The 144,179-nt window shown below is 41.8% G+C and overlaps 4 protein-coding genes across 15 annotated transcripts in view; 1 reads left to right on the top strand and 3 right to left on the bottom strand.

Moving 5' to 3' along the window:
- The window catches only part of kdm5a (lysine demethylase 5A), a 47,340-nt gene extending 8,498 nt beyond the window's left edge, over positions 1–38,842 (bottom strand). Inside the window, exons 1-27 of one of the 4 annotated variants that reach the window (XM_069192049.1) lie at positions 37,314–38,842; positions 33,766–33,843; positions 32,908–33,030; positions 27,743–27,913; positions 27,218–27,400; positions 26,698–26,776; positions 25,689–25,780; positions 24,550–24,708; positions 22,870–22,989; positions 22,036–22,194; positions 20,558–20,739; positions 19,498–19,660; positions 18,764–18,883; positions 17,743–17,937; positions 17,129–17,310; positions 16,467–16,591; positions 16,108–16,258; positions 15,642–15,756; positions 13,598–13,953; positions 11,561–11,699; positions 9,951–10,130; positions 7,422–7,577; positions 6,018–6,569; positions 5,264–5,407; positions 2,282–2,335; positions 831–993; positions 249–472 (exon numbers count right to left, since the gene is read on the bottom strand). In XM_069192049.1, the coding sequence (XP_069048150.1) occupies positions 249–472; positions 831–993; positions 2,282–2,335; positions 5,264–5,407; positions 6,018–6,569; positions 7,422–7,577; positions 9,951–10,130; positions 11,561–11,699; positions 13,598–13,953; positions 15,642–15,756; positions 16,108–16,258; positions 16,467–16,591; positions 17,129–17,310; positions 17,743–17,937; positions 18,764–18,883; positions 19,498–19,660; positions 20,558–20,739; positions 22,036–22,194; positions 22,870–22,989; positions 24,550–24,708; positions 25,689–25,780; positions 26,698–26,776; positions 27,218–27,400; positions 27,743–27,913; positions 32,908–33,030; positions 33,766–33,843; positions 37,314–37,460 (4,512 nt within the window). In that variant the 5' untranslated portion in view covers positions 37,461–38,842. The remainder of the gene's footprint in view (positions 1–248; positions 473–830; positions 994–2,281; positions 2,336–5,263; positions 5,408–6,017; positions 6,570–7,421; positions 7,578–9,950; positions 10,131–11,560; positions 11,700–13,597; positions 13,954–15,641; positions 15,757–16,107; positions 16,259–16,466; positions 16,592–17,128; positions 17,311–17,742; positions 17,938–18,763; positions 18,884–19,497; positions 19,661–20,557; positions 20,740–22,035; positions 22,195–22,869; positions 22,990–24,549; positions 24,709–25,688; positions 25,781–26,697; positions 26,777–27,217; positions 27,401–27,742; positions 27,914–32,907; positions 33,031–33,765; positions 33,844–37,313) is intronic. The other 3 variants (XM_069192050.1, XM_069192051.1, XM_069192052.1) reach the window with 3 other exon arrangements.
- A 2,789-nt stretch (positions 38,843–41,631) lies between these two features.
- rad52 (RAD52 homolog, DNA repair protein) lies at positions 41,632–58,806 on the bottom strand. Of its 3 annotated transcripts, none has more exons than XM_069192054.1 (12): positions 58,723–58,806; positions 58,145–58,249; positions 57,509–57,610; positions 56,143–56,236; positions 55,151–55,218; positions 53,270–53,388; positions 50,856–50,931; positions 49,799–50,019; positions 48,620–48,813; positions 46,807–46,902; positions 44,769–45,008; positions 41,632–42,450 (listed from the first exon to the last, which is right to left on the bottom strand). In XM_069192054.1, the coding sequence occupies exons 2-12, from the start codon at positions 58,211–58,213 to the stop codon at positions 42,383–42,385; spliced, it is 1,347 nt and encodes a 448-aa protein (XP_069048155.1). In that variant the 5' UTR covers positions 58,214–58,249; positions 58,723–58,806; the 3' UTR covers positions 41,632–42,382. The 3 variants fall into 3 exon arrangements, with proteins under 3 accessions (XP_069048155.1, XP_069048154.1, XP_069048156.1); XM_069192053.1 differs by lacking the exon at positions 58,723–58,806 and adding an exon at positions 58,437–58,716; XM_069192055.1 differs by lacking the exons at positions 46,807–46,902; positions 58,723–58,806 and adding an exon at positions 58,437–58,716.
- Positions 58,807–67,793: 8,987 nt separating this feature from the next.
- LOC102690612 (aldo-keto reductase family 1 member D1) lies at positions 67,794–82,378 on the bottom strand. 5 transcript variants are annotated; one of them, XM_069192046.1, is made up of 10 exons: positions 82,273–82,378; positions 80,965–81,081; positions 78,938–79,105; positions 78,377–78,493; positions 75,389–75,466; positions 72,676–72,798; positions 71,192–71,301; positions 69,890–70,055; positions 68,913–68,972; positions 67,794–67,926 (listed from the first exon to the last, which is right to left on the bottom strand). In XM_069192046.1, exons 2-10 carry the CDS (start codon positions 81,055–81,057, stop codon positions 67,918–67,920), a joined length of 924 nt encoding a protein of 307 aa, XP_069048147.1. In that variant the 5' UTR covers positions 81,058–81,081; positions 82,273–82,378; the 3' UTR covers positions 67,794–67,917. The 5 variants fall into 5 exon arrangements, with proteins under 5 accessions (XP_069048147.1, XP_069048145.1, XP_069048149.1 ...); XM_069192044.1 differs by having other exon boundaries at positions 68,890–68,972; positions 82,273–82,377; XM_069192047.1 differs by lacking the exon at positions 67,794–67,926 and adding an exon at positions 69,703–69,760 and having other exon boundaries at positions 68,888–68,972.
- A 7,624-nt stretch (positions 82,379–90,002) lies between these two features.
- Positions 90,003–137,143, top strand: trim24 (tripartite motif containing 24). Of its 3 annotated transcripts, XM_069192043.1 has the most exons (19): positions 90,003–90,863; positions 101,401–101,519; positions 106,146–106,293; positions 108,166–108,298; positions 115,992–116,108; positions 116,711–116,825; positions 118,322–118,468; positions 120,767–120,881; positions 121,863–122,260; positions 124,073–124,087; positions 125,894–126,052; positions 126,580–126,694; positions 127,075–127,135; positions 128,247–128,367; positions 132,431–132,669; positions 133,603–133,735; positions 134,419–134,493; positions 135,153–135,305; positions 135,972–137,143. In XM_069192043.1, the coding sequence occupies exons 1-19, from the start codon at positions 90,578–90,580 to the stop codon at positions 136,155–136,157; spliced, it is 2,835 nt and encodes a 944-aa protein (XP_069048144.1). In that variant the 5' UTR covers positions 90,003–90,577; the 3' UTR covers positions 136,158–137,143. The 3 variants fall into 3 exon arrangements, with proteins under 3 accessions (XP_069048144.1, XP_015208783.2, XP_015208782.2); XM_015353297.2 differs by lacking the exon at positions 124,073–124,087; XM_015353296.2 differs by lacking the exon at positions 124,073–124,087 and having other exon boundaries at positions 125,891–126,052.
- Positions 137,144–144,179: the final 7,036 nt, after the last annotated feature.

Genomic DNA, 144,179 nt, shown 5'->3' with positions numbered 1-144,179 from the left:
TGGCTACATCACTCTGTTCTCCTTCCCACTAAGAGCTGGTGTATGGGGAGCGTACTGACGCACTTTGACTGCTGTCGCAATCTCCAGGTAGTACATTGGTAGTGGGATTCCCCATTACTTATAAACAACTTTGGGTGGAGTGCCCAGGAAAAGCACTACATAAGTGTTAGGAATTATTATTATAATACAAAATCCCGATCTCTACATCGACTGGCCCGCGTCAGTATTGCTAGGCAGGGCAGAGTTACCTCCATGACCTGCAGGAAGCGCTCCTCCGAAGGCGGGTGCGTGGCCTGCAGGATCCTCCAGATGTGCTGGGTCTCGTCCAGGGAGACCTCCAGCAGGTCGCCCACCATCATCAGCTCCTCCAGCTGGGCTTTGGCAGGGGGGGACAGCTCCAGCACCGGCGGCTCCAGGCTGCGCGGCACCAGGGGGGTCTTCCTGGGCTGTTTCCGGGGGGTGCTGCTACCTGCTGGGGGGCCACACGCCGGGATCATTTATCGCTCGCTTTGAACCGCAGTAGAAAACCCCCTGCGATCCCCTGTACTAACAGCAGACCTGGTTCTCCACCAGCGAGAAATTTAAGAGAGCTTTATTTTAAGCTCCCACAGTGGTGGAGGGGAAAGGACGGATACAGTTTTATAAAAGACTTTATAAAAAGTCTTTACAGGCGTCTGACTTTCATAAATCCATCTAAAGACTACATGACAGGCCTGATTTTGTAGCCTGATTCTTACTTGTGTCACTGAAACTCAATCACAGAATAAGACTTTGATATTTTTGACTCCCCTGTAGGAATGAGAGAGAGAGAGAGGGGTGTTGAGCCTTACTCTGCGTGCAGGACTTGGAGGCGGAGGAGTAGGCGTGCTCGGCGCAGAAGGAGGGCGTGACCGGCCACATGTGGCTGACGACCTCCTCCGATTTGACAGGGATCTCCTCGTCGCAGAACAGGTTGGGCTCCAGAGCGCTGAACGGCTTCATGCTTCCAGGATCCTGAAAGGCAAAATACATCACAGTCCATTGCGTCTCGCATGCAGGGGTTATACAGCAAAACTGTCCAATTCTGGCCGCTGTGTTTGCAGATTTTCTAAGGTCTAGCAGCAGCTCCTGAAGACCTGGGAGAAGCTGTTAAATTGATCAATTTCCTCCATTAACCCGCTGGTTTAGCTTTTTCAGATCTTGTTTGGAATGAAAACGTACAGATACACCAGCCCTACTGGACACCCCTGGTTTAATATAACCTTGTCTAGTCACAAATTGCACAATCGGGAAGGACAATGAACAGGTAGCCCCCACATTCCAAGTAAAAGAATGATGCCTCTGAAACTTCTCTGAACAGCTCCAGGAATTTAATGTTGCTGTAGTAACATAATGATACTCATCTTTCCTCTTTGTCTGCAACTATATAATGAAATAAAAAATGCTCCACCTGGGCATTTTTTATAATATTATATTATAAAAAATGTGTCTATAATATTAACGTTTTACTTGAAATAATCTACACCCAAAACATTTATGTCAGTGTGCATAATGAAGGAAATCAGGGCAAAACATTGGTCATATTTTAAATCACTTAAACTTCAATTTAAAGTCAGTCCTTTAAGTCTCAACCTATTTTAATGCTTGCTTAAAACCGAAATAATCTTACTTTTCCCCCTGAATGCTAGATGTATACACTTAATGATGTTAAATGTAAACCTTCCCAGGTGGTGGTCTAAACTGGCACTTAATAACAAAATATCTCAGGTAGACTCAGCTAGGAGAAACAAATTTAAGACAAATGAAGCAGAATCCGAATTTGTTGATGAGGAGTACTCCACTGAGTTTTATGTAACCAGATGTTTTTTTTTGTGTGAGGTCTCACTGAAGAAGATATAAAAACCAGCTCAAAATCCCACAGAGGAAGGTTGAGGCTTCTCCAAAAAGTTGCAGGTTGGGCTCTTTTGAGTAATAAAAAACAAAATTCAAAAAGCACGGTGATGTTTATATTCTAAAATTCGAAACATAAATTCATTAACTTGGTTTGACGTTGTAATTCATTCAAGAAGTACTGAGCCCAGTTTTGTTTTTTGGGGGTGGAATGTAACGAATGTAATGAGAAGTTCATGGTTAGCTTACCCTATCTTACACTGTAACCAATCTAAGAACTGACAGAAGGGGATGGAAAACTCCAGGCCTGCCTGAGTGTCACCTGGTTTCATGGCAACGCTGATCTTCATAAAACTAATTCTTGGGATACAAAACACTAGCGCCTGTTTTTTAGCTCTTAATCAAAAAGTACCTGTAAGATGTGAAGGACTCCTGCCCTCAAGCACTGGAGTTCCCCATTCCTGATCTACAGCGACAGACAGGCAGGGAACAAAATAATTACAGGACTATTAAGGATGGCGCACAAGCTGAACCTCTTCAGTTCTGTCACACGAAACGGTCCGGTCCCTCTTCGGTGCCAAACAAATTACACAGCAGGCGAGTTGACCCGGTTAAAAAAATCTTAATTTCTGAAACTATCTCAATGGAAGCTACTGAACAAAGACAGTTATTTATTTGTTTTTCATGGCTGGAAACGTCAGACTAGAGGGCACGTTTAACTGAGTGGAGTTCACATTCATGCTCAGGTGAAGCAAAAGTTTCCACAACTTTAAAAAAGGCAGGTCAACAGTATCCATGGCACCTGATGCCTAGGGGCTGTGAAGATAAAAGCCAAACCAAACCCCACCCTTGGGATCGAACTGAGTCAAGGCTATAATCTGTAGGACGGAGATCGGCAAGCCTGGTCCCAAAAGGTCTCATCTCTTAATTGCACCTATCGGTTTTCATAATGGAACAAATACCAATAAAGCATTGTATCCTGGGTTTAAACTGGTGGAGATTTAAAGTGATCTAACTACAATTAGAACTGTGGCTCTCCAAGGGCCTCAAAGGTTCAATCTGAAAGGAGGTCAATGGCAAATTTTAAACGGCAAGGTACAATCAAACAGGCAATGTTATTATAGTCCTACGGTTTTCTGCAAATCTATATCAGATGTAAACTGAAATATATATAGTATGTCAACTATATATATGTAACTGACCATCTTCCACATGCTGTTAACCAAATGACAGGTGAAAACAAAACATGTTCGTGTGACTTGTTAAAAAGTTAAATCTCTCATTTGCAAAAGAACTAGAATAGTACAGTACATATGAATACTCAAGTTAACTACTAAATAGTTAGTACCGGACAAACGAATACAAACAACCATTTCTAACTATTTCATCCAGGGTCAAGGGGGACTCTTAGCAAGCCACTATCCCAGCAAGCAATGGGCCAAAGGCAGGATACACCCTGGACGGGACAGCAGTCCATCACAGGGCACACACACATCTAGCGTCAATTCTCCCAGAGGCCAACTAACCTACCAACATGTCTTGGGTCTGTGGAAGGAAACTGGAAAACCCAGCATTAACCCACATGAACACGAGGAGAACATACAAACTCCACACAGACAGCACCCCTGTCCAGAATTGAACCCAGGACCCCAGAGCTGCGAGGCAGCAGTGCTAACCACTACGCAGCCCAGTAAAAAATAAACATGAAAACTTAATTTCAGGATAAAAAATTGTCCTGTTTCCAACATTACAGTTCATGTTAAATGCTTTGTCTGAAAAGCATTTTACAATTGTCCCTTAATTATCTCCACAGCTACCAATGCTGACCTAAAGAGACCCCAGGCACCTTCAAGTATTTCAAAACAGGTCACCCTATAATCAAGTTCATCCAGAAAAAAAAACATTCTCTTACTCCGTTTAACAGATGTGCACATTTAATGACATTAGTGACGGAGGACATAATGATGTAGAAAGAGTTACAGAAAACTGAAATCCCAAGAGTAGATGAATTAAGATTATGTGTGTTCCTTCAGGTCAGCGTTTGCCCAATCAGTTTGCCTTCAGACATTAACAGGAAATTTAGGAATTTAGGAAAAATCATATACATCTGAGGGGAAAAAAAAAATATTATTTATAAATTATATTGTTTAGATTTGGAGCAATCAAAGCGCCCTGTAGTACAGTCGATGTATACATTCGACACGGGTGACACTCTCTGAGACCAGTGAACTGTGTATGGTGTGAGTCTGTCGTGTTTGATGGACATAAAAATAGAATGCCTGACAGTCACTGAGCGAAGAGTTTCATGTTTCCTCCATGACATCGATTCCTGCCAGGATAAAGCATAGTGCATATGCACTTTGATGCATTGGTGACAAATGCAGCTCTCACTGACAGCAGATGACTTCAGTCCAAAAGATCGGGTCTTCTGCAGTGGCAGTTTGCCACACCGTCTACGTTTCAGAAGGGGTGACCCCATTAGGGTAACTGCCTCAGTGCATAAGCCATGGTACACACACTCAGATCATCTAAGCAAGCTTGGTTTATGATGGTTACATGCTCGGGCGTGCACGTCGACCTGATGGGATTTGATTGACGTTCTTGTGAAAGAATGGCACCACACCCTTCCGATAGAACTCCAAACACTGGTCAACTCTATGCCATGGTGTTTAAGGACCTTTTTGGTTGCAGGAGTTGGCCAAGCACCCTATTAAGCGACTTTAATTAATTGCTTACACTTATATAGCGCTTTTCCGGACACTCCACTCAAAGCGCTTTACAGGTAACGGGGACTCCCCTCCACCAGCACCACCAATGTGCAGCCCCACCTGGATGATGCGATGGGAGCCATAGTGCGCACAGTACTCTCACCACACATTAGCTATCAGTAACGAAGCCAATTCATAGATAAGGATTATTAGGAAGCCATGATTGATAAAGGCTAATGGGAAATTTGGCCAGGATGGAAATTTGGAATTTTTAATGACCACAGAGTCAGGACCTCGGTTTTACGTCTCATCCAAAGGACGGCGCCTGTTTACAGTCTAGTGTCCCCATCACCATACTGGGGCATTAGGATCCACATAGACCGCAGGGTGAGCGCCCCCTGCTGGCCTCGCTAACACCTCTTCCAGTAGCAACCTTAGTTTTTCCCAGGGGGTCTCCAATCCAGGTACTGACCAGGCTCACACCTGCTGAGCTTCAGTGGGGCTGCCAGCTGTGAGCTGTGAGCTCCAGAGTGATATGGCTGCTGGCTTTCCATTTTTTTTTGGTACCTCCAGCAATACGGCTTCCTGATTTGTTCAAATGAGTGTGCGCCTCGGCCAGAACCGTGACAAATAAGGTTCACGGGCAGGCTAAGAGCGACCAAATCGGTTGAGTGCCGTCAAATCACCTTCAAATCGTAGCCGTACGTTTCCCGTATGTCTTCGTCGGAGTCGGTCTCTTCGTCGTCGTAATCTACAGACTGCCGCGGTGAGGTGGACAACCCCCCCATCACCCTGCTGAAGCCGGCCTGCTGGAAGGTCTGGATGTGTCCCTGGGGAGGTACCACGTAAACAACACGGTTATTCGAAGGGCTCGATCCCAGGAGGCGAAAATAACAACAAAAAAAACCCAGCCCTGCACCGAGCAGATTGGAGCCAGTACAGTAGCTGGCTTGAAGCTAATAAGAACGGCCGATTATCGGAATCTTTCCGGAGCTGAGGGATAAGCAGACTTCCTCGTGAACAAGGGAAAAAAAAAGAGATCGTACAATTGACCAAACAAAAACCCACTGAATAAATTAAAATTTCGCTTGGGTAAGGATGAATAGCTCAACCGGATTAACTAGACGTAGGTCATGTGGGCCAACTTGCATTTCCGCTCACCACTGCTCACCCGATTGCTGACCTAATCAAGTGCAGGGGTTACTGCGGCATATGCCTCAGGAGTACTGGTATGTGCCGAGTGCTCTGGCTCAGTGCTGCCATGGCAAGCTTACAATAACGCACTCCGTTCTCACCCAACAGAGGTAACCGTTTACACGGCTAGGTGGACTAGAGCTATGAGGGTAAATTCGCCAACTCAAAAAACTGAGCAGCTCCCACAGCTCGAAACCCCAGAGCTCCAACGATCGCCTGCTAATGCATCTGGGAAGAGAGTCTCACCTGGAGGTCTGGGTTGGCAGCTGCCTTCTGCAGCTCGGCGTTGATGATCTTCTCCGTCTTCTCCCGAGCCGCCTGCTCCACCATCCGCTGGCTCAGCACGGAGAGCTTGGCCAGGGCCGACGAGAGCTCCTCGGTGGCCAGCGCCTGGCGGGCCCGGTCCTGCCAGCCCATGGCCCGCTCCGTCAGGCACTGCAGGGCCTCGCCCTCGGGCAGCCGCACCGGCAGCTTCTGCAGGGACACCAGCAGCGAGAGGATGGTCTCCAGCCGGGGCCGGCGGGACCGCTGGCAGAGGGGGCACAGGAACTTCACCTCCTTGCTCTGCCAGCCCAGGCCTTTCTTCTGGGAGCCCGTCTTGGGCAGGGGGACGCAGGCGCTGTGGAACCAGTCCTTGCACAGCTCGCACTGCAGCATGAAGCCGCTGGCCGTCTTGCGGCACAGGCAGAACTTCACCTCCTCGATGCGGTCCGCCATGGCCATCTTGGCCAGGTTGGCCGCCCGCAGGGAGTGCATGGCCTCGATTTCTTTTTGCTCCTTGGTTTTGAAGGCGGCCACCTGAAAAGGGGAAGGGGGGGATAACGCCAAGCGTGAGAAGGGAGTTGCAGCGTACGGCGATAAAAATTACGAATCCCAACGGGCGCGCATGGGTCTCCGAACCCAAAAGAAGACACCTCAGTACTTTGAAGACCAGAAACAAGCAGACAAAGAAAATACTGAACCCAACAGCAAACCTATGGCCAGCAGCCATATCACCCTGCAACTCACAACTGGCAGCCCCACTGAAGCTCAGCAGGTGTGAGCCTGGTCAGTACCTGGATGGGAGACCTCCTGGGAAAAACTAAGGTTGCTACTGGAAGAGGTGTTAGCGAGGCCAGCAGGGGGCGCTCACCCTGCGGTCTATGTGGGTCCTAATGCCCCAGTATGGTGATGGGAACACTAGACTGTGAACAGGCGCCGTCCTTTGGATGAGACGTAAAACCGAGGTCCTGACTCTGTGGTCATTAAAAATCCCAAATTTCCGTCCTGGCCAAATTTCCCATTAGCCTTTATCAATCATGGCTTCCTAATAATCCTTATCTATGAATAGGCTTCATTACTCTGCTCTGCTCCCCACTGATAGCTAATGTGTGGTGAGAGTACTGTGCGCACTATGGCTCCCATCGCATCATCCAGGTGGGGCTGCACATTGGTGGTGGTGGTGGAGGGGAGTCCCCGTTACCTGTAAAGCGCTTTGAGTGGAGTGTCCAGAAAAGCACTGTATAAGTGTAAGCAATTATTATAATTATTATTAAACCTAAATGAGCAAATAAGCAAATTTAAAAGCCAGTGAGAGAAGCAGTAAGGATGGCTCTTCAGAGGCCATTAGATGCTTATTAAACCAAGAGTCTTTGCGGCGACTGGGCTTACCACGGTAGCAGGATCCCTGGCCTCCTCTGTTCCTTCATCCAGATCACTCAGGCCTTCCAGGTCGAGCTCCCTCTCCTTCTCCAGCAGCTCCTTGGCTCTCTTGCGCTTGCTCTTGCTGTTCCCATACACTCCGATATCCTGACGGGGGCTCAGCACCTGCGTGGATCATAAAGCACCTGAAACCCTCCCGTTTCACTGTTCGGCTCTGATCTGCGCATTCAAGGTCACAGTGTCAGCTCGCTGCCCGTTTCGCACAAACGTGTGTCCATTTCCGTGAGCTGTTCAAAGGGGACCCGCAAAGGGTATTTTTTATATTTTGGGGTTAAAAACAAATCAGCATTGAACAATGCATTTCAGACTGCAATGAAAGTAAAATGTACACAGTCATTTGCAAAACCTAAGATGAGATAAGATGAAATTTACAGGTATGTGCAATGCCATATTCTGCGGTTCAGAATGAGTCAACAAAACTTCCGCTGAGGTGTAGAGGCTTTATTGCACTGTAAACAAGCAGGCTTGTGAATACATCTCTTTTAATCCAAACAGAAATACTGTTCTCGACTTTTCCCAACAAATACTACTTGTTAGCTCTGCATGCAGATCACATTGGAACATTTCTGAGGTGAAATGTCTGCTGTACAACCTGTACATCACGTTACATTGTTACATTAGTCAGTACGGTTACTAGTGAGCAGGAAGGGCTGCTTCACATCGCAAGTTGTGCGAGTTAGGACAACATGGCGACTTTCACAAAGCTCTCGCTTTTGTGCTTAATTTGAAATTTGTCAATTTTGTCTAGAAAAATTAACAAAAAAATTTGATTTAATAACCCGTCTGAGAAATTGGGACTGCAGTTCCCCTTTAATACTAGTCGAAGTCCCAGAAACCTACAAGTGGTGGTGACACGAAAGACCCCCTTTGTTCTTCCTAGCTATAGACTGGTGTTAAATAGAATAGGGGCTCCAAATCTGAAAATTTAAAAACGTTGGTTTTATAAATATCAAAACAAGTTCATTGGAATTCTCCGAGAGACACTCAAAAACTCAACTCAAAAACCCTTCCGCCACGAGCTTATTCTTCCAGAAGACCGTTTCCTTGAGGAAAGAGCTGTGGCGGCTCAGTCTATCCTGTCTAGAGCAACAACACTGTAGACAGGACGCCAAAAGCACACAGGAGCATTTAAAAAACATGCTGGATAAAATGGTGTTGCCGAAATAATAACTAAATTAGATATACGGCGCAATGAATTACTTAACTGTGAAATTCTCTGGGATAGTCTGACAAAATAAATTGAATATTGTGTTTCAGTTTTCATATGCTATTAAAACATTTCTGAAACAATTGAAACCCCCAAAATTCCAATTGCAAAAATGCATAACATCAAGCACCATAGGGATATATTTATGTATAGAACCATGAAAACTCCATGAGTACTTTTTTCCCCCGTTTATGAACAAACGTACGATCCTTAAGAGGATCAACATAAGCTCTTTTGCCCATCTTTTGTCCGGGGTAGATGCAGTGCCAGATTTCCCATGAGGCCTAAGGCCTATGAAATTTTGAGGGCCTACAAAGGAGGGAAACTAGTGACTAACGAAAAACGACCTGAAACAACATGCTTGCGATCGACTCGAGGTGCTCCAAATCGACAGTCATATGCTATCCAGCGGCTGTTCTAGAAACTAGAAGTATCACGTGGTTTTAGCATTAGAATAGTGTACAGTCAATCGAGGTAATTCAACTGAAAGAAATGCAGTCTGGAGAAGCAATTCCTCATGAACTTTTACCCGCAGCACCACAGAAAGTATCCTCACTAGTTCCAATCAATGTGTGGTACAGCAGTACAGTACAGTACTACAAAGGATTGTGGCAACAGCAAAGAGGATCATAGGATGCGATTTACCATCAACCGGTGAGATTCACACCATCCTCTGTCTCAATAAAGCCCAATTCATCAATCAGGGTCCCAGCCATCCCAGACACAGACTGTTCTCCCCCTGCACTCTAGCAAGCGGTACCAAACTATTAAAGCACAGACCACTAGACTCAAGACCAGCTTCTACCCTACTGCAGTACGCATCCCCAACAACAGCTAACTGCAGGGCAGTTTTTACAGTCCACCCTTTTTTTCCTCCCCTCGGTCTCACTACTATATATTTATTTTTCCACAATATATTTGTTGTTCCCGTTGTCTACATTGTGTGGTGCTGTCTGTTGTACTGTGTATGTCCGGAGAGATCAGCGTGATTAAGAATTCCAATGCATGGGTACATATGGCAATAAAACTACTCTACTACTCAGGAACAAGTAATAGGTTTATTCCATGCTGAAAAGAGAAGAAAGAAAACACAATGTTTCAGCTGTGGAGCCTTCTTCTCTTTTCAGCATGGAATCAACCTATTACTCGTTCCTTTGTAGCCTACGCATGCTGACACAGCTACCCACCTGAACTACTTACTCAACGACGTGGCGATGCGTTAAGCATTTCACACGAACGCAACGTTTACCCGCGCCTGAGCTCCGGCCTACCTGCAGGAGGTTGTAGGTGGAGTTCTTCTTGAGGAAGGTCCGCGCGGTCCTCTCTCTCCAGGCGCGGGCGGCGGCCACCTGAGACTCCACCTGCGGCAGGGCGTCCAGGCGCACGGGGATGGACCGGCCTCGCGCCAGCAGGCTCTCCAGCTGCTCCAGGTAGGCGTAGTTGCTCCCGTTCTGCAAATCGGCAGCGGGACGTGAGAACGGAACCGTGCAGAAGCAACCAGCCCGAGAGGAACAGATCATGCGTGAATATCGCAGTACGGCACAGGATGAACATAAGAGGTCATTTGGCCTGATGTGCCTTTTTTGATAGTAGCTAATTGATCCAAAGATCTTTTGCATTTTTATGTTCTCTTTCAGCCATTTCTTGAAAAAAGCATTGGAATCAACATTGCCAGATTAGTTTGTCCCATCCTATCTCACCTGTTTGCGTAAAGGGCTTTGTATCACCCTGCAACTCACAACTGGCAGCCCCACTGAAGCTCAGCAGGTGTGAGCCTGGCCAGTACCTGGGATGGGAGACCTCCTGGGAAAAACTAAGGTTGCTGCTGGAAGAGGTGTTAGTGGGACCAGTAGGGGGCGCTCACCCTGCAGGCTGTGTGGGTCCTAATGCCCCATTTCATTGATGGGGACACTATACTCTAAAAAGGCACCGTCCTTTGGATGAGACGTAAAACTGAGGTCCTGACACTCTGTGGTCATTAAAAATCCCAGGGCGTTTCTCGTAAAGAGTGGGGGTGTAACCCCGGCATCCGGACCAAATTTCCCCCCTGGCCTTTACCAATCACAGTCTAATAATCCCCATCTCTGAATTGGCTTCATCACTCTGTTCTCCTCCCCACTGACAGCTGATGTGTGGGGAGGGTTCTGGTGCACTATGGCTGCCGTCACATCATCCAGGTGGGGGCTACACACCGGTGGTGGTGGAGGGGCGTCCCCATTACCTGTAAAGCGCTTTGAGTGGAGTGTCCAGGAAAGCGCTATATAAATGTAAGGAATCCTTAATTATTATTGTTGTTAAGTGGTTTTAAATACACCTTCACATAGTTCACACTTATGTCCTCTGGTCTGTGTTTCACTATTCATGCTGAAGACGTTTGCAAGAAGCTCTGAAGAAATTTGCAGGGTTGAACAATGCATTTTAGGATTCTGAATACTTGTATCAGATCCCCTTGAAGTCTACCACGTTCAAGACTAAAAAGGTTCAGTCTTCTTATGAGTTTCAGTGGGCTGCCAGTTGGGAGCTGCAGGGCGATACAGCTGCTGGCTAGGTCTGCTGACTTACACGAAGTTACTATTCCTAGAACATGCAGCACAAGGGACCTGAAGTCACACGAGCCCCAGGAAAGTCAAGTCTCGTGGGGAAACACACACATATATGCCAAAAAGGCAAACGGAAAGAGGTCAAAGCAAAATGATTCTCTCCGTAAATCACTTAAAAATTCCAGTACACCAAACAGTTCCCAAGCCATTACATCTGGACTCGGGGCAACCGCACTGAACCACCAATTTCCTGAATAAGCGTGATAACGGAAAAGCAACAACGATTTTGGGGAGCAGCGTTTTTCAGTACAGTGTGGAGGGCAGACAGCTGCTACTCTCACCTGGATGGCTTCCACCTTGGCACTCCACTCCTTGGCTTTCTGCAGGGCCTCTCTCAGAGCCAGGACATTGGGGAGGTAGGCTGGAATGTTTTTTGCTTCCATCACTATGCTCTCCAGCGTGGACAGACTGTGGCGCGGTCTATAGGGAAAAAAAAACAAAGGAACTAAAAGCTATGCGTTTCTGTCTAAACAGAATGATATTAAAAATATCCCCATATCACTCTTGCTTGGCGATGTCCTGCATTTCAGATATTCCGAACACCAACTGGGCTTTGTAAAATCAAATTATTATTCAGTAACAATGTGTCCTTTGATTTCAGCCATATCAGTATGCATATTCACACAATCCTGGCAGTCTTCCTCTTTATACCATTAAACTCAATTCTTAGGAATTTGAAAATTACCAAGGAAAAGGACAGTGCTAGAATACTCACATGGTAAGAACTGATTTAGGAGAGGAACAATATTGAGGAATTCAAGAAAAACGTCAAAGAAACATGGAATAAAATGTACATATTTTGTTGAATTTTTCACAACTCACTTTTCTTCTTTTTACTAGTTGAACTCTTTTAATTACCCACTTTATGATGCCACCTTTTTTATTGCTACTTTTGACCAAGTCCCTTATATTGGTGTATAAAGAAGGATTACAGTACAGGCATAATTAGCTTACACAGAGGTCACCCATGGCATGACTATATTAAGCTGTTAGTGGTGGGTCTAGAATCCAAACCACATTTAATCAAACCACCAGTGTTTGCAGTGAGAGTACCACCTGGAGGCAGACTGGAGAACTGCAGAAAGTGTCAGGAAAAGCGTTCAGGTTAAGAGGCAGATTTCTAAGCTGAGAGCACTGGAGGTTGGATATAATAAATGAAACAAGCACCACACATGACTGCTTTATGTTCACTCAGACTCCCTTTATACCTCACTAGGGCCCACAGGAAACTCTAATAACATTCAGAGGTGAAAATGTGCGAAAAATTCAGAATACTGGAAAGAGGGCAAACACTTTTTAACAGCACGCAATATACTCAAAAAATCTCATCAGCAACTGTATGATTTGTGACAAGCCTCACGATTCACGTGCAACAGCAGTTCGAGCTGAGACACTAACTTCAGTAATGAAATACTGTGCAAGAGCCCATCACCCTGAATTGGATGAATGAGAACATAGGTAGAAAAAATGGTCGTCAAGGTAAACGCCAGAAGGGCACAGAGCCTCAGGTAGGCCATCGCCATTCTACAAGAAGCACATGGGCGCAGCTGGTTCAGAACTGTAGCAGAAGACAGGCTTTTCTGGCTAGAAGAGTACTGCTACTTGCCAGCAGCCATATCACCCTACAATTCACAAATGACAACCCACTGATGTCAAGCAGATGTGAGCTTGATCAGAACCTGGATCAGAGACCTCCTGGGAAAAACTAAGGATGCTGCTGGAAGTGGTGTTAGTGGGGCCAGTAGGGGGTGCTCACCCTGTGGTCTGTCTGGATGCTAATGCCCCAGTATAGCGATGGGGACACTATACTGTAAAAAAGGCGCCATCCTTCGGATGAGACGAAAAACTGAGGTCCTGATCCTCTGTGGTCATAAAAAAAAATCCCAGCGCGTTTCTCGCAAGGTTTAGGAGTGTTACCCCGGCGTCCTGGCCAAATTTCCCATTAGCCTTTAGCAATCATGGCCTCCTAATAAACCCCATGTATAACTGGCTACATCACTCTGTTCTCCTCCCCACTGAAAGCTGATGGGTGGTGAGTGTACTGGCGCACTATGGCTGCCATCACATCATCCAGGTGGGGGGTGCACATTGGTGGTGATAGTGGGATTCGCCATTAACTGTAAAGAACTTTGATTGGAGTGTCCTACTACTGCTGCTACATGCAGGCAGGTTTACCAACAAGCACAGCAACCCACAGGTTACCTCCGCACAGCTTTCCAGCTTTTCATTACCGAAGTGAGTGTGCTCTACTGGAGAACAGACAGGCCGTCCCCATGGGCCCAGCCAGGAGCTGAATGCGAGCAGAATGCGGGCGTTACCTGGCCTGCAGACAGGTGCGGGCCTTGTCCTCCCAGCGCTCCGACACGGTCAGGATCTCCTGCAGCTCGGCCATGGCTTTCTCCACGGCGTGGTGGGGCGCCAGGCCCACGCCCGAGTCGATGAGCCTCTTCATCAGCTCCAGGGTGACGCGGTGGGGCTCGCTCAGCGTCAGGCGCACCTCGTCCAGCCAGCGGGCCTGCTGCAGCTCCTGCTTCAGCCGGGGCAGCTCGGGCAGCTCCACGTCCAGTCCCCCGCCCAGCTCCAGCAGGGCCTGCAGCTTGGAGGAGTCGGGCGTCTCGTCCGCCAAGGCCTCCTGCGCTCGCTCGTGGAAGTCCTCCACGTTCTCCAGCAGCTCCTGGACAGGATGCAGGACAACATCGAATCCTGAGTAAACTAACATTAGATTTTTTAACACACAAGGATACACCAAATACATACAATTTATAAATAACAGCACCCTACTTCAAAGATTGTGCACAGAATTTTTTAGAGATTGCGTATTGGTATTCCTCTCCGTCCATCTGTTTTCTAACTGCTTCATCCAATTCAGGGTCATGGGAAAGCTGGAGCCTATCCCAGAAAGCAATGGGTCACAGGTATGATAAACCCTGTACAGGACATCAGGCCATCTCAGGGCACTGAGACACAACCACACTCACACCAGGGTCAATTTTCCCAGAAGCCAATTAACCTGCCAGCATGCTTTTGATTTGTGGGAGGAAACCCATGCAAACACGGGGAGAACATACAAATTCCAGAATTGAACCCAGGACCACAGTGTAGTAAGGCTGCCATGGCAACCACTGCACCACAATGCTGCCCTGGTATTCAATTCAAATCAAATCCATCTGCCCGACAGGGTGACCAAAGCTGGCCTAAAAACTGTATAGTCCAGGACGACCCATTTTCTGCTAAAGCGTTCTTCTGGTTAGCTTTTCCTTCATCTGAAATCAGCACCAGTCACTGATCCAATAGGTTTCAGATTACTTCTATTAATGGGAGAAAAAAATAAACAATTTTTCAGCTTTGGAGCACTTCTAGAGGTGTCAGGTGTTCTTTGACTCGGACACCACCCAGAGTTACACTCAACAATTTATCAGTAAACGAATGCTTTCTGCCATTTTCTCACTCAAATAACAAATTACTCTTTCTGATTACAATAACATCAAAGAAGGAAAGGATTTTTTATGGCTAACAGCTCCTCCTCATCTTCCATTTATAACTAACCTTATCAGATACCTCAACTCCAAACTTTACCAGTTTCTCACTGCAGAGAAGCATAAAAAACAATCTTTTCCAGAAAAAAAACGTCAACAAACCCACAACCTCCACTAATCCTAATCTTGAAAGGACACCCGAAGAAGGCTCCACATCCGAAAAGTTGTGTTTCTTTTCAGCATGGAATAAACCTTGACTTGTTCCTTTCCATCCTACACTTGCTGACGCAGCTACCTACATGAAATACGTCTTATCAATTTGTAGCGATAAGACCTCCTACAGACTACCCCGATGTTCTATACAAAGCTGCAAATGTTGAATTACATTAAAATATTTTGAGCAAAGCACATGCTTGCGAAGGCTTGGTGAGAAAAAAAAGGAAACAGTACAGAGTCATACAAATCGAGTGCGTGTGCCGCAAATGTCTGAACTTTTATCGCCCTACTCCCCACCTCTGGAACTCTCTCCCCAAGGATATCAGAGAGTCACCTTCTCTAAACTCCTTCAAATCCAGACTCAAAACCTTCTTCTTCAGAAAAGCCTTTACTTAACTGGTTCCATTCTTCACCCCTCTGCTTTTCTTTGTACCACCATCCACGGTCTCCTCTGTATATTGGAATTGTGTTTTATCTTGTGTATTCTTCTTATTTATTGTTGTTCTCATTCTGTAAAGCGCTTTGAGAAGCCACCTTTAAAGGCGCTATACAAAATAAAGTTTATTATTAAAGGCTCTGAGTCACCAAGTCAGAATGTGCCAAAAGGGCGAGGAGAGTTACTGCTCATGCTCTGGGGTGGCATGTTGAAAAGCTGGGCAGCGAGACTCACCCTGACCAGGCGGGCCTGGCTGATCACACAGGGCAGGCAGTAGAGCTGGGTGACGAAGGCCTTCAGCTCCTCCACGGTCAGCTTGCTCCTCCCCCGGCTGCTCTCCGGCCGCTGCCTGCGTCAACGACACGGCACAGCGACACGCACGCTCACTCACGAGGGTCACACAAGATGCAAAGCTTGCTCTACTGAGAAAACAGCTTTTTATTTGAATTTTTTTTTTCTTCCGGACAAAATGTCAAGGGGAAAACGCCAAAAGTGCAGATACATTTCACAGGCTCAAAGGAAATCAGTATACGATAAGCCATTTTTAAACGGCAGGTTAAGGTAAACTGTGTTTATTGACCCCCCTCTGTATGTGAGGCTACAGCCGTCACTGAAGAGATTTTCCTTCAGTAACCACCTAGCTGTGGGATAGCAGTGCTAGCCTGAACGACAGATGCTCAGAAAATCCTGTCTTCCTGACCTGTGCCTCTGCTTGTGGCTGAGCAGCAGCTGGGCGACCGAGGAGCAGGTCTCTGCCTCCTTCACCATTTCCCGAAGCCGGCGGAACAGGTTGTTCTCTGGGTACTTCCTGTCCTCGGCGTCCTCCAACAGCACCTTCAGCTCAATCAGGTCTTCGGAGGGCGGAGGGGACAGCAAAAAGAACAGAGATGATGATGTAGGCCCAGGTGACTGCTGACACTTCTCCATTTTAAAATGATACCCACTCTAACCCCTTCTAGAAGGTAAAGTTGCCCTTTTTCCTACATTCCCAGACGGCCTGATGGTTTTGTATACCGAAAACACCGAGATCATTGCAGCAGATGCAGCAGCACCTCTCACCTTTCTTGTTCTTATGATCCGCATCCAGCGCCTCAGTCACCCTCTTAGCCCAGGTGTCGTAAGACTGCGCCCGAGACTTCACTCCGTACAGCATAGAGGGAAACTCCTCTAGGGCGTACCTGTACCTACAGGACAGAGACACAGCGGGCACGGTTGAGACTTCACTTGTGGAAAGGTGGATACGTTTGATCAATGGAGGAACAGTGGATCAACTTCACTTCTAGAGCACTGGCCCTCAAGATTAATATTCTGCATGGGAAACAATTTAAGGTAACTGTGTCTGATAGCCTGTAACAATATCATTACCTTTTTTGACCAAATTCTACGTGTTCTGTTAACATGCTCCAATTCCTGCTTTCCCTAGTAAATGTTTCATTTCAGGCATTCAATATTTGATTATTAACAGTAAGTAAAACTATTTCAGGTGACTGTATTACCCCACAATCCCCAGAGATGCCCTTGAAATTCCCTCTCTCTGCAAACACCCCTTGGCATGAACTGTTATTCAAAGTTATTCAAGACCGTGCCTTGCCATTTCCCCCATCTTTAGTCATGCTCAATGAACAATCCTAAAGGTAATTCTTCTTCAACTGCGCTGGCCCTGCGTTTGAATAGTTTGCTATTCTGCTACACGAAGACAGCGCAGTTCAAGCCAGCCTCACCTGAGGCACTTGTTGCTCAGCGGGCAGTGGCAGAGGTCGGCGGCATGGTGCAGACACACCAGGCGCTCCGGGTTGCAAGAACAGGTGAGAGCCGACAGGAAGCAGGTGGTCTTGCATTTTGCGCACTGGCGCTCGTCGTCCGGGACAAGCTCAAACACCTCCTGTTCCGAGGCCAGGACGCCCTGCCAGCCCCCCAAAAAAGACAGACAATTACAGAACAATTAGACGTCAGAAGCAGTTTATGAGTAAATTCACTTCACAAAGAACAAGTAACGGTTTACTCCATGCTGATAAGACCTTTACAAAAACAAAAACTAGACCTATACAGTTAAATATTAAAACTAGGCAGATTTAGAAGATAGTAGCAGTAATTCAGATTTACTTTTTTTAATTCAAAACTTTTTCTGTGTTGTCGTCTTAACCTTACCTCATCGGATCAATAGGAAAGAAGTGGCTTAAGACATGGGCTACATTTGCCGACAGCTGATTATCTTAACAGCCAAGACGAGATATTTGGTTCATTGGCAAACATTAAATTTGTTTGAAAGCAAAGCAGAACCGCCGGTCGCTGTGTTTTCTTGCACCGCGGGGAAAAGGGATTGGGCGGCACACACCATCTGCTGGACGGCCTGCCTGAGTCGGGTCTCCTCTTCAATCGTCTCCCCCATCTCCCTGAACACAGCGGCCGCCAGCTCCACATCCAGACTCTCTGGGTCGGCTGCCATCTTGCAGAGCAGCTCCTCGTGGGAAAAGACACAGTACCGCTGGAGGCGGCGGTAGTGAGCCACACATTGTCTCCCCATTGGCAGCTGACGGGAGAGACGGCGATGGGTTAGCACCACAAACATCCCAACTTCCTCCTTATTAATGGAACCCAGAGATCCCATTTCAAAGATCGTTATTTTTTTAGCAATCCAGTTAAAAAAGGGCTAAACGAAAGCCAAAAAGCCTCAGAATTTCATTATCACTGCGACTGAATGGAAGAAGAGATCAGTGCCTGAATGTAAAATTCCAATGATCGCATTAAGCATAATATCAGCATATTAATTTACTGAAACAAACAGTTGGAAGTTACAGATAACAGCTGGTTAGGCAGATAATGCAATCATACTGCTTGAGAGAGTGTAATAATATAAGCATCCAGACTTTTGTACCTGGGATAATATAACTGATACAAAACAGGACATGTCTGCAGGTGTAAATGTCGCACACAATCAAATCACTTCAGTTGTCGTTATCAGCTATCTCAAACTGTGCTTTATGGTCTACTTTGTGGCAGGAAGTTAGTGTGAAAATTTACCAAGTTATGAAGCAGTGCAGATCGGATTTTCAAAATAATTATCTTTGCAAAGACAATCTCTTTAATGAGAAGAGCACTTCAGCTATGTGCAACCCTGTTCTAACAATGAAAGCCAGTTATGTCTTATATGCCATTATTTAATATTCAATATTCAGTTATCCAATACTCAGGTCCACAGTCAATTTTATTGAAAATATTGCATGGTACTGTTTACGGAAACAAAAGATTTAGACTAATTTATTCAGATATTTCACGTTTCTTTAGCAGTGCGAGAAGACAAGGGATGTCACTGCTATCCCATGATGCTTGGCGGCATGGAAATTTGAAAGACATACCCAGTCTGCAGTGCAGAAGTTGACGGCTTCAGCAAAGTTATAGCCCTGGTTAAATCCGCTGTGATAGGCCCTCGGGAAGGTCACCACAAACTCTCCTGCACACTGGTTCGTCCTGAACACCTGCCCCCAACAGGACAGAGACAGGTGAAATGCTTGGAAAAGAATAATCTGGCAAACTACACTGAAAATAGAGGCAGCCTTGGAACTGGTGAAACAGAAACACACGACACATGCACACGGTTTGCTTAATCTCACTCTCGCCTGTCCAAACCTAAGCTAAAGGATTCTGAAGAAAGATGTACACGCAGAACATGTAAGCCAGAGGTTAGCCTTGATGATGCATGCTACTACCGGATGTCTTGGGTGAATTCCTAACAGAGAAGTAGGAAGCAGGATTGGAGGCCTCTATATATGCACTGTTTATCTGCTGGTGGCTACCCAGAAGCTAAACGTTAACATACAACATCAAGTGAAAACAAATCGAAGCCTTCGCATGTTAACATGTGGTGCGTAACTCCCATGAAAACATTTCATTGCTGGGAGAGCTACCCTGTAAATAGGAGAAAATTGTTATAGTTGTATTAAAGGTGTAGAACCGATTAATAGCGACTGACCACTTTGGCTGTGAACAAGAGTCAGATGGTTGAGCACAAGGAATCCAGAACAGCACCCTGGTACCCTGCCCCGCCCACCCACTGCTCTCTCAACCCCCCGCGGCGTTCGCAGTGACTTACGGGCACCCCGTGCTCCATCAGGATGTTGGGGTTCATGATGGTGACCAGCTGGTGGAGCAGGTCGGGTTGGGAGTCGAAGAGCTCGGGAGCCAGCTTCTTCATGACCGCCTCCAGCTGCTCGGCAGCGTGGGCCGGCACGCCGTACCACGTCTTGGGCTCTCCCCTGAGAGAAGAGCAGAGATGGGGTGGGGGGAGGAAAAAAAGGAGGATGGGTGCTTTTCATGTTCGCTGAACCCCCCCAAAAATAAACAGCTCAGGATGGACAACGCAGTCTTAGTTGCCTGCATGACTCGCCACATTTGCAAAGAACAAAAGTGTGCACTGTCCAGCAAAGCTGGGCAGAGCATAGAAAAAATGGGGTCAAACACGGTTCAGCCACTTATCTGTGATTCAATGTGCTTCTGCTTCTTCAGATTACTAAATTATATACTTGAAATTTCAATTTGTCTTGCACAGCAACCCTTAAATGATAAATAGATACCCAGGCCCAACCCAGAAGATTATTCCACGGTTCCATTTCTGGAAAAATATTTCCATTTCTGAGGTAACCAGTATTTAATCAGTGGGGGATTAGGAACGTTGCTGCTATCCCAGGATACTTGGCTTTATGGACATTTAAAAGACTAACCCGCTCTGCAGTACAGAAGCTGATGTCTAAAGTTAATGCTGAAGTCTAAAATTATTAAAGATTTTGAGTTCTTTGAGTTCAAGATTTATACAACTAAATTTCGGGCCCTTAGTGTTAAAAAAAACACTGCACAAACAGAAATAACGTCAAAATATACCACGGATCTACGGAAGGAAAAAAATGATTTAGGATCAAGGTTTTTTTTTAAAGAAAGCTGACATTTTCTTATAGTGGTTGAAACCTTTTGAATACTTAAATGTTCAACCATTCTTAATTAAGTACCATATCTATAGGTAAGACATTCATTCACTAGGTATCAGAATTCACAACGTCACCATCTAATAACGGCTTTCAGTACATTGTCCTCAATGAGGTATCTTCTGGAGTATTTCGGTAGAACAGTTCTGCTGATTAAATATGCTGTAGACCTACCAGTGCAAGAAGTTGATGGAGTAGCTCCAGTGGTCCTCAATGTGCCAGCAGAAGGAGGAGAAGCACATGCCTACGTAGAGCCAGGGCACCTTCATGCCCGAGATATCCACGTTGATGTGGGTCAGCACCGACTGCTCCAGAACGGGCATGTTATTGAGGTTCCAGCCTGAGTTCGCATACTCCTGACGACAAGGGTAGAGAGCGTCACAAACAGTGCTCATAATCCGGGGACGAACGTCCATGGAAAGACACCTTCCTTTCTGTTATCCTTGTAGCTTCCCTAAGAAAAGCTGTTTCCTTCCCTCCAGGTAAAGTACGTTTTTTTTACATGCGCTGTGCCTTGATTACTCCATGTGTGTTGAATTCATGCATCATTTTGTTCCCAGAAAAATGGAACTGGTTACTATGAATCCTATCGGATATTTACATAAAGACTGTTTTTGATTCAAGGAGGCTATCATGGTAAAATGATTAAATCTGCCTTTTCACTTCTGGGGTCCACAAAACATTTTCTCAATGCTGTGTGCCAAGAGGTGACAATTTGGTTTTTGACCTCATTTAGTTTGTGTTGTTTAATTTAATGCACGGTTCTTTGCTTTGTGTTTGCAAACCCATGTTTTGTTCTTTGGGCTCCATGAGTCTGCTCTGTCTGTGTAAAACGTTGATAAAAAAGTAACAATTTTATCTGACTTAGTAATTCAAAATGCATTATTCATCTCCAGGGGGGACAATTTAATCAGCAGGCGAAGCAACGTTCAGCACCTGACAAATAAAGTGATGTGAAAAAGAAAGTACACCCCTTTATGATTCTGTGGTCTCACTTTTCAAGCGCTCTTCCAGGAAACATTTACTTCAAGATAGTGCTGTTACAGGGGGTTCCACATGTTACTAAATCAAGTGCTTACTTTTCCACACAAGGTTTGAACGTTGGCCGATTTTGTTTAATAAACAGTAGTAGAGGAGTTTATTGCCATATGCACCTGTACGTTATTATTATTCTTATACAATGGACAACACCACACAACGTAGACAGAACATTACGACATCAGAAATAATACAACCAGAATGATAAATATGAAGCAGTGAATGAAAGACAAAATGTGGTAGACCACGCAAAAATTGCACAGTGCAGATGTGCATTGAGTTTAAAGACAAAACAAAACCTGTGTGTGTTGTCACCAAGTCAGATTTATCTACTGTTACGACTTGGTGAGGACTAGGTGAAGATCAGATGTCTTAATGTGTAAAACCACAGAATCTTAAAAGGGTGTGCTTTGTTTTTCGCAAATCATGGTCAAACTGCAATGCAAATCTGTAATCTGTAAGTGTAATTCGAGTTTGGCTCAGCCTTATCACGTCCGAGTTTCAGAAAAGTAAAGTTTATCGTAAGCACGAATCGCCAATAAAGGATCTCAGGAACACCCTGCATAAGAGAAGTGAAAGAGGTGACGGGAAGCGATGTTGTCAGGACCGCTCACCTCCTCGTCCGGCAGCAGCTTCCTCTTCCCGTCGCGCACCGGGAACCCGCTGCCCACGTCCTTGGAGCTGATGTCGGCGCCGTACTCCACGATGACGTCCTCCTCGATGCTGCTCACCAGCCGCCAGAACTCCTTCTCCACCAGCTCGGTGGGCACCATCTACGTGCCCAACGGGGCAGCGAGAGAGCAAGAGTCAGAGGGTGGTTGTGGAGAATAAGAGGATGCTCAACCTCCTGCACAGTGTGAGACAGCCCAATCTGGAACTTGTGCACGGTCCAGGACACCCAAAGGCTTCCCAAAGCCTTTATGTTCCAAAGTACAATATGTTTGAAAGAGAGAACAGAATCGCAAAATGATAACTATTAACTCATATAACTGACCATTCTCCTAAGGAGCAGCAAGCAATAAGAGGCTCGCCAGATCTGTCCCAATTGTTTCGGCATCGTGTATCATATAAACTCATTTTTTTTGTTAATTTGCATGTATTTATTATTATTACTTGCGATTTTCAAAAAGAACATCTAGAAGATCTCTTTGCCCTGTCTTGTGCAAAATGCACTGTCTTGTCAATTACCCAGCGGGGAAAGAAAACCCAAACGTTTGAGTCACCGCAACACAGCTGGAGTCTGCAGACCATAAGCACACAAAACGAGACCCGAGACGCAAGCAACCACCAAAGACGTGAAAAGAAATGGCCCAAAGAAGATATCCCCGCAAAACATTGAGCATTTTGGAGTGCGAACGAACGTGTGGCTAAAGGGTTATCCTGACACAGTTACAGAAAGAACAGGAAAACATACCCTTACTTTAAAAAAAGCACCAAACGGTACGTACGTGCACAGGCATGTTAAAATAGTCAGACTTGAAATGATCTGCCATTTCGCCGAAGCTCTGCAGGGAGTACTCCCTCACCGCCTGCTCGAAGCCAAATGCCTCCCGTGGTTTGCTGCACTCCTGGCGGGGGAAACACAGAGCAAATTAAGTCAGCTTCAAGATCCACTGTCTTTATATAATCAGCTGGAGGTCCCCTTTCAGAAACCAGGAAAGACCGTTCAAATTGGAGCAAATGGCCTTCATTGCACAGCGTTGTTTTGTACTGAATAAACATTGACACAGGCTAACACTGAGGAGGGAGGGGTGTGCAGCAGCTCTCACTGCTACCTTGGGGGGGGGCTTGGGTTCAATTCCTGTTGAGCGTGGAGTTTAGATGTTTTCTCCCTGTGTGCTCGCGTGAGTTTCCTCCAGCTGCTCCAGTTTCCTCCCACTGTCCAAAGACAGGCAGGCTGGTTTATTGGCATCTGGGAAAACTGGCCTTGGCGTTAGGCTGTGTACCTAGGTCCTGTGTCCTATCTCCAGGGTTTAACTCCCCCCATGACTGTGTACTGCAAAGGCGGATTAGAAAATAGATGAATGAATATCCTAGTGTCGTCCCAACTATACTTCTTGACTTGATGGCATGTAGCTGTTTGTGTATTGCTGTAAGCATCTATTATATGTGACTATAAACAATGGAAGGAAAGGGGGGTCATCAATGAGGAAAGTGGCCTCGACTGACCACACCGGAGAGCTTGGAATTGAATGCCGTACCATTGCCATAGCATTGCTCAACCAAGGGAAAAAGCACTGCGTACTGAGCAACAGAAGACTATTAAGCAATGCATGTCTGTCTCAACTGCTTCAACTCAGTTAAGCACGCCTGCCCAATTTACAGCAATCTACTTTTGTGTGTGTTTATACACATACGCTCGGTCCGTGACTTGGGAATCGGTTATGCTCCCAAGCTTTGTTCACAACTCGAGGTCATTCTCAAGCCGAAAAATACTGGCAGAAACGCGAGAACCCCATTTGCTTCAAAGGTTACTGTTCTAAGTGTTTTTAGGATTCAATACGGCCCTGTCCCTTTCCCCTTTCTCCCACCTTTTATCAGAGCTATTGAGGTTCAAATTGGCCACGGAATACCACAGCAAATACTGGGATGTCAAAGTCGGAAGCAAAACAAAACCAGGGGGCAAATGAATGCTGAACCCAGAAGCAATATTGAGGAGTGACCTCAGTTCATCGTTCCCATATTCCAAACACATTTGCTGTTCGCTGGCCATTTCTTAATATTTCTTAAGGGAACCAGTTCTTATGCTGTTCATATGTACAGAATATTCGTATCGCGGCCATCTGTACCTTAAAGACCAAGTATACATAAAATGCCAATAACAGTGTTCTCCTACTGTTTTTATATATGTATATGAATGAAAGAAAACTGAAATATTATGGTAACATGACTATCGATTAGCTCTAGCCGTTTCACAGCACTAGGAAGCAGAACCGTCTAAAATCCTAATTACTGCTTTGATGTGACAAGATGAATGGATGGGCGAATATTGTACCAAATGACACAACCAGGAGCTGCAACGGTACAGCAAGGTAGGGATGTGAATGCAAAACAGTCTACCTCTGGCTGATGGACGCACGAACCCTGTGAACCACAGCCGCCCGGGCTCCTCCCGGGAATGCCCTTACCTCCGCCACGCACTTGGGGCAGCGCCAGTCCCCCTTGGGCACGTCCTGCAGGGGCGGGATGAGGCAGAAGGTGTGGTAGCTGTCGTCGCAGCCGTCGCACAGGAGCAGCCGGTCCTCCTCGTCGCCCCGGCCGCACACCAGACACACGTACAGGTCGATCTTGGGGAGAGAGAGAGCGGGGCGTGGGTCAAAGCCCCGTCCGCGTGGAGGCAAGCACACACCCCCCCCCCCGCCCCCGGGCTTCAAAAATAAAGGTCGCCTGTTCGCCGCCTTGTGAATCACACGCAGCTCTTAATAAAGGCCATCTGTGATAGATCATAGCTGTCATCAATCCTCATTCTGAAGAAACAAAATGTCACTCCATGTATGTATCTAGTTTTACGGAAGTAACCGAAGTCCTTACTTTAAATAATAATTCCTTGCACTTACATAGCACTTTTCTAGAAACTCCAAAGCGCTTTACAAGTAATGGGGAATCCCACTACCACCACCAGTGTGCAGCCCCACCTGGATGATGCTCCAGTCCTCTCACACACCAGCTATTAGTGGGGAGGAGAGCAGAGTGATGAAGCCAGTTCAGAGATGGGGATTATTAGGAGGCCATGATGGGAAATTTGGCCATGGACACCAGGATGACATCCCTACCCTTTTCGAGAAACGCCCTGAGATTTTTAATGACCACAGAAAGTCAGAACCTCAGTTTTACGTCTCATCTGCCTTTTTACAGTACAGCGTCCCCGTCACTACACTGGGATGTTAGGACCCACACAGACCACAGGGTGTGTGCCACCTACTGGCCTCACTAAAACCTCTCTCAGCATCAACCTTAGTTTTTCCCAGGAGGTCTCCCATCCAGATACTGACCAGGCTCTCACACCTGCTGAGCTCCAGTGGGGCTGCCAGTTGTGAGATGCAGGGCGATACAGCTGATAAAGTCACCAATAGAGGTGGGATTCAAACCCACATCTCCAGGGGTGACTGTGACCTAATCGTAGTGCTTAGACCGCTTGGCCACTCTAATGCGTTGAAATTCTTTACTACATTCAGAGACAAAAGAAGAACATGGCGAATAACGCCGGTAGAATTGCTTTATCCTGTTTCAGCTTATTAGTGCTTCATACAGCCTGAAGTTCACTCACAAAGTTAACTTCCAGAGTCTCCTTGCGCTGCCGCATCTTAATGGCAAAACCCTGAGACTTGAGGTGACGCTGTTTCTTGGCAAAACCTTCATCTGCAAGTGCGGGAAAAGAGAAATATTCTGTGACACAATGCAGGACAGTGACTGCTCATCAAAACAGAATTCAGAAACCTTGTGGTATAACACATTTTGAAGCTTTACATTTTTCTCTACCTAGTAGACAGAACTCTATCCAGGTTATGCATCAATGAAGCTGTTACCAACTGCATACAAGTTTGATCCATCAAGGTTTGGCAGCAGCTTTCATATAAAAAAACAGCACTACACCTCGTCAGCTAATTGTTAGTGAACTTCAAATAAGAGCCCTTTTCTCCAGCTTCTTCAAGTACCTGCTGTTTTTAAATGCAATTGTGTGGAGCAGTGAGGTCATGAAAAATCGATATCTTAATTTCTTCAAGATTGGTTAAGAAACCGGCCTTAACCAAGGCTTGCTAAGGATGAAAGAGTGTTCCGCAAAGAAATGTTGTCATTGACAAATAAGTACGGTTTAATAAACACGACATCGAAACATTACATTGTAACTACTGAATTACTACAATTTAGATACAGGGTAATAAAATTATTTAATTATGGCTAAAAGCGGCATAATTAAAAATAAAAAAAACTTTACTCAATGCAATCAGATATTTAACAGGCATTTTAGAGTTTCTTTCATCTGTGAAACCAATCTATTATGTTTTCAGAGTTTTTCATTTTATACTTGCTTAACTTGGAATTGCCATATGCTCCTTTAAAATCTTGGCTCACAGTGGGCAGGCTTCAGATTCGCTGTGGGCTTCACAGATTGGCGTCAAGAGTGGCACATAACTCACCATTCAAGACTTCTGCCAACTGGGAGCTAACTCTCATAGGTCACAGAACTCAACCTGTGCTCGGAGTCGGCCTCTTTTCTAGCTAAAGGACTTAGGAACCCTAGTGCTTTGAGAGAATCAGGATATAAAATGACATACCTGCAGGAACAATTTCCAGTCCCACCATTTTAGGGTTTGTACCAAAGATAGGCAGGTTCTTCAGCTCCTTGTTATCTTGCTAAAGGAAATGGAAAAAACGCAATTAAAAGGCAAACCAGAGTATCATTTCCGAAAAATTTTAAAATGTAAGCACGCCGAGAGAACAGTGAGCAGGGATGTTTTCTTTTTCATTTTCAGCAACCCATGATAAAAACAGAAATGTTTCATATTTCAAAAACTGTTTGTGGAGAGATGTCACTTAAGCATTTTAACGCAAATCTTCATGTGAGCCAGTAACTAAGCATGCATTTTGAGAAGAGGAAAAAAACTAAGCAGCAGAACAGAAAACCATCACAAAAAATAAAGGTGTCAGTGTGTCGTATATACAAATGCAACTGTCCTTGGATTCAGTGATTTAGCAACAGAGGTTTAAAGATGATCTGACTTGGGGCTGTAGACAGTAGACATTTTACAAGACTGCAGGTCTGTGTAAAATGAGTCTCGGCTTGTACTCAGTTACCTCAGCAGACTTCAGACGCCTGGAACGTCGCTCAGGAGCTGGTTGTAATGTGGGAACCAGGGGGTCTTTGGCCTGGGTCCGGTGACACAACACCTCCTCCTCGTCCTCTTCCTCACCAGCCCCTTCTATGCCCTCCTCTCCCTCCTCTCTGTCCTCTGCCTCCTCATAGAGCTTCTGAATTCCCTGAGAGAGGAAGATAGCAGGACAAAAGATCAGAAACTCGGCAAAACATGAGACGCCCGAGACCTCACCCCTAACGCTCATCTCTAAGCAACAGACACTGTCTGGAACATAGACTGACTTCTTTCCTGACACAGTCGGTCAGATTCAAAGCACAGGAGAATCTGGTAGAGTCAGGCGGATTTTAGTGACTTGCTGGTTATGCGGAATAGAGAAAATAATTTAAGACACGATTTCTGAGAGTGATTAAAACACATCTGGGCAAGCGATCTGACAAAGGCTTCAATAAATGACCGTCCACAGTTCTTCCAATACTGGCACAATCTGTGAGGCTCCGGGCCTTACCGTCAGGGTGGCTCCAGACTGGAAAAGTTCATAGGGGTACAGGATCCTCTCAAAGTGGGAGCGTAGGAGTGACCCCGTTCCCTTTCCTGGTGGGTAACCCATCCGGTTTGCCACTTTGGACCACTTCTTCTCCTTACACACCACCTCGAAGCCGCCTTCTGCCGACACAATCTGCAAGCACAACATTGTGAAGTCCCCCAAAACAGAAAGGCTTTTATTTTCATTTACAAAAACCTTCTGCCAAACTAGTAAAACCACATATATTGCCCTCCAAAAGTACTGAGTCAGTCAAGTAAAAACTGCTATTTCTGCTGTATGATAATAATTCCTTACACTTATACAGCGCTTTTCTGGACACTCCACTCAAAGCACTCTACAGGTATTGTGGAATCCCACTACCACCACCAATGTGTAGACCCTCCTGGATTGCAACGGCAGTCAAGGTGCACCAAAGTAATGAAGCCAAGAACAGAGTGATGAAGCTAATTCATAGATGACGATTATTAGGAGGCTATGGTTGGTAAAGGCCAGAGGAACATTTGGCCAGGACACTGGCATTAATACTTTTACTCTTTTCAAGAAACGCCCTGGGATTTTTAATGACCATGGAGAGTCAGGACCTTGGGTTTACGTCTCATCCTAAGGACAGTGTATTTTTACAGCCTAGTGCCCCTGTCACTGTACTGGGGCATCAGGACCCACACAGACTGCAGGGTGAGCGCCCCCTGCTGGTCCACTAACATCTTACGGTAGCAACCTTAGTTTTCTCCAGAAGGTCTCCCATCCAGGTACTGGCCAGGCCAGGTAGAATCAGGAAATTGAAATTTAATGTGAAAAGATGAATATAAGGCAAAAGTACAGAATGTCACCTTTTCATTCTGGGTATTTCTGCACACATATGCTTTAAAGTTTTAGAATAATACATGTTGTCAGCAATTTGGACTTCTCTGTCCCAATACTTATGGAGGGCACTTCATAAGATTGTTGGGGTCCAGCCTTTTCTTCTCAAATTGTATAATTTTTATTATACAATTTTATAATAAATGCTGTGAATGTAAATAAAATCATTTAGGATTAACAAGTATTTATTTTGTAACATAAAAAGACATTAAGTTTGTTTCTACTAATAGAAAAATGCAGGGCATGCACAGTGGCTATGTAAGAATCTGGTATGACTTAAAACACATTTTAACACAGCAACGTAAGAATGCTAATAAAATCGGTGTTCTGGGTTTTCTCTTAATTTTTTAATCCATTACAACATATAAGTTTGTTCCTTGGTGCATATATCATTACACTGATATATATCATTACAAACTTGTTATAACACTCATTTTTTTAAAGTTTAAATCTACACTGCTTCACCAATGTTATGAGTTTAAGAGGAAGAAAAAAGTTAGAAGAAAATACTTTTCAATTGCCAAGCACACGCACTATGGGTAGACTAGTAACATAAAATAACATTTTGGGGGAAAAAGGGCACCATTTTACAGTAATTATTGTTTGGTATGGCAAAAATACAAATGACAAAAATTTGACAACTTAGAGCAGAAGTTCTCCCACTGTTTTTCTTGCAACGTGCATGTGGGACAAACAAACGCATGTAGAATTGGGACCAAAAACAGGTCAATACTCCTTAAATCAAAATGCAATCTATAAATAAGAAAAAAAAAAATTACCAAGGAACCAGAAGTCAAACACTCGGATTTTGTTTTACAAATTGCCGAGTGGGACATCAGCATGGCACCACTTCTCCAAATAATACAGAAGTTAAAAAGTAGGACAAATTTGCTCGATGAATGAGAACAAAATTGGCACCGGAACCATCTGTGCAAAGAAATGTGTATTTTGACAATTTACTGTTCTTTTTGGCCAATTTCAATTTGTTTATTCCAAACATCACTGTCAGCACTGTGCTTGCAAGGGAAAATAGCATTTATATTTAATATATTGTGAAGCATATAATTTAATACTATCGTCCAAGAGAAATGGTATAATTACAACCTTGTAACATCTAATTACGATATGTCAATAGTTTTTTTGTTATGAATAGAACGATGCATAAATGGATAAATCAATGTCCCAGCACTGTTGTATGGGACGTTGCAATGAACACTTTACAGAGAACAAGTGTGAAGTTCAAAATATCCCGAACCTTTAAACCGTGACACTGTAAATAATTGGTTTTCCTTTTGAAACAATTTGAAATAAATCACCACCACAATTAAAAAAGAAAAGTATGTTTAAGAAGGAACTATTTAGAAGAACAGCACTACATTTAGTTCTCTTAATACTAAAAGAAACAGACGATTTTTAACAAAATATCCCTGTCAAGTACTAACAAGTACTGAATATTTTTTACTAAAATCTCAATGGAATGACTCTGTTTTAAAAACATCAACAGGTTTTACATTTCCATAACACAAAGCTAATCTGAGGTAATCGTCTTTCAGTAATTTGGCTGATCTCTCTAAATTTTTAATTGAAGTTAAAGAACAATCACAAAACAATCTACATTTCATATGGATGTCTGTCAGATCCATGTAGGCATATTTGCCTAATCTTTAGATTTCTTCAACTGCCACACAAACCAAGCAAACATCACAAGGGCTTCGGTAAGTTTGTCTTGTATAAATGCTCAACTAACTGATTGATTTTAGCCGTAGAAATAAAATCGCATGTGGTGAGATAAGGTACAGAACAATCTGGAGTTAATCCCTACAGAAAGCTCTTACATTTACAGTTTGTGAGACAATTTTCTAGGATGAAACAGCATTCAGCCCTTCGAAAAACAGAGTTTTGTTTAGCAGCATGTTTTTCTGATGACTCAGGCCTTAAGAGCTTCAGACACTCATTTGTCAATGTTTTGCTACGGGTAGGTACGTTGCGGAGTTTTCCACAGTAGAAACGTTACAGAAGCAAACAAAGGTGTATCTGCTCTACTCATCATCAGTGCGCGGGGCCCTGTGAAATGTTTAGAAGTGCACAGTGGGTTTAAAAAGTGCGACTGGTCTCCAACACTGCCAGTGACAAGATCAAGGCATTCAATAACACTCTTTGAAGTTTGTTGCCAAATTCAATACATTTGACTTGAAATACCCTAGGCAGTAACATCCAGGCATATAATTTCGTGAAAGCAGACATGCGGATCAGAACCATTAAGAAAATGTGTAAACGTTGCCTAAAAAGAAAAACCTGCAATTTAAAACCACTTTCGAGATGCACGCTATTAGGAAGGTAAGCCCTAACCACGTCCAACACTTTGCAGATGAATACCATTCAAGATGCATAATGTTTTACCCAGGCTTTGTGGAAAAAGAAATGGGACATTTTCAAAAACCGTGGTGGTGAATCAGCTCCAGAAATTGCAAATTACTCCCAAAAAAAAGTTAGGTGAAGCTAAGAATGTAAGACTCTCCAAATGTTCTGCAGTGTTCAAGTCATAAAGACAAAGCCGGCAAAGATGTAATCAAGTTGCAGGATGAATAGATACCAACCCAGGGTGTAAAGAGCTGCTCTGAACGGATATCACAACAAAACCTGGTCCTCTTTGGACAGCTGCCATGTGAAAATGACTTTCACAACTCAGGAAGAGGTTTATCTGATCGGTTTTAAGGATAGACATGATTTGACAAGATCACTGTTCTTGGAAAACGTGTTTCGAGCAATCGTGGTTTTCAGTCAGAAAGTGTTCCAATGACTTTGGAAGAGTTTTGTGTCTCGGAGATCTTCATAAATATTAAGACAAAATGCACCGGAAACTGTGCACAAATAAACTGAACATTCTTGACCCAACTACTTTGAAACATTGCACAAATCTCTGTCGCTAAAAAGCTCAGTTAGAGTGCGGATTGAGTCCAGAACTTAGCTGTCCACTCACTGCCAATATCCTTCACCAAGAGCAGCAGTGCAATTAACTGTTCACCATGACGGTCTGTCAATTACTATTCAATAGTGATTCCCACAACTCTCTAAACACTACGGACAATTCTACTCAGAAAGAGAAAATATTATCTGTTCATTCTCTTCCTCACCAGTGCACCCTTCATATTTACTAAAAAATAAATCAACCCAAGTCAAAACAAAAACGTGCACTTTTCAAAAGTACAGCAAATTGAAAAGTTTCCTCACTGATTCATACCTGAAACACACCTTCAAATTCAGCCGATACATCCAAGTAAGACAGAGCAACATCTTGCCCACTGGCCAATAAAAAATCCAAACAAATCCTGTACTATTACTTTGCATAGGCTTTCACACAAAGCGTGTAGTTTGCCTATATGAACATGAATGAGAAACTGGATCTACAGTGTCAACTTACACAGAATAAGTTGTGCGAAATACTTGCTACTGCACTACTGAGGCCTAGAGATTAGGAACCTGACAAAGTACTGGCTGGTATACTCACAGCAATTATTAAAAACTGAGGAATGATTTATTGCAATAAATATTCATGAACTTGTGCACACGAGAAGTTCAGAGCTTCTTAAACAATTGAACTTCAAACTATCTAGTTTCATGTTCCTTCCTAATATATAAATATAAAAACCGACCTCTTTCAGATCTCTAGAAAATGTTACTGCCATCTTATGCTTGTTTCAAAACTGGCCTTATCTCTTAACTTTCAGTGTAATTTGTCAGAAAGGCTGGATTCTCTCCTTGAAATTATGTTAATACAATTTAAAGGCTGATGTCAACACAGAATTTTTCTTTTTGTTTTGTCGGCAGAACTCTTTGGAGTCAATCTTACAACGAAACATCTTTTTAAGTTTTTGAAACCCCCTGCAAAAGGCAGATTCGACAACCTTCACCTTTGAGACTGCATTTGATTTAAACAGAGAAAGGTGCTCGGCTTTCTGTTCCACAGTCTATCTGGAAGTTCTGTCTAGAATTTCAAGGCAAATCTTACCATGTTATTACAAGTGATGCACTACAAAGTTATTATATACTATAACACATGTTATTGATACAATTGTTATAAGGCCATGCTTTCTGTTGGGTTTATTTAATTCATTGTTGAACACATCAATTTCCAAATGGAAAAAAGCAGTGTATTGCATGTCTAAAATGGCTTATTTGCTTTTATGAGAGCTTAGCTGGCAACCTCACAGTAGACAAGTTTACTCATCGTAATTAACAGTACTCAGTGTTAGTTAATCACGTACCTTACTGAGCATATAGAGATCCAGAATCTTTCTCTCCACATGGGGAATTCTGAGCATAGACCCCTGCAACTCCCAAAACTTGGCAATTTGGTCCAAGAAGTTGAGCTTCACTCGAGTCAAGGCCTAGAAGGAATGCAAGACAAAACATTTTGCACTGCAGCTCACAAACTCGTACTAAAACAAACCAGACCTGTGTGCAAACCTCCTTTTCTCCCAGTGAGCCTCATGATCTCTTACTGTCTTATCAAGCTCTCTAGATATTATAGTGTTTCATCTGCTCTTCCAAACTTATAATTAAACCACCCTGGTTATTAACAACACCTCAGTTTTAAGTGGGGTAATAGAAGCTTTGACATGGTCTGCAGCTCCTATGTGCTTTTCAAAACTACAAATGCAAGCTTGACTGGCTAGACCTTAAAACTGCGGTGTGACAGACACACACTGAGTAAGCCGGCACACAGCAGGTCTGCCCATCTCAGTTTTTTTGATCGGCATGGTCTTGCATATAACCCAAGGTCAGATACTGAACATACACAAATAAAATGTTGTGCAGTTTAGTTATTTTGCATAACCTTTGCATAAGAAATAAAACTTACAAAGATTCCGGGAGTAGTTCTTCGAAATCCAAGTTTCAAATGTGGCTGAAAGCCTATACATCTTAACGGAACAAGACAAGTACTTATTTTATACTCGGCAAGTATAACAAATCTACAAACTACCGTATGCTGCATATCCAATAGTTCCTTGTTGGGCACATTACTCATCTTTAGCTAACGGTTCATTTATTATATTTTGGAACTGAAAATGCAGGGTGCAGCAGCAGAAGTTATTCAGCCCGAGTTCAGTATGTGACAGTACCTCCAGTTCGTTCAGCCTCTGGACTCGAGGAATGAATCTGAAGTTCCTCACGTCGCAGGCAAAGGGAGGCTGCCAGTCCTGCAGGGAACAGAGAAACAATCAGGAGCCATATCTCCAAATTGCAGTGTTTCTTTTTCAAGAGGTCACACTTGTTACACTTCTGATCAAGCACACAAGGATACACTCTAAACTAATCCTACTATACTACTAATTCCTAATATCTAGGAAATTAGATATTTCGCATGTTTAATAATATATCATATATTTAACATATGCTCCATACTAACCCTACAAGGAAAAGAAATATTTAACACTTTGAAAGCCATCCCATGCTAATTTACAGCATCAGCATCTTCCCCTTTTTGTTCTCCTTTCTTTACAAGATATCCCCTCTCTCAAACAGAACAGAAAAGACACGGGTCATTTTTCCAAGTTCTTCTGGGACATATCCGCAACAAAATCTGACCTGCTGCTCACCGTGTATATCAGTCAAGGTAAGGGGTATATTGAATGTACCAAAATGAATAGCTCGCACAGCTACATTGCCAAGATGGCAAAAAGAAGTAACACAAAAAAAAGAACTACTACCACCACCTGTGGTTAACATTTTAAAACTGCTGAGCTAGCTACCTACCTACCAAAACAGACAAAAGTTATAATTTACACTCTAAAAGTGACAAACATTACCTGGACTATGGAGTAAGTCTAAAGCTTATGCAATATTAGTCTGCTTACAGGGCCAATGAACATCACTGAATGAGTACTAATGGATTACCTTCTAAAACAAGCACTGGAATGAGCACAACGTGTATCCAGTACCACTTTAACTCGGTAAAAAAAAAACCATTTGTTTTACAATCTTTCCACAAGGCAATAACACAAAGGACTCTTGGTTTCCCCAAGCACTTCACCCATCTCATTCAAGAGGAACTACAGTCCTAATTTCTCAGACAGGTTATTAAATCCCGGTAACAAAAAAGAAAATCACTGACAGTACAGTGAAAAAAGTACATATTTTGAATTGAGCACACAGTCGTCAACTTGGTGAAAGGAACGCAAGTCGCCATTTTGTCGCAAACTCTTGGTCTTGCCATGGGCGAGTTCCCACGAATCGTGATGTGATGCAGCCCTTTGTGCTCACTAGTCACTGTACTGCCTAATGTGATGGACAGGCGAATAACTACAGGTTGTCCAGCACACACTTCGCCGCAGAAAGTTTCCAACATGATCTTAACATGAGTTAAGAAGCTCCGTTTATCTGCAAAACCATCTCGGAATCCAGAGCACTATTTCTGCTGGATTAAAAGAGACGTATACACAAGTAGTTCAGGTGGGTAGCTGCGTCAGCATGCGTAGGCTGCAAAGGAACAAGTAATAGGTTTATTCCATGCTGGAAAAAAGAAGAAAGAGAACACAACGTTTCGGCCGTGGAGCCTTCTTCAGGTGTGAGAGAGACAGGGCAGTAGGCAAAGGTAAAGTAGCGGGAGAACAAAGGTTGGGGGGAGGAGGAGTGAGAGGCGGGAGCAGGGGACAGAAAGAGAGGCCAGTCAAGAGGTGTGAAGTCAGAATGGGTGCAGAGAGGTGTGAAATGAAACTTCCAATGAATGGAGAAAATTTAAAAGAACAGTAATCTGTCGTTAAGACGTATACACAAGCCTGCTTTTTAACAGTGTAACAGGGCCGCTTCACCTCACCAGAAGTTTTGTTGCCTCGCTTTGAATTACAGAATAAGGCGCAACATGTACTTGGAATTTCCGTCTACTCTGTGATGCAAATTGGAGGTTTTACAAGTTACTGTGCACATTTTGCTTTTATTGTGGTTTGAAATGCACTCATCAATGCTGATTCTTTCTAACCCCGAAACATGAAAATAGCGGTGCAGCACCCCTTTAACGGAGCCCAAAGTAGGTGGTTTGCCCACAACGAAGACAATGACCAAAACTATATCAAACAGAATAGCCTTTAATTTCTTCAGAATCACTACAATATGCATTTCTTTATCAACCTCCTGTAATGTGAGCGCTGGAAAAATGAGCCATGTTTTGCATAGACTTAAAAACATTGAAACATTGTGAAATGACATCAATAAAATAAGTGCTTTCCACCAGTGAAAAACTCAATTATATGCCATATGGCAAATTTTTTAAAATAAGACAAAGCTGCTTAAGTATGATTCCGATATACTGAAGCAATCATCTCTTCCAACAAATACGTTCTGTAATTCTAAACTTTAGTGATTAGCCTTTTCTGCTGAAGCAATGCTCACTCTTGACAAGTTTGAGAGCATCTTTTCTGGTATGCTTTGCAACTGTTTGGCTTTTTGAACCTAAAGCCTGAAAGCTAGCTTTTCCACCAGCTTGGAGAACACACCCACACATTTTTAAATACATTACCCAGTTTAAAAAAAAAAACAAGACATAAAAAGTTGAGGCCTTATGTCAGAAAAGCTGCTCTGTGAATCACAACACTATGGTACTGTGAAATACTATTTTTTGGATCAGCATGTCCCGTTTGGATATCAGCTACTCTTCTGAGTCAGAAAAGAAGCAGGATAGAGACAATAAAGACCTGAGCGTTTATGATCTAGTCCCTATTGATTGTGAAGTGAAAACTTAATATCAAAATGGATGAAGATATTACAATAAAGTGGACGTTAACAGAATTTAAGAAACGAGTAGCATGAGGCCTGCGTTCAGACGCAGCTGTTCCCAGGGGGATAAACCATATATTATCAATGTACGTTAAAACAACCTTACGTTTGCTTAATTAATGTGCTTCTTAAAGTCTCGTTTTCCGAGTTAACATTACCTCTATTTATAGATAATGTACAGGGTGACAATCAGTGTTCAGAAAGATGCACTTATTCACCTGAAAGGATCCAGCCCCATTTATTTGAAGAAAAACATAGTGTTTTGGTTACGACATAACATTGAAACTTACATCTAAACACCGCTACTTCTGCTACGCAAACCTGAACTCAAAGAACGTAAAACCCATTTGCTGTCTTTTGTTTCAAAAAGCTGCTACATGTATTTATTTGGCTGGAAAGCGAAGGCCTGGCTTTAGATTGAAGAACCTGAAAATGTGTTCATGTTGCAATAAAGACCCAGGCAGCGTGTCCTACACCAATACGGCTTCTGAGAAGGCCTGTTTTTTTTTTATTTTACGGGCAGAAGGTTTTTCGTTTCAGGCTCTTTCATTTTTTGTTTTTAATTCTACAAGACACTGAAAGTGGGTTTCATTTAAACCGCAACGATTAAACTCCCTTTTGCGTGACTGCTTCCGATACAAACACTCGAGGGGAAAGTGAGGAGAACTCGACTTCCCCGTTACCTTCACCTCAAAACACTTTTTTTAAACGCTGGAAAAAAAAAACCATCCTGTTCTTCGGAAACCATAGGTCGCGTCATCAATCCTGTTTCTGTTTTTTTTTCCCCCGTATTTGTAAACAAACAGAATTAAGACAATTCCCCCATTTTGCGGCAATTGGCGGCTGCTTTAAGTTGAAGAGGTAGATCAGAAGCGATAAACGAAAAGGGGGAGATTACCTCGGGCGGGCGAATTTTGCAGATGCCAGTTTTCTCGGCAATGGGTCGTATCTTGTTAATAAAACCTAAAGGGTCCGAAAAATCTTCCCAACTGGGCTCAAAGACAGGACACTCCGGAGGAGGGACGAATTCAGAGTACACAGACATTACGGGGGGTGTGTGGTTTTTTTTTTTTTGTTCAGATTAAAATTCAAAGGCGCCCGTTCAATCTGTTTTTTTTTTTTTTAGTGGAAGATACTCAATGTCTGTCCAAAATGTGCGCGATGCGTTTTCATGCCGTGTCCGACACGCTTCCTTCGAGAAACAATGGTAGCGACGACGTCGGTTTGTCTTCGCGTCGTCCTTTCTTCTTCAGGAAAACTTTATGCATTGCTAGACGTGAATAAAAAGAAGACACGTAAGGTCGGGGAGGAGAGAGCTTAACACCACTGGCAAACAGACCAGCAAAATGATGCAGAGGCACTCCAGAAACCGGGTGTACCCCTGGAGGTCTACATCACGACCAAATGCAAACCGACCCAGTGCTCCTCTCTGCGCATCAGGCAAGGTAGGGAGGACACGAAGATCAAACAAGCCCGTGATAATCCGGAGAAGAAAAAAATAGTAAAAGCAGAACAGCAACAGTTGTATCTCTTTGGTTAAAACGCCGGCACGGTTAAATGTTACTAGTATCCTTCCTGAAGGAAAATCCTATTTTAAAAGGCGCAGGAAACTCATTTTGGTGTTCCATCTGTCGTGGATGTCAAATTACTTCATAATTTCAGAGAGGGGAAAAAAAATGATCGAACCTCCTCGTTCAATCCACACGGCCAGGAAGACGTCCATTCGTTTCTTCTATACACTGAAAGTTATTCTGGATGTTGAATTATTCCTCTTTTAAGTGCTTTTTTTCTGGCATAGATACACAGTAAGGCACACGTCCGCTCATCCCAAAAGATTTGTTTGTTTGTTTTTTTAAAAAAAAAACAAGCGTCGGGTTTATTAGAGGTGATATCGATCACTTCGTGCAGAGCAATCATTTTCTCGTGTTCTTCCGTTCAGCAGCCAAGCTGGTCGTATATCCATCTTTGACGGTACACCTCTATACTCCAAATAACTTAGCAAGGTGTTTGCAGAACAGCACAGGCACACACACACAAAAAAAAAACTTAAAACAGCACGTCAGCTTTCAGGATGCGTAGGTTTATCAGTTGATCTTAGGTCCGTATACCGCATTCCCTTATTTGTGGCTTGTTTTCTGATTTTTTTTGTCCGTGGAAAAAAATACTACTATTCCTTATTTCGTTCAAAATCTTCCTTCTTTCTACGGCCGCCGCACCACCCCCTTAGCAACAACAGCGTATCCATCCTCCTCTTTCCCCGGTGGAAAAGTAAAAATGTTCTTTCCGGACGCTATATTATACACCCTTAGCGTTGCGATTCACTTCGATGGGGAAAAATCTGCTAAGAATTTTACACGAAATGGTTACATAAGCGGAAAAAGTGTAGGGCGATTTCAGCGGAGTTTTAACACGCGGATGGATACAGCCCGTCAGGCGACGCTCTAAGGTCAAAGGGAGGTTCCGGTGCCGATTTATTTCCGGTATGAAGTTGGCAGTCGAGTTTTGGATAAAGATGTTGTGGTTTTACGTGGGATAAAATAATGCATTTCAATCCGATGAAAGTGGTTGAAAGTGCTTATTTCTGCAACATTTTACTCGTTTGTTAAGCAGAATGCCAGTGGCTTCCTACTTTCAGTTTCTGGCGAGAAGACCCATTCCAAAATATCCAGTTCCGCAAATTCCCACATTCTCATATACGATGAGGTATAATAATAATAATATACCAGAGCATACTCGGTATGGTTTTGGATAAGTGGTTAAATGTACGTGCTCATATACATTATCACTAGGGCTGTGTGGATTTCACTTGGTTTTTTTTTGTCAACATTAACGGCCCTGAAATTGCTAGGTGCACCCAGGTATGTCTAATAAACAACAGGTCATGCAATAATCAAATAACTGGTCTGTTTGGCGGAAATAGCGGATAAAGTATTAGAAAGTGTATGTTTTCTTACAGTTAGCTTATGTGTGCAATTGTTTATGTGTAAATAGAAAATCTATCAAACATGTTAACATATATTTCTAATTGATGTACAAAGTAATTAGGACTTTGTCAGTCTGTATGATGTGAGCCCTGATTTGCCCTAGATAACCTCCAAGAAGTGCTTCCTGTAGCCTTTTAATAGGCTAATTGAATTTTGTATGCAGCATATGTGACTGTTATTTTAATAGAAAACCTATAAGCTGCTCGAGGTTGTGATCAGGTTGCTCAATGCAATCCATACACATTCTATCAGAGACTGCAATAGGTAATTACAAACCCCGAACTTTATTCTGTCTTAAACCATTTAGTGATTGTTCTTGATGCAGGACTTGTACTGTTATCCTAACGTAAGGTGCATTTGTGACCGAACATGAGCTTTGTAAAATCGACTGGTATCTTCTGGATAAAACATGCTGGTTAGTATTAGAAACTATCAGGCCCTCGGATCTAACGAGGGTACCAGGGCCAGAGATCAACCCAAAAGCAGGACAGATCCATTTCTGCTATGGAACAAGTAAAGGTCTATTGCATTGGAGCCTTCTTCAAGTGAAGACCCAAAGAAGGCTCCAGAGCTGAAACGTTGTGTCTCGTTTCTTCTCTTTTCAGCCTGTAATAAACCCTTACTTGTTCCTTTGCAGCCTACGCATGCTGATGCAGCTACCGACTCGAACCATTTCTGCTATTCCAGTTAGGGATACTATTCTTTTTTTTAATCTGCTAATCATACTGCAGGTAAGAAAACACCCAGCCACATCACATGGCCCCATTTGACTTGGGAGACAATTAGCGTTAGGCAAATATGTGTCTTTTCTTTTAATGTTACCATGGAGGTTGGCCACAGACATCAGATTCATGAGGTCAGCATTGAATGGTAGTCTTGGAGATTTTGTATGCTAATGATGACACGGTTTTGTGAAGTCCTTCCATCTGTTACCCTGTGAGTTAACATCCCAAATGACTTCCCTAACCACACATTAAGATTAACCTTTCCTCCTCTTCCTTGTGTTGTAGCAACCCCTTTTATGGTTTTCAGCTTCAAGATTATGTGCTCAGCCTCTTTAAATACTTGCTTGTTATCAAGGTAGCATCTGCCAAAAGCTTCTGAAAACATTCTGACAACTAAAACACATTAGGAGATGTAATTTGTTTTTACACATATCCTTAGGAGCGTACACACTGTATAGTCACAAAGAATTTAAGTTAAACTTGTAGCTACCGTTATCTTTGGCACTGTTTGTTATACTTTGTAGTAACTGAATGAGCTGAAACAAAGTAACATGTCGTGATGTTTCATCATTACAAGGTTTAAATGTACCATTATAAGCAATGACTAGAGTTTAGCAGATTGCAACATTTGCTAAATTAAAAACAGGTAATGAGAAATGCAGGACTGTAATTATCATAAATACACCCGATTAGCTGAGAAGAGTACTGGATTATTTGTAAATCATACTTCCAAACACCGTGTTAATACTGCGTTAATGCCCTGTTTGTTGAAATACAGATTGAGAAATAAACTCCATTTATGTGAACAGCGTTGTTTGGGCTGTGCTCACACTCCGTAAGTTTTCACATTGTGGAAATATCACATTACTGTATGCAGTGGTAATTAGTGACCAGCAGATGGCGTTATGAGTTTTGCTACCAAAAATGTATCTTTGTTTCGATGAAGATGAAGATGACCAAAAGGCTTTTGCAGTATTGTATTGCTCACACCATTCTGTTGGGTCATTGAGGCCCTTGTGTGGTCATCTGGCCTGCAATCAGTGACCATTTAAATCTCCCAAGATTTTTATAATCTGGAATTTCTAATGCAGTGTGATCAACACAACAAAAACCATTTGGAACATTATGGCCATTACTGCTCGTTGCTGGACTGTTTAGCTGTAACATCCTGCCAGGTCAGAAACTGCTGGCTGTGAATGCCTAAGCCTGATTTAGTCCATCTTCCCACATACCGAAAGAACAAAGAAAGAAAAAATTGGTTCATTTCCGTTTTTCTCAGTGTTTAAGCCAACACAGGCTTCTTTCAGGAAACGGCTGGCTGAGATTCTCAGATTACTTATCTCTTCCCAATCAAACACACTAATGGAGCCGAATTCCCTCCCTCTTGCCTGCAACGATTATGTTCTTATTTATGGTATGAAATTGTGCAGAACGATATAATCTCTTTAAATTTGATTTTAAAAAAGGAGGGAAACAACGAATAAGGCAAAGAGTGTATTAAGCACAATAGATTATTTTTCATTTTTATTAAGGCTTATCAATAGCATTTATAAAAATATACAGTTAACCTTAAATGTCTTTAAAACATCTCAAACAACAGAATGACAAAAAGTGTCCCTTCTATGTAAACATTATAAAATACCTCTGCACACCTTGAAATGGCCTAGATATAAAAATAACAACACTGTTTTCGGAACTATGGGTTGTTTTCAAAACACGCACTGGTGCTTTCTTTGAGAAACAGGAAAACATTCAATTTCTTACAGAGTAATTCTGTAAAGTTCAGATCTGAAATCTTTGCATTACAAAAACTTCTCCATGTGTGTAGACTATTCTAAGCATGTGACCGAACTCAAGTTAATTCATTAAAATAATTGGGCTCAATAGACTTTAAAATCCTTAAAAGGTAATGATGGAGCTCGAGTAGACTGAGTATATAAAGCGTTATACATATTGTACAGTATCCCTTAACCTTCTTTCGTGAACATCCTGATCTCCGATGTATCACTTTGCCACTATAGGCTGTTTGCAGGGCTCAGCTGTTTCGCAACAAAGCTATGGAGGAACTCTCTAAGGACAGAAGATAAAGGAGGTAGCTGATTACTTAGAAAATGTCACATGAACAATGTAAAAAGATGCCCGCATGTTCTTGTTTTAGTTAAAGCAAGATCTCAGGTTCTTTACCCAGCAGTGACTTCACAATGCAAAATTAAATGTATATATTAATGGACTGAATCATTCGTACACCTTAATATACATTATGCCAATGTTTCCAGTTTCCGTTTCTTCATATGCTGTCCTTGTCTGTACGGGCTGTGAGGTCCGCCTGTAACAGAGGGGGAGGAAAAAAATTGAATTTATTGACAGCTTACGTCCACCGCTCCACTGTGGTGTTGTCTGTCGTACTGCGTCGTCTGCTGTACTGTGATTGTCCAGACAGATCAGCATGCGGAAGAGTTCTAATAGACATGTACATGTGGCAGTAAACTCCCCTACAGCTTTACTCTACTACTACCATCCAACGCAAGGTCACAGGGGAGCTCGGGCCTAAAAGCAACAGGCACAAGGTAGGACACACCCCCACAGGATGCCAAGGCAGACACAGAGCCAGGGATTGTGTATCGGATTGTATTTGCCCTTTACACAGTCCCCTTTGGTTTCAAACAATTCCCGGGCTTCTCAATCCGACGTACTGAACAGAATCAGAAGCTGTTGACTGACAGAACTGCTGTGTAAGTTCTGATGGCCTTTAACAAGAAATGTTCTAGTGGGGATAAAAGCAATTACCAGGACGCCTATCAAGAAAGACGAATCATTTAAATACATGAAATGAATCAGATGGAATGTGGATGGAAGTAAAGTTATCCCATTGCAGAACAGCTGGACATTTGCAGTGTCCTCCAGATTTATTCATACCCCGAACCAGAGGGTCCCTCAGGTATCCTCCACCCTGGACATGGGGGCTGATCTACCAACCCTTGGCAAAGACTTGCTGCCCAAGTGACATTTGACAGGGTTCCCACTCATTTTTCCCCACCCAAATTCCAAACCTTTTTCATAACGTCTTTTCCTGCAGGATTTACAACTCGCACGTCCTGGGTCTTCATCTCTTTGGAGCCACAGCTTGTATTTTTCATCTGCTAACCAGAGGTCACTGGAAACACATTTACCCGGCATTTTGACAGGCGCTAGGCTAGCTTACGGCTCACTATAAAATTCCCGCGAGAGGGTCTGACGCGACACTCTAATTTGAATGGCAGCACCGCAGCCTCTTTTTAAAAGTTTGCTAACTTTCGAACAAAATTACATGATACAGCCATGATCATTCTGGGTCAGCTAAAATCAATTCCATGACTTTTCCAAAACTTAATGGATATTTTCTCATCTTCCATAACTTTTCCAGGATTTCCATGACCCTGATTTGAGCTCATACACACAGACGACATATATGTGGGATTCTACATCCATTTACAAGGGTGGCTTCAGGTCTCAAACCCCTTCACAGTGGCACCACTGCTACTGCCACAGATTGGACCTGCTGCCTGCTGTTCAGGAGACCTGCTGCCCTCTGAACAGCATCTACAGTTTGAAAAGGCAGGAGAGGACAGCCACTCACTCCTCTCACTGCTCTCGGTCATCAGTACAGTTTGCTGGGTGTCAATGCTCTGATGCCCCCCATGGCTACCTGTGTGACCTCTAGTGGTTCTTCTACTAAAGCTCCTTGGACTAGGTCAGGAGGGAAGATCTTCACTCACAGGACCGCAGCAACTTCTAGACAGCCTGCCTTGGCTGATTCCACTCCGGGCAGTTACACTGTCTGAAGCCTGGGGCACCCAAATTCTTAGGTTGCAGGACTGTGAGAGGGCAGTGACTACAGACAAAATGGAGATTCTCTTCTGGACCACATGCCCCAGAATGCAGAGGGATATGAATTGCTGTCCCCAGGCTGGCTAAGCGAAGAGTTTTGGAAGAGTTCTGTAAAGAGTCTCAGAGAGAGGTCACTTTGAAAAACTGGTAAGCATCTTAGCTGCCACGTTTGATAGTTAGGGACTTAATAAAGTCGGGAGCATTTCAGTCTCTATAGTCAGGACCTTAAAGAAAAGCTAGGTTTTTGATCTTCTGTTTTGGTGTTGTTTTTTATGTTCCTGCAGACTGTAATTAAACTTTGTACCTTTTGGCTGCTTAGCATCTGTTTCACCTTTGCCCACCTGTTAAAATGTCTGTTGTGAGTCACCCCGTACCACAGGGTGTGTCGCAGGTCCCTGTGGGTTTGGCCCAGGAACACTTCTAGACTCTTAGCTTGTTGTCAGCGAATTCGGAGTGCAAGTGCCTCCAAATGGGCGGATCTATTCTTGTCAAAGGCAGCTGCTCTGATACACTGCCCAGCTGCAGAGAACCTGCAATGTTTTTAATCCCTTTTCGATGAATGCTGATCGTCGCTGACTTTCACAGTTTATCCCGACGCTTTTTTTCTGTTTTTGCTCTGCCCATACTGATGGGGAGTCTTCCTGGATTGCCCGGTTTCTCCTTGGTTGGAGACACCTCAGTGCTCTGTGGTGAAGCCTGCTCATGAGCTTGGTGCCCCCGCCCTCCCCTCAGCCCACAGGTTGAAAGCCAGGCCTGTTTAAAACTCAAATAAAATACCTGTGTTGAAGCTCTGGGCTCCTGGCTGTTGCAGGTTACTGGAGGTCCTGGAGGGGCTCAGCATGTGATTAGGCCTGACGGGAGGTCTCGCTGAGGGCAGTCTCTGGGGGGTCTTGCTGCGCGTCATCATGTGGTGCCCACCCGGCGTAGTGGGAGTGCTGCGACCAGAAGCCCGGCTGCTCTTTTCAGTGCTGATGATCTCGCTCTCATCCAGGGGGAAGTTCCACAGCTCTGGGTCATCTACCAGTAAGGACAGTTCTTCATTAAGCAGTACTGTTGCCGGCAGCCATATCACCCTGCAGCTCACCACTGGCAACCCACTGAAGCTAAACAGGTGTGAGCCTGGTCGGTACCTGGATGGGAGACCTCCTGGGAAAAACTAAGGTTGCTGCTGGAAGAGGTGTTAGTGGGGCCAGCAGGAGGCGCTCACCCTGCGATCTGTGTGGGTCCTAATGCCCCAGTATAGCGACGGGGACACTATACTGTAAAAAGGCTCTGTCCTTGAGATGAGACGTAAAACCGAGGTCCTGACTCTCTGTGGTCATTAAAAATCCCAGGGCGTTTCTTGAAAAGACAAGGGTTGTAACCCCGCCATCTTGCCCAAATTTCCCATGGGTCTTTACCAGTCATGGCCTCCTAATAATCCCCACCTCTGAACTGGCTTTTTTTTCTCTGTTCTCCTCCCCACTGAGAACTGGTGTGTGGTGAGTGTACTGGTGCTCTCTGGCTGCTGTCACAGCATCTAGGTGGGGCTGCACACTGGTGTTAGAAGTGGGATTCCCCATTACCTGTAAAGCTCTTTGAGTGGAGTGTCCAGAAGAGCACTATATAAGTGTAAGGAATTATTACTATCACTAGAGTTGGCCAATAGGAACACCATTCAGGAACACACAAAAACGCCCACTGCTATGTCATTATCTGATGCCTTTCACTGCTGATACGTTGCACAGCCACTTAATGTAGGCGCTCCCTGTCCTGCTCCTTTTGAGTTCAGTGCCTTTTGGGTTTCTTGTTCCAACTGAGCGTTGTTAATGAACTCCACTAATAATTTGAACCTTGCTTGATCAGCTCATGGACATTTAAAGTTAACTTCTCCTCCTGTAGCTACTTATATCACTTCTGTGCTGACTGGCTGCACTCAGATCTTCCACTCTCTTCCCCTGACGTCTCCTTCTGTACATCCTTGTGTCATTCGACCCTCTCATCTTGGGTGTGCTCGCGCCTCCCCGAGCTCATTCTGCACCTGACCTCCTCCTCTTCACCCTCTCCATCCCCCTCAAACCCACCAGTCACGCTCCCCCTTGAATTGAGAGGGCGGAAAACAAATAGGTATCGGAACAGCCACTCGCTCCTCGAGACCGTTTTCTGCTCATATGTGCATCAGGCTTCTCAAAGAACTGTTACCTCCCACACTTGCAGTAAGGTTCTTCTCTACTGGATCGACACCTGTCAAAGGTGTGATTTACTATCGATTTCGGAGACACTGTCTTCCTCAACCTCTTCGATCAGCAGTACCCCTCACACCCCCCATCCGATGGTTTCACACATACCCTCTCCGGGTCAACAAGAATAACCTTCAAACTTTAATTTGTATTCCCTTTTCATTTAGATTCTCTCTCCAAAAGCCACGGTACTCTCCACATATTTTAAAACCCAATGGCAGTATTGCATATACTTAAATAGGCCTTAAGGCAGTGTGGCACTATCGTATATTTATTGCCTAGAATTTGTATTATATATCCACTTAATTATTTCCAATATTGTTTAGTCATCTGGGATAAGGGTAAATAAAACATTTTGCTGCATGTTGGCATCTGAAAACCCCCCAAAAATCTAATTAGTAAATGATGCATACAGATTGAATTCAAAATCTCTCTGAGGTCTAGCAATGGGACACCTGTATTTAGTGGTTAAGAGAAGATGGTAAAAACTAGGCCAGGAAAAGGTCTCAGCTCCACACCATTGTGAGGTTCTGTCAGATTTGGGGAAAAAAAAAGTTTGTGGCAGGGCTCAGAGATGTGCAGGGCACTTTCCTTACCGGTTAGATACTGTTCCTCTGCAGGATTCGCTCGGCTGCTCAGGGGCGTGCTGTGACTCCTCTTGGGGTCTTTGTGGCCTGTTGGGATTGCACTTCCTGGAGAACGACGAACAGCATCCAGATATCAAGTCTAAAGCTCAGCAGCTAACACCAGGCTAACTGATGTGAAAACTGGTTGATCCTAAACTGTTCCTCCAGAGTCTATCCTAAATCTCTCAGGACCTACACCATGCTATGTTCTCAGATGTAGATTCTGAGATATTCAGATCTTGAAAGCAAAGAAAGGCTGAGGCTGGTAGGTACTCCAGGAAAAACCGGATTACTGCTGAAATTTGTTCTGGTGGGCTAATAAATGACATCTTGCCATATGTACCACAAATTCCAGACCACTGTCCTGTGATGGGGACAGGGAACGCTTTGCTGTTGGTGAGATGTTAACATGAGATGTTAAATCCTGACTACGGTCATTAAAGATCCCAAGGTATTGTTTATATATGTAGAGGCGCTGACAGAATCAAGTTGTCCTGGCCAAATTCCACTCTGGGCTTGCATAGTCTGGCCTACCTTAATTAAATACGGGGAGCAATTTCTGGCTTTTCTATCTGATCTGCTTGTGTGGTGGAGTTTCTGGATCCTTTGGCTATTGTAAGTCTCCCACGTGGATCTTTTCCTTAAGTGGAAGATGAAGTGGGCTTCCTGCTAAAAATGTAATGTGTTCTAGGATCCTTCAGAGTGAAATGTACTAGATTAATATAAGGAATTACTAGTATGTTCTTTAAGTGATTCGAGCTATATTTTAAGATGGAGAGAAGGTGAGCATTTTCTTTGGAAATATATTATAATAATAATAATAATAATAGGGCCCCCTCTCCACCACCACCCACTTGAAAGATGCGACAGCAGCCATAGTCTGCCAGAAAACTCACCACACATCAGCTCTCTGTGGTGAGGAGAACTGAGTGATGAAGCCAGTTCAGAGATGGGGTTTATTAGGAGGCCATGATTGGTAAAGGCCAGGGGAAAATTTGGCTAGGTCACAACCCTACTCTTTTTAAAAAATGCCCTGGGATTTTCAATGACCACAGAGAATTAGGACCTTAGTTTTAATTAGAACCTTGGTCTCAACTGAAGGATAGTGCCTTTTTTAACAGTATAGTGTCCCCGTCATTATACTGGGGCATTAGGACCCACGCAGACCACTGGGTGAGCGCCCCCTACTGGTCTGACAAACACCTCTTCCAGCATTAACCTTGGTTTTTCCCAGGAGGTCTCTTATCCAGGTACTGACCAGGCTCACACCTGCTGAGCTTCAGTGGGGCTGCCAGCTATGAGTTGCGAGGTGATAAAGCTGCTGTCACAGACTCTGACAAAAGTTGCAGGTCTGATCATTTCAAACTTATCTGACTGAGCCTGACCAGAATGACGGAATACAAGATTTTCAGCAAGTAAAAGCAATATCTTGCATTGTGTCAACCCCAAAGCCAGCACAGGTTTTCAGTCAAGCCTGAAAACAACAGTTCAGTCATACATCCTCATTGGCACCAGTACAAAATGAAAGAATATTACTGCTGCTGTTTAAACCACTTGACCTCAGGCGTATCACTTTTTCAAAGAAGCATACAAAACTATGCAAGTTATAAGAAGCTTTTTAATTATCAATGAGTGACACTGGAAAAACCAGCAGGCTGAAAATGTTAAAGGTTGGAGAGCTCTTACTCATAATGTAGATCCCTTCTCTTTGCACTACTCCTTGAAAGCTTTCAACAGGTTAAAAGTGCATTATCTCCGCCGCATCTTTCTCTGTCCCTCTCACCCTGGAAACCGCCAGGCTTGTAACCTCCAGGGGGCGCTGTGACGTCCATGCTCAGCTGCTTTTCCTCCTGCGTCTTCTTTGCCATCATCTGCTCCCGGAACCTCTGCTGTAGCTGCTGCTGCTTGAGTTTCCTCAGCTGCTTGGGATCAGGGTGGTGAGTGGATGAACCCAGGACATCTGCAGTTTCTACTGTCCTGTACCCCCACAAAACAGACGGACAGGTTGAGATAACATTCCTGCCAAGTCATAATTCATCTCACACTCCCATATTATGCCCAGGTTGACTTAGCTGGATAGTTTAATATGACCTGGCAAGTCTCCAACTGAATCATCTGTTATTTTGAAGCATACAGTACCAGTCAAAAGGTACGAGTACACCAGCTTGAAACCAGGTGTTTCATGATTATCTGTGTTTTAAACTGAATAAACTTGTCTATAAACACTTCATATTAAATTACATGATACATGTACTTATAATCTTAAGGGAACTGCATTGAAAATGTTCATTTTCCATTCCATAAAATGAACACCCAAAGCAAGTGGATTTTAGTCTGATGCCCAGATTAGTTAAAAGTCAGAAATGTGTATAATATGGTGTTAGAACACTAAAAGAAGTTTAAAATGCTCTTTTTTAGATGGTCTCATAGTTAACTAGCATGTTACCTCATTTACCTTTTGTCACCAATTATCGGTAAACAGGCGAGGGTCCACGTTTACTATGAATATAGGGAGCATAGGCAAAGGTTTGTCATTCCTGAATGAACACGGCAAAATGTGCTCAGCAAGCAAGGAGAAAAAGACAGTCAATAATAACTTTAAGAAACAAAGGTCAATCTTTAAGACAAATTGCAAGGACTTTGCAAGTGTCAGTAACTGCTGTGGCCACGACTAGCCAACAATAGGAAGAAACCGGCACTCCTGAAGACTGAAAAAGTTCAGGCCGGCCAAAGGTGACCTCGGAATCGGAGAATACGTTCATTCGAGTCACAAGTCTGTGAAACCAGATTAGGATAGTGTGGCCAGAACAGATGTATCTACCTGGTGGGCCAACACTGAGACACACAATGGCATGTACAGCAAGTTATGATATAAGGTGCGAGTAGGCCAGGCTGAAGTAATAGGTCTTCAGTCTGGATTTGAATACTGAGATGGACAAGATTATCATCCTCCTAGCGTCACCTGGAGGCGCTGTGCGCTGTCTCGGCCTCCTGCTGGCCGAGGCCGGGCTCCGGTGGCCTTTCCTGGGGTCCGGACCGCTCCAGGTGGGGGGCGCCGGCCTTTGCTTCGCTGTCCGCCTCTCTCCGCTGGTTTCCCCGGGTGAGGCTGCCGTACCGAGCCTCCTCCACCTGCGGCTCGCGGTCCGAGCGCTTCGTCTCCGCTGGATCCAGGGGGGGCGAGGGCTGAGCCAGGGGGAGCACAGGGCACACAGAGGCGAACGGGTCAGGTTCCTGTTAGCCAGCCTCCGACAGAAGCCTAAAGCCTGAAAAACCTTAAGAGCGCTGCAGCTCGACTCACACAGCCCCTCAGTCACAACAGGTACTGAAATCAGACCAGCTGCGGCGGAAATAATACACCTCAAGATCTTCAAGGAGGAATGGCCTCACCCGTAAACACATACAGGAGACTCGTGTTTTACGCGGTAGTTAGCTTTCCCGACATACTGCGTGAACCCAAAATCATGTATAATCACAACACCCAATATAATATAATCATAAGTGTATTAGTAGGGAGCTGCGTCAGGCTGCAAAAGAACAAGTAAAGGTTTATTCCATGCTGAAAAGTGAAGAAAAGAAACGCAACATTTCAGCTGTGGAGCCTTCTTCAGGTATTCCCAGTGTATTAATATGTGTATGTAGCTTAAAGTATTATGGATACAGCAATACAGCAAATACAGTAGTACTGTACAGCATACATAACTGATCAAATCAAATTTAAAGGTGAAATTTAAAATGCAGGGAACGCTCACCATAATCTCCTAGTGATGATGTTGAGAGTGATGCCACACGATGAAAGCACCGATTAAAATAAGGGCACCAGCGTGCTGTAGGCTCTGTAACTAGCTCCCAAGTGAACTCTGGAACTGTAACTCAGTTTGAACATTAGAATTATTTTTCTTCTACTGTCACAAAAATAGACATTTCCAATGCACTCTACAGGAATGGATATGGGAGGAGTGGAGAAGCAGAAGGACATCGTAATTGCCTGCAGAAAAGGCCAGCCCAATCAAAAAGCGCACCTGTTTTGGGATTTTGTTGATGGCCATAAGGTACTCCTTGTTGAGGATGCAGTTTCCCAGGGCATTCCCGAAGCACCTGCGAGCGAAGGAAATCAGTCCGTGAAGGGAGGTCACACCAACGGGACCTGGTGGTCACCCGGGGAGCCGGAGCCTATCCCAGCAAGCAACGGGCACAGGGTAGGGTACACCCTTGGCGGGTCACCTGTCCCTCGCAGGGCTGGCACACAGACACACACACTGACACCAGGGCCAATTGTCCCATAAGCCATTTAACCCTACCAGAATGTTTTTGAACTGTGGGAGGAAACCAGGCCACCCAGAGGAAACCCACACAAACCAAGTGAGAACATACAAACTCCACACAGACAGCACCCCAGGTCCAGAATTGAACCCAGGGCCCCAGCGCTGCAAGGCAGCAATGCTCCTAATCCCTTCCCTCAGAGAATTTTTTTTGTTGCCTTTTCAAACAACAACTCCTTGACCTACATTAACCCTAGGTAATAAGTAGAACAGTGAGTAATAAAGGAAAAAAGAGAATGTGTCTTATTAGGATCAGTAACTTACTGATGTGAAAGAGGCAGCATGTTGTGTGTGACCATGGTCAAGAAAGGGGTAAGATGAGTGAAATGCAGTACTAGGACTATGCAACGGTTGTGAATAAGTGGGTAATGTTGGGACAGATGACAAAAGTATTAAGACTAACCTATACAAAGGGTTGTGGCAACGGCACAGAGGATTATAGGATGTGCTTCACCATCAATCGGTGAGATTCACACCATCCTCTGTCTCAGTAAAGCCCAATCCATCAATCAGGATCCCAACCATCCCGGCCACAAACTAGTCTCCCCCCCTACCCTCTGGCAAGCAGTACTGCACTGTTAAAGCACGGACCACTAGACTCAAGACCAGCTTCTACCCTACTGCAGTGCGCATCCTCAACATCAGCTAACTGCAGGGCCTCAGACTCAATACACATCTGCACTACACACTTTTTACATGGTCTGTCATGGTTTTTTTCTCACTACTACATATTCATTGTTCTCCACAATGTTCTGTTCTTATTCTGTTCTGTTGTTATTATTTATTATGTGTGTAATGCACTGCCTACATTGTGTGGTGTTGTCTGCTGTACTGTGGACGTCCCAAGTGAATATGAATTCCAATGTACATGTAAATATGGCAAATAAACTCCTCAACTCTAGTTGAGGCTTATCTGTGCACTGTAATCTTGTCTTGACTTCATATGTTTCTTTTGTCCTTATTAGTTAATAGGTAGCTCAGACCTTAACGTGGTATGGACTGTAAAATGTCTTTTGACATATTTCAGCAAGTTTAAATTGAACTGGCTTTTTGTAATTAAAATTAACTACTAGAAAATGTCACTGCTACATACCTGTCAAAACCACAGACCAGGCCAAACAAGTTACACCCCAAATGAGTAAATTACTTTCGTAATTTCGTAAGGTTTGGTGTGAAACTTTTACAAGGAACGCTCTCCTTTACTACTAATATGTAATACTAATATTAATGCTTCTTTATTCACTCACTTTCATATACAGAAAGTTTTTAACAACCAGTTGTCCTGAGACATCCGCACGATTAAGAATTCCAATGTACACGTAGACTTGTACATATGGCAGCAAACTCCTCTACCTCTCCTCTAAGGAGAACAGTGAGCAATGAAGGAAAGATCTGTCTTATTAGGCTTGGTAACTTGCTAACTGATGTTGAGGAGAGGGCGTGCTGTGTTTAGCAAGGTGTTTAGCAGCCATATCACCCTGCAACTCACAACTGGCAACCCACTGAAGCTCAGCAGGTGTGAGCCTGGTCAGTACCTGGATGGGAGACCTCCGGGGAAAAACTAAGGTTGCTGCTGGAAGAGGTGTTAGTGGGGCAGAACTCACTCTGCGGTCTATGTGGGTCCTTATACCCTAGTATAGCGACGGGGACACTATACTGTAAACAGGCGCCGTCCTTCGGATGAGACGTAAAACTGAGATCCTGACTCTCTGTGGTCATTAAAAATCTCAGGGCGTTTCTCGAAACGAGCAGGGGTGTAACCCTGGCGTCCTGGCCAAATTTCCCATTGGCCCTTACCAATCATGGCCTCCTAATAATCCCCATCTATGAACTGGCTTCATTACTCTGCTCTCCTCCCCACTGATAGCTGATGTGTGGTGAGTGTTCTGGTGTACTATGGCTGCTGTCACATCATCCAGGTGGGGCTGCACATTGGTGGTGCTGGAGGGGAGTCCCCATTACCTGTAAAGCGCTTTGAGTGGAGTGTCCAGAAAAGCGCTATATAAGTGTAAGCAATTATTATAAGGTCTACAAGGTCATGTATGGTTATGTAGGGTTAAAATGAGCGAAATACAATGACGGCGAATTAGAGGGACGGCGGGTGTGAAGGTTACTTGAGCGCCCTCTTCAGTCCATCGGTGACGGCCTCCTTCCGGGCCTTCTCCAGGGACAGGGCTTTGGACTTCAGCCCCTCGCTCACTCCATAGCCCACGTCCTCATGGAAACAGCCATCCTGGAGAAGCAGGAAAAGTACCAGTCAGCTACAGCAAAGGGAAAAGGCAGATCGAGACAGCTCTTCTCAGGATCTTCTCACTGCCCCTGGTAGGTGGCTTTCTTTGGGGAAATCATTTTAAAAAGTCTTGGATGCAAAATCTTTCAAGAACAGATAGTAGTTAATCATAATAATAATTGCTTACACTTATAGAGCTCTTTTCTGGACACTCCACTCAAAGCGCTTTACAGGTAATGGGGACTCCCCTCCACCACCACCAGTGTGCAGCCCCACCTGGATGATGCAGCAGCAGCCATAGTGTGCCAGAACACTCACCACACATCAGCTCTCAGTGGGGAGGAGAGCAGAGTAATGAAGCCAATTCATAGTTGGGGATTATTAGGAGGCCCTGATTGGTAAAGGACAATGGGAAATTTGGACAAGACGCCGGGGTTACATCCCTTCTCTTTTCAAGAAACGCCCTGGGATTTTTAATGACCAAAGAGAGTCAGACCTCGGTTTTATGTCTCATCCGAAGGACGGCGCCTTTTTACAGTATAGTGACCCTATACTGGGGCGTGACAACCCACATAGACCACAGGGTGAGCGCCCCCTGCTGATCTCACTAACACCTCTTCCAGCAGCAACCTTAGGTTTTCCCCAGGAGTCTCCCATCCAGGTACTGTCCAGGCTCACACCACGCCAGTTGGGAGTGGCAGGGTATTATGGCTGGTGGCTTATAGTTAAAGCCTATAACAGTCCTCATTATCATCAGGCTAGTTTATCCTGACTTGACTCTGTCAAGAGACCTGAAAACATAGTATAAAAAGTCAAAACAGGGAGAAAGTTAGTTGATGTAGTTTAAATAGGGAGCTGCGTCAGCATGTGTAGGCTGCAAAGGAAAAGGTAAAGGTTTATTCCATGCTGAAAAGAGAAGAAAGGAAACACAATGTTTCTGCTGTGGAGCCTTCTTCAGGTGTGAGAGCCATTAGTTTCCTCAAAATTTGTTGAAGAAGTCTCTGAGTATTACTGTGGGTGGTGTCTGAGTCAAAGTTGAAGGTGTTCAGACTAAATCCTTTAGGAATGATATTATAACGACAACACCTGTGAAAGAACAGGAGGTAGTTAGAAAGCCTGGTCTTGAAGCAGATCACTGGGAAGAGATGGAATGCTGGTTTTGGTGAGATAAGGGGGCAAGGAGCCCAGGGAGGAGGGGAGGAATAATGAAGAGATCTGAAAAAGATTTAGCGGAAAGCTAAGTGGGTTGAAGAAGTTCAAGTAGGTGGCTGCGTCAGCATGCGTAGGCTGCAAAGGAACAGGTAAAGGTGTATTCCATGCTAAAAAGATAAGAAAAGAAACACAATGTTTCGGCTGTGGAGCCTTCGTCAGGTGTGAGAGCATCTTCACCATCATCTTCAGGTCCTCTTACACCTGAAAAAGGCTCCGCAGCCGAAACGTTGTGTTCTCTTTTCAGCATGGTATAAACCTTTACTTGTTCCTTAGTTAAGCCAGAATACTGTGATCTTACACAATGGAGCTCAATTCTGATCTTTCAATTTGACTGTACTGTGTAACCTGCTGAAGAGAGAGTATTTATCCAAACAACCGCTGCAAACCTTTCAAGCAATTTCTCAAGGAGGTGCAATTGCTGTTGAAATCCAGACATCTCTGGGGTTTTTTTCTGAATCACCTTTCTTTTCTTTATATGTGATTGAGCTAAGCCCCTGTTAAAGAACACCACAGTAAATTTAACATGAGCAAGTGTTTCAGTTCTAGACCTTACCTTGAGCTGAACTTTCACAAATGCGCTAACCCCAACGTAGAACTTGCCATTGATGAGGTCCACAAAATCTAAAGAAGTTGCAGAACAGAAAAACCAATTAAAAAACTCTCGAGGGCAAATGTTGAAAAAAGGCAGAGATTAAAATTTAAGGTAGGTCTATGTTGCACATTTAACTTCAGGCTTACATTAACTGAGGTTACATTTAACCAATCATGAGTGCAATATGATCTAAACAATTATTTTACAGTATTTCTTTTGCTTTTTACTCTACTTTTACTCTACTTGTACAGTTTGTTTTACTTTATTATTATTTTAACTACTTAGATTTGTGTTTGCCATGTTAACTAAGCTAACCCACAGATAGCTCTTCAATAGCGTGTGGTAGGACGCATACTGTTCATTTAATTTTAAGCATATTAATATTATAAACCTCAGAAAAGAAGCATTATTCACTAGTACGCCTTGCATTATTTCAGAGAAGCTTTTTTTTTTGCAGGATCAGGTAATTTGCATGTCACTCTCAAAAGGCAACAACATCATTACTTAGAACAGACTCAAGAAGATACAAATCAATAATTTAGATAAGTCTAAACTGTAAAACATGCTCCTGTAACAGAGCTCAGTGACACTTAACATGCGGAGTTGTAATTATTGCATTATATTAAGCTGTCCGCCTTCCCAGTGTTAAAAGCAACCATACAACTAACCTATCTTTTGGCAATTTACAGATGTAGTTTTTTGGTTCTGATTAAATAAGAATATATAAACAATCTTGTCCATTTAAAGACACATATAACACATATACGGTACTTTCATGCAGGGATTTCCTTCTTCCAAATGTATCTGTTTTGCGTGCGGGTAAAAAACAAAGCTTTGAACCCAGGTCTCCAGGAAACAGGACTGATGGCCTCAGCTCACATCAGGGCAATTGGGAATTTCTTAAGTATGAATACTCTAAATCACATCAGAAAGGCTCAACATTTGTAGCATACCAATATTCTGCTGAGAGATGCTGTGGGACCATCCGTTATAACCAAACATCTCATTGGCCAGACTTATAACCTTGTGGCCTTCAATGTAACACACCTGTAACAAGAAATGAAAAAAAAATAGCCAGATTTCCCTTCTAATGAAGTCCTGGAAATCTAAAGGCAAATGTGTTTGTTTAATAACATCACAAGGCTGAATTTTAGCAGTTTGTTTTCTATGAGGTTCCAAAAAAGGCAAATCTTAGTATTTTCATCATCACTTTATTAACCCTTTACAATTTCTTGCATGAGGAATGTGTCTTTTCGCAGACCCCAGCTTGCTCTCCATGAAACACCCAGACAGGGAGAGAAGCTGGGGGTCAGAGCACAGGGTCAGCTATTGTACGGCCCCCCTGGAGCAGTTGGGGTGAAGGGCCTTGCTCAGGGGCCCAATGGAGTAGGATTCCTCTGCCGGCCGCAGGATTTGAACCGGTAACCTTCCAGCCACAGGCGCAGATCCTGAGCCACAGAGCTTTCTCAACTTTGTTGTACAGTACAGCACAACATATGTGCTTCTAGGGCATAGGTTTTCTTGCAGTAAAGCATTTTTATTGTTCAGTCGTGTGTCGGCCAGGTTGTATGTTAGCTTTTAAAAATAGCTAAAAAAAAATTCTTAGAAAATGTTCTAAAAACAACAAGAACCTCGTTCGTGTTAAATCAGCTGTCAGAAGGCTCCAGGGCTGAAACGTTGTGTTTTCTCCCTTCTCGTTTTTCAGCATGGAATAAACCTATTACTTTTTCCTATGTTCCTTTTAAGACTTTTAATGGGCTGCACGCAGAATACATGCAACCTTGCACATCTAGGCCCAAGCTAGACGAAGCCTACAAAGCATCGTATCTAATGCTTGCTTTTCACAGAAACATACAGTATATGAACTTCGAGACACATGTAACATACAGTATATGAACTTCCACCCTGATTCCATCTAAACCCCCTTCATTCGGTGTTTGTGCCACTTGAACTCCAGCTTTTAGGAATAACATTTAACTGTCTACAGTTCTATCTATATATAGGCATTCTGCTTTAACACAATTTAACCTTTTTTCATACTACCAGGCTTCTTGGCCTGGTGCAGCTTTTATGACAACTCATGGAGTCCATGAGTTACTAAGAACTAGAAGAACAACAGGGACAAAATGACCCTCTCTCATCTCTGAAACCTCTGTATTTTTAACGTATGATGTGGTACAGATAGCCTTGGCTCTGTCAATTTTTATGTTTGTTATGCAGTATGTAGTAAAGCAAAAAGAGAGTGAAATGATTCTGGAGACGAGAGCACAGCACGTCAAAATTGCACCCTGCTCCAGTACATGAAAGCAAAAAACGTACCTTTTGTCCCCCTCCAGCCTGTCTGGTACTAATGTATTCTGGTCCCAGCTTCTGTCGCAATGCATTCTGGACAGCTTGGTATTCCTCTGCAGTGTACTGGTACTGGAGAGATCAAAAACACGCAGAGCTGACGTCCTCGTCTCCAGCAGAAATAAAACAACACAGTGGGACATTTCCCTAGGCTTCACAGAAGATGTGTTTTTGGAGTAATGTGTAAACCATCCATCCATTTTGTTACCTCTTCTTTCAATACAGGGTTGCTGGCGAGCCAGAGCCTATCCTGGCAAGCATTGGGCACAAAGGCTACACTCAGACTGAACGCCAGCTCACTGCAGGGCTCACACACACTCACACCAGGGCCAATGTTCGAAGAAACCAATTAATCCACCAGTAAGATGTCTCTGGACTGCGGGAGGAAACCAGAGCACCCAGTGGAAAAGCATGCAAAATAGGGGTTTACATACAAACTCCTCACAGACAGCACCCAGAACAGGCAGCAATGCTAACCACTGAACACTTTTTTTTAATCATCCAACACCCGCCTTCATACCGGGGTATACGACAGCAATAATTTAATCATTAGGACAATATAACACGCGGAGTCTCGGCAAAAGTGCTTAAATTGTGTTGACGGACCTGTCCGAAATACATGGAGTTAGTGTTTGTGCTTCTGCAACCGCTGTGAGCCGTGTTATCGTGCGTCATGTCCTCTCCGTCCTCCAGGGTTTCATTTTATGCACGCTTAAACGAGATAATTCAGTAATAAAACACGAGTAATCAAACCAGCAGTGAGGGTTAAATTAAAAAAAAAAGAAAACACCTAAAATATGCATTTCATCAATCCAATCATTTTCCATCATCTTTAAATTTTGAGGTATATTGATCCACAAACACAAGCTTGGAAAGGGTCTTTCTCGTTGCAACTTACTAAAATGTCAAATCTTGTGCAGATCTGTGCACGTTCAACTCTTTTGGCAGGATAACTCACGCCTAAAACAAGATGCGCACTGCTGACAACGTAAAATCTACATTTAAAGGCGATGACTTTTAACTAAAAAAAAATGCTGGACTTCATGCAAGATATCAATGCAATGTTTTATCGTCACTGATGCACGCATTCCTTTATCTCCCAAGAAATCAGCGTATGTGGTTAAAAATAAAATATACGAGGAGTCTAAAATACTAAATATGCAGATAAACCCGAAAACTCTTACTACGGCAGCACCAGCTCTTGACTAGTCAAAAGTAAACTTTTTCATAACTTCCCGGCAGACATGACAGTTTCCTGTGAGGGTTGCATGCTGGGATCCAGAGCGATCACAGCATTTCATTTACCGCCGCCATATTTGTACAGGCATAGAGGAATTTCTCATTTACACAGATATTGTGCTGTATATTCGCCTTCCCATCTAAAAATTTAATTAGAATTTGCAAATTAACTTTATAAAATACACTTTACTCTTTTAACATATTATTTTTTTTCTTTAATCAGTAAACTGTCTAAAGAATCATACCTGATATATGATCTACACTCACACATGCCAATGGTCCTCTTATAAAATCATATGAGCAAAGCTCTGCCACTTTCCTAACACTGGCAACTGATAGAAACTTCTTGCAGGTCTCAGTGACTTTCATATGGAAGTTGTCAATGTATCATCTGAACTAGGGGTACATTTAAACAATTTAGAAAGTATGTAGCATTGGTCTGCTCTCTACAGTATCCCAGGGACACTTTTGGCTGAACATGAGCCTTTCCTTTTGTATCCCAGTAGAACTAGCTTGACCACCCAGATACAGTACCAATGACTTCCAACTTTTGCACGAGGAAAGTATTCTTGGTAATACATCCAGTTGATCTATTCTGAGTTAATAACCGATTGATTGAAGTTTGCTGGCAGTCACTATTTTAAATCATCAGGGCATTGAAGAGTTGGAATCTTTTCCTATATTCTGAAAACTGTTGATCTGAGATCTCTGCATTATTTTGATAAGTAGTAAAAAAACAAATGTTCTGTACTGGTTTTAATAGGGTTAATGTCAGGGTTAAATTTTTCACTCAATATCATATTTATGTACAAATTGTGGATCTGACCATAATTAAAAACAGGGTTATGTTCCATGTTGTGGCCTGTGCCTATTGACTTTGGCTCTGAGTCACTGGTGAGTGGATGATGCCAGCTAAGATTCAAATTTAAAGTTCGAAATTTTCACAAGACTACAGAGGCTGTGGACAGTATTAGACTGGTCCCAGAGATTGCTGTGGCAGGCCAACAGTGATGAGCAAAGTAGTTTTCGCTGACCTGCCATTAGAGCTAATCGAGGTCTCTATTGTTGGTATATTGTAAGTTCACATGAGGTGCATTGTTTGATTAATAGGATAATTGGTGAAGGGCTGAGAGCCAAATATCCACGTGGGGTTGATTTAGTTTGGTTTAGTATACAGTATAATGGGAGTCAAATGGGTTTGCTTGAGAGTAAGTCTTTAGTGGTGATCCAAGCTTATGCTTTTTGTTCTTCAGGATGAAGTCTTCCAGCATGTTGTTTTTGCTGGCTGTTGTGGTTTCCGTATGCTCAGACTAAGCTAGTAGGAAGATCATTCAGATAGGTTCTGAGGTGTCAAGCCATGTAGATCCACCAGTTTAGAGGCCTGGCACAACAGTATGTGTGATGGCACAACGTTGTGTAAATTGAATTAGGGTTGTTGAGATCTCTTCTCTTTTGACTTGTTGCAACGTTTTAGAATCCAGGGGAGTTTAAGGTGGCATTTTAGCAAACTTTTACATTTTTATATTTGAAAATTGGTGTTATACCAGGTCCCCAGCTGCTACTTCATCTTTTGAAAGTAGTCTTCCTCATGCTTCTGACAAAGCCAGTAGTGGAACAAAGTTGAGAGTTTTACTTTTGCTCATTTACTTTTGTTTTTGAAGCCCTGGCCTTAAACTCATAGTGTAGAAGTATTTTCCAAGTAGTCTATGAAAGTAAGACAAAGGAAGATGGGACAAATTAGCACAAAGAAACACAGGAGATTAGAAAATTAGTAGGAGAATCAAGGAATAGACACAGATGCCCATTAAATACACAGAAGAAGAAGGTTTTGAGCTTGGATTTGAATGGTGACTCATATCATTCAGGATGGCATTCCAGAGCTTCTGGGCAGAATAAGAGCTGGCCTTGTCACCCATAGAGTGTAAATGAGCTTTTGGGACAAGCAGCAGACCAGATGAAAGAAGGTTATTATGAGGTGTGGAGTTGGAAAATAATTCAGATTGGTTCTCAGGTGCCGAGCCATATAAATGAGCATGAGGATTCTGAAGTCCACACAAAATCTGAAGTCTATCAAAGGTTTCTTCGTGGATCCTGAAGTAAATGTTTTCTGTTCATCCAGGCTTATGCTATTTATGTGATGATGAACTAAAATGTTCATGAGAAGCCAAGAATCAAAAACCTTGGTAATCTTGGAAACCATGGGCTCAGTTTTTTGAAAAAAAAAAAATGCAATACTCCTCCAACCTACTGTAAGACATTAGAATATAGTGCATACATACTGCAGGTAGAGCTATTTTAACACTTTTCTTTAAGTCATTTATAGAAAGTGACTTAATATATTGTCTCACCTGTTGGTTTAGCAACATCAGTACCTTTAACTGGCTGGGGAATTTTATTAAATTAAGTAGCGAGATAATGGGGCTAAATCAAATCCAGTTATACATCCTCTGCAACTGAAAGGTTGTAAAGAAGGCCAAGAGCTTTATGAAGTGCGTCTCATCTCCTCCCTTATGCATTTACAGTACTCCCATCTGAGAGACACCCCAGATGTAAAAGCCACAGAATCAGGAAGTTGTTCATCCTCGCTGCAATTCAATTCAAGGTGCTTTATTAGCATGACCGATGGGTACAATCAGTGTTGCCAAAGCAAATAAAAATAATAAAATTAACATGCAACGAAACAAAAAATAAAAGTAAAATAAAATCTACAGACATATTAAAGGCATTTACAACAGAGACATATCATAAAATTTACATATATTGTAAACATATGGAGCATTACTGGGAGACAGACTCACTGTTCCTCAGGCTGTGACAGGAGATCACATATTGGGCTGCCAGTTCAACTGAGTTCCCTCCTCCCTCTCCCAGTAGAATATATCACTCTCAAACAATCAAGTAACTCTCTTCTCTCTTATCTCCTATAACACTATTGTTTTCTGTTTTGTCTTCCTTGTTCTATTGAATTGTACCATAAAACAATTTGGGCCAGAGGATATTAAATTGAAAGTAAAAGATATTGCCATTGCAGCACTGTAGTCAAATCTCAAATCTGCCACCAGAGGGCATTCAAATCCTATTGATAAAGCCCATTCTAAACCTTTCAGGCCAAAAATAGCTCTTGGGAACTGAGGAAACCAATTCACTCACGTACAGAAACTGGTATTGAAACAAACTTTTGTTGTTACTTAACGCATTGTATTTTTTTGTATATTGTTACAAACAGGGGGAAATAACAGAGAAAATCAGGAATTGAACAAGTGACTAAGTGTAAAATAATCATAAGCCCCTACTTGTAAATAGTTTTTCCAAGGACATACCTGAGCGGTTGCTATGATTAGAGACATGTGTCCCAGAGGTCTAATGCCCTAACCACCCCCCAAAAAAACCCAGACTGTTACCAAGTATTAGAATCCTTATATAATAATAAAAAGAATAATTGCTTACACTTATATAGCGCTTTTTTGGACACACCACTCAAAGCGGTTTACAGGTAATGGGGACTCCCCTCCACCACCACCAATGTGCAGCATCCACCTGAAAAGCTCACCACACATCAGCTATCAGTGGGGAGGAGAGCAGAGTGATGAAGCCAGTTCATAGATGGGGATTATTAGGAGGCCATGATTGATAAGGGCCAATGGGAAATTTGGCCAGGACGCCGGGGTTACACCTTTACTCTTTGCGAGAAACGCCCTGGGATTTTTAATGACCACAGAGAGTCAGGACCTCGGTTTTACGTCTCATCTGAAGGACGGCGCCTGTTTACAGTATAGTGTCCCCGTCACTATACTGGGGCATTAGGACCTACATAGACTGCAGGGTGAGCGCCCCCTGCTAGCCCCACTAACACCTCTTCCACCAGCAACCTTAGTTTTCCCCGGAGGTCTCCCATCCAGGTACTGACCAGGCTCACACCTACTGTACTTAGCTTCAGTGGGCTCCCAGTTGTGAGTTGCAGGGTGATATGGCTGCTGGCAGTATATAATATCTCCAAAGGCCAAAATAAGAGATATACTGCCGTCTAAACTAAATAGAATATAACCTGTAGTCAAATTTCTCTCTGTAAACCCAGATGTCACTAAAACGCATGGAAACTTATCTCCCTATTCTAAAAATGCACTCACTAACCAGGAGAGGCTTTTCTTAACCAAGGGATTCTTCATGCAGGAAATCAGAGTTCCCTAAAATCCACAGAATAATAAGCTCTCTTAACAGGGTTCAAATACTTAGCCCCAATCTGGTCTTCCCCGGTGATCTGTGTTACGCTGTTGGACAGCTAATTGCAAGGGATGGAGCCTATGCAGGTAACAGGATCACTGGGAAAGCGGAAAGTTCCGAGAGGCGAGATCAAAAGACGAGCAAAAAAAGGCCAATCAAGCCAAGAGCGAAACGAGACAAAAGGTATCCAAAACAAAGTCCAGAAGTCATGATCAAAAAAGCAAGCCTAAAATCCCCAAAATAAACCCCAAGGAGACTATGAATAGTTCTAAAAAATCTAGCCCAAAACTGAACAGAGTTGGATCAGGGAGCAGGGCTTAAGTATGCTCGAGGGGAGACGTGTTGATGGGTCAACGACGTTTGATTAACCTACACCTCCCCAGAGTGGATGAGGTATGTACTATGGGTTTGGGAGCAAGGACTCTCACCTCCAGTATTTTATCTTCTGGCCTGTGGATGGAAAATGGGGCATAGCGAATTAATGATTGTCAGAGTTAGTTCAGCAGTGAAGGTTTGTGGGTTTACTGGATGATTAATAATATGATATGATATGATATGATATGATATGAATAGAAATCTGAGTAGGAGTTCATGGGAAGAGACACTCCTATTGCAGCTCAGTGTCTGAGCCCCGAGGAATGATTCCTCAGGGCTTAAATATATTTAAGGTTCCCTTAATGAAGTCTGAAAGGCCCTGTCTGATCTCATTAAGGATGGCCCTGACAAGCTCATAACACGTGTGGAATGTGTTGTGGAATTTGAAGCTGGAGCCCTGGAGCTCGTCAGGTCGTCTTGTCTAGTGGTCTCTCCTTTTTGACGCTCTGCTCCTGCACTGTTAGTTGCCATTTAATCATTTACCCAGAATGTAATTAACTAAGGTTGCCCAAAGTAGTAGCCGTGGTTGCTCAGACGGCAATGGGACATCTAGCTCCTGACCAGAAGGTCCCGGGTTCAATCCCAGGTAGGGGCAAGCGATGTAGCTCTAAATCCTTCCAGACGGCTCCCAGGTGCACTCAGCCTGCTTTCCAAGGGTGTACCAGGGATTTATCCTTCCAGGGGTAATAGGCCAGCCGGAGTGTGATGTTGACCACATCACCTCCACCTCCAGTGTTGGATGGTCAAAGAAAAATGATGGCCCTTCCCCCCCATTCCCCATGGGCCTTTATGGCCTGAAAAAGGACCTACCTCCCTAAACCACAGTAACCTTTACAATTGCTTTGATTCTCGTTCACTGAAGCTGGGAATGTTGACACTAGCCAGGTGTCCTCATTGTATTTAGATTCAATTCATAACAATATAATAAAAAACTTTATTTTATATAGCGCCTTTAAAAGTGGCTTCTCAAAGCGCTTTACAGGATGACAACAACAATAAATAAGTAGAATATACAAGATAAAACACAATTACAATATACAGAGGAGACCGTGGATGGTGGTACTAAGAAAAGCAGAGGGGTGAAGAATGGAACCAGTTAAGTAAAGGCTTTTCTGAAGAAGAGGATTTTGAGTCTGGATTTGAAGAAGTTTAGAGAAGGTGACTCGCTGATATCCTTGGGGAGAGAGTTCCAGAGCTTGGGGGCATAACAGGAGAAGGCCCTGTCACCCATACAATCTGGACGGGCTTGGGGGACAGTTCAGAGACCAGAATTAGAAGAGCGAAGGTTGCGAGGTGGGGAGTAGGGTGATAAAAGTTCAGACAGGTACTGGGGTGCCAAGCCATGCAGAGCCTTATAGGTGAGCATGAGGATTTTAAAGTCTACACGGAATTTGACCGGAAGCAAGTGCAAGGACTCCAGGATAGGAGTAATGCGAACACTTCCACTGGACCTGGTCAAGATTCTGGCTGCTGAGTTTTGGACATACTGCAGTTTGTTCAGAGTAGATTTAGATACCCCAACAACAAACAGTATACCCTTCCCATACCAATTATCTTAATAATTATCTTTCCAACAAACATACAGGAAATCCAGTTAATATTTAAATAACAAAATATATTTTTGGTAAAATGTATGACATTTTGTAAATTAACATGTCCTTGCATGTTTCTGGGAATAATATTCACTCAATTAGTTATGTGCTTAATTGTAATTGAGCTTGTAAATGAAATTGTACCTAATTCTGTACGTTTTAAAAGTTCGATAACTGGTACCACAATGGCTTAATTCCTAGCTGGTTTATTGGATAATATTACATTTAATCAGTGTAAAATCTCAAAGCTCCCATTAGTTAGTTGTTTGTTGCAACACCAGTGCGTTTCATTGGAAACCTTCTTCAGAATAATAGAAAATAATACAAATAACCATTTTAAGTACACAAGCATAACTACCTTCAGGTTCAAGCACGCGTTATGGTGGTATAACATGTATTTATGCCATTCTGGAAACCAAAAGAATAAAATGTAATGTCTGATTGTATGGTTAAAATTGAAATATCCCTTAGTACAGCTATGGGTGGATACAGTTCACTGTCAGTGGCTGCTCAGTAGCAGTTGAAGTGTTTTACCAACATGAAGACTCAAAGCACAGGCAGTGATGCTATTGTAGTATGGGGAGCACTGTGTTTCTTCAAACGGATATTGAACAATTGCATCCTGATTGCATGTACAGCACTACCAGAGTCTGTTTTCTTTTTTATGTACAGTAAATAGTGGAGATTGATTTTGGCTCAATCTTTAGAGTCCTATTCTTGTTGAATAATATAACCGCCAACAGATGCATCTTTTCCAGAATGTTTTGTGATGAAGAATGGAATGATTGCTCCTTTTATTTCTGTATTTCATGTGTGAACCTTCGTCACTTCAATTTTTTTTTTTAGCATACCCGTGTTTAACTATATTCACTACAAAAGGCTTGAAATCTTTTTCACCAGATTTCAGGAACTGAAACGTGCAGTTTGTGCTCAGAATTTCCTTCTCCAGTGCTCGCCCAATCTAATTTAATCGTTTAGTGTCCTGAAGTGATCTTTGCTTCTGAGCTCCAATTTCTCAGAACAGTTTTTCTTTACAGGGAGATATTTAATATGGAAGTTAACAGTTATAGTGGCTATCAAAAGTAATCACCAACATTGGACATTTACGCATTGAACTGTAACAACATGAAATCATAATTGATCTCATTTGGATTTTTTGCCATTGATTGATACAAAACACTGCATAGCGTCAAAGTGAAAACACTATTTTACAGATCACCCAGACAGCATCTTGTACCTCCAGCAACCTTATTTACTGTATCTCCTGCAGTAAATGCCCAGCCATCTACATTGGAGAAACGGGAAGGAGACTCGGAGACCGCTTCAGAGAACACGTCAGGGCTGTGAAGATTAAAGATCTCTCCAAGCCCATTGTTTCTCATTTCACCCCTGACGGCCACGACCACTCTAATCTCTCCTTCTGTGTTCTCAAAGACGGTTTTCCGAACTCATACATCAGAAAGACCAGAGAAACCAAAATTATTCTGCAGCTAGGATCAGACATTCTCCCTTCTCTTAACGACAGACTACTGTTCTTTTAAATTTTCTCCATTCATTGGAAGTTTCATTTCACACCTCTCTGCACCCATTCTGACTTCACACCTCTTGATTGGCCTCTCTTTCTGTCCCCTGCTCCCGCCTCTCACTCCTCCTCCCTCCCAACCTTTGTTCTCCCGCTACTTTACCTTTGCCTACTGCCTTGTCTCTCTCACACCTGAAGAAGGCTCCAAGGCTGAAACGTTGTGTTCTCTTTCTTCTTTTTTTCAGCATGGAATAAACCTATTACTTGTTCCTTTGCACTATTTTACAGATACTACACAATTAGTTACAAATATATAATAAAATAACTGTTTGTATTAAGTATAAAATGAATAAAAATTATTTATCAATTTGTATATCTATTGAAAATGAATAGAAATGCACTGATCAGTGAATTTGAGGCTACCACCCCTCTAAACTGAAGAAATTATTGGTTAAATAAAAAGGACAAATACTGCAGAGTATATAAGAAATCAATGGGTGACAACACAGTACTCTAATGTTTATAATGTAATATAATATACATCTAATATATTTATAATGTATTTTTGTCAGGGAACCTATTAGTAGAATAGGAGGATGCTTATGTGTAACCATGAATCCCACAGAACACAGAGTAGCAAAGGGAAAATCCAAAAGACAAGATCCATAGGCTTGGTCGATTAGGGAAGCAAAGGGTCTGGTAACGATAGATATCCAAAAGACAATCCAAAAACAAAATTCAAAAGGCAGGAGCAAAGATTTAGTAACAGGAGGTCAGCGCGCGCGCGCGCGCGCGCGCACACACACACACACACACACACACACTACAAGAGGCTTCCCAATAGTGAGCATGGGTTGGTGTGTAAGGGGAGTTTAAATACCGAAAGGAAAGGGATGTGGTTGGATAATTGGTTCGGGGGTGAGAAGTTGTGCAATCTAGTACATGGGTTCGTGGGAATGTGATGGGTTCAATTAGGAATGAGATTGTGAAACAGTGGTTCTGGGAATGCAACGCCGTTTGCGAGGGAGAGTGTGGGGCGAGACAATTTTTTTCTTTTTCTACACCAGGGGCTTTAATAAAACTGGGTTTGAAGAAAATATTAGGGATGAAGGATAAGTTTAACTCTACCTTACTCTATCTATGATTTGATCCCCTACATTACAGTGAGTCCCTAACTTTTGAGCTGCAGATAAATTAGGGGTAAACCGAAAGTTAAAATGTAAAATTAAAAGAAATTTGAGGCTGCGACATGCTACCAGGGCAGAGTAGGAGAAAAAAAGGATCACTATACAATGACACAGAAGGGTATATTTGTTTTGTTTTTATTGGAGTCCACTTCAATTGAAGTTGTATTTTCTGAAATTATTATGTTTTCTGCAGGATGAAACTCTCACGTCTAGTAATCATCATGGAAAGGATATTCTGGGTGATCACTCCACCTGTATGGGAAAGTAAAAATGTTAGTTGAAGTAATTCAGGTGGGTAGCTGCGTCAGCATGCGTAGGCTGCAAAGGAATAAGTAATAGGTTTATTCCATGCTGAAAAGAGAAGAGAGAGAACACAATGTTTCGGCTGTGAAGCCTTCTTCAGGTGTCTGAGGTGTCACACCTGATAAAAATTGGAATTATGACAGGATTTCGTTTCCCCAGTAAACCTCAAAACCAAAAATGTTTTATAGCAGCATTTTAATAGCTTGTCACAGTTTCAGGAAATGCACAAAATGAAGCCATGTTTTTCTCTAGCGGGGTCAGCAGCAGGAAGGATTTCAAATCATCTAAAAAGCAGCATTTCCAACTTCTAGCCACCTTTCAGAAATCAAGAAGGATGGGCCAGGTCAGTACTGGGATAAGAGAACTCTACAGAAACCAGGTTGCTGCTCTAAGTAGTGCTTAGAGACCTGTAGGTGGTGCTCTTTCTTCTGAACCACATTTACCTGCCCAATGCTTCAGTATGGAGATCTGGTTGTTTAAATTTCCACAACACAGTTTGTTATAACATGGTGTTTTAACCCAGATGGCTTTAATTGCTTTATTTTGTATTTAATTTTATATAGTAGATTGATTAAGGTTTTGTTGGCTTTCATCAAATATTTTATTCATGCAAATATGGGCAAGAAGTAATAATTCTGAAAGATTTGTTCTGTTCTTTTGTATCTTTGTTATATTTCATACATGTCGTGTGGCTTCGGTTATAATAAACTGACAAAAAATATGCTTTATAGAAAAAACAGAGAGTACATTATCACACTGATTTTTGATTGAATGAAAAAAAAATCTAGTGAACGTTCCTGTCTGGTCCAAACTTAACTGTAACTTTTCTTTCAGATGATCTACATTTAAGTAGATTTCCCTTCAGATTCTATTCTATGTAATGTACAGGGGTTATTTTTTTAACATACTTACATTAAAAGCTCCACAAATCTTACATTTTTGTTTAGTCCCTCGATCGCTTTCATTTCTTCTTCAGTAAGAGAGAAATCAAAGATCTGTGACATGAAACAATACACAGTTATCGAGAGAAATAACATCATTTATGGGAGAATACCAAAGACAAGGTGTAGGTGAAATTGTAGAGTAAAAAAATATATTTTAACATTTTTGCAGAGTGTAAAAATATAGCACTAATGTTTCTCTCACTTGAGTTTCTGGTTCCTCTTTTATTTAAATATCCTTCATCCCATTCATTTTCAGTAACAGCTTTATCCTTACAGGGCCTGGGTGGGTTGGAGTCTAAGCCAGCAGCTGCATGTTTAAATATCATATTTGTTCTAAAATTGAGAAAGTATGTAGGTCATTTTGTCTCCAAAACATCATTCATATGAAAAATAATTTGCATTATTTCTTGATCTCTTCTCCCCAAAGTATCGGTGAAGCAGGAGTAGATCGTAAGATTAATGTTCTGTAAGACTTGCCTGTGAGAGGCTTTTGGTAAGACCATCCACTTGCATATTTTAAAATAATTCGAAACCCCTCATCAGGAAGAGAGACGATCATGTTAAATGGGAGATACAAGGACAGGATCAGAATATTTTGTGGTGCTAGCTAGTGTTTTGATTTGATCCACCTTCTAGACCTAGGGTCTCCAACACAAGACCCCTGTCTTGTGCCCTGTAAGTTATGTACAGGTACATGGTTTCTATTGAACTACCCTGTTGAACCAATCACAGTGAAATCATTCTATTATATCGTTTTAGAAATCAATAACTTAATGGTTACCTATACCACAAAGCCTGCTGGTTAAGGGATCTCCTGATCAGAGCTGGAGACTCTTGTTCTAGATACAAAGTGGAAAGAGTTTTTCCTGTGCTAAAGAGATTTTCCCATTAGTAGGCACAGATTCTCTCCACCTTTAGGTCTTTAGGACCATAGAGACTTTACGGTAGTTACCGCAGTTCATACTGACCTGGAAGTTGTCTTTGATACGCTGAGGGCTGAAGCTTTTTGGAATGACCACAACTCCCCGCTGAACGTTAAAGCGCAGGGCCACCTGAGCAGTTGTCTTGTTGTACTTCTTTCCGATAGCAACCAGGACTTCATCTTCTAACAAAGGCGGGCAAGTTAAATTGACCCTTTCGGGGGAAAAAAATGTCATTGTGGCTTTATTTTTGTTGTTGTTGCTTTTCTAGATGGTCATATGTCATGTACTTTGCTTCATGCTGCAAGGATAAGCTGTGGACCAATAATCAAAATGGGCTTAACCTGTTGCGTAGCTCTGTATATTGAACTACAATACCTGCTGACTTCTGTCACTTCCCGCACTCGCCCTCGCAAACCCCATTAGGTTCCCAAACCCACTGTTTCACGCTCTCATTTCTAACTGAATCCATCCCATTCTCACAGGCACCTGATTCCACAGATTCTCACTCCTGAACCAATTATCCTACCACGTCCCTCTCCCTTCGCTATTTAAAGTTCCCTCACGCACCTAACCTTACTCACTATTGGAAAGCCTCCTTTAGAGTTTTCTGGGGCGCGTTATTTTCTTGTTGGATCTCTCGGTTTTTGGACTTAACTTTTCCCCTTTTGATCTCATCTCTTGGATTTTGCCTTTCAGATTGTCTTCTCTGTTTCTCTCGCCACTTTCTGGTTCACGGATCTCTAGCTTCCCCTCTCGACCTTGCTGCTGGATTACGATTTTGGATTGTTTGCCTCTGCATCCTGCAGAATTCACGGCTACGCACAGGATCCCGGTTCCCTGACAACTTCAGGAGTACTCGATTTTAATGAAATTTACTGAAATTTTTATGAAACTGAATTATAGTAAGCTATAGTCCTCAGATGCACTGTATATTTTTACATGGGTAGTAGGCTTCTCCATCAAATCATTAAAATCCTTTAATCCCTCAACCAGTTTTATTCGTATATAGCACCTTTCAATTTAGAGCATTCTCAAGACACTTCAAATAAATTATAATATATTGTAAAAAATATGGTTAACCAATAATAGAATAAAGCCCATACTGTATGTAAATGGGAAAATCAAAAGAAAGAGATTATGAGTTGAAGGCCGCTGAAAAAGAGTTTTGAGGTGAGATTTAAACACATTAACGGAGGCCAAATTTTTAATATAGACAGGAAGAGTGTTCCACAAGACGAGGGCCTACTGCTGAAATGCTTTAGTTCCCTAAAGTACAATGTGGAATCCGTAGCAAAATGCAAAGAGCAACTTTTTTCTTCCCCCAAATACCTCATTGCAGGTACGTACCAAGATGCGTCTCGTGATGTTCCCAATGGGCTGTAGCCTACAATCACGATGTCATTCTGTCGACAATATTCTAGCAGCTTCGGTTGAGTGAAGTAAGGGTGACATTCAACCTGCACAGATAAAAAGTTGGCTTGTTAATTCATAATAATGTGAAACAAAGCTGGGATTGGGCTGCTTTGAATGCAACAGCAAAAATGTGTGAAGCAGGCAAGTGTGCAATTTGTGTCCCATTTTCACTCCTTATATGAACACTATATTGTACATCATTTGTGCAATATCCATCCATATTTTAACTGCTTCTTCCGATACAGGGTTGCCAGAGCCTATTCCAAAAGGCAATGAGCACAAGGCAGGGTACACCCTGGACAGGACGCCAGTCCATCGCAGTACACACACAGACAGACACACACACCATCACACCAGAGCCAATTTTCCCAGAACCCAATTAAACTTCTAGCATATTTTAACTGTGGAGGAAAAGGGAGCACCCAGGGGAAGCCCGTGCGAACTCAGGGGAGAACGTACAAACTCCACGCAGACAGCACCCCAGGAATTGAACCCACTGCACCAGCTTTTGTGCATATGTCTTCAAAGTGCCCTTGTAAAAGATGAAACTTTTTTTATATAAATGTTAATTCCACACAGACCTTCAAAGGCATTAGAAACAAAAATAAAGGATGTAAATATTAAGTGACATAATACATTGGAAGAGCTAGAGCAAGTATTGAGTAGGCTACGCAAACTACTTCCTACAGCAGCTAAGCTTAAAGCCTGGTATACATATTTTTTATAAATTTTGTCCACAAGTCTATGAAGACTGAATTTGGGCTTTAGTGGAGGAAGAGAAACTTCCCCAGGAGGAATGACTCTAGACTGCGGAATAAAGGCAGACACTGGCCCGAGCTACTAAAAATTCAAACTCGTCCACATTATCTCTGTGACAATGGAAAAAAAGAAGTGCTGTTTTGAGTTTCACGTCACATAAAATGTGTAAACATCAGAGTCGTTGTTCGTAGCTGGATCATTCTGTATGAGAAATTATCTCATCATCCCTGAGAAACAGTGTGAAGCTGACTATTTTTTAAAAAATAAATGCCTTTTAATAAAGCAACGAACCTGATAACATCAGAATGACACAGGTATGTGTATGAAACACAGGTGCAGACAGACCTGTCAAGACAACTCAATTCCACAGCCTGTAAATATTGTTGTGTAACAATAAAACCTTTTATGAGTTCATTTAATAATCTATCCTACAATGTATGTGCACTCCCAGTTTCAGTTTTCGTTGGTTACAGAAAAGATGATTTGCCCTCAGTAGTTTTGGCAAACTGCTGGAATTCAGAAGGAGGTCTGAACTCTCATATTACCTTTCATTTATTGCCAGAATTATCTAAGCCCTCTGGATCATTTTTGTCTTCTGTTACCTTTACAGATAGAGCGAGATTTATACCCGTTTGTAATGGCCTGTGAGGGATCTCTACCTGGTTTGAAACAGGCTTGTGTTTCAGGCCTGGCTTGTTCAAGATCATCTCCAGCTGCCTGCGGTTGAAGTTGGAGACTCCAATAGACTTTGTAAATCCTGCATCTTTGCAAGCTTCCAAAGCCTGTTTTGGGAAATATTAAACACACAAAAACCATATAGAGCAGCAGATGTAAGTCTTGGAACCCTGTAATTCTTAAAATATTTCAACTATCACTTTCCAGGATGGCCAATAACACAACGACAAGCATCACACAGTATAGTCTAACAAAATATGTACTTAGAAGTGAAAACCCTTGTGTCCGTTTTAGGATTTTCACACTTAAGTGTGCAGTTATAATTTCTGATGCACAATTCACGTCTCAGCATGTTTGAAACAATAGTTACAGTGAAGTATTTCCATGCTGCGCTTTAAGACAATCGTATTGTCTTAAAGAAACAAAATACTGTTTTCTATTTAATGCATTTGTAATTTAATACCATGAACAGTATTCTGGACTCAAATCATCAGTGTTTCTGAGAAAATACTGTGAAATTCCAATCCAAATTAATTAACAGGTATTCGGTGTGCATCATGTACAATGGATTTACTCTTCTGAGGCTCTTTTGATATTGAATCTGAAGTTCTGCATTTTAAGTGCTGCCAAAAAAGTTCAAGACATGTTGACTGACTGAAAAATGTGCTTATTGAACAATCTTGCTGATAAGACAGTATTGGTTTGTCATTAGAGGTGTAGCGGTGTGGCTTATTAATAAGGCAGAATTAAGTGTTGTGGTGCTTTCCCAAATGAGGCCCCGTCTCTCTGTTCATCTCTGTGGTGCAGCCACAGAGAAACTATTCATGCAGGCTGATTTAAAGATGTTTTCTTTTGATAAGGGACAGCTCCCAAAGGGGGATGCACTTAGCTAAGCCTGGCTATCATGATCAATGGTCATCCATTGGCGCCTATCTGTCTAGGGAGTGCCAGATGGACATCTGGACTGCATTCCTAAGTGTCAGGAGTAAGTGACTCATATCTCACCTTGATCAACCAATCAGGGACTGGTAGGGCCGAGTAACCCACGTGGGACTCTGATGCCCATGGAACTTTCAGCCAATCAACGAGCTGAAGTTCCTCCAGGTAAAAACAGGCAACACAGAGGGCCTGGGGGAATTCTGTGGACTTTTCTAAAGGGAATTCAAAGGAGAATTCCAGGGCAGGATGGCCCAGGAGCAGAAGGCTCCCAAGGGCAGGACATTCTCGCAGCGCGCCTCCTGACCATCCTGAGACTCAGCCCGGACAACCACGGAACGGCCAGTGTGTCCGAGTGCCAGAACTTTCCTTTGTTCTAAGAGTCTAGAGCGGAGGTTGCCAGAGAGTAACCAGAGGATCCACCCGAGGTTAGCACCAGCAGCAGGCCTCGTGAACAGGTCAGAACTGTGGACAGCTGAATCACTATTCAGAACTAGCGCTTCATCAGGAACGAACCGGTCTTCTTCCTGACCTGCTGGGAGCCACAGTCATCTTTTCTCCTGTGCACAAACTGTGCTAGTTAAAGCCAACACTAACTAGCCAGTCAGTGAGCATCAGCAGCGAACCGTCGCAAGCCGCACAGCACAGCCTGGCACGGAGCCAGAGAGCCCGCAGGAGATCTGAATCCCCAGAGATTGGATGAGTATTCAACTTCAATGCATTACAGCTCGAGAATTCAATTGTTATCCAAACCAGTTGATATCAATTTAATTCCTAAGAGTTATGTACTTGTTTTGAGTATCTAATATAGAAGTTATAACCAAGTGCATTTACGAAACGGTCTAAATGAATGATATACTGAACGTATGTCCTCTTGATATATGTAACTCTTTGTAACTGACTGAATATATACCTTTTGTATTCTGATAACCCTCTCGATAAGATCTGTTAGGTTTATATGCATATTCTATGCATTAATAAATGTATCCTCGTGTATTAGTACCTGTGTGTGTGCGTTGTTTGAGTTATATCGCATGGTTGGATTCTAAAGCCATCAAAAGAATCAATTTTGTGATTTACTGCTACAATTAATAATTGTCCCAGTAAATGCCCAAACCCTACAGAACTGGTGCCTTCAGAGAGCACACTACAGAGGTAATATTTCAGAACAGCTAGTATCATTTTAAATGTGCTTTGAGTTTGCCAGGGGGCCAACAACATGCACTAAAGTCAACAAATTTCTGTGTTTCAGGTTAATGTTGAAGTTCCACTTTTAAAACTAAAGCTAACATGTTGAGTTTAACACAACAGGACATATCAGTGAATGTTTAACATTGATTGTTTATGTTTCTTTAATATTATCTATGATTTCTGCAATAAATGAATACTCCTGTGTGATATCCCCTTAACAAACAATGAGAATTTTCACATTTTTATTGTAAGATTTCTGTATGTTTTCTCTTTGTTAGGAGTTTTGACACTGTCTTTTTCTTCAGTAAAAAAAATAATCATATTGCTATTTCCCTTTAAAGAGGAATTTTGCTCAAGTAAATTAAATTATATTGTGTATAAATCCTTATATATTTTTATATTTATTTTATATTTTTAATTGTATTAATTTGTATTGCCTAACTTCCACATAACTTCTTGTGGACTTCAATTATCTGGGAATGCAATCCTTTGACTTTGTAGATCTGAATGACAGACTTAGGGGTGTTGTAGAAATTTTCCTGGTACATGCTGTAAGTATAAATGTCTTACCTCCCACGTAGCACAGAGGTCAGTGTTGTGGTAAATGTGCTTTCCATTCTCATCTCTGGGGTAAAACGTGTCCCCTGGCTGAAAGGCAGAGGCAGCAGTCAGTTTAAGACAATGGCAAAACACTTTTCTGTTTCCATTGGTTTAAATCCCCACAGTGAACATAAAAAAAGACCCCCCCCCCCCACACACACACACACAAAAGTGTCATATTTTGTTGAAATACAAACGTGTGCACATTTTTAAAACCTCGAGTGATGCAACTGAGCAACGTTATAGAGGAAAGAGGTTACACTAAATGTCAGCAAAAAAAAAAGTGTTCTTTCAGCAGGACAATGACCCAAAGCACAAGGCCAAAACTTCACCCAGAGTGACCCCGTCTAATAGGAATTCTTTTGCAAGACTTGGAAATTGCTGTGAATCAGTGATACTCATCCAATCCTGATGAGCAAAGCTAGTATCCAAAAAGACTGTAGCTGTAATTACTGACAAACTGTTTTCCAGTAAACGGTATCGAAGCCCTCAGTCAAAGATTAACAGATTACGGAACAGCTTCTACAGTACCTCCAGGCAATAAGACTGCTAAATAGCCAACCTGCAGCTCCTTTAGCAAATCACCTGTAATGGCTACATGGACACACAGTTTTCACTGTATTCAGCATAACTGCACTACTTGGATATAATGTATTGCATACACCCTGGACACATCGCAGCTCTATTTATATTGAGCTCTCTCTGAGTTTATTTTATTCAATTTCTATTGCACTATTATGTATTATTGTGTAACCTTATTTTGTAACTTTAATTTTATGATTCCCCCCCCCCGGTGAGCTTGCAGAAAAAACATTTAATTGCCAGCAACTACTCCTGCACGTTGTATTGTTTTCATTTGATAAATAAACTTTGAGTGATTGATTGGCAAATGTGCTCCCACTAAGTATCGACTCAGAGGGCTGAATACTTCTGAAATCAACAAACTATATTTGTTTTTGCTGACATTTAACTTCTATCATCCATGAACATGTCCAGTTTTAGCCTCAGTCGTGATAAAAAATGTATACATAATTTTTAATTCGACACGAAAGGACACAGGGTGAATTCTTTTGCAAGGTGCTGAAATACCAAACGACTGTTATTGTATATCAGGATGAGATTAAAATTTTCTAGTGAAGGTCATTTTCAAGTTTATGGCCATCCTATGATTAAACGAGTTCATATTATTCTGTTTTTATACCATTTAAATGCCAGCAGCCATATCACTCTGCAACTCACAGCTGGCAGCCCACTGAAGCTGAGCAGGTGTGAGCCTGGTCAGTACCTGGATGGGAGATCTCTTGGGAAAGACTAAGGTTGCTGCTGGAAGAGGTGTTAGTGGGGCCAGTAGGGGGTGCTCACCCTGTGGTCCATGTGGGTCCTAATGCCCCAGTATAGTGACGGGGACACTATACTGTAAAAAGGCGCCGTCGTTCGGATGAGATATAAAGCCGAGGTCCTGACTCTCTGTGGTGTTTCTCGAAAAGAGTAGGGGTGTTAGCCCGGCATCCCCATCTATGATGTGGCTTCAACACTCTGCGCTCCTCCTCACTTATAGCTGATGTGTGGTGAGTTGCACTATGGGAGCTGTCACATCATCCAGGTTGGGGCTACACACGGGTGGTGGTGGATACATTACCTGTGAAGTGTAATTACATTACCACTATACATTACCTGTATAGTGTCCAGAAAAGCGCTGTATAAGTGTAAGCAACACTTTTGTGTTGTTTAATACGATTGTTAAATAATCAGATAAAATGAAACAAAAACTGTTTTTGTATCAGTTTCAGTTAAATAACTACAATAACCCAGAGTGCACAATAAGGTACAGTACATGAAAATTAGACGTTATGTATTAAAATGTGGGTTCTTATGAATGGAAATGCAGGGCAGTGTGTAACTAAATGGTTTATTTTAAAACCAATTTTAATGTTTTGCCTTTAACTCACATCATTGCACTGAACAATTATTTGTCTATTTTGCAGCACTGAAACCTTTTGTGCTCAACGGTGTGGTGTACATTTATTAAGAAAGCGCTCATCATTTAACATTTAACAAGAAATGTTCTAAGCAACTAGGTTAATTTGAGATTTTTGACGTTACACGTAGGAATCTGTAGGTAGGCTAGTAAGTAGGTAAAAGGTAGTTAAGTAGGCGAAAGGTAAACTTTCATCGACTGACATTGAAAGTACAGTAAAAACAGTTTTGAATGAGAATACTGTATGTAGACTGTCCAAAATTGTAAAACTAAGCTGTCCTCATGAGTCTAAGCATTACAGTGAAAGAAAAATGTTCTTATACATTCATTTATGCTGTTGTTATTATAATTATTAATTAATAATAATAATAACTGCTTACACTTATAGAGTGCTTTTCTGGACACTCCACTCAAAGCACTTTACAGGTAATGGGGACTCCCCTCCACCACCACCAGTGTGCAGCCCCCACCTGGATGATACAACAGCAGCTATAGTGCGCCAGAACACTCACCACACATCAGCTATTAGTGGGGAGGAAAACAGAGTAATGAAGCCAATTCATAGATGGGGATTATTAGGAGGCCATGATTGGTAAAGGCCAGGGGGAAATGTGAAATTTGGTTACACCCCTACTCTTTTCGAGAAACACCCTGGGCTTTTTAATGACCACAGAGAGTCAGGACCTCAGTTTTACATATCATCCAAAGGACGGCACCTTTTTACAGTATAGTGTCCCTGTCACTATACTGGGGCATTAGGACCCACATGGACCGCAGGGTGAGCGCCCCCTACTGGCCCCACTAACACCTCTTCCAGCAGCAACCTTAGTTTTTCCCAGGAGGTCTCACATCCAGGTACTGACCAGGCTCACACCTGCTGAGCTTCAGCGGGGCTGCCAGCTGTGAGTTGCAGGGTGATATGGCTGCTGGCATGTTGGCAATGTTGAGCAAATAATGTTCTGAAAAGGAAGTCGATGTACCTTAAAGGCAATAGGAAGTTCAATTATGTAGAGATCAACGTAGTCAAGCTGCAGAGTCTTCAGAGTCCTCTCTAAGGCAGGCCTGACCAGCTCAGGGGGGTGGAAGGTATTCCAAAGCTTGAAATGTAATAAAATAAAAGGCTAGAAAACTTTGTGATGATGAAGATTTTCTTCTTTAAATGTTCTGTTAAAACTGAAAGTGAGGTCTGCTGGCTGACCTGGGTGCTGTTGTTTTGTCGATCGCTTACTCTTTTTCAGCATTCTGGAGATGAATGGCCTGTGCCCACTCACCAGTAAGAGTTCTTGAAAAATCATGAGTTACATCTCATTGACTGTTCCTGTAGCTCTTCCTGAAATGAAGGGGTCTTTCTCGCTGAAATTAGCTCCACATAAAGCCAACAAGGATAACAAAGACTCTGGATGTTTGTGTAATCATAGCAATATCCTAACTTCAAGTCTCAGATCAGAGGACTTTTCTGGGCATTCCCTTTGTCCCGATAAAAGAGGATTACATGAGGGTTAAAAAGAGGTTAAACATAAGGGTTAAAAAAGAAGCATTACCTTGCCACAGTAAAAGATGTCTTCCCTTTTGACAACACCTTCAGCAATTTTGTCTCGGATAGCCTTTCCAACTTCGTGTTCATTGAAATATACCAGGGCCCCGTCCAAATGTCGGTATCCAACATCAATTGCCAGCTTAACCGATTCATAACAGGTGCCTTTTGGAGTCTACCATAAAAAACAACAACAATAATAATATTTTCTTACACTTATAGAGCACTTTTCTGGACACTCCACTCAAAGCGCTTTACAGGTATTGGGGACTCCGACTACCACCACCAATGTGCAGCCCCCGCCTGGGTGATGCAACGGCAGCCATAGTGCGCCAGAACACTCACCACACATCAGCTATCAGTGGGGAGGAGAGCAGAGTAATGAAGCCAGTTCATAGATGGGGATTATTAGGAGGCCATAATTGGTGAGGGCCAGTGGGAAATTTGGCCAGGACACCGGGGTTACACCCCTACTCTTTTCAAGAAACACCCTGGGATTTTTAATGACCACAGAGAGTCAGGACCTCGGTTTTACGTCTCATCCAAAGGACGGCGCCTTTTTATAGTATAGTGTCCCCATTACTATACTGGGACATTAGGACCCACACAGACCGCAGGGTGAGCGCCCCCCTACTGGCCCCACTAAAACCTCTTCCAGCAGCAACCTTAGTTTTTCCCAGGAGTCTCCCATCCAGGTACTGACCAGGCTCACACCTGCTGAGCTTCAGTGGGGCTGCCAGCTGTGAGTTGCAGGCTGGTTTTCGGTGAATCTAGATGAGCACTGCAGTAGATTGTCAATGACAAGTTTTAATTTGAGCCATCAGCATCTGGAAAGCTCTCCCAGTGTCACTGACCACTACGGAAATAAAGCAGTTTGGAGTGTTCGGAGAATCCATGTGAAAACATATCTGCTGTTGGGATACATCTTGTTCCGTTCAGCACCTACTGCTCTGTGGTGCTTCAGTTGTGTGCACACTCCACACTTGCTCTGCAGTTGTTTGATATTAATCCAAGAACCCAGTTCTAAACAGAAATGAATGTGTTTGTCTAATCCTCAACGAAGCAATTGTAGTTACAAAGGACCACCTAAGCAAAGCCATAGGAGTAAGCTGGAAAAGAGAGAGGGTGCAACTGAGTCAGAGGCAAATCTGACTGCATTGTGTTTATTTGTTTGAGTTAGCAAAACTCAGACAAATCAGATGAGCTATCAAGTGGCATAACTGATCATAGGGTACAGTGAGCTTTGTGCTGCAGGTGAACTTAAGGAATGCAAAATAGTTGATATACCGAAATATGCCAGTAAATGATTTTGTGAATGCCAGGAAAGCAAGGAATATAGCAACCCCAGAGATCCAAGGTTATAGCAAATAACTCTGAAGACCGGTAGTATGAAAAGGGACTGTTGTTCTTACTGTTATTCATTTTCGTGAGATTAGAGTACTGACAGTGCTGACAACTGTTACATTATTATGTTATGAAGTGCTGAAGGAAATTTGTCCATGAAGAGCTACTTAATTACTTGAAGATAGTATCAGCCGTGTCAGCAATTCAAACGTTTTTTAATCAGTGAAGATAGATTATTTTTGTATTTCTTGAAATACAGTCTCATGGATTACTTGATCACTCTGCTGTGAGAGATACAACGGAACTTGATATTTTGGATTTCCAATTCAAATAATGTTATGAATTTGGGTTTAAAAGTGGCTTTTTAAAACTGCACAATGAATTCATTACTGCACGGTTTTACCTGCAAAATATTGCAGCAAAGGCTCCTTTCACTGCTAGGTGGGTTTTTAACACATAGTTCTAAAAATATATATCTCAGTTTAAAATTGTTTTAATAGATCCATTTTCAAAATCCACTTCCTGCAGTTCAGAGTCACAAAGGACCCAGAGGCTATCTCAGCAAGCAACAGGATACAATGTAAGGTATACCCTAAGTACTCTTAGACAAGGTGTGAACAAGTGAGCATATTATGCAAGATTATTTCAACTGTCTTTTTCAGCAGAAAGATGCAGAAAAAATGTTCTTACTGTCCGTGGGTCACCGTAGGTCCCCAGTCCTATAAGTGGCATTTTATTTCCATCACTGAGTGGGATGAAGTGTCTCTCAGCAGTCAGACTCATGGTGCTCCAACCAAACCTAGTGAGCTGTGCAGTGTTTAAAACAGACACACCTTGATTTTAACGAATAAACTTGCAATAGCGAATGATTTGCTCAGATTCCAAGAATATCAGTATGCAGGTAATCAAGAAAAGTCTTTTACTTCTCTTCATGTGCAATAATCCGGTTAAAAAGTAACAGATGCAGAGACCTTTGCTCCATTTGTTTTTAATCACATGTTCGCTCTTGAGCTCCCAGAAATCCAAATATTTTAGTAATGATAGATTTTTCTGGTTGAGTGACAATCTGAGGTTTGAGGTTGGAATTAGATCATGTCACACATGCTGGGTGATTCTGATCTGCAGCCAAAATTATATTTGCAGATATTTTATCTGAAACATGGTTGATGGTAGATGTTATGGGGTAGATTCTCCACTGCCCATAGGTATAAAGCAAAGCCAAAAGTATTTGCCCTCTCACGTAAACTATTCAAGTTAAAGAAAACGTGGATAAGGGTATTCTTAATTTCTCCATACATTTAAACTTGGCAACATTAATTTGCAAGTGCCTCGTAGCCACCTGCCTGTCATTATGTTCATCAATTAATAAAGTCTTATCTATCTATATATGTAAAGTAATTACTGAAACAAGGAGCCAAACCACCTGTTTTTTTACATCTTAAACTGCTGCTACAAAACGCATGTTTAAAACCTGCAGGGTGCTGGCTCAAGAATGGCCCATCCCTGCACTTACAGAACACTGCAGCAATATAAACGTTTCTGCTGGTACATGTGAACCACACCTACATTGGATCAATGTCCAGTATTTCTCAGAAGTATAGACATAATTGCATTTTGTACCTTAAACACTTAATTAGACACATTATGATATTAAGCCGCAACTATGTGTTCTTAGAAGATTCGATTATGAATACTGAAAAATATATTTGCACCTATTTCATCAACGGGTATTATTATAATGTTAGGACCATTTAAAAGTTTTGTGTGCTCCAGGAAGACAGAGTATAAAATGTCATTCCTAAACCAGATCCGGGCATCCCTCTCACCAAGCCTGCAAGGTTATAAATGTTGATTTTCCTGTTCATTTTATGGCTGTGCTTTCCATTTGGTTAAGCTGAAGAAACAGAGACTCACGAGAGGAAAAAAAATACTTTGGCCCCGACGAACAAAAAAAACAGAATATTTTTCCCTTCGTAGTAAAATGATCAAAAGACAAACCTTTAGACACCAAATAAAGTCTTTGAATCGATGTTCTACCTGAGACACAGGTTCTCAGTTGTAGCTGTAGACTTCTTTTCACGCCCAGTGTCTAGTCTTTCCAGGACTGAAATATTGTGCAGACCTGTTTTGTATTTTTGGTGTGTGTGGTCCTGTATGTCATCTGAGAAAGGGGAGGTCTAAAAGAATAAGTTTCAGATTACTCTACTGTTTCAAATGATGATTCATTACTTGCATAATCCTTTGTGTTTCAACAGAGAAACATCTCCATCTATATCTAAAGTAGCAAGCACTATTGGAACTATAAACAAAAGCTACAGACCCTAAATTTCAAGAGAAACACCACTGACTATAAGGATGGTATGTTTCACCCAATAGTATGAAAAACTACACAGTGAAAATATGTTTTGTCTTGGTGTTAAAAGATTGGGATTAAAAAGTGGTATTCATTTGGTAAAATGTATCAGCAGTGTGTTCCTTCTGCAAACAGGACGTGTATGAGCTGTCATAGAAAGAGCTTATGAAAAGTCAATTGTTTTGTGTTGCAGACAGAAATTAATCTGAGATGATAATTTCCAGAACACAACATTATACTATTTATTGTACCTGAATCGAATATGAAGCAATTTATACTTGCTTAACAACAACTTCCCATCCAGCCTAGAATTCAAGTGAAAAACATGGTACAACTCACAACTGGCAACCCACTTAAGCTAAGCAGGTGTGAGCCTGGTCAGTGCCTGGATGGGAGACCTCCGGGGAAAAACTAAGGTTTCTGCTGGAAGAGATGTTAGTGGGGCCAGCAGGGGGCGCTCACCCTGCAGTCTATGTGGGTCCTAATGCCCCAGTATAGTGACGAGGACATTATACTGTAAACAGGCGCCGTCCTTCAGATAAGACGTAAAACCGGGGTCCTGACTCTCTGTGGTCATTAAAAATCCCAGGGTGTTTCTTGAAAAGAGTAGGGGTATAACCCCGGTGTCCTGGCTAAATTTCCCACTGGCCCTTACCAATTATGGCCTCCTAATAATCCCCATCTATGAATTGGCTTCATTACTCTGCTCTCCTCCCCACTGATAGCTGATGTGTGGTGAGTGTTCTGGCGTACTATGGCTGCCGTTGCATCATCCAAGTGGATGCTGCACATTGGTGGTGGTGGAGGGGAGCCCCCATTACCTGTAAAGCACTTTGAGTGGAGTGTCCAGAAAAGAGCTATATAAGTGTAAGCAATCATTATTAATTATTAATTATGGTATAGTGTCAAGGCCCTGTGAAGTTGGTGGAAGCTGAAAAGGACATGGTGAGGGTTTAATTGTTGATGTTAAAATTCAAATTTAAGTAAATGCCTCTATAGTACCTAGAATCCAGATAAAAGGGAACTGCAAGGCTATTTTTATATTTTGAGGGATAGAAAGATTCAGTATTGATGAGTGCATTTCAAGCCATAATAAAAGTAAAATCTACACAGTAACTTGTAAAACCTCCAATTTACATCTCAAAATAGATTTAATTTCCAGGTATGCTTAGCACCATATTCTGAAATTCGGAACAGGGCAACTAAACTTCCAGTGAGGTGAAGCAGCCCTATTAGATTGTAAACAAGTAGACTTGTGAATATATCTCTTTTAATCCAATAGAAATTTCTTTCGACTTCATGACCGTTTTGCTGACTACTACTCATTAGCTCTGCATGCAGATCACATTGAAACATTTCTGCAGTGAAATGTCTGCTGCACGACTTATATTGCTCGTCCATCACAGTACATTGGTCATTACAGTGACTAGTGAGCAGGAAGGGCTGCATCACCTTCCAGTTCTTAGGAACTTGAATGCAAGTTTGCGACAATTTGGCAACTTACAGTACAAAGTTTCAGATTTTCCATTTAATTCGAAGTTTGTAAAATTTTTCTGTAACGTCAATGAATTTTTTGTTACCGAGATTTACTCACCTGTCTGCAGTAAAAAAGGGCCTGATGCTCTGTGGTCATTAAAAATCTCAGGGCATTGTTCGAAAAGACTAAGAGTGTTAACACTGATGTCTTGGCTAAATTTCCCCCTGGCCTCTATCAGTCATGGCTTCTGTGAGTAACCTCTCCAATGAGATGGTAAATGCAATGAGTTTAATACAGCAAATTCACAAACCTCATTCTAATTTCCATATTAGGATTTGTTTTTCTCTCTACAAAACATCTTTGTAATTGATCACGTTCTTCTTAAGAAGCAATTTTACCATGAAAATAGACAAAAGGAAGTAAGTAAACAGAAGGTGTTGTTACGTAGCGTCTTTCAGGACCCTATGCAGACGACACAATCCGGAAGGCAGTGAACACACACAGGGAAGAGATGAGGAACAGGGCTGGTAGACGAACGGGGGGGGGGGGGCGTGGTCCAGGACGAACAGTCCAAAAGGGAAATCCGTGGTGAGGCAAATGTCCAGAGCCGGATGATCAGTCCAAGATGAACAAGACAAAGTTAAATGCCGGAGCGGAATCCGGCGAGGGGTCATAGACAGACGAGACAAAGTTAAAAACCAGCATGGGATCTGGCGAAGGGTCTGGGGGAAGAAAGGGGGGAATGGAACCAGGAGCTCCAGGTCCCGGGCTCGGCTGGTTCAGGACACCTAGGAGGCGAATGCCCCCCGAGCCGCGGACCTAGGGTGACTCGGTGATACAGTAGGCGACCCTCTGGGCGTCCGTGTTCCAATGCAGAGCCCGGAACAGAGTGAGCGTCTGGTTTTTGTAGGGAGGTAGGAACAGGGAGCAGGTGCACAAAATCAACTAAAAAGTGAATGAGCCGGAGTGCCCTTAAGGTGGAGAGACCACAATCGTGACAGGTGTGAAATGAGCTGCGGTTGAACCATTAATATCAAAAAGTCAAATAATATGCTTCAATTATCCTTTTATACTGTTGCTTAGCAAAAAGGAATATGAGCAAAGGCAAATAGTCACTATATCATATACTTAAGGAAAGATAAATGCTAAAAAGATAAAATCTTCCTTAGCTCCTAATAAATCTGAACTGGCTTCATCACTCTGTTCTCCTCACCATTGCCTGTAAAGCGCTTAAAGTGGAGTGTCCAGAAAAGCAACTACAGTATATCCTTGATTCGAAGGACTGATTGGGTGGAGGGGGTGTCCGATATTGCCAAATGTCCATTAAATATCTGTAAAATAGCGTCTATATGAAACCTTTATCCTTTAAATAACAAATTATATATTTTGAAGCACAACGCCACCCATATTTACGTGAAAAACAAATTCTGCTACATGTATTACGTATCGTTTATTCGGACATAATAATACATAATAGTTAATTACCCACCGTCTTTTAACAAGAAAAAAAAACTGAATATTATGTAGCCTACTCAGAAGAGGAATCACCTTGCTCCTCTTCCATGTTTAACGTCAGTCCTAGCGAGAGATTAACACCATTTGCTTAGGAGGTGCTATGTTGAGGTGACACAGGATTTGGTCAGCTAATTGGCTTGAAGAAAGCATCCAATTTCAATTGTGTTTTGGAAGTTTACTGCTTAATAATCTCTCTGAAAGCTCTGGAAGTGAGAGTAATACAGCTGAACTTCAGGATCAGATGATGAGTCCATAAACGTGATCAAGTCCTCGAGATGAGATCTTAAATCAGACAGTTTGACTTTACAAATTTGAGGTCCCTCTTCCTCCTCCTCATCATTGCTTTCTTTGTCCGTCATATCAACCGGAAAATGAACTGAAGAATTTTGTCTGTTAAATCCGATAAAACTGTATTTCCCAAGCAAATGATCTGTTTAGCTATTGTATGGTAGAGAATAACTAAATGCATAAATGCAAGCCTGTCCATCGGGTTTCAAACAATGTAGTCAAACATGTTTCTTGTTTTGAAACAAAACTGGGTCACAGGTTTGTGTGAAGACTTTAAAATATCGTTCGTCATGGGGTGGAGTGGTGGCACTGTGGCTAATGATCTGTGCCTGTGGCTGGAAGGCTGCTGGTTCGTATCCCGCAGCCAGCAGAGGAATCCCACTCCGTTGGGCCCCTAAGCAAGGCCCTTCACCCCAACTGCTCCAGGGGTGCTGTACAATGGCTGACCCTGGACTCTGACCCCCAGCTTCTCTCCCTCTCTCTGTCTTACGTAGAGCAAGCTGGGGTATGCGAAAAGACAAATTCCTCATGCAAGAAATTGTATATGGCCAATAAAGTGATCTTATCTTATAATCAATTGTCATCCCTCACTTTCTTCCCTGTTTATACCCTCTCACTCCACTCGGTCCCCGGTCACTATTGAGAATAACCCTTGGCTTTCTCTTGTGTGCGTAAACTACTCTCGACCTTAATTTTGTCTACCGACCTTGTTTTTCCTCCTGCTTCGACTTCGCCTCGCCCCTCGTTTTGGATGTGGATACTCTTGTCCTGACTCTTGTGATACCCGACCTTGCTCTTCTACCTCAATGTCACGAACCGCCCTCCAGCGTGCACCTCTCGGCATCACCTGCGCCCTAGTAAGCAATTTGCACTGCCCCCACCCTTTTCCCCATTTCAAACCGCTCACTCCTCTCAGTCCTTGCTCACTGTTGAGATCGACTTAGCCTTTCTCTTGTGCGCGTACTTTTTGAACTGATCTCTGGATACCGACCCTGGTTTTCCTTCGGCAACGTCTTCGTCTCTGTCTCGCGGCTTTCCGCCCTGACTACTGGAACCTGACCTAGCCTGCCTACCCGACCTCGCATTCCGTCTTTCGCCCTTTGGATTTCTGGACATCTATTTCTCTCGGCACCGATCATCTCTTCCACTAGTGACCAAGTCCCTAGTGACTATCGTGACACTCGACTACGACTTTTGCCTTTTGGGATTTGGATGCCAAACACTTGCTGCCTACAGTCTCAGCGCCGCATTGGGTCCAACCAGGTGCTCCCAATCATGACAGCGGGCAAACAAGTCCAAAACAGCCCAAATAGGAAAACCAGGGCACAGTCCAATATCCAAAGCCGGGAGGTCCATCCAAGACGACGACAAGAGTAAAAACAAGGAACGGGAACATGGAACCAGGAACGTGGAAGCTAAAAGAAGACGAACGAGGCCAGGTGCTCCGAGCCAGGGCCTCAGCTGGTTGGAAGCCAGTGCCCTGAAGCCTGGGGCGTGGGGCGACTTGATGCTCCGGGTGCCCATCTTCCAATGCAGAGAGAGCCCTGAGCTTTGCGGGGGCACGGGGCTTAAATAATAAAGGGGAGCTAAGGACAGGTGAACGTAATAATGAAACAAATACAAAAGGGTTGGAGCGCCCTCTAGAGGATGGATGGCGATCGTGACAAAATAACAGTCTAAACAGTGCCTTCCAGGAAAGCAAAAAACAACAGCAATGTTGCTGTCCCACAGTTCCCTGGCCTGCCGTATAAGGCCACATTATAAAATACTGACGTTGAACAAATCTAGGACTACTGGCTGAAGTTCAGAACTGAAGAGCAAATGATCGTGTTTAGATCGAGGTTGAGGTTAAGGTACATTTTTAAACACCAAACCCCGAAAAATGGAATTAAGAGGTGGCAAGTACATCTCCAATTTATGCAGTTTCTGTAGGTCAAGGACCTACTTGCACCACCACAATAAATAACTTTAACATTATTTTAAACAGGTAAACAAAAAAAAACAGGTAAACAGTGATTTGAGAATGTTCTATTTTCTCAGTTCTCAGTATGTTCTCCATTACTAAAATTAATGTTTTCTCCCTTGAATTCTTAGTTCTATGATTCCTATTCAACCTCCTTTAAGGTACTGAGATAGACTACGTACTCTAATTTCACAATTCTTTGGAAATGAAGCAATCATGCATTATTTATTCTAATCTGCAGTGCAGCTTTGCTAAACTTCTCTTTTTTATTCCTTCTCTTTTGTTTCCCACAATTTTTCCCCACTGCTTTCATTTGCTCTTTTTCAATTTCAGTTTAAGAACTTTACTGGAATACAATGTTAAGTAAATTTCTTAAACTTAAAACTAGCGGGAAAAAAACACTTTATGCGGACACAGGGATGGGACAAAACCGAAAGAATGTCCCGAAGTCGTCTGGGAGCTAGTTCAAGGTTCTAAACAAGGAAAACGTGCGCATCTCTCTTCTCTTATGTTCAGTACCGAGGGAAGTTATGGCTCTTACATATTAACAGCTATTTAAATCCTTAAAATAGATAAGAAATGACTCAAGCGCCCCCTGCTGACAAGGAGTAGAATTACACTTGTTGGAGAGTCCTGCAGCTCCTAGTCTTCACCCTTTAATGCAGTTACAGATTATTATTAATAATAATAATTGCTTACACTGATATAGCGCTTTTCTGGACACACCTCTCCAAGTGCTTTACAGGTAATGGGGATCCCCTCCACCACCACCACTGTGCAGCCCCATCTGGATGATGCAACAGCAGCCATAGTGCGCCAGAACACTCCCCACACATCAGCTCTCAGTGGGGAAGAGAACAGAGTTATGAAGCCAATTCATAGAGGGGGACTATTAGGAGGCCATAATTGGTAAGGGCCAATGGGAAACTTGGCCAGGACACCTACTCTTTTCGAGATTGTTAATGACCACAGAGAGTCAGGACCTCTGTTTTACATCTCAGCCGAAGGATGGCACCTGTTTACAGTATAGCATCCCCATCACTAGACTGGGGCATTAGGACCCACATGGACTGCAGACCATGTGACCTCACCTTTGGGTGAGCAACTCCTGCTTGACCCACTAACACCTCTTCCAGCAGCAACTATAGCTTTTGAGGTGGTCTCCCATCCAGGTACTAATGAGGCTTAACCCTGCTTAGCTTCAGTGGGTAGCCAGGTGAAAGCTGCAGGGTGATATACACTAGCTGATAGCAATTACAGATCTTTTGGTACCAAAATCTCAGCCCCTTTCAGCTCTCAAAGACCAGAATTCTCTTAATTGAACAAATGGCCAAATTGAATATTTTACACATGTTCCCACACTTTAGGAAGACTTGATCTGTAAAACGAACTGGATTGGAGCTTTTCAGGATTGTAGTCTCCCTTTCCTATTGCAACAATTAAACCAGGGGACTAGCTCCAGACCTGTGTGGGCTAGAAGGCTTCTGGTTTTCCTCCCAGCTGAGCCCTTTAATCATCTAATTAAGCTCATTATGTACTAAATTAAACAAATCTGAGTCATTTCATTGATGGTACGCTGGAGCTTTAGAGACAGAGACCTATTAAAACCCACTGGACACCAGTGTTTCTTTACTAGAAGTTGAAATAGAGTTGTAGCACTGTGGCTAATGATCTGTGCCTATGGCTGGAAGGTTGCTGGTTCAAATCCCATGGCTGACAGAGGAATCCTACTCCTTTGGGCCCCTGAGCAAAGGCCCTTAACCCCAGCTGCTCCAGAGGTGCTGTAAAAATGGCTGACCCTGTGCTCTGCACCCAAGCTTCTCTCCCTGCCTGTGTGTCTCATGGAGAGCAAGCTGGGGTTTGTGAAAAGACAAATTCCTAATGCAATAAATTGTACAGGGCAAATAAAGTGATCTTATCTTATTATTGCCAGCCTACTTGGTCAGCTTTTACACTGTGGTTGCTTAAATTGCTAATACAGTACATGCTTTATTTTTTTCCTCTTCAACTCCCACACCGGGCTTCGAAGAGCCCCCACTAACGATACAAAACCCCGCAGTCACTCAGGGAGAGAAAGCAGCGCTTTCTCTGTCTCTGAAGGTTTCTGTTTGTCTCCTCCTACCCAGGGCTGCTGCTGCTGCTGCTGCTCTGCGCTGCAGGGTGCGCGGGGCAACCTGGGAAATGTGTATGTGCTGCGCGGATCCGTGTCTGCGAGGGCCTTGTGGATGCCTATCGACTGCATAGGGCAAAATACAAGGCGTCAGCTACATTTGTAGCCCGTGCATGCCGCTGCGGGCACTTACACGGATTTCTTTCATGCCCGACTTCAACACGGACATCGCTACGGTAATGTTTGCGTAACGCATGTCCTGTACGGGGTATATCCATTGCACAGTGACTGTCAATAAAGAGAACGGTCTGGAAAGAACTGGAATCGGAAGTAATTGGGGATCCAGCACTTTGCAGCTCCGTACAGTACTTTGAATAAGCACACGCCGTTCCTTCGGGTTTTATTATTATTATAATAAGCATGGTTACGAGGAACCATCCAGTGTTACGTTTGTAAGGTATCTTGGCGTGACCGATGTGAAGTCAGGTGATGACTGCCACCTGAAAACAACAACAACAACAACAACAACAACAACACACCACACAGACACACAACTGGAATACATTCTGTCGATCAACAAACAGTCCGTGGAAAAATATGGATGAGAGCTCGGAAAAAACCAACGGTGACAAAGACGTCGTGCTGGTTGCAGAAAACGAAGCAGAAAGCATGCAGATCGAAGAGGAGAGTCCCAAGCTGCGAAGCTCCCTGAATTTGCTGGACACCTGTGCCGTATGCACCTCAAATTTCCAGAGCAGAGAACCCCGACTCCTGCCCTGCCTTCACTCTTTCTGCAAAAAGTGCTTGCCGCAGCCTTCCAGGCATTTGGCGGTAGCCGAGAAGAAAGACCCCTCTCCGCCGGGTGACCATGCATCGAGATCCAGTAAGTATGCCCTTTCCTAAAAAAATCTAATAAGAGCTTCCTTGTTTGGCTCCGGAACGGGTGCGCAACCAATGTACAGAGCGGGTCTGTGAACCTGGGATTGCAGAAATTAACTCGAGATGGGAAAGAAAGAGGTTGTATATGGGGCTAGTTGCAAAATCACTGAGCCACCGCACCGTGCATTAAATCAAATCAAAGTTTATTTATCAAATGCACAACAATACGGCGTGCAGCAGTAGTTTCTGGCTGTGAAATGTCTTTTTCTGCGTGCTCACATTAACTAGTGGATCCCGTTTATATCTACATTACCTTGTAGACCTAGTCTTTCGTTACTTATTATATTAAGATAGATACTTTATTGATCCCGTGAGGGAAATTGCAATGCAACAGCAGCTTAACACAGACAACACAGCAACAGTGTAACGAATGATACAACAATAATAATAATACAATCACTACAGTGAGAAGTACTGTATTGATTGTACAGCACTTAAGTTAGCGTACCTAAGTGCTGGATCACTTGAGGTTTGCTTTCAGTTACACCGACTTTAGAGAGGACGTTAGGATCAATAGGAATCAAATTTTTTAAATACAATTACTGACGTCCTATTTCATTGCAGTGTGCTTTTGCTTTTGTTGTGCACTGCCCTACTCAGTGCTGATGCGTTCTGTTTAACTTGTAATGTGGGGAAAGTTGCTTACTCGCCACTTTCAGTTGAATGTAAGTGTTCTGGGATGGGGGGGAGTAATTATCTTTAGAAGCAAGAAGAAACACTGTGACTGATGGGCCAAATGTGTTATTTTTTTTCCTCCCGCTGTCAAATTGTGACTCCTCCACCACCAGCCCCCTTGTCCCAGACAGTGACTGTGGTTGAGAGGAACGTGAGGCTGTTATCAGAACTGTGATCTCGCTGTGTCTGGCTTCTGAGCAAAAAGTGCAAGAACTTGGCAAAAACAGAAAAAGTGAACGAAACTAAACTTTACAGTCAATAGGAAAACAATTTGGTTGTTGAGATTTGACTAAATTAGAAACTTGAATAAACTCTTGCCTGTTGTGTAATCCTACAGTGTTTAGGACTACCTGATGTAATAATAATAATAATAATAATAATAATAATAATAATAATAATAATAATAATAATTGCTTACACTTATATAGTGCTTTTCTGGACACTCCACTCAAAGCGCTTTACAGGTATTGCTGCATGGGATCTGCATCAAGCATGCGTCGTGCAATCCAGTTTACCTGCACTGATATAATTCAGTTCTCTGCTGTGCTGTGAGCAAAATCCCCAACAAACATTAGTTCTTTAAGTTGTGAACCTCCCCAGGTAGTGCTAATTAATATATGTAAAGATCAAGCACAGGGAATGACGTGATTTTGTTTTTTTTCTGAGTGCTGTCAGTGGGGTTATTCCAACTGTCAGTGCCATTGACGTTTAAAAGCATCTTGAAGAAAATGAATCAGATATCTAATGCTACAAAAAATGGCTGTGGGGTGGCAACTTGACATGCAGTTAAGACATGGCTGCATGCAAACCGTGCCTGTTCAAAACCACATAGCCTCCTTCCTGGGGTTGTAAGAACACCAGAAAGGGTGATAAATGCAGAGGAGGCCGTTTGGCCCATGGTGAGCCTGCGATAGTGAGTTTATTGAGTCAAGGATCTTATCCAGCTGTTTCGTGAAGGGTATCAGCCCCAACCACATTGCTGGGCAGCTTGTTCCACCCTCATACCTCACAGTGTTTTTAGGTAAAGGGGTGCCCCCGATCTCAGTTTTAAATGCATTTCAAGTAACTTCCTCTGGTGTCCTCAGATTCATGTTTCACTGTTGAAATAAATGCAGTTTCATGTTTTGTTCTTAGGTAGCAAATTCAATTAGTCAGGTGGGTAGCTGCGTCAGCACGCGTAGGCTGCAAAGGAACAAGTCCTAGGTTTATTCCATGCTGGAAAAAAAGAAAAAAGTTTTCTTTCTTCTTTTTTTCAGCATAAATTAAATTATTGCCTACTCTGTAATTTAGTAATTCCTACACACCTTTGTCTGACTTGATTGTCCTGCCTTAAAATTAACTCCAGCCAGGTTTCTCTCCAGCCGTTTTAATGCTGTCAGCCTTCCTGCCTGCAATTAGCACCTTTTCTGCCTTTCCTGTGACAATCTGATTTGCATGCTGCTGAATGAGGATTTCTAGAAGGGTGGGATTTAGTAATACAGGTACTGTACCAGCCTGTATTATGCACATAGTGATTAGGCCCAAATCTTTTTTGCAAATATTGATGAAAGGTATTTTAGAACATCCCTATGCTTTTTCAAGGAATGCCCTGGGATTTTTAATGACCACAGAGAGACAGGACCTTGATTTCACGTCTCATCCGAAGGATGGCGCCTTTTTACAGTATAGTTTAAAAAGGGCGTTTTTCTTGAAAAGAGTAGGGGTTTTACCCTGGCGCCCTGACCAAATTTCCTGTTGGACTTTACCAATCATGGCCTCTTAATAACCCCCATCTCTAAACTGGCTTCATCACTCTGCTCTACTCCCCACTGATAGCTGGTGTGTGGGGGGGCAGACTGGTGCATTATCCAGGTGGGGGCTGCACACTGGTGGTGATGGAGGGGAGTTCCCATTACCTGGAAAGCGCTTGAGTTGAGTTTCCAGAAGAGCACTAAGTAAGTGTAAGGAAATAGTAATTATTAGTGTCTCCATCACTATACTGGGGCATTAGGACCCACACAGACCTCGGGGTGAGCACCCCCTACTGGCCCTACTAACACCTCTTCCAGCATCAACCTTAGCTTTCCCAGGAGGTCTCCCATCCAGGTACTGTCCAGGCTCACACCTGCCGAGCTTAAGTGAGGCTGATACAGCTGCTGGCTTCTTACCATTTATGTCTTTTGTTCTCCTATGCCTTAATTATCTGCTGCTTTCCCTGCCTCCCTCCCACCCAAAGAAGGCTCCAACAGCCAATATATTGTTTCTTTTTTCATTACCTTTGAGCAAGGAATTAACTTAGACCTGTTCTTTTGCAGCCTACGCCTGCTGGCGCAGCTCCCTACTCGAATTTCTTCAGGCAGTGTTGTCTGCGTGCTTGTTTTAGCAGTCCAGTGGCTTCATGCCATTGCCAAGAGGCGAGATGCTACAGTGATCCTTGTTCCCTGAGCTCCCTGCTTACGGTGCTTTGGAAAAGGAAGCTGAAGCATCCAGTTTTCTAAACGTGATGAGTGAGAAGTTGTACTGCGCTGTCAAAGTAGCTGCTGAATGCCTGGAGCAAAGGGGAGAGTCAGGGTTCTCACTGGTGATGTTGCAAATAGTGCTGTGCTTTGCTGTAAAGGTTAATTGCAATTTTGGCAAAGTGCAAAGGCTGCACATTCAAACCTGCTAGATTTTTTTTTTTCAACTGGACCACAGGTGTAGAGAGTATTATTGTAATGCAGATTGTTTCCACAATTAAAAAAAAAAAGATTTCAAGACTTGTTCAAATGTCATCAATTTCTGAGCCTCTTTGCTTTTTTTTTTTAATGAACACGAGCCATCCTTGGTTTGGATGTGCATTGCTGTGGTGCCTCGGAATTTTCTTGCCTTGCACATCCTGACCACAATTTACAGTTTCAGGCATGTGGAGCAATGTCTGATCTCTCCACTGCCAGGAGTAGACAATACAGGTGAAGAGAAACAGGCAGCAGCTTGCTAAAAGTTAAGTTATGATTAGCGAGATTGATAGCATAAGGAAGAGAAGAAGAAAAATTACAGTTCTGGGAAGATGGCAAGCAAACATCTAATGCTGATTGCTTTGTCTTGTGTCATGAGCATTTGGTTTGTTTTGTCAGGCAAATATCTAATCAAGGTATAGTATAAATTAATTCCCCATTATTGTGCCAAAAAGTGTTTTTCAAAACAGTACTAATTCTGAAGGCCCTCAGTTTACACCTGAAATAAATCAATTACAAAAAGTAACAGGTTTTTGAAATTGATCTAGTTTAATCTGTCCTCTGACTAGCTAATGTGCTGATAGAAGAATACTGCATTCCTTGGGAATATGATAATCATGAAGATAATTGAAAAGACACTGCTTGATTTCAGTGTATGTAATAAATAAACAATCCTTACAGTTATATAGCACTTTTCTGGACACTCCACTCAAAGCACTTTACAGGTCATGGGGATCCTCTCCACCACCACCAGTGTGCAGCCCCACCTGGATGATGTGACGGCAGCCATAGTGCGACTAAGCATACACCAGCTATCAGTGAGGAGAAGAGCAGAGTGATGAAGCCAGTTCAGAGATGGGGATTATTAGCAAGCCATGATTTATAAAGGCCAGGGGGAAATATGGCCAGGACATCAGGGTAACACCCTTGTTTTTTTTTATAAACACCCTGGGACTTTTAATGAACATGGAGAATTAGGACCTCGGTTTTATATTATTATTCGAAGGAGAGGGACATTTTAACAGTATACTGTCCCTGTCACTATACTGGGGCATAAGGACCCACACAGACCGCAGGGTGAGCGCCCCCTACTGGCCCCACTAACACTTCTTCCAGCAGCAACCTTAGTTTTCCCAGGAGTTTCCCATCCAGGTACTGGCCAGGCTCACACCTGCTGAGCTTCAGCGGGGCTGTTAGCTGTGAGCTTCAGGGTGATACAGCTGTTGGTGGTTCCACATCCTGCTCTATGACTGAGTCCTGGAATAGGTGTGGCTGTGGTTGGTTATCTCCTCTGTTGGATTTCTGTCCAATATTTGTTCATTTTATTCAGATAAATCTTATTGAATGATAATGTTTGCTTTTGTATTTCAGAAAGCTGTTCTGGTGAATCCATTATTATAATCAAAAGTGGAATATATTTTAGAAAAGGGAATATATTTGAATTTGCATAATTTCTAGTGCTAGAATTACAAGTGTTTTACACTGTTTAACTGTTGTATAAGGTTTTAATGAAGGAACAGAATTCAGATGGAATGGAAGACACTAGTAAGACTTAATTATAAACCAGTTCCACCAGCACTTTAAATCTAGATTTACTTTTGAAAAGTGGCTCAAAGCTTCCTTGCTGATCATTCGAAGTGACACACAGTGGCAGCATGACCTCAGGTGGTTTGAATTAAAATAGTTTGAAAGAAAATAGTTCAAATAGATTTACTCCTTTCAAATTTGACAGTTATAAAGAATTGTTGGGGGTTTCTCAGATGGGATGAGATGCTAGGAAAACCAGTTCGTCTTTGAAGATACTATAATTTGTCACTTATCTATGGTGTTTAAAAATGCAGTCAGAATGGTGAGGTGTATAATTTTTTTTAAGAAGTATAACTTTTTTAGCTCTTTAACATTTTCACTTTTTTTAAATGCTGTAAAAAACTTTTTGCAAGTTGCTAATAATTTACAATGACCTACAATTATCTGCTTAATTTAAAGATATGTGCTTTGATATGTGTAATTATATTAAGAAGATGATTCTTTTTTTTATGATAAAGATATGATATTTCCAGGTTATGTAAGTCAGACAAGGTAAATGTGCTTAAAATAGAATCCTAAAGTAAACTTAGTTTAGCCCTAAAATGAATTTATTTTAATCCCTGATGATGCAGTCAGACCTGAACTGTGCAGTAAATTAATAAATTCGGGGGCAGGTCATAGGTTCAATAGACAGTTTTTAGGAAGACGTATATAGATACATTGAAGTACATGGATGTGAAATATGGTTAAAATTATTAGCTACATAAAATCATTTTCCAAAATCATACTCTGAATTTGCTTAATTTTTAAATGAAAGTGTTGACTAATTAAGATGTGTTCATTATAAGCTCACGAACCATTAGAAAATGAAGAGCAGTAATGTCGATTGATATATAAGAAGTTGAAGCATTTATTAATGCACTGGCCTTAAAGTGTGCATGACTTGATGCTTTAACTTAAATAGTGCATGAATACTTCAGGGATATAGCTCATATATCTGACAGCTGAGATAAGAGTGTCTTGAGCTGGTGATCTGGAAACTACTGTTAGCGCTTTTTTTGTAATTTAATTTATAGGTTTGCTTTTAATAAATGGCTGTTCTTTAATTAAATGTAATCGAATTACATAAAAATAATTGTGAATTACAATAAAACAAAGTATGTCATTTTCAAAGAAGAATGATGATGAATCACTTACATTTAAAAACATTAAAGTATCTTTGTTTTTGGAAGCATTGTTTCTTTTACAGTTCATAACAGGGACCTCCCATATCTTAAACTGGGACAGATGTGTCCTAAGGCCACTGTTGTGTGGTCTTGAGGATTTCCAAAACTGCCTGTAAGCAACTTTGCTGCAGAATGTAATATGTTGCATGGCAGGTCTGGCATTTTGCAATCACATGGGTGTGTGTGTTTGTGTATAAAAAAAGCATGTTGAAAATCGAAGGGGCAAATGGTATATTTAAAAATGTGTTTCAAGTGTGGCTAGTCTTCAAATTCAGAAATGGAAAAGGAGGCACAAAATCTGTTCTGAATAAAGAAATCTGTTCAAAATGTACAATGTAAGTAATTGTAATCTGTTACAGGTGCTCATGTTAAGATCTGAATGTTCGTGATGTTGAAGACATTGTTTCAGAGTGGGGGCCGCACGGTGGTGCAGTGGTTGACATTGCTACTTCACAACGCTAGGGCAACGCTGGGGCTGGAGGAAGTGTCTATAGACTTTTCTGACCCACCCACCTTCATAGACGTCTTATGACATGTCAAAAGACAACACATCCCCATATCAGAGGATGAAGGGTCACTGGTAGTGTAGTATCAGGTACAAGGCAGCAACTCTGGTGTTCATGCAGCAAAAAACGCCTTTATTGCATATGCATATGGGAGCCAGGCTTTGTCAAGCAAGACCCAAAGAAGTATTACAAAGGGTGGTCTCTTTATACAGTAAACAGGTTCAATGGTTACTCCCACAGTGGATGGATTACACATGTTCTGCTGTAAAACAAGTCCATTAAAGGGATTAAACATTGTGTGTCCACGTGATGAAGCAGTCAAGCAAGTTCCTCATTATGTCTGTAACTCTGCCAGGAACATATGGCAGTTATGCCTTGCAACATAACATACGTGACAGATCAGCATATATAGACAAAAGCGGAACTACTTACTTTCACAACTGCTGGAATGGAAAGTTACAAGACACAAGTGTTTATGATATAAAAGACTTAGAAGACAAGGAATTAAGGACAATTCCCCGAGTAGTGAAGTGAATCTCTTGTTGACAGAACCACATGCCTGTCTTAGCCCTGAAGACTGCAGGGGTAACTGTGTTAATAAGAGCTGAGAGAGCATGGGAAGACTTATCCCACTGTGCACTGTGCTGTTCAGCTAATTGGAGAGTGCTGGTCATAGTTGGCTAGTGACATGATGAGGCCTTAAAATTGGAGAGTCCCAGTCCCAGTGGGATAAGGCAGTTTGTTAAATACTAAAATACTAAAATTGCTCTAGGCTCATGTCATCTAAAAATAAAGATTACTAGTTCCTTTTGCTTATTTAACTGGAACTGAATCATTAATCTGATAAACAGTATAATATTGCACAATACATGACAATATTTTGGGGTCATTTTGGCAGTGCTGTAATGGTGTAACAATATCCTGTGTTACCAAAAAAATTGGTATCTCCATCCTCTTATACTAAATCTCTAACACTGGCCGTCCTAGTGTGCTCAGAATTGGGAATTGGGAAAAGGAGATTTAAGATGGCTTTCATAAACGAAATAATCCTTCGCACACAATTTGCCTTTTAAACTAAAAATGAAACTTGAATGAAGACAACCTATGGTCCGTAACAAAAATGCAACCAAACAAACCAGGCTGTCAAACAAACAAACACAAGAAACTTAAGTGGGTTTCATTAAAATTTCATTAAAGTGGTGATGCTTTCCCTTTATTTAGTCTGTCAAGTTCAAGTTTATTGTCATTATACACATATACAGGTATATTTTATAACGAAATGCTATTTAACTAGCTCTCAGATGATAAGTAGTACAAAAAAACAACAATACAATTATATAATTAAAGAAAGACAGAGACAACAGGCAGTGTGCAAAAACAACAACAGGCAGTGTGCAAAAACAACAGGCAGTGTGCAAAACAACAACAAGCAATGTGGAAAACAACATCAGTTGTGCAAAACATGCATCAACAGAATGAAATAAAAGGATAGAAATTATGGGTAGTGAGCTTTTTGACATGTGAGGTAGAGGTAGATTTCAATGTGTGTTTGAGTTTTTGGTAAGAAAGAAGGCACTGTGAGGTTCAGATCATAGGTGAGAGAGGCTGGGAGTTTAATAGTTTGATAGTGCGGGGGTAAAAACTGTCTCTGGCTCTGGTAGTCTGGGCCCGAATGCTCTGGTACCTTTTTCCAGATGTTAGAGGGTCATACAGTCTGTAGCTTTATATGCCTAATACCTCAGAGGCTTCAGTTGAACAAGAATGAATCCACTGGTTTAGGTAGATTGTCCTCTTGATGGTAGTAGTGGGGAGCTGTGTCAGCATCTGTAGGCTGCAAAGGAACAAGTAAAGATTTATTCCATGCTGAAAAGGGAAGAAAGGAAACACGTTTTGGGCCTTCTTCGGGTATGAGACAGGGAAGTCAGCAGCTGATATATAGCATGGGTGAACAGAAGCCGGGAGTGTTGCTATCTACATTGGGGAAGCAGGAAGGAGACTTGGAGACCGATTCAGAGAACCCGCTAGGGCTGTTAGGATAAAAGATTTCTCCATTTCACCTCTAACAGCCATATTCACACCGATCTATCCTATGTCTGCGTTCTCAAAGAAGGGTCTCTTAACTCCTATTGCAGAAAGACACCCAAAACCAAAAGTATCCTGAAACTAGATTCACACCGCCCCCCTCCTCTCAACGACAGACTCCTTTCCTTCAAATCTTCTCTATTCATTTGCAGGTTTCGACTTCACACCTCTCTTCACCTCTCTCGACTTCACACCACCTGAGTGTCCACTCTGCCTTTCCCCCTGCTCCCGCCTCCTCTTCACTCCCAGCTTCTGTTCTCCTATGTTATATCATCTCTGCTGACTCCCCTGTCTTTCTCACACCCGAAGAAGACTCCACAGACGAGACGTTGTTTCCTTTCTTCTCTTTTCAGCACGGAGTAAACCTTTACTCGTTCCTTTGTCATCTTGATTTTTTTTTCTCTTCTCAAATTATTTCGCTTTTAAATGCAGATGACGTCTGGTCGTCTTTGGAAATTCCCCGCTTGAGCAGTCGTCCAGCCTTCTGATCTCAAGTGGGTTCAATTTAAATGGAAGCTGTTCTCGAGCTGAGTATCCCTGCAGCTATGCGGATACCTCAGTCCATCCTGCAGCTGTTTACAGCCATGGAGATGCCCCATTACCAAGATAAAGGGCTTCAGTTTACATGGCCTTTTTTTCAAAACTTGTAGCACACAGATTGGGGAGGTGTGACATTTGGCACCTTCATAGGATCTCTGAAATGCCTTTTACATTTCTGCTTTGGGCGGTTGGGAGAACAGGAATAAGAGAGGGAAAGAGGGGAAAATTAAAAATGTTACATAAGTAACAGCAAAAACAAACAGACCCTCACGAAGTACAGGCTCAGTGACTGCAGCCTGGCCATAGAAACGGGGCGACACAGGCAGACCAGGCTGTCCAGAGAGGACAGGCTGAGCTCCCACTGCCAGCGGGGAGAAATGGAGACAGAGGTGCACTTCCTCCTGCACTGTGACAGATATTCTGAGATTATACAAACATTCATCCCTAAATTTTCAAATCTAATCCCGGAATTCCCACACCAGCCAGAATCATATCAAGTCCCAATCCTACTGGGAGAGAACTCGGTTGAACTGGCAGCCCAGTATGTGACCTCCTGTCACAGCCTGAGGAACAGTGAGCCTGTCTCCCAGTAATGCTCCAAATGTTAATAGTTTACGATTGTGTCTTTATTGTAAATGTCTGTAGATTTTTGTTGTATGTTAATTGTATTTGTTTTGGTTTGGCAACACTGGTCACGCCAATAAAGCACCTTGAATTGAATTGGAAAAGAGGTGGCGAGGAGAAAGCATAGGGAAGAAAAGGTGGGAGAACCTGGAAGTTTGGATAAAGGGGAACAGTGATCAGACCGTTGAGGATGCACATTTCAGGGGAGGTGTGAAAAACGGTGTTTCCTGATTTGAAAGGAATCCTGCTGCCTTTCACTTTCCCCAATGGAAGCTTGTTATAGTGACAGTCTTGATAGAAGCTGTATATGCATGTATATGCATCAGCAGCCTGGAATATAAATCCCAGGTGTCATAGAATACAATTTAAGAGTCCTAATATAAAAATTCAATGAGTTAAATATCTAAATAAAGATCTTGGGCTGCAAAAAAATCAATTTTAGCCTTTAGCCCCAGTATATGCTGTGGGTTCATGCCATAAATCACACTCAAAATTCGTCATGGAGTTAAGATGTATCCGAACCGAAGTGAAGTGCATTTTTCTGCCGGGAAATTGAACCCAATGTTTATGTCGTTATCTGAGCTTTTTTTTTTCCTTTGATGTTTCAGTTGGTGTTATACGGTGCCCAGTATGCCAGCAGGAGTGTGTTGAGATCGATGTAATGGAGAACTTTTTTGTGAAGGACACAGTAGAAGTTCCCAGCAGCACTGTGGAGAAGACCAGTCAGGTAAATTAACTAGAAGACACACATGCATTTTTTTCCCCAAGTGTAATGTAATTTTTAATCTAATGTCTTTGTAAATGTATTTGAAATTATATAACTTCCATGTGGGGGATGCTTAGAACACATAGATACTTTATTGATCCCGTGAGGGAAATTGCAGTGCACCAGCAGCTTAACACAGTCAACACAGCACAGTGTAACAAAATGATACAGTAATACAACAATACAATACATACAGTACAGTCAGTGAGAAGTGCACTATCAAAATATCATTATTGTTTTGTATGGGCATTTCTTATATAACATATGTGTTCCTGTGTTATACAAAATGAGGTTATAAAAAAACATAGCTTCAGTGGGAATTGAGGGAATATGGGGTAAAATTTGTTCACAATAACAAAGGTATTTTTTTCCATTGTAATTGGTCATATTATTAGTTTGAATCTCTTCCTTCCTAACAATGTGTTTTAAATAATAAGATGATCAGTGTTTGCATCACTAAGAGAGGAGAAATGCTGCAGTGAAGTCAAAATTTTTCATGAGATTTTTTAATTGATCATAAAGAACATAGGAAACATTTGTAAACCAATCAAACATCCTTACACTAATATAGCACTTTATAGGGCTTTTCTGGATTCAAAGTACTTTACAGGTAATGGGGACTCCCCTCCAACTGAAAGCCCCTGAAACTGAAGGCCCCCACCTGGATGATGCCATAGTGCACCAGAACATTCACCACATGGGGGATTATTAGGAGGCCATGGTTGGTAAAGGCCAATGGGAAATTTGGCCAGGACGCCAGGGTTTCACCCATACTCTTTTTGAGAAATGCCCTGGGGTTTTATGTCTCATCCAAAGGACAGCACCTTTTTATAGTATAGTTTCCCCATCACTATAGTGGGACATTAGGACCCACACAGACCGCAGGGTGAGCGCCCCCTACTGGCCCAACTAACACCTCTTCCAGCAGCAACCTTAGTTTTTCCCAGGAGGTCTCCCATCCAGGAAGTGACCAGGCTCACACCTGCTGAGCTTCAGTGGGGCTGCCAGCTGTGAGTTGCAGGGCGATACGGCTGCCGGCAAAGTTTCCAAAGAATCAAAATGTAGTAGCTGAGCACACAAATTTGTTGCACATGCAGGTAGTGCAAAAACTGACACTAATGCGCAAAACAATACCACACCCTGCCAAGCGTGCGTTTCTGTATGAATAGTTAGGCTATAAATGAGTCACATCATATCCAATATGCATCTGTTTCTGCAAAAGGGTGTTCCGTAATAAATTGCTTTATTGCCAGCAGCGTATGATCTATGCTATTTAAACTAAAATTATATCTAGAACTGATATTTTGAGATTTGTTTCGGAGAATAAAAACACTTCTAGGTTTTTAGGCTTCATGCTCCTCATTGAAATCTACAACTTGCTGACAGCAGCCACTGATTGAAATTGGTAAAAATGAACCCTTCCTGAAATATGACCTTGTTTTGCAGTTTATTGTATTTTATTGTTGCTTGTATTATTGTATTTTAGATTTTAGATTTTACCAAGTGGTTTTGCCAATACTCAAAAGCAAAGAATGACCTTGAAAGATTGTTAAACTGAATTTTGTTCACTCCTTGTTGAGCTTAGTGTTGTGTGCTTGTGAATGTGAATTGGAAGCTAGCATGGCAGGGAATGATGGCTTCAGAGTCCACATGAAATGATCTAGCAAGAGGCATATCCTATAGGGCCATGAAGCAGTCAGAACGGGTGTTCTCTAGAGTGTCTGCTTGGTCTTTTACTTTTCTTTTTTTTAAAAAAAAAACTTTTATAAGGCAATTTGTTAGACTTTCTTCATACAGTTAACAGTTTAGCTTTGTTATTTTTCAGGACCTGGGACAATGATCTGTTAAAGAGAACGGTCTAAAAATCCTGTGGGTTTGGAAAGCACCTGGCTGTGTTGTAAAACACGAAAGGGAGAGATGGATGTTTTTGTTGAACTGAAACTCGATAAAACTTGTTAAATCCCAAAAGCCCATCAAATCTAAAAAAAATGAAAATGTGTTATTCTGTTTGTAATGATTACTAAACCTAAGCTTAATAGCTGTTTCAGTTTCACTGAACTGCATATCTCTGACCACTCTTTATTCAGTTGGGTAGTGATTGGAAACTTGCAAAAATTACAGTTCAACAGGACAAGGAAGCCTAAGTATACAACAGACCTTTGTCCAATGTAAGAAGGTTGATTCAGCAAATCCAGATTGGATAAATTGAACACTTTGTAATAAATAAGGATATATTATCTTGTTCATGTAAAGTCACAGATTTATACCTTTTTACAGATATTGTAAACCACATATGAATGTCCCTACCTATAATGAATGGTACAAAATGAAAATATAATAAATATTTGTAGTACAATAAAAGAATAAACATGCCTAATACTTCTGGCAAAGGCAGATTACATATATAATATGGTTAAACAGAAGCAGTACTAATGCTGTTAGTGCTAAGCCTTTTGTACAAGAATGTCTTTATGTTCTTCTTCTGTCTACAATAATATTTTATCTTTTGTGGTTTATCTGTCCCAGTTTGACAGAAAAAAGCTAAACATAAAATATTAAACAAACACATGTACAAAACTATGCATTTCAGAGGCCTACATTCTACAGACCCAGAAACCCAGAATTGCTAGCCCTGTAACACAATTCAAAGCCTTCACGGGCTATAAAGAGAACAAATAAAAGAATCTGATTTAGGACTCAGTCCCCTTTTCTTCAACATGGATATCCAAAAGCAGATGAGAATGTCTCCTTATTCTAAAGATGCAAAACCAAAATAGGAGAGAGAATTTTTAGTCTGTGGATTTCAAAATACAGGAAATGAAAATTTCCTAAAATAAATAGGACTGTAAGCTCTGTATATAAAAGTGTTTGGGCAAGAACATACATTATTATGGTATTGAAGTGGATCTCCTCTTGAAATGATTGTGTAGTTGTACTGTATTGTTTTAATGCAGCAGTAATTTCAGAAATTTATGCATTTTCAGTGGCTGGACCACAATGGGATATCCAAGAATATTGTTACAAATGTTTGAATTATTATCAGTTATTATTATTATTAGTTTTAATGACCACAGAGAGTCTGAACCTCGGTTTTACGTCTCATCTGAAGGACGGCGCTTTTTTACAGTATAGTGTCCCTGTCAGTATACTTGGGCATTTGGACCCACACAGACAGCAGGGTGAGTGTCCCTTACTGGTCCCACTAACAGATCTTCCAACAGCTCACACCTGCTGAGCTTCAGTGGGTGACCAGTAGTTCTTTATAACCTTTTGTTTGTAAAGCATATTTCAATAACCCCCCCCCCCCCCTAATTATTTTGCTACTTATTTTCACAACCTGTAACAATTGACAATTAACATATTGCTATGCTGTGGTTTTCTTACTAAGTGAGGGAATTAACTAAAATTTTTCATTAAAATTCTGTATTGTATCTTGTTAACTATGTATCTTTTTACTTATATGTTATTAAATCCATCTCAGGATGTCTGGTCTCAAACGATTACATAGCCACATAATGTTTTTATGCATAGCTGGCATAGTTCTCAGGGAGATGACCGAGTGACCTCTCCTGGAACAAATGGTCTATTCAGCAGAAGGGGCTGCTCTTCATGCAAGCCAGCAGTAAAGAATATATATGTACTGGTCAGCTTTTTAGAATGACCATATAGCCATAAGGCAAACAGAGAGTCATGTGGGAGTGTATCTTGTATAGTTTGTTTTACTATATAAAAGAGCACTGTAAACGTTGTTTCTTAAGACTCCCATATACAGTACATATGAAATAAAGAGGACTTTCAACACACAAACTCTCAGCTGATGCCCTTTGTTCGGCACAACATCAGTCAGAGGAAGTGCTGGAGACATGTTTTGCTGAGATGATAAAAATGACGTCTTCAGCAATGACCAAATTAACCATTATTTCTTGAACACAAATTACTCTCGGAGGAGTTATAGAAGCCAGGAGTTCTCACCTAGTATTAATTGATAAGAGGTGTGTGCAGTTTCCTTTAAACAATTTTGCTTAAGATGGTGTCAGGGGTGACGGAATAACTCTTCATCATTATAACCTAGCCTCTTCCTAACAGTAACTTACCCATAATTATTTCTCAGCATTAGAGCACATTAAACTGAATCTTTTCAGTCCATCCCAGTGGATGTGTTAACATTGCTAACCTGGAGTGAAATTTGGTCTAATTACTGTCCTATTAAGAGGTTTGCAGTTGTGAGGGCAATACAAGTGTGAGATGTTATAAACAAAGTCTTCAACAATGACCAAATTATCCATTATTTCTTCACCACAAATTGCTCTCGGAGAATTTATAGAAGCCAGGAGTTCCCGCTTAGTATTACTTGATTAGAGGTGTGTGTAGTTTCCTTTAAACGTTTTTACTTAAGATGGTCTCAGGACTGAGTGAATTACTCTTAAACATTATACTTTAACCTAAAATCCTCCTAATAATAACTTACCCACAATTATTTCATAACATTAAAGCACATTAAGATTAACCTTTTCAGTCCATCCCAAGAGGTGTGTTAACATTGCTAACTTGGAATGAAATTTGGTCTAATTAGTGTCCTTTTAACAGGTTTGCACAAGCTGCGAGGACAATACAGAGGCCACAGGTTTCTGTGTAGAATGCGTGGAGTTCCTGTGTCTCACCTGCATTGAAGCACACCAGAGAGTGAAATTCACCAGGGACCACACCATCAGACAGAAAGAGGAGGTATCTCCAGGTACTTTGCTTTTATTTGCAACTTTATAATCTGAGGTAGTACTCTGTTGTGACCTATTGGGTTGACAGCCATCGTTGAAACCTGTCTGATTTCTTGTAAAATCAAAATGGAAATCCATCCATCCATTTTCTAACTGCATGTTCCATTTCAGAGTAACTAGGGCGCCAAACAGCAGGCTCGCTTCAGGGTTTACCCTGGACGGGATGCCGTTCTGTCACAGGGCACACGCACAGACAAGCACACACCCACACCAGGGCCAATTTTTCCAGAAGGCAATTAATCTGCCAGCATGTTTTTGGCTGTGGAAGAGAACACAGGGAGAGCATAGAAAGTTCACACAGACATCGCCCCAGGTCCATTGAACCCAGGGTCCCAGCGCTCTGTGTGGAAGCAATGCTAGCTACTGTGCCGCCTCAAAACAAAAATTGAATCCAAACATATATTACCTTTCAAGGCCCTAAGGAACTGACATCGTGCTAGTTTGGTTCCTAGTAGCAAAAACGATCTGTGAGTCATAAACAAATTGGGTAAAAAGTGCCCACTTAGTCTTAAATGCATTTCCTTTCAGTTTCTATTTGAATCCCAGTTCTTAGTTTACTGCCCGTCCTGGAGAAATTGCCCTAGCAGATGATTTTTTTATTCTGAAATACCCACGTTTTCTTATATCTAAAGGATTCATGGATCCACTTTTTTCATCCTGCTAGTTTAGGGCATTATTTTAAGCTTTGGAATGCTTTTCTTGAGATTGATTTCAAAGCACCCATATCTTTTTATTTAATGACCAAGGTGAATACACCATGTTCAATGCATTAGTAGGACCTCAATAGAATAATTTTAGTATATCATCCCCTTTTATTAAGTTTTATCCCCTTAACTTTTGGTTACTTTATATTCTAACATTTTGTTTGCCTTTTTAAAAACGTCCTCACATTGCCTAGAAGATGTAATTGTCTTAATATAATCACCCAAGTCTTTATCATAAGTAGCCTCTTCTTATTGACTTTTTCTCATTTGTATTTGTGGAGTTTTGGTACCTGCAGTTGTCTAAATGAAGTCAGCTGCTAAGTGTTTGCACAGTCTTGAATTTAATTTAAGACTAATCTAAGACCCATTCAGGATAGGAAAGAGATTTATAGCAAGAAATTAAAATATTGTGTAATCTGCAAATGCTATTGGTCAAAGCTATGAATGGGGCAGATAGCAAGAACGTGATGAATTAACTAACTCTTTGCATATATGCATCCCAATTCATGCAGTTAGGGTTCTGCTAACTGCTAGCGGTTGAGTGATGTTGTTTTGTTTTATGGTATTGTTGTTGTTCTGTATTATTGTTCAATTGTTATATGTTCATGAGCTCTTGATGTGCAAGACAGATTCCCTTTGGGCCAATAAAGTTTAATTAAGTTCAGTTAAGTTCAGTTACCTCCTGCTAATTACAGACTGAAAAGGGCTGTTAAAGGTTGGGTATGTTTGTATATTTAATTCAAAGCAGCCTATTATCTCTTTTAAGTAACAGTGTTGCTGCTGCTCTCAAACTTTTTTCACTCTGCGTTAAAATAAAAGGCGAGTCTGCCATGCAGGAGATTTCAAACACTTATAAAACTGCTCAGATTGGTAACGTTTGTTTTTCATTTTCTGAACAGAAAACTGATTCCAGGGAAGCACAACATTTTTCCCAACCTCACCAAATAACCACCCATCACTCCCCATGAGGAAACGGTGATAATTGTTCATGTAGGAAATAAAAACAGCTACAGACGAAGAAAACAAATCGTGGAAGTTTTAATTCCAAGACTGCTTCCGTTAGCTTTCTGCTAAAATAAGCCCCCAGAGTAAGACCTGACCCTGAAATGCAGAATCTCTGTTTTGCAGAAGCCGTCTCCATCTCCAGCCAGCGGCCTGTTTTCTGTCCCATTCACAAGAAGGAGCCCCTGAAGCTGTTCTGTGACACCTGTGACCGACTTACCTGCCGGGACTGCCAGCTGCTGGAGCACAAGGACCACAGGTTCTCACAGCTGCTTCATGTCTTTCTGTCCTCCGACTTCCACCGACCGGCCTTTCCATTCGCTAACTCCACCGACCGGCCTCTCCGTCCTCCGACTTCCACCGACCGGCCTCTCCGTCCTCCGACTTCCACCGACCGGCCTGTCCCGTCCTCCGACTTCCACCGACCGGCCTGTCCCGTCCTCCGACTTCCACCGACCGGCCTGTCCCGTCCTCCGCCTTCCACCGACCGGCCTGTCCCGTCCTCCGCCTTCCACCGACCGGCCTGTCCCGTCCTCCGCCTTCCACCGACTGGCCTGTCCCGTCCTCCGACTTCCACCGACCGGCCTGTCCCGTCCTCCGACTTCCACCGACCGGCCTTTGCTACTGTTGCTTAGTTTGGCATGGTGGCTCTTAGCCAGGGATTCTTTGGGGTCCTTAGTCTTTCCACGTATCCCCCCCAAAACAAAGAGAAATATTGTATTCCCCAACCCCTCCAACTAACATTGCACTGGGTAAAATCAGCGGTAGACATGTTGGTGAGCATTTCTGCATTTGAAGCGTATGGTTAACAGTAGCTGTATTTAGAATGAGCAAAATTTTGGCAAAAATGGGGGGGGGGGGTCTTACTGAGAGTGACTTTTTAAAAATCAGAGTGTCAAAGAGTAAATAGGGATTTTTAGGCTCAAAACCCTATTAGTGTAAAATAAAATGTGTATATATAGCCTCTTTAGTGGGACTAATCTCGGGTATGATGAGCAGTGCATCAGATTCGGCATCCATAAACAATAAGGCATAATTTTATGGTTTATTTTTTGCTTCAGCTTTTAGTGTGTGGTTTGTGTAAGAACATGGATTTTTTTTTAACTTCATGGCATACCTGTTTCAGGTAAGATCATAACAGCTATGCTACTAGCGTAAGAGAAAATACCATGAGAAGATACAAAGAGCACTAAGAACATAAGAGAAATAAATCTCGTTGACGGCTTACATTACAAATAATTTGTGCAGTTGCTTGGGGGTGTTTTTGTAAGTGCCTTCTAAAAGTTCTTATTTGTTATTTATGTAATGGATTATATTGTTTTTTTTGGCGGAACATCTAGAAAATAGTTTCACTGTCTCTTACGTCTTGGTTTAAATTGATAGTGTGGACCTGGCTGAGTTTGTCTGTGGCGCCGTCACTACCTGATGCAGCGATGCGCCGGTGCGTTTGGCTGGCAAAGGCAGAATCAATCGAGTGGGGGCAAAAAGAAAACGGCCCCGGAAATGGGATAGAGTAAATCCCATAAATGTGAGGGAGTGGAATGCCGCTGGGAATTCAGGCTCTTTTCCGAGCGTACACCAGTATTTCCTGTAAGAATGTAAACGAGAGCTTCAGGAGAATGCGTGGAAGAGCTCCGACTCGACCACAATAATCCTGTGTGTCTGCTGGATTTCAGCCATGGTGATACAGGAACAACTGGTACGGGATTCATCTTGTACCTCCAGGTTAAGCAGCAATGAAAACCTGGGAGAGCCATACAGCAGTGCACATGGGATCTGCAAAACCAGTAACTAATATAAACCATGGTTAAAAACACTCGTTTCAACCATGTTGACAGTCGCTAATGGATTTGGGCAATGAGTTTTGCCAGATGTGGTGCTTTTGAGTGGAACTAACTCTTAAGTACATCAAAGTGTGCAACAGTATTTCATTTACCTGTCATTAAAAAGCCGTTATCGTTAATTAAAGCTTAATAAGAAAAATTGGGCCTAGACTATTAGTGCTGTTTATGTGAGCAGGAAAATCTTGAAAGTGGATTCTAGATTTGAAAGTAGTCTGGGCAGTTTACATAGAATTATATTTGTTGGTTTAAATTGAGCCATTCTGGGCATAACAAAGCCCATTTAGCCTTTATTGGTTTAATTTTGTTAAAATAAAGGTATATATGGCTTAATCCTTATATATCTGAGTTGATATTTCAGTGGTGGATTGCACTGGGGCCTTAATTAAGCAATATTATGCACGTCGTATCTTTATGACTTTATTAACATGGCACTTCAATTGGGTCAACAGTAATGCCCAGGTCTCTCATTTCCATTTGGTGTCTGATTTTGTCTTTGACAACAAGACTACTGATGTCACCATTTCTGCATTTGAAGCGTATGGTTAACAGTAGCTGTATTTAGAATGAGCAAAAATTTTGGCAAAAATGGGGGGGGGGGTCTTACTGAGAGTGACTTTTTAAAAATCAGAGTGTCAAAGAGTAAATAGGGATTTTTGATATTTGTCTCTCATTTCCATTTGGTGTCTGATTTTGTCTTTGACAACAAGACTACTGATGTCACCATTTCACTAAAAAAATGGCTCTTGGGAACTTAAGAACACAACCTCAGTCTTAACTTTGAGTTGTGTTGCCCCCATACCTTTGAATCACCGGTATGATTGTGAAGGACAGAGACTGAAGCTGTAGTATCTAATGTGATCTGTAAGTTAATAAGTGAAATCTTAAGTCTGCTGTTACCATGGTCTGACTAAATGAGCCATTAGAATCACAGACATGATGGGAGTAACCAAGATTTGAAACACCCAAGTCTTATAGTTCAACTCCTGGTTACCAAATGGGAATTCCATTAGAATTCGTTCTTTGTTTTAAAAAGTTACCCCACCCATTGTGGGTTGAAGGCTTTTATTTAGCTGACTTATTTAGCTCTCAAAGAATGCATGACGGCTCTGAGCAGGTGGATGTCTTGTGAATAAATATATCTATTACATGTATGTCCTTTTCCCCTAACGTGATGTTCAATTCTTTTTACAGTAACGCAGGAAGGTTTATCGCTGCATGCAGTGGTGTATAAAACAAAAGTCCTAGACATGAGCTTCAGAGTTAGTTCTGTTGTGGGAAATCCTTCATCAAAGGAGCAGGACCCAGTCTTGCGTGGATTCAGTTGTTTTATTGAGCTCAATGATGACATCAACGCATGTTGGATCTGACCATCCTGCAAGGGTTTCCCAGCTCTTATATACAGTCAGGAGAAAGTTTGTTTCACAATCTGAGTGCTTGTCCTGTTCTTTGATATGTAATTAACTCTTGTCCTACTCTGTTTTGCTCTAGGTTCTGTCCTTTGATATGCAGCAGACATTGGTCTGGTATATCCTGTTTGTGGGTGTTGTTCCTGTCATTTACTATGTAGCGTTAAGCCACTGGGGCTGCTAAAGCAAGTCAGCTTTAGTGCATCTTAGTGTAACTTTTGTTTGAGGCTAAATTAACAGACCCCATCAACACCTCTCACAATGTTCTTAAGTGGTAATACTTGATGCTAGATAAGTGAGATATATACATGTCCCACTTCAGTTCTGAGGGAACAGACTGGTTATCATTCCTATCTCCTAAAACCTGTGCTTAACTGTGCACTAGACATGGATAAATGTCCCTGTGATCCATTACTGAGAGTGTTAAAAGGTACCTAAGATGAAAAATGAAAGTGATTCAGTTATAATCCACCAGCAAATAATTAAGTATCTCAACAATGGTTCTGGGCTTTGCATTTGTCTAAACCCCAACAGAGACTTTTGTTATATGGAAGATGATATTGCAATGAAGCTGCCCTTTTCCATGCATTAACTGTACGGTAAAAAATCCCAGGGCGTTTATTGAATCAGGAGTTAACCCTGATTAACCCGGGTGTCTTGGAAGAAATTCCCCCCTCTAGATTTTACCAGTCATGGCCTCCTAATAATCCCCATCTCTGAACTGGCTGCATCACTCTGCTCTCCTCCCCACTGATAGCTGGTGTGTGGTGAGCCTACAGGTGCACTATGGCTGCCGTCGTAGCATCCAGGTGGGGGCTACACACTGGTGGTGTTGGAGGGGAGTCCCCATTACCTGTAAAGCGCTTTGAGCGGAGTGTCCAGAAAAGCATTATTATTATTAACAGACAAAAATACAGATATTTGATTGCGATTCCTCAAAAGGTACAATGTTAAGTGGCTGCTGAAAAACATGTTTTGACAACTTCTGAACACTGGGGTTAAGGGCTGAGTCAGTGTGCTCTTCTGAGCCTAGCAGTGACATTGGGATTCCAACGTTTGAAAAAACAAGTTTATTTCGGCTGAAAAACAAGTTTTGAAAACTGTGCTGTTCCTGCCACATAAGTTACATGGGGTGACCAAAGTTGCCCAAACATGTTTATTTCTGCTGAAAAACACGTTTTGACAACTTCTGCACACTGGGGTTAAGAGCTGAGTCAGTGTGCTCTTCTGAGCCTAGCAGTGACATTGAGATTCCAAAGTTTGAAAAAACATGTTTATTTCGGCTGAAAAACATGTTTTGAAAAGTGTGCTGTTCCTGCTCAATAAGTTACATGGGGGTGACCAAAGTTGCAGAAACATGTTTATTTCTGCTGAAAAACACATTTTGACAACTTCTGCACACTGGGGTTTAGGGCTGAGTCAGTGTGCTCTTCTCAGCCTAGCAGTTACTGTACTTGCCACATTAAGGGCAAATTTCCCTTTGAGAATGACTCAAGTACTGTATGTTCCCGGTGGTTTAGAGTCAAGCTGAGATAAAATTGTGATGTAGCATTGATGTTAAGGTTAACGGCATAGACAAAGGTTTACTGTCTTCATAGGGGTTTTATATTGATGTTTTTTAGGGATATGTAGTTGGATTGAGCAACATGCAAAGGGCTTAGCATTTCTCTTTCTTCTGGGAAGGTGAATAAGACTGGAGAGGCATGAGGTCAGTAGAAGAAACCGTCCACGATTTGATATTAGACCACATTATTATAGCCTTAGTATTTCTAGAAAAATATCATTACTCTCAGTAAAAGTAGCATGAAGTGAAAGTTCTTTGGTAGTCTAAAAACTATCTGTTTTTGGTTTGTGATATTTTCTATAGTTGTGTACTACAGTTCAGAAGAAAACGGGAGAATTGGGTCCTAAATGTAAATGGTACTTGAAGGTTCATGAACGGTCAGATTAGTGAACTGTTAAGATTTTTATACACTAGCACTAACCACTGCACCACTGTGTGGTCCTGATCTAGACATATCAGATGCAACTAGGCTACATTGTTATGAACAGTACTGTTGTGTGTTTGATGGGGAAAACCTAATACTTCTTCATACACACCATTCATGAAATTAGAGGGGTTGTTGCACAGTCCTGGAGCTCCCCCTGCTGAAACTGAAACAAATAGCCTCCTGTTTACTGTTTTCTAGAAAGCACAATAAAACACAGTACATGTGCTATTCTTGTAAAATGACATTTTATTTTTAACTATTTGATAAACCAGATACTTTTTTCCCCAATTATAAGTGGATTTGCTAGAGCACTTAGTAATGGCAAGTCTTCTCTGTTGTGTTGTCTTCAGTTGTGTTTGGCTAGAAATCGCTGAAGAAAATGGAAAAACGAAAAACATAGTTATAAAAAATATAGTTTGTACTGCTTAAAATACAGTTTACGTCAGATGTGGCTTTGAAGTTTTTAATTTTGTAACAGAGGGAGAGCAGAGAATCCCTGTCTGGACTTTTGAAACTAGGATAACATTCATGGTTTGGTGGTAATTTGATCTGGTCCAAATTAGAGGAGACCTTGTCTTGCATACTGTGGTTTTTCAAGTACACTGTAGGCACTGATTATACTATCCATCATGCTACAGCTCTTCTGGGATTTTTTGCATTATGTTCACTGGAGAAGAAATATAGTTAAAAGAAGAAATCTGGACTTTTACAACGTATAGTGGAGAGGTAATTTCAAGCGTTCATCACCAATGATACCAGCTTAAGTCAGATCAAAAAGTCAGCTAACGTTTTGGATGATCTGAATAACATACCTGCTCATTTACTGCAAAATCCTGAGTATATAATGTACACAAACTAAATTGTGCATGCTCTTATGTACATGTTTTTATGCAATTCAAGATTTGGGTGGACAAGAAAAGTTCAATTAAAATTGTAAACTTCTTATAAGTCATTGCCTGATTTTGGCTTATGTATGGGAATCTGAAAACAGTCTAACCCTTGAGTACGAGGGAGGTCATCCGTAGTGTCAGGAAAAACAAAATCCATATAATGTCACAAATCAAGAACGATTGGAAACACCCTGTGTGTGGTTTTTGGATTATTTTGTCTACTAATCGGGAATTATACATCTGCATTTGTAATGTATAATAACATAAGAATGGTTACACATGTCTCATCCAGCTGTTTCTTGAAGAGGTCAGAGTGCTGGCTTCAGCAACATGGTTGGGTAGCATCTCTCCCACAACTGACTGATTCAAGGGCTGCAATATCTTTTCTATAACGTGTCCGTGACCAAAATGGTATATTTTTAAATGGTGTAATAGCTGCATTCAGAATATATACTAACATCCAAAATATATGCACTCAAGTGTTTGTTTCTGCAAGTTTGTACGTCACCCGAATATGCTCTTGCATGTGTGCCTATAGAGAAGAGCCATTCGTGATACTGTAGTGATCCTCCCTTATCTGTCCTGGCTGTGTCTGTCAGTGAGATAGGCGGGACAGCAGAGCATCATTACAGGCTCATCCAGGGTTTGTGCTGCATTGATTAAGAAGTTTGTGTTAATCGTGGAGGGGTTTAGAAAGCATGAGCACTCAGTAGAGCAGGAAGGAATTTGCCACCTCCTGAGCTTTAGCAACACAGATAGCTAAATCTCCCAATTTGTACAGCAAAAGACGGGTTCTTAATTTGAATGCATTTTTGTGATGGTGCAGATACCTTGCACTGATTTGATCTTAGCCCAGAAAGCAATAATCATAAAAGTTTCAACGCGCAGAATGAGATTGATCTCAATTGGCGGAATTTGGAACATACAGGGCCTGGGTTCCTCTGCATTTGGGCTGAAGAGCACAGCTCCCAAGTTCATTAATATAATGGGAGTAGACATCATTAACCAAGGGAAATGGTGTCAGGTCGACACTGCCACTCGCTGTTCCCCAGGCTACAAGGAGATCGTAGTTAGAAAAAACGTTCTCTGGGGAGATTCTGGGGGGATCATTGTGTGGTTCAACAGGTCCATACAGCCTGAGAAGAGAGGAGAGTCGCATGTGTGATTTGTCTGAGATCAGAATAGAAACCCATTTGTATAGGACGTGATCTTTTCCGGAGCAGTGGCACTGTGGCTAAGGATCTGCGCCTGTAGCTGGAAGGTTGTCGGTTCAAATCCTGCGGCCGGCAGAGGAATCCTATTCCGTTGGGCCCCTGAGCAAGACCCTTAACCCCAGTTGCTCCAGAGGTGCAGTATAAATGGCTGTCTCTGCACTTTGACCCCAAGCTTCTCTCCCTGTCTGTGTGTCTCATGGAGAACAAGCTGGGGTATGTGAAAAGACAAAAACCTCATACAAGAGATTGTATATGGCCAATAAAGTGATCTCTTTCCTCTGTGCATTCTACACTCCCCCGTAAAGTCACCTTTCTACAGCGAGAGAATTCTCTACAACCTCCACATGGAGATCTGTTAATTTCAGGGCCAGAGAAATGAGCTGCTCAACTGCGAGCTCAATGCACGAACAGGCTCGCTGTCAGACTTCAACCGCACACAGGGAAACACATGAAATATTTGGACATAAACAACATAATATACTTGAACAATCCAGTCTGGTGGATTTATCAGACTTGGTATCCATTTAGCAAAATCTTAGATTGAAACTCCTGACAGGACCAAGAATGCTAATCCTTGCATTGTCTGCCATTTGGCTTCTCTCCTCAGGTACCAGTTTCTGGAAGATGCTTACAAAAATCACAAGGAGTGTCTTGAGACGATGACGATGCAGTTACAGGAGAAAAAGAAGGCAGTGGAGGCAGTATCGGATGTCATAAAGAGCAGGTAATGCCACAGATCAAGAGCCTTTGTCCTGACCAGTTCCTGATAAAAGTAGAAATGTGTAGAAATTCTTTTAGGATAGCTTTCAAGTGGACTGTGTTTTTTTTTTGTCTTCCAACAAGACACCTGTGACAGGAAGAAATGATTTTTGGTTGCAAATTGCAACCTTTTGCAGAACTAGACTTACCTCACCGTAGTTTTTGTCTGATAAAATACCCTGAATACAGTAGTATGATACTTGTCAAAACGGTGGAAAACTGTGTTTTTTAGGTGTGGTTTTATGAACCAATTCCAAAACATTCTATGAAAACAAGTTTCCCGTTTTTCTGCTCATGGTTTCAAATTTGAATGTTGTCATGGTGAATGACGACATCTCATGAGGTGATCAGTGTTTTCTTTTAATGAGAGTGTGCTTTTATAAATACGCATTTATTTAGTCCTCAATGTCTAGCTTTTTTTTTAAGAGCTAAACCACAAAATCTAACTTTTAAACTTTCATTTTTATTGCGGTTACACGATGCTGCTCTGTGCTGTCTTACACATTTGTTAGCGAGTTACTTAGTCTTACTGAGTATTCCATATGCCATATGTATTTTTTTCCCCAGACTCCAGCAAGTGGATGAGAACCATAAAGCAGTTAAATACGAGATAAACATGTCCATCTATGCTTTGTTTGTGGAAATTAAGAAAAGGGGCAAGGCTTTGATTAATCAGCTCGAGGTGAGTTTGAATTTATTTGTGGATGCAAGGGTTGGCATTGCGACCTTTTTTGTTAATGGCTCCCACCAAAATGTTAGAATTTAGCATTATGAACGTCTTTGAGGAACAAATTACCTTTGCAGACCAAGAAATGTTTGTGTGTAATACAAATTCCTAATACAATAAATTGTGTATGGCCAATAAAGTGATCTTATCTTATCTAAAGAGCTGTTTGGCATCCCCAGTTTCAAGGGTTATGGAAGTATGGAACAAGCAACATAGCGAGGTTGTTGAAGCTGATGCTCTTATACTTCTTTCAGCTGTATCTCCCTGCAACTCACGAAAGGCAGGGTTTACCTAAGCAGGTGTGAGCCTGGCTAGGACCTCCTGGGAAAGCTAAGGTTGCTGCTGGAAGAGGTGTTAGTGGGACCAGTAGAGGGCACTCTCCCAGCAGTCTATGTGGGTCCTAATGCCTTAGTTCAGTGATGGGAACACTATGCTGTAAAAAAGGTGCCATCCTTTGGATGAGATGTAAAACCAAGGACCTAACTCTCCATGGTCACTAAAAATTCAAGGTCACTTTTCCAAAAAGCATAGGGGTGTCAACTCCTGTGTCCTGGCCAAATTGGCCCCTGGCCTTTATCAATCATGGCCTCATAATAATCCCCATCTATGAATTGGCTTCATTACTGTTTTCTCTTCCCTACTGATGGCTGAGCAAATTGGTGCATTTTTCACATTATCCAGGTGGGAGCTCACATTGGTGGAGGAGGGGAGTCCTCATTGCCTCTAAAGCACTTTGAGTGGGGTATCCAGAAAAGTGCTATATAAATGTGAAGATTATAAGAAACAGCTGGGTGAGATCCTTGGATCTTGGATATCTAATAAGATAGATGGACCCCTTAGGAACCTCTCTTAGGTATCCTACTTGAAAGACTGAACAAACACATTCCTAGGGAATGCAAAGCTAGAAGCTCTGCTAGGAGACGCAAATGTTTTAATAAATCGATTCAAATATAATAGAAGGAACATTCTTTGCGCAGGGATTGCAAAAGAACAGGATCCAGTAAAAGTAATGACTTGTAAGCAGGGGTAAATATATAATGGAAATGCTGAGGGAAGGATCCGAAAGAAGGAAGTGTTGAAAACGAAGAGGATTTTTCATTATTACAACAGCAATCTAAAGAATGTAGTGTCTCAGAGGTAAAAATGTGAAACGTTTACATGGTGGAAGGAAAATGAATGATAAATTAATATTTCACTCAGTGTTTACCATGGAGGAAATTGACTACATGCCTTAGTGCTGAGAAAGCAGGCTTGCACGAAAAGCCAGAAAATGTTTAAAATCCCTTGGTTAGAACTAGAAAATTCCCGTGGCGTTAAAGAATTCACATCGTCCAAATTAGCCATAGAGGTTGATGTATTGTTTTAACTTTGGAAATTAATCTCTGTTCTTTAGGCGTTAGATATTCTTGTATGTTCCAGTTTTTACCACGGTTGGAACTCTTTCTTTCCAGGCTATGAGGAAGGATCAAGAGGCCGTCCTGAACAAGCAGCAAGAAGACATAAACTTGCTGTCCAAACAGCTGGAATACGTCATGAACTTTACAAAGTGGGTGGCATCTAATAACAGCAGCACTGCCCTTCTGTACAGCAAACGGCTGGTAAGAAGCACTCAGTCTACTGATACCTTCTGCTAAAGAGAAGCTTCCAGACTTTAGATATGACAGCCATTTTGTTTTTTACTTTTGGTACAGTGCTTCTATTGTTCAGCCTTCCTAATCTGTGAGTAACCTAAAATGATTCTTTTTTTATCTTTTCAATTCTAATCGCCACTGGTGTCATTGTTTCTTTCCTTGCATGACTCAACTTGTTCAGTGAAATAGTCGGGATCTCTTTGTGCAGGCAAGTAAGCCATCAGTCTTGCTTTTGACTGTTTTCCCCACCAGTGGCCGATATACTTTTACTCTGCCCTTTTCATTTCTTACTAGTTCTCCTCTTTTTTTTTCTATCCACGACCCGCAGCAGACGCAAAATGTGAGTGCTGTGGTCCACCTGCCTTAACTCAAAATGAATGTCACTGGTACCGACAGCTCATGCGGCCTCCCTCCCCTCTCTTAATTCTTTTTGATCTCTCTGCTGCTTCTTTTCACACTGCAGATCATTGGATATTCCTTTCGACACCCACTGATCTGTTTCTGTCCTTCCTTTTTGCTGATTGTACAAAGTGCGATTCCTAGCGTTGCTCGGTCTCCTTCACACTAGGCTATGTCCCTTTACTTTTCTTTAAAACTCATCTGTGGGTCATCCAATGACTTCCCACAGCTTCCTGTATCGTCTTTATGCTGGTGGTGCTCAAATCTCCCTCTTTTCCTCTCTCTGATGCTCATGTCTCCTTCCATACCTCTGCTTCCAAGAGTCTGTCTTCTTGGATGCCATTTCATCATGTTGAACTACACTCGTAGTTCGTCCCTTTGCCTTTCCCTCCTGCCTCTTTGAAGCTGTCTCGGTTCTTCTTCCATCCTTTCTCCCGTTCCTCCTCTGGGAATAACCACTGACTCACTCCCGGCCCTTCCTTATCCCACCATGCGTCTTCCCCTGGATCGTTTCTCGAGCAAGATGTACAGAATCTTGCCCCTTCATTGCCAGCTACTCTAGTCCAGGCCACGGTTCTCTCCTGTCTAGAAGATTGGAGGTATCTTCTGGCTGACCTCCCTGCAAGTGTCCTTGTCCGATTCAAGCTCGGCCAGATTCGTCCTATTTCTTCCCAACTTTCCCCATGCTACACCGCCACCCTCTGCCACAGCGCGATGCGAAACCCTTCATTTATCCCTACTGTGTTAAACTCTTACCTCCTGCCCATCTCCACACTGGACCCTCAATCACATTCTCCACTCCTCCTCTGCTGCTAGATGTTTCTCTCCACCAACTCCTTTCCCCCCACTCTGCCAGCCTGTGCATTCTCCACCCTTTCTTTACAGTTGTGGAAAAACCTCCCCATAGAAATGCTTGGTTCCTAACCGCCTTTCAGCACCTCTGAAGACCGGTGACCAATTGGCTCTCATCTACAGCTTTCATTAACATTTACACTATTTTGCATTAATCCTGATTCTCAAACACTTCGTGTAATTTACTAATTGCATTAATTTTCTCATGGAACTTTATTGTCCATATCGCCGCTTTGCATCTGTTCTTTTAGTATCTGTTGACATCATTTTAGTACTTCATATTTATACACTTTGCTTTTGGAATTTGACTAGTTTTCTTTGTACTTACACTTAATGTAAACTTCATGTACATTGTAAGTTGATCTGTATTCAAGATGTATTGCATACGTATCAATATTGTTTAAATCTGTTGATGTATTTTGTTGATAGTAATCTGACTAGGTTTTATACTGTACTCACACATATTTGGGACATAAAGTTGTTCCTGTCATCTCAAATTTTTCTAGTTCAAGAACCTAGATTTAGTTTTATAATTTACCAATTAGAGCATGAAACTTAATGAACAGTTTTAATTTATAAATCCATATTTCTTTGAAACTTCTCATTCTTGACTCCTGAGACTTTTTAAATTATATTTCTTGTGGCTGAGTGTGTATCGTTATCAACTTTTCGCAAGAATAGTCATATTAGGAAACTTAATGTAACTAATTTCTCCAGTTGGTAATAGGCTACAGAGCTCAAAAAGTACAAAAAGTATTTGTATTTAACCTTGAAAAACTGGACTTTGAGAATAACCTGAAATTAATTATATTTATTAAAAGTCATATTCTACAGCTACAATTATAGAAAGCAGCTTTTTAAGTGCTTCTTAAAGTACACAAATATTTGCTACTATATTCTTGGGAACTATTGGAGGAATGAATGTACCTTGGAGGACACATTTATAGGTTTAGGAATACTTAACAAAGCACATAGGTTCTACCTATTCATTTGTTGTTTTTCCTTTTGTTTCAGATTTTGTTTCAAATCCAAAACCTTCTGCGGGCCAAATGCGAGATGACATTTATACCCCAAAATTCTGTCCGATTCCAGTCCGGTCTTGCTGCTTGGGCTAGAAATATCGATTTTGGTAAGATTCAAAATAAATTCAAATATACATTGTATCAGTAAATATGAATGGTTTTCAAATAAATCTTTAAAGATCTTGTTATAAAGTTTACATTTCACTTCTGGTAGCAATATACCTGATATACACTTTTAAATATGTACATATATACTGCATTAGTAAAACTCCATTTAAACTGTTTGGAATCTGACTATATCGGATCATCTGGAGAGTTTTGGAAAACTTTTAAAATGGTTCCCACAAACATTCACTACAATGTCAGCCTCTTAATACTGAACCCAGATAAAAATCAAAAGGATCTCTTCACTTTTGAGTTTGGATAAAGGAACTTCTTGCTGAATGAAACAAGTTGTGGCGTTGGAGTATTAACATAAATGTGCACAAAGCAAGTCCAGAAACAGATACACAAGTATTATTAGAGGCAGTTGTTATTCATGCCTGTCACTCTGCTTTGTATCAGTTTATTCTTTCTGTTTATGTTTTCATTCATTCAAATGCCTCCTACAATATTCAGTTGATTGCATTGCTTGGACAAAAATCTTGCCATTATCCACTATTTTAATTAGAAAAGTGCTGTATATGCAGTGGTCGTCATGCTGGCAGAGTAGTCAGTATTACTGCCTTGCAGCACGAGGGGCCCTGGGTTCAATTCCGGACCTGGGGTGCTGTCTGTGTGGAGTTTGCATGTTCTCTCCTGTTCGTGTGGGTTTCCTCCGGGTGCTCTGGTTTCATCCCACAGTCTAAAGACAGACTTGTACGTTAATTGGCTTCTGGGAAAACTGACCCGGCTGTGAGAGTGTGCCCTGTGATGGGTTGGCATCCCATCTGGTTTGTACCCAGCCTTACGCCCGTGGCTTGCTGGGATAGGGCCCCCCTTTCCCCCGACACACCGAACCGCAAGAAGCGGTTTTGAAAGGGCATGGCTAGAAGCACATGCTGCGTGCTGAGGCTCCAGTCGGGTGTTTTCTTTCTGGTCCCCCACAGGAACTCTCATGATCGATTCGGACCCCGCCGTGCAGCAGAGCAACTTCCAGAACGCCCAGGCCGCGCTGAATGCCGCTGCCCAGAAACCAGGAGCGTCTCCGCCCGGCTTCCCCTCCGTCTCCTCCTCCCAGCCGGCCCCGGCCGTGCCCCCAAACACCCTGGCTCAGCTCCAGAAGCAGGTGGAGCGCTTGTCTTACCGCCCTGGCCGACAGCGCCAGCCCAGAGGCTGGGTGTGGCACATCCACGAGCCCCCTGTGCTCAAGCCTCAAGGGGGCGTCCAGGGGTCCCGAGTTCAAAGCCCGTCTGTGGGGTCCCAGCAGGGCCCAAGATTTGGCGCTCAAGGTCTGGTTCCTCCAAGCCCGACTTCAAACCCACAGAACCCTGGATTCCTCACCCATGTGAGTTGTTTCTGCAATTACTTTTCCCTTTTTAGGCCACAAAGATCTACAGATATCATAGATCACAGATCGCAGGCATTAGATTAGGAAGACATCACTCAAGCCCAGTGTTTTTCTTAAAGGTCGACAGATCCAAGATCCAAGACTAATTACACCACAATCTATTTGCCCTCCAAGCTTTCACCTCTCTATGTGAAATTATATCCTCCCTACTAATTTGTTGCTGTTATATATTTTTTTTAAAGTGGCTTAAATGCAAAATGGGGTGTTAGTATGGATAGTATTGCAAGTTATTTGAGATTTTTTTTAATGTCTTAAATGCTCCACGGTTTCTGTCCTGTTCCTCCATATTATAGTATTTGAACACCTTGCATGCAAGTACTTTTGTTTTAGTCTTTTTTGTATCTTATGATTTGGGCATAACTGCTTTTCAGCCTGTGCAGCCGTGCAAAAACTTAAGACATATTAGACACAAGCAGGACTTAAAATATACAGTGCCTGCTAGACGGTCTACAGCACCTTTTCCCAAGTGACACATTTTGTGACTGAAATCAACTCTAGAATAAATAAGAATCAACCTTTTTGTACACATTGTAACACTCTATCTCCAAGTGAAAAACAGACGCTCATACATTGTGAAAAGTAATTACGATTGGAAACCTAAAAAAATGGGCTGGATAGGTGTACATTCTCCTCAGTAGTCGCAATTGAATCGGCAATATCTAACTTATCTCATGTGCTCAGGCGATTCTTGTTATGAACAGAATTTGTTCCTCTCTAAAAGGCTATTAGATATACTAGATATTCCCCAGTCTATACTATACAGTAGATGCATTGCCATAACCATGGGACATGAGCAGAAAAGAACATCAATCCGAAGATGTGTTTTCAGTTCCAATTCTTGTTTTCCAGTTCTGTTAATTCACGAGCCCCTGGAGTTTACGATTGCAGAGACCCTTTTACACAGTCATAACAAATGACAGTGTTATAAGTGGAATCTCTTCAAGCACATACATCTGCTGTTCGTGGTTTGCTGATGTTATGTCATAGAAATACACAAAGTGTTCTTCTTCTTTGAAGAGGCCACTAGCACTTGATCTAGATGTAGCATTTTTGCCAAGTTTTATCTTCTATCTGTATTGGGGAAAACTTATCCACTCCAGTTTATTTAAGAGAAAAGATTGAAGTTGAGAAAGGAAATATGTTTATGGTGATAGCTTGAACTTTTGACTGTATTCAGACTGTCGGTGTAATATATTTGTAATAATTTTCACAGTTTTGAACTGAGCCAGACAGGGTTCATGCATATATTCACCTTGTTCAGCTGCTCTTCAGTTCTCTCCTAAAGTACAATCTGCTAGATAAAGAGTGACATTCATAACTGCAGAAAAAGCCCTTCGTGTAAAGTAACTGGCCGTGACTGTGCTTGTTGATAATGTGTATTTTATCTGTTACCTGCTCGCTCAGTTATGCAATCAGTGGACACATAAAACCAATCAAAATGAAAATCTTAACTTGAAATTTTACCATATATCATCACATTTGTTGTCAAAAGTTTTAAAGTAGTGTTTTACTTTAAGTAAATATTGGTAGGGCTTGTATTGGAGATACAAATGGCATGTAATTTGAGATGCAAATGAAGCTAACTGAGTGGCATGCTGACACAGTGGTTAACATTGCTGTCTCACCCTCCTGGGGCCCTGGGTTCAATTCTGGACCTTGGGTGCTGTCTGCATGGCGTTGGCATGTTATCGTGTTACCCTGTGTTTGCGTGGGTCTCCTCCTGGTGCACTGATTCCCCCCTCCCCACAGTCCAGAGACATGCGGGTACGTTATTTGGCTTCTTGGTTGTGTGTATGTGTTTGTGTGTGTGTCCTGCAATGGACTGGCATCTCATCCAGGATATATCCCTCCTTGTGCCTGTAGCTTGATATTAGTGCTGCAAAATTGAGGAATGCAAGTATACTGGGGCATGCACGGCCACAGTATCAAGGGGTTTATAAATGATGTCTTAGAAGTTAAGAACTTGGAGACCCCCAGGACTGAGGAAATGAATAAGACATTTGTTTCAATGCTGAAGTAATAGGAAAAAATAAAATGTCCAACCCCTATGGCTCTCAAGGGCAGGAATAATAATAATAAGTAGATAAATAAAGACAGGACAGAGATGTCCTTTGATAAGGGAGTGTTTTAACTCTGCTTTCCCCAGACAGGAAATAATGTAACCAGGAGACTTCTTTTGAGGTGTTTGAGCTTTTACAGTCTCCTATTGTACTGTATTACAACAAACTCTAGAGTCTTTGGTCTACAGTCAGCACTGAATTCCTAACAGGCTTTTCCTGCCTTTAAAAAAAGGCTTTACAGCTAAGGAGCAATGACATACTGCATGCTGTTTACATACCATGAAGAAAATTAATGTAATGTTTCAGACCTTAATGGCCAGCTGTTTATATTGCGACTTGGGAGAAGAAATGCTAACTGACCCAAAGGACCAAGAAAACAACTGTTTCATTGTCGCCACCCCTCCCCAGTGTTGTCAGCTGTAAGATATTGTTTAGTCTGAGGTTTCGAATTCAAATTTTGCTCCATAGACTGATAGGATGAGTCCAGTACAATGTAAGAAGATTGAAAGGATGTTCAAGAATTCTGTCCGAAATTGTTTAGGAAACATTGTTTGCTCCAATCTTTCTTGAAGAACTACATATGTTGAAAGTGCTCTAGGAATGTTTTTATGTAAAATTAATTCCTAATAGAAAGTAACCAGTTAAGACTTCCGGTGTGCACAAAACATGCAGCAGGCTGTTGTATAATTGTGAACCAATGAAGCACAAAAACTTTATATTTACGGTAAGTGCATTTGAACTTACTTGTTCTTTATGGAAACTCAGTCCAACTAAATGAACAAACTACCACTATACAGTGCCTGGCACTGGGCTTATAATAAGAATCTGTAACTCCAAAAACCCTTGCTTGAACTATTATTCATCTGATTCCATATACTGACAGTAATGTTTTACAAGAGGTTTTTCCTCTATGTGTTAGGTTTGCTCGTCTATTTTGACGTTTCCAAAGTGGTGAATACCTTGCGTTGAAGTTACAGTTATAGAATCATCATCATTTAAGAAGACTACATGGCCCCCAGATGTGTTCAAACAACAGGAGTTTGTAGTATACAGAGCCACAAAGAGAAGGTTTTCAGATTTGTCTTTGTTTTTACTAGTACAGAAGATATAAAGGCCGTACACACATTCCTCTGAAATTTGCACTTCACGGATATCTGCAAGAATGACAAGGCAGGCACAAGCCCATTCAGTCTCTGAGTCACTTGGCGAGCTGAACTGTGTTCCAAAGTCTGTGGAACTTCTGTTGATAACTTAACACTTGAAATGCCTGTTTTTCCTAGGTTATTTGTAATTTGTAAAAAAATCTTAAATATGTTACAGACATACAGTAAATGAACAGTCCTTCATTGTACCAAAGGGTACGTTAACAACAAGGCAATTTAGATCTTGTTTCCTTACTAAATAAAGTGCTAGCCATTTAGCTCAAATAGACCAGAATAAGTCGGCATCAAGCAGTACATGATTCTCGGCACCAAGTCAAGTGATTTCTCTTTTTTTTTTTCTAAAGCAGCCTCCTCACCCGATTAATGTCCAAAATCAGAGACGTGCTGGAAACGTCTCCAACGTTACAGTCAAACAGGGAATCTCCCAGCAGTCCCAGAATGCCCTTCGGAATCCCCTGCCCCACCCCAGTTCCAGCAGCCCCACGGCGTATTCAGCATTCCAACAGGTGAGGCTTGGAGTTGAGCACGTCTGTCGGTCACGTTAACTCATTTTTACTTTAACTAGAGATCTATTCTGGTGGCGATTTATCAAAACGCAGACTAAATCCCAGTATGATCTGATTTAATCAGTAACGTCTTTAAGCTTTTCATTGTAAAGGTAAATCTGAATTAAAAGTACACAGGTCGTTTTGGATAGAATCTACTTCCTCAATGTGGCTAGTTTTTGTTTCACAAACCCTGCATTTCCCTCCAAAAATCTCTCTCAAATGTTCGTTCTAAAGCGAGTTAAAATATCAAGACACGAATTGTACTATTCTGGCCTATGTTGAGAGAGCTAGTGTTCAGTTTTTATTCCCTTATTCTATTTCAAATGTATGTCAGGGTTTATGACTGCATTCTCCTCCTTCAACCTGAACCGGACATGGCTTTCTGAAATTATTCGAAATACCTGATCGTTTTCGAAAACAAACTTGTTGTTTATAAGCATTATATAAAAAAAAATGTTTAGGACAGTGTTGTGTTCTGTTCTCAGTTAAATAGAATGGAAGCTGTATATCTGGACAACAGGAAAGAAAGGAATGGCCCAATAACAGTTCCTAAAACCATCACTTCTCAAAGCTTACCAATGTCATCCACAGATAAAAATGGTAAGACTGAATACTCGGGTGGGCACTGTACAAAGTACTGGACCAGTTAATGTCCAAGTGTGATCTTTATCTGTTTGCTAAATTGATTTGAAAAGTAAGGACAGTGAGTATGAAGGGACTTTTTTTAATGTCATGCATGGTTAACAAATGCCATATGTACTGTATCCATTCTCCTGTCAAGTTTCTCCTGTGAATCGGAGGCATACGCAAAGTAAAAGCATATCCATGTTTCTGAAGTGGGAATAATACCAGCATACATAAAACCATTGAATGTAGGGTTCTTGTGTTCCTAAATTCACTAAGAAGTTGACCGTAAGCATATTTTAATGCTATACTATAACCAGTAATATGAAAGTAAACTTATTTTCTCTTCTTCACAGACCAACAAAGACTGAATTTCTTGATGCCCTCATCTGCCACTTCCAGTGGGATCAGCGCATGGTGAGATACAACACTCTGATTCTTCCTTTAAAAAGCAAAGGAGCTCAAATGTGCCTGGTTTGGTGCTTTACTACAAATACAACTGGAATACTGCTGGCTAGAGTTTGGCCTATGCTATGAACCAACTTGTCACCCTCACACAGAGTGGGCTGAGCTTCACTGGATCTGGGTGGGCTTGAGTCTGGTATTCTCAGCTTGATAGGCTCCTGCAAACAGGCCGTTTTGTCACAGAGATGCATTTGTTGCTCTGGCTTTATAATTGGCTGTTTAAACTCATAATAAGAAGATAAAGGCCACGTGGCAGAAGCATGCTATAGAGTACACAAGTGTAACCGTCATCACTACTGAGCAAATGGAGTGGTGGCTCTGTGGCTAGCAGGTTGCCGGTTCAAATCCCGTGACCAGCAGAAGAATCCTACTCCGTTGGGCTCCTGAGCAAGGTCCTTAACCCCCAACTGCTCCAGGGGCGCCGTATAAATGGCTGACCCTGTGCTCTGATCCCAAGCTTCTCTCTCCCTATCTGTGTGCCTGTGTGTCTCATGGAGAGCAAGTTGGGGTATGCGAAAAGACAAATTCCTAATGCAAGAATTTGTATATGGCTAATAAAGTGATCTTATCTTTTGTGTTTATCTCAGTCAGTTAAAAATTGGCTTTTTTTAAACTGGTGTATGTTGAGGGCAGGTTGAATTTTTTTTTTGTAAAACCCATTAAGGCATGGTTAATTTGAAAAGTAGTGCCATTAGTAAAAGTATTTGCCGATTGGCAAATGTAGTGTGCCGTCTCCATTACAGTTAAAGAACTGTCAGATGGATTAATTTTTTTTTTAATGTTTCAAATTAATCCTTTTTGTTATTTGTACATACTTATGCTGTGTGCTTCCAGGAGAGGAAGCACTTGATTCAATAACCTTAAATAAGATTGACTAGCTCACTATTACCTCTCTTTCAAGATCGTCTCTTGACCTTGATTCTCTTCAGCTGATCTGGACTTTCTCAGAAGTGAAGCTGAACATGAAGTTGGGCGCACACAAGAATAGACTTTTGGACAGGAGCTAAAGGAATAAATAGAGAAGCTGGTTGCTTTTGCTGATTTTTGTTGTTCATCTGCCTAGGTCGTCATCCTGTAAATCTTCACAGTCTCAAAATAAGGATTCCTTTAAGCAGAAGAAGAGTACTTCTCCCTACCCTGGTATCGTTGTCAAAGATGAGCCTGATGATGATGACCTCAGTTTGGTAAGATGAGCATAAGAACAGTCACAAACAAGAGAAGCCCTCTAACTCCTTTGATAGTTGATAGGTACAGTACAGTCTCGATTATCCAACCTTTGATTATCCGACATAGCAATCAACATGGTATATACATATATGCTATGCACTGTATGCATGCGCAAGCATAATATTTTGCCCAATCCCATGCTGCTTTGTCTCTCAGTGCGTCAAATACTGCCATTGACGTAGCTTCGCTTGTTCGTTTGCGCTCGTGTATATATAATTTTATGATTTGAGAAACATGACAAGTGAGAAGAGAAAGAATGTAGTTTTTTCAATGGAACAAAAGCTTGAAGCGTCAAAAAGACCAGACTAGACAAAAGCGTGTCCATGCATAAACTTGCATCGGAATTCGGTGTGGGACGAGATACAGCTGGTGACTGGAAGAGGAAAAGAAATGAGATAGAAAAGTGGTGCTCTGATCGGGCCTCAATTGAAGGACAGAAAAACGATGAAGAAATGTGAAGATGAAAAAGTCAGTGAAGCTTTGTTCTTGTGGTTTACGCAGCAAAGGGATAAGGGAATGCCTAGCACAGGTCCGATACTTCAAGAGAAAGCTCTGATTTACAGAAGATTAATAAACCAGATTTCATACTTATACTGCACTTCCATTAATCTATGATTTGTCTACTCAGTTTCGGCATTATCCGACATTTTCAATTATCCGATACACTGTTGGTCCCGTTAAGGTCAGATAATCGTGACTCTCCTGTAATTGGTTGAAGTATCTCATTCAGCAGTTTCTGGTTTCTTGAAGGCTGGCTTCAACACCATGGCTGTATGGCTTACTCCCACAACCCTTTGGGTCAAAAACTTGTTCTTGGTCTTAAATACAGTGCATTGCGAAAGTATTCGGCCCCCTTGAACATTTCAACCTTTGTCGCTTGGGGTATGTCTCTATCAGTTTTGCACATCGAGAGACTGAAATTCTTGCCCATTCTTCCTTGCAAAACAGCTCGAGCTCAGTGAGGTTGGATGGAGAGCGTTTGTGAACAGCAGTTTTCAGCTCTTTCCACAGATTCTCGATTGGATTCAGGTCTGGACTTTGACTTGGCCATTCAAACACCTGGATACGTTTATTTGTGAACCATTCCTTTGTAGATTTTGCTGTATGTTTGGGATCATTGTCTTGTTGGAAGATAAATCTCCGTCCCAGTTTCAGGTCTTTTGCAGACTCCAACAGGTTTTCATCCAGAATGGTCCTGTATTTGGCTGCATCCATCTTCCCCTCAATTTTAACCATCTTCCCTGTCCCTGCTGAAGAAAAGCAGGCCCAAACCATGATGCTGCCACCACCATGTTTGACAGTGGGGATGGTGTGTTGAGGGTGATGAGCTGTGTTGCTTTTACGCCAAACATATCGTTTTGCATTATGGCCAAAAAGTTCGATTTTGGTTTCATCTGACCAGAGCACCTTCTTCCACATGTTTGGGGTGTCACCCAGGTGGCTTGTGGCAAACTTTAGACGAGACTTTTTATGGATATCTTTGAGAAATGGCCAGATTTGTGCAGTGTAAGACTGATTGTTGTCCTATGGACAGACTCTCCCACCTCAGCTGTAGTTCTCTGCAGTTCATCCAGAGTGATCATGGGCCTCTTGGCTGCATCTCTGATCAGTCTTCTCCTTGTCTGAGCTGAAAGTTTAGAGGGACGGCCAGGTCTTGGTAGATTTGCAGTGGTCTGATACTCCTTCCATTTCAAGATGATCGCTTGCACAGTGCTCCTTGGGATGTTTGAAGCTTGGGAAATCTTTTTGTATCCAAATCCGGCTTTAAACTTCTCCACAACAGTATTTCGGACCAGCCTGGTGTGTTCCTTGGTCTTCATGATGCTCTCTGCGCTTTCAACAGAACCTTGAGACTATCACAGAGCAGGTGCATTTATACAGAGACTTGATTACACACAGGTGGATTCTATTTATCATCAGTCATTTAGGACAACATTGGATCATTCAGAGATCCTCACTGAACTTCTGGAGTGAGTTTGCTGCACTGAAAGTAAAGGGGCCGAATAATTTTGCACGCCCCACTTTTCATTTTTTTATTAGTTAAAAAAGTTTCAAAAATCCAATAGATTTCGTTCCACTTCACAATTGTGACCCACTTGTTGGTGATTCTTCACATAAAATAAAAAATTTATATCTTTATGTTTGAAGCCTGAAATGTGGCAAAAAGTTGAAAAGTTCAAGGGGGCCGAATACTTTCGCAAGGCACTGTACAATTACTGTACACATGTCCTCTGGTTTGTGGTTTAGTGTTCATTCTAAAGAAGTGCACTAGCTTGACTGGAATTAAAAGAAAAATTCCTTTGAGCATTTTGAATACAGGTGGCATAGTGGCTCTTCAGCATTGCTCTCTCGCAGAACCGAGGCCCTGGGTTCGATTCTGTACCTTGGGTGCTATCTGTGTGGAGTTTGCATGTTCTCGCCATGATTCCTTGAGTTTCCTTCAGGTGCTCTGGTTTCATCCCATAGTCCCAAAGACTTACTAGTAGGTTAATTGGTGTCTGGGAGAATTGACCCTGGTGTGAGTATGTGCCCTGCGCTGGCATCACACCCAGGGTGTACCCTTCCTTGTGCCTGTTGATTACCAGGATGGGCTCCAGCTCACCCGCAACGCTGAATTGAATGAAGTGTCTGGAAAATGGAGGAAGGATGGATTTCTGAATACTATATTAGGTCCACTTGAGGTCTTTTCTTTTTGAGACTAAAAACATTTCTTCATCCTGTCAGTGTAGCAAATTCCCTCTATCACTGGAAAATATTTTGCTGGTCTTCTCTGCACTGATGCCAGAGCAGCGATATCTTTTCTCTAATGTGGTGACCTTAAGAATACATCTTAATTTTACAGTAAGATCTTAATGGTACAATTTTAAAATCTTTTGATTTCAATTCTTAAACGCTTTTAACTACATATCATAACATTTACATTTTCTTACACTTTATAATTGCTTTCCCCACATTATCTGGAAGATGTGTTATCAAAAAGCCTTTTCTTACTCTTTTCCAATTTGAATTTATGCTTGATGATTTTTTTACTCACCAGCACCTGTCTGCACTGAACATCATCTGCCATGCGTCGGTTCAGTCTTGATATGTGTCTTTTTGAATTTCATTAGCTGATTCTACAGTGTTTGCTACTCCTCCTGTTTTGGTATAATCTGATTAAACAGGAGAAAACATTACTCACCATACACATATAGAAATTTGATCTAAATTAGTATGATACTGATCTAAAACAGTAAGTACAGTTTACTCTCACTGTACTCCGTTTTTTATTTATTGGCCAACTCTTAATCCAAACACACGTCCCTAAATGCCTACTGCCTGTAGTTTCAAAATTAAACCTTTACGAGAATCTGAAAGCAAAATGTTGTGCGCATTTATTATAGCTGTTGCTCGTTCAGAGAAATCAAGATATAATTCAGCTTTCCATTTTCTAAACATTTTATGCAATTCATAATTGCAGGAGAACCAGAGCCTATCCTGGCGCACTGAGAGAACCTACATCCTAAGAAAACATGCAAACTCCACACAGACAGCACCCCAGGGATTGAACCCAGGGCCCCAAAGCTGCAAGGCAGCAATGCTGACTACTGCGCCAACATGCCAGCATTTCATATAATCTGTGAAATTTAGAACAGGACCAGAAGGCAGCAGAGCACCAAGAATTAGTAAGAAACAAGACTCAGTATTGAATCTGACAGCGTATGACAGTAGTGTTCACATGCAGTATTGTCCTTTTGAGTTTTGTGCTTGTAGCCTTTGTAGGCAGTCCAGCAACACTCTAAATTTTCCAGCTGTTTGTGTGAACTTTCTCCTGAAGCTCCGCTGCTTGCAAATGACTAATGAAACTGTAGAAGAAGTGACAGTGCAGTATTGAAAAGCTGTGTGATAGAAGCTTCCTTTCACATTTTTAGACGTTCGCATTACATTAAAGAAAATTTGATGAAAGGCACAGAAAAAGGGTCCTGGCATCTCCTCAGCTTCTCAACTCCCACAATTCTCTGCTCTGCCTTTGGCTCTCAGGGCCAATCGCGCGTGAGGACCAATGTCCCGGACAGTACGGAGGACCAAGCCAAGGCGGTGGAGGAGCGGCTGTCGTGCTGGAGTCCCTCCTCCGCCGGGAAGACGGGAGGCGCCGAGGAGGACCCCAACGAGGACTGGTGCGCCGTGTGTCAGAACGGGGGGGAGCTGCTCTGTTGCGAGAAGTGCCCCAAAGTCTTTCACCTCGCCTGCCACGTGCCCCCTCTCCTCGCCTTTCCAAGGTACTGAAAAGCACAGTTGTTTCGAAAACCACCATGGAGGGGTGAAAGACCCTCTTTCCTCAAGAGTGCGGGGGGGTAGCGTAGCCATATCACCCCACAACTCACAACTGGCAGCCCCACTGAAGCTCATCAGGTGTGAGCCTGGTCAGTACCTGGATGGGAGACCTCCTGGGAAAAATAAGGCTGCTGCTGGAAGAGGAGTTAGTGGGACCAGCAGGGGGCATTTACCCTGCGGTCCATGTGAGTCCTAATGCCCCAGTATAGTGACGAGGACATTATACTGTAAACAGGCGCTGTCCTTCAGATGAGACGTAAAACTGAGGTCCTGACTCTCTGTGGTCATTAAAAATCCCAGGGCGCTTCTCGAGTAGGGGTGTAACCCTGGCATCCTAGCCAAATTTCCCATTGGCCCTTACCAATCATGGCCTCCTAATAATCCCCATCTATGAATTGGCTTCATCCCTCTGCTCTCCTCCCCACTGATAGCTGATGTGTGGTGAGCGTTCTGGCACACTATGGCTGCAGTCGCATCATCCAGGTGAATGCTGCACATTGGTGGTGGTGGAGGGAAGCAATATATAAGTGGAAGCAATTATTAATTTTTATTATTTTAATGTGTATTTGTTTTAAAGACATAGCATTTATGATATGAAGCAACGAGAAGTGTGCAGTATTGTCCCAGGTGGAAAGCAAATGCATTTATTTAGGTGGAATCACCCGTATGATAGGACTCCAATACAAATTGCCAAAAAAAAACACAGCACATAGTGTATAGAATTCAGGAATGGCAGAAGTTGTAGATGTGAGGTTATTGTACTTGAAGTTGAAGTATTGTGCTTCAATTTGGCTTAAATGATTCACTGGTAAATGTGAAAGTTGAGGACAGTGGCACATGGACATGTGTTCATCTTTGTGGCTTTTCTTTTTCCGAAGCGGAGAGTGGTTTTGCACATTTTGTCGTGACCTGTCCAAGCCAGAGCTGGAGTATGACTGCGACAGCGCCGTTGAACCCACAGGAGCCAAGGATAAGGAATCATCCAGGAGACTACCTCCTTTGGACAAAAGGGTATGCAAGCTTAATCGTCCTTTTAAGACATACCTGTATCAAATCTATACACGCTCGTAAAATAACTAAAACTCTTAATCCTAGACCCTAGGAAAGTTTAGAATTTTTTTAATTAGTGTTTAATTTTTTTTATTTTGGGATACAGATAATACTGTTTTAAATGCAGATGACATTACACATCAACCCTTTTATAATACAAATTTACCAATAATACCTCACACGTGAAAATTTAGTCTATTCTAATATGTTCCCTCAATATGTTTTGTGGGCATGTTTTATTTGTTGACATTAATAACAAAGAGAACAACACTGTAAATGACATTGTTAAGAATTATACCAATGCTGCACTATGTTTTTTACATACGTCTCATCTGTGTCTTCTGTTCCAAAGTAAGTTTTGTGGGTATGATGGTGAGAAATAATATTGGCCCTACTTAGACTGAAAAAGTTCAAGCAATTAGCTGGTGGGTATGCCAGTAGGAATGTATATATACACTAAGTATATCAAGTAGGTATACTTGGGCTGATGCTTCTCAAAACAACAAATTTCTAGCAGTATCCGCTGGACTATTATATAGGTCATCCTCCAGACCGAAATGACTGTTTTTTCCCGTTTGCATCACGCCAGAAGCTGCAGAATGTTTGTAATGCATGGTACATGTTTTTTTCCTCGACTTTTCTAGAAATGTGAAAGACTTTTACTTTACCTCTACTGTCACGAACAGAGCGCCGACTTCCAAGAGCCTGTCCCACCATCCGTAAGTAATCATGGAGAAGAAAGAGATCCCACAGGAGCACATAGCAGTCTTTAACAGAGGAGAAGCGTAATATACAGTCATATAAATTATCTTTCGCCATGTTCTGGACAAACAGAAGTGTGCACATACAGTGCCAACCTCTAAAAGCCACACCGAAGTGCATGGTTCCAGCAGTAAAGGGTTCTGGTGGTTCTGTAATACTGCGAAATGGATTTTCTTGGCATAGATTGAAAGCACTCATTTCCTTAGGAGACCTGGTCAATGCCTAACGCTACTTAATGGTGCTCATTGATCACCTTCAACCCATGCTGCTAGGAGGGCTGTCTGCCATGATGACAGTACCTCCATCCAGACAGCCCATGTGGTCGCCCCGTGATTTGATGAGCTTGACACTTGTTTGGTCACCAGATCTGAACCCAGTTGAGCGCTGGGATATTATAATATTGCCTTATCATAGTGTTTTCCTTCTCCATTAAACTGCCATATATCAACTGATTTCTTGTGAAAGAATTTGCAGGACAATCTTAGAGACATCTACAGCCATTTGGTGGCACTGTGCCCTATTAAGTCTCTTTAACATCGCTGTTTCCATTTTTTTTTCCGTTGGTTCGTCATTGATGTCAATATTTTATAAAAAGTGACCTGCCTTTCTTGTTTAGATTGTGCCAGACTACTACACAATTATCAAGACGCCAATGGATCTGTCCCTTGTGAAGGAGAAACTTCAGGCACAAAAACAGTGTTACAGCGACCCAGAAGAATTTGTTGCAGACATCAGGCTTATCTTCCTGAACTGTGCAGAGTTTAATGAGGTACGACAGAATCTCAATGTACCTGTGAACCCAATAGGTTTCCAATTGTTAAAATCAATATTAAAGCTTAGAAATTCATCGTAAAGTCTATTGTCTTTATTAGTCTTCTTTTTCCAATGTCAGGTGTTGTGTTGGAAAACAGAGACCAAGAATCTTGATCATTTTAATGGATATAAAGTTTGCTGTTTTACCACTAATTTTTTCATATAAGTTAAGATCAGTGCTTTACCTTTCTGTTGTGAGACACATTTTACAAGTGGGTTACATTTAAATGTTAAAGATTTAGTATGATTTATTTTTCCTTTTAAAATAGTGTAATCTACCATAAAGGCAAAAGCGAGTGATAGAAATAAAATCATAAAATCTAAGTCGATCGTTTCAGTCCTGTTTTGTGTGTTGAAATAAAAAAAAGCATTTTGCAAGGTGAAAAATTTATGTTTTCTTACCATTTTAGCGAAAAACTCGAGGGGAGCATCTTCCCAGAAGTCCCTGACATCTTGTATTCCTAGCACGGATATGTTTTGTCTCTTTTCTCAAATTACTGCAACCGTGTGTAACATTTAACCTTTCTTTTGAGGTCTGCAGGGAGTTGCACAGTAATATGGGCGGTTTTGATTTGTCTGATCTGCACTTTCCCTTTTCTTCTCTCCTCTACGCGTCTTGTAGCCAGACTCTGAAGTTGCTGCGGCTGGCAAGACCTTGCAAAAGTTTTTTGAGGAACGCCTGAGGATCCTGTATCCGGAACGGAAGTTTCCCGAACCGAAAGTCGAAGGAGTGGCCAGAGAGGGAGAGAACGAGCCTTCACAGCCCAAAAAGAAACTGCGAAAGTGTGCCGATTCCCAAATTGGATGATGATGCTACCCTGCGTCTGTTTAAGCTGAGAACCAATCTCAGAATCAGAATAGATGTGTTTTTTCAGACCATACCAGTACTTTGATTTTGGTGGGTCTGGGCCACATTTAAAAAAATCTATTTTCTCTGAACACACTTGTGCAGGTCTGAAGTCTTCACACTGCAAATTTATATAAACCCTAAACAGTGATCTAAGCAGAATTTCCAAGGTATTTTAGAATGTGTTCCTGTGTTTAACATTTGCTGAAACAGCCACGTTATGTTCATTAATAGACTAACTTTGTCCAAAAACTAACCTTTTCAGGTAAATGAAACATGTCAAATGGTGTCTCTTGTGTGTATCCTGTTTAATTATCTGTGAACAGCCTTTTCAACCTAAGATATGCCTAAGTAGGACACTTTTAACATGAGAAACCAATTTTTAAGTATTTTTTTAACTTCAAAATGTTTTCCGGAAAACTCTACGATGTGTATATACTGTATCTACACAAAAGTTCTAATATTGAATTGCCAGAAAACCTGCTGGCATGCAATCATCATAATAACTGCTCCCAATATAATGTTATGAAGGTTTGTTGTAACATAAAAGAAAGACAATTTTGTAATGAATATTTATTTTTGTGCATTTTCACTAGGTTTTGTAGCGATACTATTTGATTAGTATGTGAAAGCTACATTAGTATGTGCTACCAACCAGGTTTTAACTTGCTGCTTTTTTGTATTTAAAATTTTAACTACAGATACCAAGTTATTGTAAGTACAGAAAGGGAAGTAATGTGAAAAAGGTTGTTTAAACATTTTCTCTCAGTGTTCTCAGTCTTTGGGATGAAACCAAAGCATTTTTTTTAATTTGCCAGTGCCAGTAATTTAATGAAAGCAGCCATGCAAGAGAACTATCTGTTAGGTCATGCCTCTGGGTCTTAATCATAGGGAATTAAGGTGCTTAATTGTAAGAATAAAAAAAAATTAAAATGTAAGCAATTAAAGATCTAGTCTTTTATTATGTCACAGTGTATCTGTAACCTTGTTGCCAGGATAGATTTCCTGTTATGAAAGAGCATAAAGCATGAAAAGAACTCAAATTTGTCTTAAAAATGTGATTTTGTTTTTAACACTGGTATCATGTGTATATATATTGAATCATTATTCAGCCAAGAGATTTTAACATGTATTTGCAAACCACAGGTCCGAGTAGTTTAGTGATTGTGTTCATGTTGGTCCTGAGGGTGAAGTAATTTTGCCTTTGAAATAATGAATTGGTTTGGGTACCTGCTTTATAATAATAATTAATAATTGCTTACACTTATATAGCGCTTTTCTGGACACTCCACTCAAAGCGCTTTACAGGTAATGGGGACTCCCCTCCCCCACCAGTGTGTAGCCCCACCTGGATGATGTGATGGCAGCCATAGTGCGCCAGAACGCTCACCACACGTCAGCTATCAGTGGGGAGGAGAACAGAGTAATGAAGCCAATTCATAGAAGGGGATTATTAGGAGGCCATGATTGGTAAGGGCCAATGGGAAATTTGGCCAGGACCCCGGGGTTACACCCCTACTCTTTTCGAGAAACGCCATGGGATTTTTAATGACCTCAGAGAGTCAGGACCTCAGTTTTACGCTATGAACAAGTCAGTGCCCTAATGAGTGAAGAGCTGGTGTTGCCAAAAGCAATGGGGAAGTACATGAATTCGCACATTTAAGGATTGCAAGTTGCGGAAGCATTTAAGTTTGACATTTTTAATTGAAAGTCATGTCCTAAGGAACCACAATGTGCACTACTGTGTCTGTTTTACTGTCGAAATGTAGCAATAACAAATTCTCATTATAGCTATAAAATGCTTTGCTTTGAGGTTTGTGTGGCATTCAACACTGTTTTTGTGTTGGAGTTATTTTATATGCACTGTGTCCATTTGAGAATATGGTCCACATTGACTAATCACAGCGGAGTATAAGGTTGTAGTGTTCGTCCAAGGCTTTTTAAAAATCATTCTCTGTATAGTGCCTTACCAGAGCATTAGAGTATGTCCCTACTCTTTTAATCAGCTTTACATGTGACACTTCACAGTCCATCGTCTAGTGATCCACAAGACCCGTGATTTTCATCCTGTGGTCTGGGAACTCTCACAACTACCTTTAGAATTGAACTAAATAGGAAAACTCCTAGCACAACCTGGTACTGTGTAACCTCAACACTGTCCCTGAATCTACGGAGACTGTATGTGTTGGATTTGTTCATGTTCAGTTTTCCTTTTATAATTTTTAATGCCGTATAATGCATTATATGGTTTAAGCTATAAAAAAATCATCTTCCTAATGCTTCTTTTATCAACCTATTCAGCGATTATGGCCATTATGGCCTTTGCAGACTACTGTTTACTTAACATTGAATTTGTGCCCCTAGTACAACAATTTTTTTTCTTACAATTTTCTTCTAACGATTTTTTGTCAGACTCCAGTCTACTGATTTTAAACTCACATTACGTTTCTGTTCATTCCATCTCAAATTATAGATCACGAAACCTTATCTCAAACTGTACAACCTATTAACTGCTCCCAGCATAGTGTCTTGAAGGGGTGGTTGTTTGAGAAACATGTCAGCGCAGGCCTTTGGTACAAGCAGTATCTCTTGGGCAAAAAATGGCTGATAACTTCTTATAACTACAAATTCATTTTCAATCCTGCTAAAGATTTAAGTCTTTGAGAAGATAAGCTCTCATTAATACATTGCCAGCAGTTTGTCATATAGTTTATACTGTTGATTTTTTTTATTTGACCATGAATAACAATCTCCTTAGAATTCTTGAAGTTTTACCCATATGGATCCTGATATTTAATTTCCTGTGGCTACCCCTCGGTTTTACTACTTAATCCAATACAGGATCAGCCAGAGCCTTTCCTGGCAAGCAACGGGCACAAGGCAGGATACACCCTGGACGGATAGCCAGTCCATTGCAGGGCAGACACACCAATTTTCCAATTTTCCCAAAAACCAGTTACCCTACCAGAACCTGGAGGATGTGGAGGATACCCACATGAACACTATATTCATGGAGATGGTGCAGTTCTCTGTAAATGCTTTCTCAGTGATCCCAATGATAGGGGTTACCGCAATAATAGGCCATTTTCCTCCGTTTTAGGATTTTATTTCTGACACCAGGGTTGGGTTGTTCCCAGGCCTGCTCTTGGAAGAAGACTGCATCTGCTGGTTTTCATTCCATTTGAGCTCTACATTTCCAAGGCGACGTGAAGACAATATTGATTTGCTTGCTCGTTTAGGCTTGAAATCTCATACTTCAGCTATTAGGGAGCGTCAAAAAACCCTATTCAGGAATACTTGTCCTAGCAACTTCAAAACGCAGCACTTTACACAGCCTCTCCTCAGCTGTGTTGCTCTTATTTCCAATTAAACAGATCTTCCTAGTTGACTAATGGATAGTGGATGGCCGGTAGCTATATCGCCCAGCAACTCACAAGTGGCAGCCCACTATAGCTCAGCAGGTGAGAGCCTGGTCAGTACCTGGATGGGAGACCTCCTGCGAGAGTTATAGTTGTTTCTGGTGGAGGTGTTAGTGGGGCCAATAGGGGGCTCTCACTGTGTGTGTCTGTGTGGATCCTAATGTCCCAGTAATGTGAGGGGGACACTTCAATATAAGTGAGGATATAGATAAAAGTGAACAAGTGTATTTCTTTCTTCTAAATTCATCTAGAGTTGATCCCAATTACAAATTCCATTTTACATTTTTACAGAGCAGAGATCATATTTACAAAAATACCCCAAACAAAAAACTGAAATCACTTTTGATTCAGCCTTCTGCTGGAGTTCCTGTCAGTAGTTTTTATACACACCCAGTGTCTGTGCTTGGCTCAGGAGAGCCTATGCTGTGAAGCTGCCAGTCTAGGGATTATGACTGAAAGCCTCAAAATCCGAATCCCCCTAAAACATTTTATGTCTCGTACCAGGTTATAAGCTATTAAAGTCCCCAAAATCTTCACAAAAGCAGAACGTTTCTTGTTTAATTATTGTGAAAGGATGTTCATTTAATAATGAGCAGCGGTGCCTTCTAACTATCTAGAACAGTGTTAATTCTTCTTGTACTTCTCAAGTCTTGCTTTAACACTTGGGGGTCTTTCGTTGGTGATAGCCAGTTTATTACAACTCTTGTTTCAGGAAGTACCAGTGACCAGATCTGGGAACCACAGTTCTAAAACCTACCTGTATAGCATTCAGATATAAGCATTTAGAACGGAGTTATATGAGGTGGTATTTTATCCATTCTGATTTCTTCACTAATTTGCAATTCAAAACAAAGCATTCTGATTTGCTACTAGTTGTAAATCCTCAAGAATCAGGGACATATCACCGGCCCAGTCTCACTGTTTTAGAAAGGGTGAGTCACTCTGAAACATATCATTCTTAAGATTTTCTGTAGGTGATTATTTTATGAGGGACTCTATTGCACTATAAAAATAAATAAAATAATAATAAAATATTAATCAGACAGTTCTAGATTAGGAGTTATTCTTCACTTAATGATTAGTAAATTGCACATTTATGTACAACATTTAAAAGGAACTTAAATATAAGCAATGTTAAAGATCTATATTCAATTTTTCTAAAGTAAATAATGCAATTTACCATGCAGGTGACATTTATAAGCAGCAGGCTTACATCAAGTGAATTTAAAAAATACTTTTGATTAGTGTGAAGCAGGGGTGAAAGCTAAAACTGGTTTTAACTATAGTTCATAATTTGAGATGGTTTCTATATTGGTGCAATCAAGCATGCGTCTTTGAAGTTAGCTTACCATTATCCATTTAGTTTTGACAATTTTCCATCTGGGTTGTCAGGTTGTATTTCAAAGCTTTTTGATTTCATTTATCGTAATGCTATTCCATACAGATGATGCCTTCAGTTCAATTATTGTTTTCAAGCATTTTGGGCTTTTCACCTTATGTCCTACTGAGAGCTTTGACCTCTGACCCCAGGGTACCACAATAACTTTTACATACCGTGTAACCATAAGTCTGGTACTTAGGACTTAGGTACTAAAGTCTCCAAAAGCTTAACGAGCGCGGAGTGTTGATCATTTGATTATTATGAATGTTCATTTAATAATGAGCAGTGCAACCTTCAAACTACCTAGAACAGTGTTAATTGATGTTACACTTCTCAAGTCTTGCTTCAACACTTCTAGAGCTTTGATTTGCAATTTCCAGTTCAGTTTACATCTCTTGTTTTTGGTATTGAAGTGACCTACAAGTGTCTGTCATACTTACTTATGATCCACAAAGTAATTTCATCTGTATCGTTGCGTGCCTTGGGTAATGTGCCATTCTGTGCACTGGAGGCATTTAAAACTAGCAATGGATTTCCAGAAACAAGCAGGGAAATTTCAAGCTGCTTTCATCATTAGCAGAACCACTGCTGTTTGACACAGACGTGGACAGGCAAGTTAAATCAGGCTTCAAAAGGGGAAAAAAAAGTGCCCTTGGAAAGATTATTGCCATTTAAAACTGACCTCAGTTTCAGTTATTTCCTTTACCAAGGAAAGCTTCGTCTGAGATTGCTGTTTCTCGTTAAATCTTTGTGGGGGGTAAATGGAATGAAAAAGCTTTGTGCAGAGGGTTGTTTGTGAGGGCCTCAAAGATTACTTCTTCTTTAGATCTTTTTGGGCCTGTAGTTTAGCAGCCCTCTAGTCTGTTTCCAATTATGTAGCATCTGTTCAAAAATGGTCCTTTCTAACATTCTGTGGTCAACTCAGATGAAAAGGATAAGATAAGTGTGCTAGGGGCTAATGCTTTATTTATTGTGGACTCCATGATAAGATTCAATTTGGTTACAATTAACATAGATATAGTATGAATCAAAGTCCATTTTAAAACTTAATACCAGGGTCAAGTAATGGCTAAGTGACAAAAAAGGAGAAACATCAGTTTAACATTTCAGTATTCTTATAAAAAGCCTTGTCTGAGGTGCTTCCATTGTGTAAATAGCTTGATGACTTAAAAATAGAATTTGCAGAGCTTAGTACTGCCTTTACCCTTCTTAACAGTGTTTGAATCTGGACTGTGTTTAAAGCTGACACTTTAAAATCAGTGTTAGAAATGTGGACACTGTCATCCCGCAACTGTGTTCATTTGCTCAGGATTTTTATATCATGAGCACGCAGTCGGGTTTGTGTGAATGCCGAAACACTCAAGAAAATCAAAGAAGCACAAAGAGACTTGAGGAGCATGACTGTACACGAGTATAGCATGCTTACCATCAAAAAGTAGTTGGTCAAAAGGACAATCTTGCGCTGAGCACATGGCAGCACTTTCAAGCTAGTATAATCTTGGTGCTTTTTTCTCCCAAATCCAGGGTGACTGAAATTTCATAGAACCGCGCCTGGTATCAAAACCAGGTCTTTTACTTTGATTGTTTTTAAGCTTGGCAAAATTATTTTTGCCCTGGGGGTTACATTTGGAATCCATTTTCTGATTATTTTTTCTCAACCAAATGGTATACACCTTTGTCGGTTAAAGATGCAATTGAATATATTTTCTTTAACACTCCTAAGGTGTTAGTAAAACAATGTTTTTCTTTCACACAACATATGCTCTAGTACACAGATGTCGTCATAGCATATATGTGCAAGAACAGACGTATTAAAATTTTACAGATGCCTGATCTGTGTATGACAATTTCAACAGGGCCTGGGGCTGCATATGTTAAAATACTTAGGAAGTGCCTATGAATTTGATTAACAACAACAGCTTTGAATGACAGCCTTACCTTTAAGATCAATGTTGGAGGTTGATGAATTGAAGATGTATAAAAGATAAGGTGAAATGTCAATAGTCTGTTGGGAATCACGATGATGCCATGGTTAGTGTTTCTGGGAAAATTGGCCTTGGTGTGTGCGTCTGTCTTTCCTAAGAAGGACTGGCGTCCTGTCCAGGGCATATCCTGCCTTGTGCCCGTTGCTTGCTGGGACAGGCTCCAGCTCCCCTGCAACCCTGTACTGGTTAAATGTGTTAGAAAATGAACAGATGGATAATAGCCCAATAGCCTGTCGGGGGTAATATATTTTTTTATCTGGCATTGTTTGGCACTCTTCATTATACACTGAGTGTGGAAAATTGTCTTTTCAGGTAATACAGCTCTGATTGGATCTCCCAAATCTTTCTGTGAAGTAGATTTTCTGTGTTTTACAAAAGGTTCTACTTTGCTGTTAATATTCTGATGTTTGGGGGTTTTTGTTTGTTGTTTCTTTGATGGATATCAAGTATTGAATGGCTAAAATAAAAAGCAGAGAAGCCATTTTGGAGGACTCTCCCAGCTTAAAGTCTTTACAGACTTCTTCTTCAGCTTTGGCTCATCTTTACGTCCTGCTGTACTCTCTATCTCTCACAGGCTTTGCTCTGCATTTTCACAGAATTGAAGTTCTTTCTTACTCGCTGTTAAACGGTCATGATACAGTGAACTGTCTGTGGCTGTGCCACCGATTTCATGAGTAGCTTTCAAGACAGCACCGTCTCCTGACAATCTAAAGCTCAGCGATTGTTTGGCAGATGACATGAGGATCGCTATCACCATCACTTTCAATAATGACTTATCTAGTATATGGGGTGCTGGGGAGCTGGAGTCTATCCCATGAAGCTTTGGGTGCAAGGCAGGGTACACCCTGGCTGGGATGCCAGTCCATCCCAGGGCCAACACACAGACACGAATACACACTCACGCCAGGGACAATGTTCCCAGAAGCCAGTCGTCCTACCAGCATGTCTGGTGGTCATTTGGGAGGAAACGCATGTGAATGCAGGGAGAACACGCAGACTCCATGCAGATAGCACCCCAGGAAACCCACTGCATTCAAAATTTAACATGTCCTATTATTGAATATTACAGAAAATGACATCAGGCTGTCTCATCAAGACTGGTAAGTTAAAAGCAGGTAATCGGTTTATTGGTGCTACAGCTTAGTTACTTATTCATTTCAATTATTAACCAATTTGTTTGAAGATGGATTCAGCGAAC

The sequence above is a fragment of the Lepisosteus oculatus genome, chromosome 7 (genome assembly GCF_040954835.1).
Source record: "Lepisosteus oculatus isolate fLepOcu1 chromosome 7, fLepOcu1.hap2, whole genome shotgun sequence".
Classification (NCBI taxonomy): domain Eukaryota; kingdom Metazoa; phylum Chordata; class Actinopteri; order Semionotiformes; family Lepisosteidae; genus Lepisosteus; species Lepisosteus oculatus.
The sequence above is the reverse complement of the archived record's forward strand: the minus strand, read 5'-3'. Positions and strand labels throughout refer to the sequence as shown.

Bases quoted from the DNA above. Each gene is read 5' to 3' on its own strand.
- trim24 (XM_069192043.1), top strand. From the start codon at position 90,578: ATGGATGAGAGCTCGGAAAAAACCAACGGTGACAAAGACGTCGTGCTG. The intron at 116,109-116,710 runs GTAATGCCACAG...TTTTTTCCCCAG, and splicing joins TCGGATGTCATAAAGAGCAG to ACTCCAGCAAGTGGATGAGA. The intron at 128,368-132,430 runs GTAAGATGAGCA...TTTGGCTCTCAG, and splicing joins ATGATGATGACCTCAGTTTG to GGCCAATCGCGCGTGAGGAC.
- LOC102690612 (XM_069192044.1), bottom strand. From the start codon at position 81,057: ATGAGTCTGACTGCTGAGAGACACTTCATCCCACTCAGTGATGGAAAT. The intron at 78,494-78,937 runs GTAATGCTTCTT...TTACATTTCAAG, and splicing joins ACATCTTTTACTGTGGCAAG to CTTTGGAATACCTTCCACCC. The intron at 68,973-69,889 runs GTCAGTATGAAC...TTCATGTCACAG, and splicing joins GTATCAAAGACAACTTCCAG to ATCTTTGATTTCTCTCTTAC.
- rad52 (XM_069192054.1), bottom strand. From the start codon at position 58,213: ATGACGCACGATAACACGGCTCACAGCGGTTGCAGAAGCACAAACACT. The intron at 53,389-55,150 runs GTAAGGTCTAGA...CTGCTTCTCCAG, and splicing joins TTGTGAAAGTTCAGCTCAAG to GATGGCTGTTTCCATGAGGA. The intron at 48,814-49,798 runs GTGACGCTAGGA...GTGGGGGTACAG, and splicing joins ACAGCGCACAGCGCCTCCAG to GACAGTAGAAACTGCAGATG.